We start from the raw sequence: 121964 nt of genomic DNA on the forward strand, positions 1-121964 counted from the left end.
TCAATTTACCAATTAAAATTTCCCCCTCTGCCATGTATGGTTGTGCATACCTATAGTTCTAGCTACTTGGGAGGCTAAGGCAGGAGGGTCACTTGAGCCCAAGAATTCAAAGCCAGCCCCGGCAATATAGTGAAATCTCCTCTGAAAAAAAAGAAAAGAGAGAAAAAAAAATCTGCCTCAGTCTTTTCACTAGAAAAATGGGAATATATTATCTAAATAAGGCCTCATCTCAGGCTTTACCTTTTTTTGAGACAGGGTCTAGCTTCGTAGTTCAGGCTAATGAAATGAGGTTCAGAGAGGTAACACAACTTATTCGATGTCATACAGCAAGTTTGGGGCACAGGGCTAGAAGCCAATTCTCTCTGTGCTTGTGGTGTAGGTAAACCATCTGGTGTCCAGAGAGTAGAGAGAGTCGGAGGCCAGGAGTCAATGGGGTCAGCTCCTGGCTCTGACATTGAACATAACCCATTACCTTGGGAAGTTTCTTAGGCGCTCTTAGTCTGCTTCCTCAAGTGTAAAATAAGGATAATACCCACCTTTTGTCAGTGATGTGAAGATAAAAAAACCCCACAGCACAGTGCCTGGTACACAGTAAGTATTCAACAAATGTCAGAAATGGTCTGGCAGTAGAAACAACTAGTGCTCAGTAGGTGTTTTAAAAATACATTAATGAATATGAATTCACTTGCTGATTTGGGAGTCTCAGTTTCTCCATATGTAAAACAGGACTAATAATTCCTGTCCTATCACTTCTGTCTAGTTTCAGTGGCAAAGTGAAATTAAATCGTGTAAACGTTCCAGGGCAAGGCAAACCGGTCTCTAGGTCAATGTTTATCCAGCCCATTTCCTCTTCAAGTCCTACTCTTTGCAAAAATTTCCCGTCAGCCTCACCAACTCTCCGACACTTGCAGGTGCTCCCCGGAACTAGGAAAGGGACACATCCTGCTCCTGTCCAGCTGAGGAAAAATGCAGTAGGAAAACTGAAAATGTGTAGGGATGAGGAGACGCACCAGAAAAAAGGAGTAAGGCGATGGGAAGTGTATAGAATAGAGATGCAGAGTAAAAGGTACGTACAGATGGGGACTTAGATATGGGGGTGCAGTACGAGAGGTGAGGGAGTCAGTGTATGTGGAGATAGCAGGAGGAAAGGGATCCCGCAGGAAGGAGGGGGGGGATCGCCTCCTTTGAGAAGTTTGCGGGGGGCTCGGGTGGAGATTCCAAGCTTCCAGCAGTTGCCTCTCTCGGCAGAGCCCCGAGGCTCCAAGCGAGGATGGGGGACCGGAGCCTCTCACCAGTGAACCGTCGAGGGGGTGGAGAGGGGGGAAATCCGCAGCCTGGGATTGGCCGTCGCTCTGCCGGCCAGTGACGCGCGGCGGGCTGGCCCCTTTGTGACGTCACAATCAGCTGTTTGAACATTCCAATTTGTGCCGTGACCTCCGCTGCTGCGGCCGCACAGACACCAAGCCCCGCGGGCGAGCGCAGCAGCTCCAAGCATCCGGCCGCTACCCCGCCGCCTCCCGGCCCGGCTCCCACGATGCAGCCTGGCCTGTGAGCCGCTGGTCACTCTAGGACGCTCCGCCGCACAACTACCTCAGCGCCACCCCCTCCCGCCGCACCACTCTGCCCGTCGCACAGCTCTGCCTGCAGGTGAGTCCCGACCAGTTTGGGCCGGGGGGGGCTCCAGGCGCCCTGGGACACGCCCTGCGCCCCTCAGTGTCGGGGCCTTTGTCTGTCTCCGCGGGCGACCGCTGGGACTGCGTTCCCGGTTCCCGATTGGTTGCCGCTCGCCGGTTGATCGTGACGTCGCCCTATTTGCATATGACATTGGGACGTCACCAAGGCCAGCACCACCTCCCAAGCTTGGGTCGCTTGTCCTCCCGTGACCTGGTGGGCACTGTGTCAGCCTGGGCCAAGAGTAAGAGACGCTGGACAGCAAGCGGGGTTCGAGGGGCCTCAGCGGACTTCTGGGACTGGGGTCAGGTCTCTGTTTCCCTGGTTTCTTCTCCAGACCAGAGAGAATGTCCGACAGCACGCTAGGTCTGGGTTGAGGAGTTCGTCAGAGGTTCAAGGCGACCTCAGACTCCAGGTCTTTGGGTCAGCAGCAGATGGTGGCGGAATCCCCTTTTTGTATCCAACTTCCGCCTTCAACAGACTACCATAATAACATTCCCCTAATCCCTGCCTTGTGTGCAGCGCCTTAGTTGATGTCACGCCCAGCTTCCAAATGAGGAGGTCTTAGACCCCATTTCACGGAAGGGGAAACTGAGGCCCAGAGAGAGGAAGTAGTTTACTCTAAGTCACACAGCCAATTAGAGTCAAGTTACAGATGGATGCATTAGCTGTGGGCATATACATAGCAGGCACTCAATGTAAGTAACAAGCTACACAAACTTCTTCCACTGGGCACCACTCCGATTTGACAGGGCTCTTTGGTCTCCTCACTCCTGGCCCTTTTCCCAGGAGGTCTCTGGAGACTGGGTCCTCTTTGGTGGCCCTGACCCGCTTTGTCCTCATTCTACCTTGGAGCCGCATAAAATCAGTGCTTCCTAGCTGTTTTGATCATAGAAAGGTGAGTCATTGGCTGGTTGGTTAAGGTAGAACCTTAGGTGTAAAGTTTCACCCCATTGGCCCCTCATCATCTCCCCACCCTAGACTTGTCAGCTAGGAGGGATGTACTTGGCCCAGTGCTCGTGACTGCAGAGGTTGTGCGGGCCCCTTTCTCTGTTCAGAGAGGGTTAGGAGAAGGGGACAGAAGAGAGTTTCTGACTTTCCAAGTGGATGGGCCTACAGGCTGGACCCGGAGCCCCATCTCAGCCTGGGGTTTGCTCAAGGAGGGGCTCAGCTAGGGATGGCTTAGGGTGTGAGTGTTATTCTGGGCACAGCTGCTGTAGTTATTAAAGGGAATGATTCCTTCTGGAGCAGAGCTGGGAACCTGAGAACTAGGAAGTTGGCAGGGCTGGGAAAGAAAATCCAAGAGGCTCTCCCAGTGGTCAAGAGAGGGGACAGGCACTGACTGGCTGGTGCTGCTATCACTCCTGGCTGTCACTGACTTGTGTGACCTAGGTCAGGGATCTTCTCATCTGAGTCTCCCTTGCCTTAATGTCTATAACTGAGGAGGCTCAGTGCAGGGTCTGGTACATCTTGATGCTAGCAACCCCAGGCTTTTCTGTGGCTGGGCAGGGGGACAATGACTGGATCAAGGTCCCTGTCTCACCTTGTCCCCAGTGGCTCATTCATATTCTTGGAGATTATCTGTTGAAGCTTTCCTGACTATGTACAATCTGGACTGAGTGCTTAGTGACCTAATGCTTGGCTTATCCTACCACTAGCTGTGGGTTTGAGTATTGATTTATGTTCTGTCTCTCTCAATCTCAGGCTGTAAAATGGTCTGGGAGCAGATCTATAGCCACAATCTTAATGTCTCCATTCCTGGAGCAGGGAGCCTCCTTCCTTATCTTCACCTAGGGAAAGACTTGATGAAGGCTTGGGTTCTGGTCCAACCGTCAGTGTTTATCCTTAAGGGCTCCTGGGACCTGACAACTCTCTCCTTCCCTCATCATCTCCCACTGATCTGCTGTTTCACTGGGGCCAGGCAACCTGATCTTCCTCCAAGCCAGGGAAAAGGAGGTTAGGATAGGGAGGGCCTGTGGGGGTAGGACATTCATACTTCATCTGACAGACACTTGAGGCCTGTTCAGTCACATGGTGGGTTCGTAGCAGTTCTGTGGGGTTTCCTCTACCCAATGCTCTTTCTTTCTTTCTCTCTTTTTTTTTTGGTACCAGGATCGAACTTGAGTCCTTGCGCTTGTACAGCAGGCGGCGAAACCACTGAGCTAATCTCTTTCTTTTTTTGAGATAAGGTCTCATTGTGTAATTCAGGCTGGGCTTGGACTTACTAGGTAACCCAGGCTGGCCTCAAACTGGTGGTGATCCTCTTGCCTCAGTCTCCTGAGTGCTGGGATTATAGGCATGCAACACCATGCCCAACTACCCATTGCTTTTCAAACCACATGGGCTCCTTCTTAGTATCTGAGGCCAAAGACCACTATTAGGAAATTGTGATGAAAACCAAAGTCCTTCTTCCCAGAAAAATACACAAGGATCATGGCCTCTAGTCTCCAAGTTAAAAATGCCTAATCGAAGTAGTCACCCAGCAAAGCTAGTGGACCATAGTGTTATGGCTGCTGCCTCTGGAATCTGACTGACTGCATTGGTTCAAATCCCACATCTATCTTTTCTAGCTTTGAGATTTTGGGCAAGTTACCTTATCTCTCTGAGCCTCACCTCTTCTTTCTTTTCTGCACCTATAAAAGAGAGATAGTAATCACAGTCATGGTCTATATTTGTTTAAAGGTGAAATAAGGTAATATAGATGAAGCTGCTTAGTGCCTGGCACTTGAGTATTATTTTATTATGATGATAATAAATAATCACAGGATGGGAAATTTGTTCCCTGTCTAGAGAATTCCTACTGACTCTTCAAGGTCCAGCTTGGATGTTGGACCCTAAGGAGATCTTCCCTGACAAAAGACCTTCCTTCTATGTCCCTAAATAAATAAAGCACCTTATAACTCGTTTATTAAGTTTATTGAGTGCTTGCTTTGTGCCCAGGGACTGTTCTAGACACTTTATAAGTGTTTAGCTCATTTAGTTCTTAGTAGAGTCTAGAGGAGGATAGTTATAATTTCATTTAATTAGTGTGTGTGTTTGTGTGTGTGTGTGGGGGTGGGGGTGGTACGAAACACCCACTCTACCATTGAGCAACATCCCTGGGCCCAGCTCATTTAATTCTGATAAAGGCTCAGAGAAGTGTACTATTATCATTGTCCCTGGGCAGATGAGAAAACTAAGGCACAGAGAACTGACTTCTGAGTTCATACAGAAGACAGAAAAGCTTGTATTTGAATGCAGAGAACTCACCTCAAAAGCTTTCCCACCCATTCCAACTGTACACTTATCACTGCTCTTGGGTACAGCGGTGATGTCCTCTGCCCTGTCCCAGTGCAAAAGCGAGAGCGGACTTTAGTTATTGGCTCTGACTCTCCTCTGATTCCCAGGTTTTTGCACTGCCATAGGGCGCCCCCGTGAGGCCGCTTCACTGCCCCACCATGTTCCAGCGCCTCACCAGCCTCTTCTTCAGCACCCCTTCGCCTCCTGAAGACCCCGACTGCCCCCCCGCCTTCGTCTCCAAGGAAAATGAAGTTGATGGCTGGCTCATCATTGACCTGCCGGGTGAGACCTGAGTTGGGGCCAGGACTCTGCCTCCTGGGCCTGTGAAGCCACCATAAGGACAGATGGCCCAGCAGTGGAGTGGCAGGGAGCTATTAGGGATTGAGGAGTTCCCCCAAGCCCACCAGGCAAACGGGCTGAAGTTGTGACCCCCGGGGGTGGGGTAACAAGACCCCTTCCCCTGCAATCCTAGGCCCTCTACTGGCGACAAGGAGTTGGGGCCCACACCTCAGGTCCTGGATCTAGGGGAGCAAGGAGAGTCTTGGCCCGTGGGTGCTCCGTGGGCAAGGCAGGCAGGGCTGCAGGTCTGACTAACGATGCCCTTTCTCTCCCCGCCCTCTGTGTCTGGTGTGTGTGTGTGTGTGTGTGTGTGTATGTGTGTGTATGTGTGTGTGTGTGTATCCTTTCCCTCTGCTCCGCCGCCGCCGCGCCGCCGCATGGCTCCCCCTCCCGCGCCGCGTAGACAGCTACGCAGCTCCCCCCAGCCCTGGGGCCGCCCCTGGCCCGGCGGGCCGCCCTCCGCCCGCGCCCTCCTTGATGGACGAGAGCTGGTTTGTTACCCCTCCCGCCTGTTTTACCGCAGAGGGGCCGGGCCTCGGGCCTGCCCGCCTCCAGAGCAGCCCCCTGGAGGACCTTCTCATCGAGCACCCCAGTATGTCCGTTTACGTCACCGGCAGCACCATAATGCTAGAGCCTGGGCCGCCTTCCCCACACCCAGACGCTGCCCTTCCTGACGCCGACCTCAGCGACAGGTGAGCGGGCCGAGCGCGGAACCTGAAGGCTAGGGTCCAGATCCGAAGGCCGTGGGAACAAGGGCCGGAGAGCCTGGTGGAGCTTTGAGGGGCGTGTCCTCGAGTCACTGGGCGGGGCCTATGGACAAGGCTGTCCGACCAGAGGCGTGGCCTCACAGCTGGGGCGGAGCCGGAGGGTGGCTGCTGAGGGGCTTGGGCTGGATTTGGAGGCCAAGGCTCTATGAGGTTGGGGCTGCTGTTACAGACTGAGGAGTGGGACCCGAGCCTTCTCCCAGGCCAGGGCTAGAATCGAGGAGGCATCTCGAGGTTGGCTTGGGGAAAGGGTTGGTACCCACCAGAAGGGCGTCAAGCGCTCCACTCAGCAGAGATGGCACTGAGCCAAGGCAAGGGCGCGGAAGACAGGGTAGGAGATGCCAGTGTCCCCGCGTCCTGTCCCTCCTTGACCGACCCTCCTCCTCCATCGTTACAGAGAGTTGGCACCCGCCCGCCGCGAGACCCGGGCTCTGCACCACGCCGCTGCTCCCCTGCCAGCGCGGGCAGTGCTACTGGAGAAGGCGGGCCAGACGCGGCGGCTGCAGCGGGCCCGACAGCGGGCCGAGCGCCACGCGTTGAGCGCCAAGGTGGTGCAACGGCAGAACCGCGCCCGTGAGAGCCGTCCACGCCGGCCCAAGCACCAGGGCAGCTTCGTCTACCAGCCATGCCAACGCCAGTTCAACTACTGAGTGTCGGACGGCCGCATCATGAATCTGTCGCTGTCGCTTAATACCCGTCTGTCCCCTATGGAGCGGCCAGTGTGCTGCTCGAGGTGGGCTGGATACCACACCCTCCCTGTCCTTAAGAGTATGAGGTGGAGTGATGGCCCTTCCTCGACTCCCTGGATTTCCTCATCTTTAACCATCTAAGTCCACCTCTGACTGCCACCTCCAGGCTCTCTCATCCTCCCCACACTCAGCATCTAATCCTTCATCCTTTCCACTCTTGATACTCACGCTTCCTTCTCTGGCCCCTATCACTGTCTCTCTCTTTCACCTTTGTCCTCTTGGCCCACTCCTCTATTTCTGAGAGACTTTTCCACCCTGACTTGGCTCATTCCTGATCTTCAACTTGCACCTTTCCTGGATTCACTCTTTTCCTATGTTTGGCATTATACTCCTGTCCCCTTGTTTGTTCCCAGTAATTTCCTCCCAAATGGATAAAGGGAGGGGACTCTGAGCTCACCCTGTGCAACCCCTGTCACTGCCGTTGCCCTTCAGGAAGGGGTCTGGCTCAGAGTTTCATTTTTAATCTCTCCCTTCTTTTTGCCTAGGGGGCTGGGCTACTGGAGGCTGCTTTTAGGCCTGGAAAGGTAAAGTATGTGAAAGAGGACAGTGAGATGTGAGCTTGGTGGAGAAGGTGGAAGGAGTCAAGGGAATGAAGCAGTCTAATGGAGAAGTAGGTAGGACGTATTGGGAAACTGTAGAGAGCAGGGCATTATGGGAGCTGGCACTGGGCTTGCTCAGAAAGGCAAGCCCTGCTCTCAGGCTGTAGCCTAGAGTCTGCCCCCACTTTCCTTTCCTATAATCCTACCTCTCATATCTTTTCCTGAGGTGTTACCCCTCTGCAGGCTCCTGAGTCTGAAGGGCTTTAGTACCTTGCTATCCTACCTTGACATGCCACCCCAGGAGTAGAAGCTGGGAAAGGCTCCGCTATCCAGAGCAAGAGTTCACATGCCCAAGGTGCTAGAACTACAGTAGGAGAGATATAGGCCAGAGGGCTTTTAGGCAGGGAGAGAGCACACACCCCAAGGTAAGAATGCAGAAGAATGATGCTAAAGAGGACAAGCTGTGGGATGAAGCCCTATCAAGACTGACAGCTCAGCCTTCATCTTGCTTCTGGCCTTATCTTTCATATCCTGCTTAGTATGGCTAATAAACACTCCTGGGTAGGAGGCCAGGACCCCCACTGTTCCAGTTCCCCAAATATCCCTATCAAGGTTCAGGACCTTCAAGGATCTCATTTTCCCTCACAGGGTTCTTCCTTTCTAGGCTTCTGGGGAGAAATGGGTATCCTATGAACCCCTCCTCCTTTCCTTTAATAAGTATCTAAAGCAAGGAACCTGAATCCCTGGGTGAGAGACTAGGGACAGGGAAGGCTAACTTTCCCCTTCTTGTGGTGGGATTGAATTTTGGGCTTAGACACCAGCAACAGCCTCTTGGGATGCCCTGAATTGCTTCCCATTCTCTTTCTAGCTGTCTTTTTCTAGTGTGTGCTTTCTTCCTTGAAATTTTTAAGATTTCTTGTTACATACTAACATAGGTCTTCCCTTTCACTCCAATTCCAGGTTTCCAGGCCTCACAGCCAAACGGGTTGGAAAAAACTCCATTTCCATTAGGGCAAAGGCAGCTGCCCTCCCTGATTCTATAGTCCCAGGCCTCACATGGCACTCGTGGGGAAGGGAGGGGAGGAATCCCCAATGGACTCTGGGGTAGGGGCAGAAGCAGCCCTGCTGGGTCTCCTATCTCAAGGAATAAGCCAAATTGGCATTACAAAGAGCAAAGTCCCCCATGCCTGCTTACTAGGACCCTAGTAGTTGACAACCTTGCTCCTCTCCCCAGGTTCTCTAGTTATAACCTAGTATACTTTTATTCTTCTAGCTACCCCTTGATTACATCACAGCCAGTTTAGGATCTTTAGCATTCCAACAGCTAAAACTAACCCAACTCTTCTTGCTATTTCTCACTACCAGCTGGGGCCTATGCTAGTCCTGGCCAGTGCCCATGATCCTGCTGGTAGAAGAGTGATAGGGCATTTTGGCTCAAATTTCTAAAGGCTCTGAGCCTTACCTGTATTTCTGGAGGCTCCTATAGTTCTAGAACCCTCCTATCTCACTTGGCTGATTGCAAGGCTCATATTTTTTGTACTTTCCTATAAATTCTGTAGCATTTGAGTATGGCAATATTTTAATTGTGTATAGATTTCTAAGAACCAACACTACTCAGTCTCCTGCTAGTCTGACTCCTGAAGCATCAGACTTTGTCATACTGTATTGACTGTGTATGTGCCTTTCACCTTGAGCATGCTTCAGGATTTTTTTTTAAACCACAGAACTTGAATAAATGAGGGAACCAGAATTCACAAAGTCCTATGCAACCTTAGACAGGAGAGGGTGAGTCTGTCTTGATGTTTTCAGAGACTCTGGAGAAGTCTGTATCAGTTTGTGAGTATTAATGTCATTACTACCAGCACTTTTCCAAAACTAAGGATGTCAGAGAGAGCAGTTACTATATCAAATAGTGACTTCCAGTTTTTCCCAGTAGGTCTTAGTGGTTCCCTCGAGCTGGGTGTCACTAACCCTTGCCAGAATAGCCCTAGAGGGTACCGTGTGTATGAGTGCAGTCTGGTGCTGTTTTGGAATACCCCTGTTCCCCAGCCCCCTGCCTGGAAACCTATGATCAACTTGCTGTGACCCATAATGTCTTAGGTGCAACAAGGAACCCACCAGAGCTCTTGGATGCCTTCCTCAGATTCATGTAACTTTGTGTAAGGAGACTGAATGCAGACACACTATAGCCCACTTCTAATACCTTCCCTCTTACCCTGCCACCTAGTTTCAAATAGAACCAACAAGTTGAGTGCATCCCTGTTGAGGGTTTTGTGTTGAGACTGGCTGCAATGAGGAGACTGGTTGACCATGTTATGATGGGTTGACAGACTCAAGGACACAATCACCTTGACCTGGTCATGTGGCATGCCTGTGTATGTGTGTAACAGGATTCTGATTAGATTGTAATGTTATTCCTTTATTGGAGAAAAAAATTAATATAAACAAATAAAAATCTATTTAAAGCACATTATGCTTTGTGCCTGAGTTGAGCTAAAGTATGAGAAGCACTCTAATCTCAAGCACTGTCGAGATAGAAAGTATTATTATTAAGCTGGCTTTGGTTCTGGTGTGCGTCACAGAGGGTAAACTCACTGGGAACAGGGCCAGACAATGTCGGATCTGACTCAGTAAAATATTTTTAGTGGGCCCTTATACAAAGACATTTGAAATACAGATGAGAATAAGAGCATGACAGAGTTACATTGTTCTAGTATCAGGCACTGGGTTATGGCAAGGGGAGGAGCCACAAGAGGGGAAGGAATGAAGTTTAAGTCTAGCCCTAGGAGACAAAGCAGAAGGCTTAGGCCCTATCTGAGATAAGGACAGTGCCCCAAGTTCTGCAGTTTCCTGAAAGCTGGGGGTAGCTGGCTACAGAAGCAGCTGGTTTTAAAGGCTATGAAAAAATTTTTTTTTTGGTACTGGAGATCGAACTCGGGACCTTGTGCTTATGAGGCAGGTGGCGGAACCACTGAGCTAAATCCCCAGCAAAGACTATGAAAATTTTCAAGAAAGAACTGATTCAGGAAAGGGAAAAACCTGGGCATGCTGATAAATCACTCCCAGGGTGATACAGATAAGGAACAGGCATCCCAAAGTGGGATGCCATGGACATCTCTGTCCACCCCTTTGCCCATCTAACTACAGACTTTGACTAAAAGTGAAAACCTGACCTAAACTGGGTTAAATTTTTGATGCTGGTACAATCTTGTTCAGTCTCAGTATACCTCCTGAATGGAGGAGATGTAAAACAGTTGTTTGGGGCAATCATATGCACAGAGATGTATGAGGTAGAGAAAAAGTGCCATCTGGGTTGATGACAGTTTCTTGTTTCTAGGAGAAAATCCTGAGTAATTGATCCTGTTGGTTCTGTTATTTGAAATCAAAAAACATTTTTTGATCCTTATATATAATAGGGTGAACAGAGGCTAATTTCTTCAAAGCCAATATGCCGAGTGAACAAGTCTATGCACTTCCCTTAATTTGCCAGGGGGGCATTTCAGGTGTACAATATGTCTAATTCATGAGGCTGTGTCCACTCATTTATTGTTGAGCTTGCTCACCCAATAATCTCTTACCAATAACATACCATTATGTCTATGACAATGACATTTATTTAACACATTCAGTATTTCACATTGTACAAACCCTTAGATTCTCTTTATTCACTGGTCCATTTCTACAACAAATACATCCAAAACACTATATAATAAAATTATTTACAACATTTCCAAATGACAAGATTGCTTTTGCCCCCGCTACTGCTATTCACACACAGTACTTCCACGGCACAATACCTCATTAGAAGATCTAAAAAATGTTCACCCTGTACTCTAGGCTGTTTAGGAAATTTGAAAAGTAGTAACATTTATAATGGCATTAGCTCCTCTCAATACATGGCAACATTTTAGAAACCTTGAACTTCATCTCACAACACCAAAAGGGCTTAACAACTCTGCTTTCCCCATTGCACTTTACAAAATAGGTTGCAGGGACTAGGAAAAGGGCCACATTATTAAAATGACTGTACAGAAATAGATTTTAAAAAGTCACAGCTCAAAATTGCTCTTTGTAAAATTCACACACATTTACAAGTATCAAATCGTTGTCCAGCTTGTTTACTTGGATTTTCTTCGCTTGGATTGCACCGCACTGGTTATGTCTGTTGGGGGAAAGGAAGGACATGTTCAGCTGAAGCAACTCATTACCCCAATGCCCTTTAGGCAGTCTACAACAACCAAGACCCTACTAGGCTCTGCATCAGTCTAAGGGGCACTCAGTGTGGAGTCCCAGGTTTTGCGTGATGATTTCTATGGGAATACACTGTAGTCTTGAATACTAGGGAAATGTGATATAGGAGGTAGAAGATGAAATACATATCAGACTAGAAAAAGTAGCACGGTGGGGAGGAAAGCCTTTTTAACTAGATAATTAACCAACCCCACAATCTCCCTCAGCAGTTCCCATAACTCAATAAAGCGTGGATAAGCTGGGTATAGTGGTACATGCCTGTACTCCCAGTGATTTGGGAGGCTGAGGCAGTAGGATTCCAAGTTTGAGTATCACATGGGCAACTTAGTGAGACCTTGTCTCAAAATAAAAAAATAAAAAAGGGCTGAGGCTCTATCTTAGTGTGAAGGCACTGAGTTCAATCCCCAGTATTAAAAAAAAAAAAAAAAGTGGATGAACTGACAATGCTTTTGGTACATCAATGAGTGATGTTGCAAGCTAGTGAGTAAACTATACCAGCAAAGTAGCCTTTGGATTCCTTTTGGAGCCAATCTACTGTTGTGGAGTAAGGAACTCTTTGTCCCATGTTATAAAGTCAAAGTCTCTAAACAACATGACCATGGACCCTGGTCCTCAAATATCTACTGTGGCCCAGGTATATCAAGGCTATAGATACATACGGGCACAGAAGCAATTTAGAGCAACAGCCTTTTCTGAGCCCAGGTGAGCTTCAGGGCTGCATGAAAGAAGAGAACTGTAATTTTATACATAGGGTAACAGTGACATAAAAGGAAATGACTTTTAATTCCTTTCATTTTTCTTAACATAAATGTTTTATTTCTTGTGGTTCTGAGGATTGAACTGAGGGCCTTGTACATGCTAGGCAAATACTCTGCCAATGAGGTACGTCCCCAGCCTCAGCTTCCTGAGTACTATGATTACAGGTATAAGCCACCTGCCCAGCTTAAAAATGTCCAAAATTAACTTAATATGATTCCAAACTTAAACCATGTTTCTGAAAACTTTTTCACATAAACTTTCGGCTATAGCCCAGTACAATGAATAGCTTGACGCTCTCCAAATATTAAAAGAAATTTAAAATCTTATTAATTGTACTGACTTTAAAAAGTCATTTATTTTCTATGCTTCTTAGTAGATATTTTGGCTTTAATATGAAAATAATGTTTTAAAATACTTCTCATCAAGGAGGAAAATGTTTCTAATATATTAATATAAAATATGAATCAAATTTACTCATTTCTGTAAACTAGGCAGAATTTTCTGATGCTACACATTAGGTTCAATGTTATAAGTAACTTTTCTCATCCTCTGTATCATAATTATTTTGAGAACTCAGGCTCCCATAAATATGTAGATTCAGCCAGACATGGTGGTATTTACTTGTAATCCCAGCTACTGGGAAGGTGACACAGGAGGATTGGAAATTCAAGACCATCCTAGGAAACCTAGAAAGACCCTATCTTAAAATAAAAAGGGCTGGAGATGTAGTTCAGTTTTTAAAAATTTCTATATGTGTATCTTGCTGGCAGGTCATAGTGCTTGTGCCATGTGGTAAAATCGGTCTGATTTACTCATCAGGCTTTTATTGATCAGAGGACAGTTAATCTGACAGGATGTCAATAATAGTGTACTTTAGTTTGATTCTAAGTGAGAGTCTCAGCTTATGCAACTCCCCATAATCTACACTTTATGTTCAGCTTTTCAAGCTTAATTTTCACTGCATCAAACATGTCATTTGCAGAAAAGTATAGTCTTGACACTTTTCATCTTTAGTGTCTTTGTCTTGATACTATTCATCTTTAGGAAATATCCACTAATTAGGTCAACTTTAGAAAATTCTCCCTTGTCATGATAGGAAGGATCAAGTAATGTGTCTGTGAAACATGGGAGAATGGACATATAAGCAGTGTCAGGATCTCCTTCCTGCTTTGCTTGTTCCCATCTATCACTGTCCCAAAGCACCCCATGACCTGGCATACTGCCTGAGAGTGGAGGATGAATCAAGGAGTGGGGCCTAGAGGAAACAAGTGAATGGTGCCAGAAACTTCAAAAAACAAATAAAAACTAAAATCTGGATACTGACAGTTGTGTTGAAGGATATGCTTTTACACTTCCATGTGGAAAAAATTTTTTGACTAATTTTTGAAGTTTCTGTCACAACCCCTGAATAAATAGAACCCATTTGGGTCAGATGGCAAAGTCACTTTCCATGTCTTTATAAATCCATCTGAAAAGATTAGGTTGGTTTTATTTTTATGGCTCAATTTTTTTTTGGTACCGGGGATCGAACTCGGGTCCTTGCCCTTGCGCAGCAGGTGTCGAAACCACTGAGCTAAATCCCTGGCCCATATGGCTCAATTTATATTCCCTCCACAATGTTACAACTTTTACCACTTGACTTAATACAATAAGAGAATCTAGAGGCAAACTATTTTTTTGGTACCAGGGATCGAACTTGGGACCTTGTGCTTGTGAGGCAGGTGGCGGCACCACTGAGCTAAATCCCAGGCCCTAGACGCAAGCTTTTTTTTTTTTTTTTTTTTTAATGATAACAAAGTTTAATTAAAGATAGGAAAACAGACTAGAGAACCAGATTGGGCCAGGTCAAAGCCGGAAAGAAAGCACACTTTACAGCGTGAAGGCAGCCACCATGCAAGAGTGAACACAGTGGCTGAGGCAAACTTTTTAAGGTAAGGAATTTTAGGGGAGCGATGGAGTGGCTAACAACATAGTCAGGGTATGTCAGGCCAGGTGTGGTGGCACAACCCTGTAATCCTAGCACTCTAGAGGCTGAGGCAGGAGGATCGCTGAGAGTTCAAGGCTAGCCTGGGCTACACAGTGAGACCCTGTTTCAAAAAACCAAGAACTAACAAAAAAAGTCAGGGTATGCATCAGGCCTTAGTCATCACTTTTCCTAAGGATTGTCTCGCTTACCTGAATAATCCCACTCCCAATCCTCCCACAATTAATATTCCATTAGTTTAACCATCAAGGTCTTTACAAAATTAGCATCTTCACAAATACCAAAATAGTTCAATGTCTGGTGATATAAATCAGGTTATTTATACTAATGTTTTAAAACCAACTAGATGTGTAAAAAGCTAGTTAGTTTTTCAGGCCGTTGTCCCTACCTGTCACTGGAGAACATTTAAATTTACAATTTGATAAGGGGATTTTTTTTCCAGCCTAGTCACCTCATTGTGATCTAAAACAAATCTGGCCAAATCTATAGTACAAGGCTTTAATCAATCCTATAGCAGAAATTTTCCTTCAAAATTTACATGGCTGGTTTCTAAATGATGCCACAATAGTGCAGTTTTAGGAAGTAATTGCTCAGAGTTTTCACTCACAAGATGTATTTAATTACACTCATTTGTATTTCCATAATAATAAGTGGTACCTTGGTTCACAAACTCAATTCTCTCCACAATTCTGGCTGAAAAACAAACTGGTTCCAAGGTGGTAACAATCTTTTCAGAATGCCTGTCACATCCATGCTTTGAGACTTAGCAGCTAGCCTGGAAGAAGCTGTCATGTCTCTCAGGCTTTGTGATCTTTCACAGAGAGATGCTGAGTGAGTGTCTCTGAGGATAGCAGAGTTCTGTCCAGCCACAGGAGGAGGTCATGTATACATCTCCATACTAGTCTCAGGCCCCGAGGCTGTCATTCTCTAACTGTCCCAGGGCAAATTATCTTTTAAATCAGAAATGAGTACAACAGCCCACCTGTTTTTTAAATGTTAGAGTTTATGGAGGCAAATTAAAGAGTAAATATGCATATTATTTGGTCTGCTGTGTTATAGCCAAAAATTGATCATAAAATATCAAGCCAATATATAAAATATATGCATCTCAAACTTGGAGATATATGAAATGTTGGGTACCTAAAACATGAACTATCTTCCTGAAGAATGAATAGTTTTTAAAGTTTTGAGAGGAAAAAATGGTTGGTTCTTATTGCACTTATAAGATTTTGGTCATATATGCACAAACAATCAGAAACATTCTGTGTTTTTTATGAAAAACTTTAAAGCTAAGAAATATTATGAACTCTTTATAATAAGAAGTGTTAGTAATTCTGTATTATGGGAGAACCAGTGACATTAATCACGTTCCTGCCGTGAGAGCAGAATTTGTTTTTTTTGTGGTGGCCAAGGCTTGCTAGATTGCCAGATCGGAGCAGGTGGGATGGATAATTTCTGGGCAAGTCCAGGGAGCCTGAATGGTTGTATGGTCACCAGTTTAAGTGTATAGGCCTATTCCCTGCCTCCCAATTCTCCTCTAAAACAAGTTCTGGCTTTCCATCTTTACTTGGCTGGCAGTCTGCTGCGGTATGGCTCTAATCTCTTTACTGTCCCAGCTGTTCCTTAGATTCTGGTGCACCATAAAATGACACCTTGAAATTCTGGGCTCAGATCAAGGATCTAAAATATTTGCTGTGTGACATCTCTAAAGGCCAACATCTTTTTCGTGCATTATATTTTACAGTCTAGAAGACCTTTATCCATTGGAAAAGTGAGGGGTTATAAGAATATGAAGAATTGAGGGGAAATGGGTTTTCCCACAAACTCCATGCACCTTTTCTTTCATATTCAAAATTTACTGCAAGGTATGCTGCCTTCCAAACAAGTTCTCCCTCAGGAGATGATTCCCAGGGAGGAAGAAGAAAGTTCTTAGCTTCATTTCTGTACTTAAAGTGGCGTTTACCTAAGAGGACTCTACTTGTCATAAATACAGTATACCTGGAAAGGAAATAAGGCCCCTCAACTTCACTCTTTACTCTCCAGTAGGCCAGGGTAAGGCGGTGTTACTGTTTACACCTCTGTTTCACCTGTGTATGACTTGTAGACATGTGGCTTATTCCCAGGACCTTATCTGAGGCATTATGACATTCCTGCCCAGAAAGATGAGGTCCCAATAACAGCTGAGTCCTCGGGTCAGTGTCTGGTGTCCAATGTTGGTGAACCAGAATCTGAAATCCCAGATGCACCTGACTGTTTCTCAGCAGTCCTGCTGATATCAGGTACTTGACCAGGATCCCAGTTCTTGAACAAATTGCACTTATTTAAGTTAATGCATTTCCTGAAAGGATGATGTAGCAGTCCTCTCAGATATGAGACTTTGCATGTCCTGTACCCTTTGCCAAGAATAGTCTACACAACCGTCATAGCCTGGTCAACCCTTTTTCATTCTTCAGAGCTCAGCTTAAACATAATTTTCTCTAAAAAGTCTTCTCTAACCTGGTAGAGGTGCAAAGTTCCTACCCAGATGCTCTGACAGTACCATGTAACTATACAATCAGAGCATCTAACATTTAACACACTGTATTAGAGTTTGTCTTTCAATGTGGTAAACACAGAAAATCTGAGTGTTTTCACTATTAAATCCCCAGTCATTATTCGTAGATGGTTATCCATTTAGTAATTACTGACACATTTCTGTATTAGGGACCAGGGATACAGTGGTGAGGAAACCCAGACATAATATCCTGCTTCAATAGAGTATGCATAGTAATTACCTATCACACCAATAAGTATAAAGTTACAGCTCTGTTATCATGTAAGAGAAGAATCTGGAGCGATGACCATTCCTACCAGTGACAATGAGCTAAAATAAATAGGAAGAGTGGGAAATGTGCGTGCCCCTGAAACAGCTGCTATATATGGACAGGCCTTGGGATGGGAAGGACCAGAACAGCATGTCTGAGTTGCTAAGGGAGGTGAGATGACAGTAAAACAGGATGACAGGGTCCAGACTACCTAAGACCTTTGTGGGTCCTGTTGAGGCTTTTACACTTTAATCCTAATTCCAATGGCAAATCATTGAAGGGTTTAAGATACCAGGTAGCAGTGAAGTTGGAAAGAAGTGGTTGGCTTTGAGCCACCCAAGATACAATCAGCAGTTTTTACAAATGAATTTGATGAGGATGAGAGGTGTCAGAGAGGCCTTGCCTAATGGAGAGATGGTGGTGCCATTCACTGATAGGGGGAATAGTGACAGAGGACCTGACAGCAGAGGTGAAAAATCACAATTTTGGTTTCAGACATGTAGATTGTCAGGTCCTGTTAAGGCTGTGCAAGCAACTGTCTAAGACCTCTAGGGTTTGGTACTAGAAATAAAAATTCCTGAGTCATCTATAAAAGTTTATATCTAAAGAAGGGGACATAAATGAGGTCAATTAGGGGGAAATATAAGTTGGAGAGGTGACCAAAGTCAGGATCAAAGTCTGAGGAAAGCCAACACCACCTGACCAGGAATGGAGATTGAGAAGGAGCAGTCAAAGAAGTAGCAGAAAATGAGTTCTGGGTCACAGAAACCAGTAGAGTAGTTAATTCAAAAAGGAGTTAAAAGACAAGAGAGAAGAAAACATTTCTAATGTAAAGTTCCTGAGGTCAGGGAAGACAGGATCAAAAGCAAAGATAGAGGAGCCTGGCATGGTGGCACATGCCTGAAATCCCAGCACTCAGAGGCTGAGGCAGGAGGATCTCTTTGAGTTCAAGACCAACCTAGGCTACATAGCAAGACTCTGTCCCAAAAAACAAAAACAAAAAATTATAAGTGGAGGAATTAACCTTGGACTTGTGGAAAAACAGCTGCTCTATCTATGTAGGAACCAAGGAAGTTACCATAGTAAGAGATTTATGTCTTGGTAGTGGGAAGCTGAGAAAGCTCTATTTTCTCTGTGAAGAGGTGAGGGTTTCTATTGAGGAAAGAAAGTGGGAATTAGAAGTTTGAAAAGAATAAAGAGTAGGAAAAGGTTGGCCACAAAAACAAAACTGGCTCAGCCATATTCAGAAACTATCTGAAGTGGGTGATCATGAATTTAAAGTGATACCAGGGATGGGAGAACTTGCCTAACATGTGCAAGGTCCTAGGTGCAATCTCCAGCACAGAAGAAAAAAGAAAGAAAGGAAGGGAAAAAAAGAAAGACCAGCCAGTCTTGTTACTTACTTTTTTTTTTCCGCCAGCAGTAGTTGTACTCGTGTACACAGAGAAAACATGTATTTAAATGAACTAACAAAGGAAAGACCAAATAGTAGAAGTCAAAGTAACCCAACAGATTTAAGAATAGAAAAATGATGGAGGAAAAAGTCCCCTGCTGCTGGGATGAGGACCCTATTGTTGCTCAATGTAACCTGTGAAAAGCACCCGCGTCCCATTGCTAACCTTTAGTAGAGCTGGAGGCTGAAGCAGGTCGAGAGGATCGTTTTCGATGTCCATTTTCCACACTTTCAGAAGCCACAGTTGGCTCTTCAGTTCGGGAGTTTCTTCGGCTTGGGGTTTTAGACTTTTCAGCTATATCTTTTGGCTCACTGTTGACAAAGGGAAGCACTAAGTTTCCAAGGAGGTGAGGGACTGTTTAGATAGAGTTTCATCATAAAATAGGAGATAAAGAACAACATAGTCATTCTGGAGAAAAAATATTGTATCCTGGAGAAGATAAGCATGATTACCCTCTATACTATTGAGAACTTAAAAGTGAGTCTAGAGCCAAGCATGGTGGTGCACACGTGTAATCCCAGCACTAGGGAGGCTGAGGCAAGAGGATCACTATGAGTTTGAGGTCAGCCTGGGCTACATAGAGAGTTCAAGGCTAGGCTGAACTACATAGTGAGACTTTGATTCAAAAAAAAAAAAAAGCAAGTTTAGTTTCTTACATTAATAACAATAAAATACTAAAGTATAATGCTGTTGAAATTGTTGAAAAATAGGTACAAGACCTAAGTCAGGAGTGGCCTAGAACTCAGGAGGCTGAGGCAGGAGTACTGCTGCGAATTCAAGGTTATACTGGGCTATGTGGTAAGTTCAAAGCCAACCTAGACTATATAATGACACCCTGCCTCAAAAACCAAAAGACATAAAGAACTTACACCCACCAACTTCCTTGTCCATCTTCTTAAAGCAGTAACATTCCACTACAAAAATTAAGATTTTTAAACTTTGTAATTTTTTACAACCATGAAAAAGGTGTCTATTTGAAAATTGGTACTAACTTAAAATAGTATCTAAAATCTAGAAAATTGCCACTAACTCAAAATAGCACCTAAAATCTAGAAAATTATGAGGTATAGTCAGATAATGGCACATTACAAGTCACATTATGGGAACATATTCATAATATGCTGTTAAGTATATTGACTGCCCCAATCCCAAGCCTCATTTCTTAGTATGCAAAGGTTTAAAATTTGTGACATTGTTACTGAGGATACAGGGACAAAAACATTCTCATACTCTTGATAAGAGTATATATTATATAACCCAATGTTTCTCAATAAGGGGCAATTTTACCTCTACAGATAATTTAGCAATATCTGAGGCCCTCTACCCACCACCTCAATGCTGGTTATCAAACATGCTAAGCATGGACTTGATGACTAGCTATAATCTCAGTCTTCTGGAGACAGTTTTGTCACTACTTGGGCAGAGGCCAGGAATGCTACCATAAGCCTCTTTTTTTTCTTTTTTCTTTTGAGATAGTCTCATTTTGTAGTGCAGGCTTGGCTTGAGCTCTGGCCTCTTAACTCATGGCAATCCTCCAGCCTCAGCCTCCTGAGTGCTGGGATTACAGGTATGTGCCACCACGCCTGGCTCATAAGCCTGTAATGCATAAGACAGTCCTCTAAAATTATCTGGTCAAAAATGACAATAATAATGAGGTTAAAAAACTATGTAAGGGTGCCTAAAGAAACAAAGCCTTTTATAGGCAGAGCTCTACACACAAGGATACCAAAGCATTTTATTTGTACTAGTGAAAATAGAAGACCTAAATGTCCAACAATAATACTTAACTAAATTATGGTACACCCACATATAATCATGAAAAATCATGTGGTGGAGAATTATTTTATGACATAAACAGTGCATAGTATGTTTTTAAAATTTTAAATATACAGTAGGAACATTTATTTTAACACTTCTAAAAGATATTTCTCCATGCCTGACACGATGTATTATTAAGTGGGAAAAATGTTATGAATAGTATTATCTTATGTTCATTATGATATATACTGAATATACATGCAACCATACAAGAATGGGTATGAGATGTGCAGACATACATTTGACATATCTCTATATAAATACCTATTCTGTGAATAGGACTAAAAGATGATGAACTAAAATATATACAGTGAATATTGTTGAATTATAAGAATACTGGTTTACTGCTGAGTTATTTTCTTTGTAATTCTCTGATTTGAATTACAAAGTTTCTTTAATGAATTTATTACTTTCATAGTTCAAAAAGTGCACACTAAAATCACTAGGGAAAAAAAGCTGATTCATTTGCTTGCAAGGCATGGAACTGAAAAATACCACTAATGCAACAAAACAAAACAAAACAATATGGTCAAAGGCCACCTCTTTGATGTTTTACTCCCCAAGCAGAATTGTCTCCTTCGTCTTATGGGTTCAAAGTCTGTGTAGCATTATTATTATTATTATTTTTTTGATAACGGGGATCGAACTCGGGTCCTTGTGCTTGTGCAGCAGGCGGCGAAACCACTGAGCTAAATCCCCAGCCCCAGCATTCTTGTGACTGTACAGCATGTTTGTTTGTTTCCCCAGTACTGGGGATTGAACCCAAGGCTTTTTCACTGAGCTACATTCCCAGCCCTTTTGAAACAGGGTCTCTCAAAGTTGCCAAATTGTACATCTTGGACTTGAATTTGTGATCCTCTTGCCTCAGCCTCCTAGAGGGCTGGGATTACAAACATGTGCCACTATGCCATGTTATTTAATGTCTTATGCCTTCCATCAGATTCTGAGTTCCCTAAAGGCACAAACCATGGTCTGATTATCAACTATCTCTACCCCTCCCCTATTCACTCGTGCCAGAAGACCCTTTGCTAGTTGTATTATGGCTGGGAATTGGGCCACACTGTTTATTACCTTAACTTTAAATATAACAGCTGCCCCACACCCAATCACAAGTCAAAGAGAGGCCAGACTGAGCTAGGATAGAATTACAAGTCAAGGGGATCAACACCTCTTTTTAGAGGTTGTAAGCATGGCTTTCTGGTTGGGAGCTCAGAAAATAGTCAAAGATTCTCGAGGAAGGAAGATTCCTAATGGAGGAGCCTCTTTTTCCTGGCAAAACAAAAGCCACAGCAACACTGTCCTCATGTTTATTTGCTCTATGGTCAGACAGCTCAAGAAACAAACACCTACAAAGTGTTTCTGGTCTGACTGGCTTCTTTCTCTAGACAAACAATTAGGGTATGTTGAGAAATGCAAATAAATTAAAATATTAACTGAATCCATATAAAACCAGACAGGCAGAGTAGTACAGCAAGAATAGCAATGAACTTGGAATCAGATGACCAGGGATCAAGCAGGATATACATTTATCAGCCATGATATTTAATTCTATGTTCCAGATTCTTGACCTATAAATCTCCACTTTTGTCTATCACAATACATAGGTCAAATGCAAAGGCTCTGGAGTCAGAAGGCCTGGGTTTGAATTTCAGCTGCACCATTTGTTAGATCTGTAACCTTGAGCAATTTAGTTTACCTCTCTAAACTTTAGAGTCCTCATATATTAGACAGAATTTATTTAAATTTATTACATGTGATAATACATCTAGGGAGCTTGTAGTCCAGAGCATGGCAAGGAATGGCATTCAAGTAAATCCTGGCTATTATTATTACCTCCTTACAGGGCTGTAGAAAAATGACTGTGATCTAGAATATATAAAGAATTGAAAAAAATCAGATCCCCCAAATTCAAAGACCCAATTCAAAAATGGGCATCTGAAATGAACAGACATTTCTCAGACAAAGTAAAAGCAGTAAATAAATATATGAAAAAATGTTCAACATCACTCATCATTCGAGAGATGCAGATGAAAACAACACAGAGATTCCACCTCACCCCAGAAAGAATGTCAGCTATCAAGAAATCAACAAATAACAAATGCTGGCAGGGTTGTAGGGAGAAAGGAACCCTTCTCTATTGTTGGTGGGAGTGCAGACTGGTGCAACCACTGTGGAAGTCAGTATGGAGATACCTCAGAGAACTAGGATTAGAGGTCCCATTTGACCCAGCTATTCCCCTGCTGGGTGTCTTCCCAAAAGAATTAAAAGAATCATACCACAGTGATATATGTGCACCCATGTTCATAGTGGCAGAGTTTGTAATAGCTAAAGCTTGGAAGCAGCCCAAGTGCCCATCAACTGGAAACTGGATTAAAAAAATGTGTTTTTTTTAATAAAATGGAGTACTACTCAGCCATAAAGAATGAAAAACTAGAGTAATTTATAGCTAAATTGGATGCATATCGAGGCCATACTCTTAAGTGAAATAAATAGGACACACATGTGTAAATACCAAATAGTTTCTCTAGTGTGAGAAACTGATAGTGTAAACAAGGGTTAAAATGAGGGCTGGGGATTTAGCTCAGTGGTTCCGGTGCCTGCCCTGCAAGTGCAAGGACCCGAGTTCGATCCCCGGTACCAAAAAAAAAAAACAAAAACAAGGGTCAAAATGATTAAAATGAATAGGAAAAAAGGTCCGAAGGCGGGCAGGCGGGCGGCGGGGGGCGGGGGAGGAAAAACTATGAGAAAAGAAAAAAAAAAAGGAAATGAAATCTATGTAAATAGGGAAGGGTGGAGGGGGTGAAGGGCACACAGGTAATGGGGAAAAAAATAAGAACCAAGATACATCATGTACAGGTACAAACACCCAATGATAAATGTAAATAAATTGTATACCTAAAATGTACCAATAAAAGAACTTAAAAAAATGACTGTGATGTTGTTTTTTACAAACAAAGCCACTACACAAATATAAGTAATTTTTTTTTTTTAGACAGGGTCTTGCTATGTAGTCCAGACTGGCTTTGAACTTGTAGCAATTCTCCTACCTCAAGCTCCTGAGTGCTGGAACAATAATTCTTTCAAATGTTGTCTATTTTACTTATATTCATCTTTTTCAACCTCCCAGTGATCATCTCAAGAGAAGATAATCTCAGTTCCTTTATGGGATGACTTTTGGAAGATCAGACTCCTTTCTATGGGGCTAATGGAGTTTAGGCCACAAATGTTCTTCATTTTATTAGGTTATATGGAGCAGCACAATTAACAGAACAAAGTATGGGTTTTGAAGTCAGACCATGCCTGGCTTTCTCTTTGTCTTCAGGATCAAACAGCTATACTTTAGAAGGTAGTTGCAAGGACTTCTATTTATTTTTTTTGATTGGCCTTGAACTCATGATTCTCCTGCCTCAGCTTCTCCTGCCTCAACTTCAAAGTGCTGGGATTACAGGCATGCGCCACCACACCTAGCTCTCAAATGCTATTATTAATGACAACAAGAACAATGGCTCCTATATATTGAACATTTACTACTTACTATGTTGAGTGCTGAAGATGTTATCTCATTCAGTTTTCAGAACCACCATAAAGGGTATAAACTCAGCCACCAAATTTTATTAAGTACAAACAGACTGATGTAAGAGTGCAGTAAAAGGATAAGGTAAGGAGAAGTTTAATGACTGAGAAAGCTGATACTCTTCAAAGAGGCTTATGCCATGGTCAAGGTTAAGTCTGCAGAAATGATCATCTTACCTTTGTCCAGAGACTATGGCAGCATTTACCTCTAGTTCTGTAAAAAAAAAAAATACAAAGGACAGACATGAGATGTAGAAGCTGCTGGTACATATGTTCACTGAAAGAAGCTAGGTGTCTTATAAGAATTCTACATGCTTTGCTTAGGCTAACGGGTCTCTGCCCAGGAGGATTCTCACTCTACATGGTATGGAGACAAAGGTGGCACTGAACCAATTTGGTTTGTCAGGGGAACATTAGACACTTGGTTTATTTTTATTTCTACTTCACACTGTGAAATAATCCTGTTTGGATCAATGGAGCTAAATTCACACTGCTTGGATTGTATTTCACCCAGCTACAACTAGGTTAGTAAAATAAGCCTCTTCTTTCATGCACAAGACTGTTTTCCTTCTTAAAATATCTCCACTCTTTTGCACTTTTCTTTTTAGAGATAGCAGTCTTCAAATATGTCTTTATCATGTTAAGGATGCATTCTCCTTCAAACAACTTCCTCACTGAGTTTTAGAAGCCAGCATATCTAGCTTTGAGATACTGCCCACAGACTCCATTATGTTCCTCTCCTCCTCAACCTTTCAGCGATGCTCTCCAAGAAAAGACAATCTTGATGATTTGTCTAGCAAAATTTTGCATCAATGAGCACCCTCTGGGTTTACCAGAAACTTCACATGACCAGCAGAAAAATATCTGCTTCCTTCATTATACATATTTAGGTAGGTCCAGTTTCTACCAAGGCCCTCCTTGATATATCAGACAGTAGGGATCTTTCCTGCACCTGGCCTCCCATAGCCCTGAACCTCTCCCCCTTTTAGGGAATTTAATGACCTATCTAAGCTGCCCTAGTGAGTACATGCTAACTTCCTTGAAGACAGTGAAGCTACAGTGTCTGGCTTAAAAAATTTTTTTTTGTTGAGACAGGATCTCACTGTATATTCTAGGTTGGCCTTGAACTCACTAAGTAGTCCAGGCTGTGCTCGAACTTGTGGTGATTCTCCTGCTTCAGCTTCCCAAGTGGTAGGATTACAGGCATGCACCTGTCTCTGCCTGGCTGGCTTAAAAAAATTTTTTTTTTGGTACCAGGGATTGAACTCAGGTCCTTGCGCTTGTGAGGCAGGCAGCAGAATCACTGAGCTAAATCCCCAGCCCCTGACTTAAAATTTTGATCTCATTGTTTATTAGTCATGAGATCTTGGGAAAATTACTTTTTTTGTTTGTTTGTTTCTTGAGTCAGGGTCTCAATATGTGGTTCAGGCTGCCTTGAACTCACTATGTAGCTAGGTACTTGACCTCTCAGGGTTCAATGCTTCATCTGAAAAAACACATAATTACTCACTTCAAAGTTAAGATGATTAAATGAGATAATGCATATTAAAAAACCTTAGTGTAGTTTGTAGCACTTAGTAATTATTCAATATTAGTTAGCTATTATTAGTACTATGATGATCATGTTCATGGAGCTCTGCGTGTGAGAAGGCCAGACTATTCTGCCTTTAACGTTAAAGATGCTGGCAGAAGGAAATCTGTGCATCTCACCTGCTGCTGCTTAGCTCCCTATATCTAACCCACAAGAAACAGATACCAGCTCCCTAACTCTCTGTTCTTTTGCTGGCTCAGCTGGAGTGTAAATATTCAGGTAATGTGTGCTTAATAATAAAAATGGCTTGTGTAAATACTGAATAGTTTCTCTGGTGTGAGAAACTGAAAGTGTAAAGAAGGACTAAATGTATAATAGGTCATGTGAAATAGGAAGAAAAGGGGCAAAGGGGAAGGAAGTGGGAGGGCTAGGGGAAAGGATAGAAGGGAATGGGATTAATATGAGAAAATGGAAAAATAGGAACAAAATCTTTGTAAATAGGAGGAATGGAGGGGTTGAAGGGAGGGCTGGGCAAGGGTGAAAAATAAGAACCAAGAGAGACTATGTAAAGGTGCAAATTTCCAATGATGAATGTCATTATATTGTATACCTAAAATGTACCAATTATTAGAATGAATAATCGATAATGTAAAACAGGAAGAAAAGGTCCAAAAGGGTAGGGGTAGTGGGAGGGGCAGGGGAAAGGAAAGAAGGGAAAGGAAAAAATGATGAGAAATGGAAAAAAGGAAATAAAGTCTTTGTAAATAGGGAAGGGTGGAGGGGGTGAAGGGAGGGCTAGGAATGGGGTAAAAATAAGAACCAAGATGCATTATATAAAGGTACAATTCCCAATGAGAAATGTAATTGTGTTGTATACCTACAATGTACCAATAAAAGAATTTAATACAAAAAAAATAAAAAATAAAAAAATAAAAATGGCTGAAATCAAAAGAGGTGTTAACCTTGATTTGTCTGTTTTGAAACAAGATGAAATTCAAGGCTTTTGAGATTTTTAACACTAATACTGCTAATTCATATAAGGGGATAGCTCTGAGGATATTTTACAGAGATTCATTCAAGCCAAGGTTTAAAAAGAAATAGAATTCTCCAGGCAGTTATTCTGAAAAAAAGGAAAATGATAATGGTAGAGCCCATTTGTCCAGAGTAGAGTTGGAGCAAGAAATGGAATTCCCTTCCCCTTTCTCATTGTTCCTTTTATTTAAAAAAAATGAGTTACTATCTGACCCCTTTCCTACCCTTCCCAGATGTCCAGCTATCATGTTGGCAGCTGGTAGCAAAGAAACAATCTAGGTGGCTAAAATAGTTTTTGTTCATACATTCTTTTCAGCAGGCTGATTCCTTCCAGAGTGTGGAGTAGAAAGTCCTATATGTGTTATAGAGTGTAGTTCCCTGAAAGTAGGTTTTAGTATATGTGCTGCTGAAGTGAGCACTGAAAGTAGGCTTTATAAGCCTCTCTCTTTTTTTTCTTTTTTGGTACCGGGGATCGAACTCAGGTCCTTGTACTTGCAAGGCAGGCGGGGAACCACTGAGCTAAATCCCCGGCTCAAGTAGGTTTTAAAATAATCATAAGTTATACCTTATTTTTACTAGCTTAAACTCACAGTATTAAACATGGTTACATTGCTTTTTTCTTACTAATTTTGCCAAGTGTGTACATTCAATGATATTATACCCTCTTTGGGAGAACCAGTCATGTGTATGTATATATACGTGTATGTGTATGTATACATATATATACATCTATATCCCTCGATGACCCACAGGGATAAAGAGCTAGGCAAGAATAAACTGTAACATATTTATGATATTCATCTGCGTCAGCAGTCTAATCTACGAAGGCAGAACAAATGCTGTTATTGCCATCAAGATCTTCTTGTGTTCAGAGCTGACCCAGCATCCCACAGCAGTGACCTGTCAGATTACCACAAACTCCTCCATCCAGAAACACTATTCCTACTGCTGTTTACAGTATCTTGGTCATGGGGAGAAACTTAATGCCATTCAGAAATGACTGAAATGACTTCTTCTCCCACAAGAATGGATATCTTACTGTAGCAGAGGTTTTTTGAATGAGCCTCCACTCCTGTCATGATAATGTAATCATCATCTTGATGCATTAACACTTATCACCCCAGTAAGTCACTGTATGTCAGTTAGTCAGCTGCCAGGGTCACGGAATAGAGCAAACTCTGTAGTGGAAATAACCTACAGCTGGGTGGCAGACAGTCAGAGATGCCCTTCGTGAGTCCCCTGGCTGACACTACATATGCATAAGAGATCAAGCAGGTTGACAAAAAATAACCTCAAAGACCACTGCACAAGCTCTGCCACTCAACCTAAATCTTAAGACAGTTTCAGCCACTTATTGGCATGAGAACATGTGATGTTGAAGACAGCAGTAGTTCCTTTACATATGACTCATTCCATGTTAGTTTTTTCCAAAGTGTGCCTTACCTGATCTGGCAAGAGAGCCCTGCAGTGCTGCGGCTGGAGTCTCCTTTGGGACTAAATTCTGTGAAGGGGCTAAAGCAAGAAAAAAAAAATTACAGACCTTTTCTTTTCTTTTCTAAATAAAATGGAAAACCTTAACTAAATCAGGAACTAAGGAACTCTTGAAACATATACTCTTCCAGGGCAATACTTGAAGATGACCTTAAAATTACATTTTAAAATTTACTTAACAAAAAAAATGCTGCAACAGTGACAAAGACTACCACTTAAGGGAGTTTGTTTCTTCTCTGTATGTCCATAACGATCAGGGATGGCGATGGCCATGGGAATGATATAGCACCAACATATGTTATTTTTTGAGGGTCAATTTCTGACCACTACTCTTAAAAATTCCAAAAATATGATTTAGTGGGTAATCCAAGCCATTTTTAGAGAGATGACTAGAGCACCCTTTTTAGCATTTTAAAAATTGTTTTACTCCTCCTAAGACTATTCTCCTTGAGAACTGAAACAGTCATATAATTTTACACTTTTTTCTACAGCACCTAGTAAGAGTGATGGGCTGAAAGCAGGTATTCAATTCACACTTAATTAATAAATCAAGCTGATGTCATTTACTTGCCTAACAAATAGTTACAAAGAACTTTCTAGGGTCAAGGCACTGTGCCAGCCACCCTTAGAGACCAAATTATACCCTTCTTGCACATCAGGAACTCAGTCTAGTATTCAAAGATAAATTCATGTGGTTAACTGGAATAACTGTGATGTCATATGAAGGAGATATATAAGGTATAAAGTGCCATGGGAATCCAAAGTAAGAAGATCAATGCTAGGTTGAGAAACCTGAAGGTACATTAAAGGAAGAAACATCAGTATTAGTTTGCGAAGGACAGAAAGAACTTAGGCCTCGTGGAATAGAATATGAACACATAATGTACTCTAGAACAAAATCTTGGATCATACAGTAAGATGAAAGGCACAGATATGCCATAGTCACTCAAGGGTACATCTTCCCATCATGACATGTTAGTCTACTAAATTTTGTAGATTTTTTTTTTCCTGCTCAGTGAAACTGTCAATAATACATTTGTGTTTAAAACTTTTTATTTTGGATGCTTATCTGATAAAGCTTAAAACTATACCTTAACTTCTATTTTTAACTTCAGTATTGGTTTCTCATTTTCAAGGTAAAAGCACAGAAGTCCCTTGAAAAAGAATAGAAACAATCACTATAAGCAAAGTGTGTGGCCTTAACTAAAATTGAGAACTTTTTCCAACTACTGATATGTCTTCCCAAAGTTTCCATGTTTTTCTAATATTATACATGATCCAAATAAAAGTACTTTCTAATCACTTTATCATTATTCTGTTGGTACCAGAGGGAAAAGTTCCCTTGAGGGAAGTAGAAATGGAAAATATTGAATAGCATAGAATATATTTAAGTTAAACCAGGTTTGTTTTTAATTCTTAGGGTCATCTATATCTTTTTTTTGTTTTTGTTTTTGTTTTTGTACTGGGGATCGAACTCAGGTCCTTGCACCTGGAAGGCAGGCGGCAAAACCACTGAACTAAATCCCCAGCCCGGGTCGCCTATATCAACAGAACTAAAAGCAGAAACACAGAGCCCTACTCTAGGAAGTCTCTGTCTCCTTTAAGGGCAGAATATTATTTACAAGCCTTTATTTCTCCCTGTATCTCTAACACTGCTGTAAAGAGGCAGAGAGGAGAAGGGGAATTAATCTCTCCAGAGCTCTGCATGAGGCAGTATATTGGCCACTTGGGGTTAAGCCCTCACATTGAATCCTTGTATAAATTCTGAGCAGTGGGATTATAATTTCTATTTTGCAGGTGAAGTACAAGAACTGTAAGTGGTGACCAATGGAAGTAAAGTTTGAACTCTGATCATACCCTGAAGCTTGTGTTGTTTCTGCCCCTCCTCCTGGGCGCTTACCAGTGTTGGGCACTCAAAGCATTTTAGCTGTATAAATAAGACAGACAATATAGTTGGCCTAGGATATTACAGAGGTCCTCCTAGCTCTGGGAAGTGTGACAATGACTTGCCTCTGGGGAAAAGGAGCCTCTGTACCACGGGGGGTGGGGGGGGATTGGAGAGGAGGGATAGAAAGGAGATCTATGCTTCCATTATTAGCCCAGACTTAACAATACATGGGAAATATTCTGAGCTAGACATCCATGAATGGAATGGACCAATTTAACAACATTATATCAAAAGGATATTAGTAATAACATTTTTAACCATTTATTAATCAATTACTATATTCTAGACACTACACTAAGCATGTTATATGCATTACCTCATTGAAATCTTAGAGCTACTATTGTCCCTGTATTACAGAGGAAGAAACTGAGGTTTGGAATAATCAAGTAACTCGGCCCAGCTCATCCAGTTGGTGAATGCCAGTGTTGTAATGCCAAGTCAAGTCTGATGCTTTACTACTTTGATGCTTTACTACTTTGACTCTTGCATGTCTGTTCATGAAACTTGGTTTTCTGGAAAGCTCTTCTATGGCGTAACTAACACAGGGGGAAAAAAATGGCTCCTGAGGTACAGTACAATGAGAATGGGGCTATGAGAACCTGCCCTAAAATAGTTGAGAGCAAGCAAGTCTTCATCACAGTAAGAGGAACTTGCAGAAGCTGTTTACATTTAAGGAATGGTATTCAGTGAGAGGCTCACAGGGTGCAGAATAAACAAATACCAAATTTCCCTGAACTTAATCTTTTCATCTACAGGACAAGGTAACACTACCTGACATAGCTGGTATGAAGCTGATGTGAGATTAATGTATGAAAACTTGTAAACTGAGAAATTTATATATAAAAAATATATAAATAAATATATATATATAAATGAAAAGTGTTATTTCTGAGGGAGAAATTATATAGAAATTATATTCACATTATAGCTGAAAACCACGTTAGTGAATATAAACTCAACATGGGATTTAAAAGCATATTTGCTAGTGTACTTTCAATAAATACATTACCACTACTGCCATTTAGCCCATTATTTTTCCTAAGTAGAAAAGGAGTCATACTTTCTGTTTTGTGAACAGGTCACCAGAACTCTGACATGAGGAGATGATGCCAAGCCAAAGTACATACCTATGCTGGATAGAAGCTCTGGATGGGATCCCACCTTCTCCTCCATTAGGCCACCTGCAAGTGGCTCAGATGCTATGCCACCATGATTGTTTTTTGTGGTTGGCGCCATGGAGATGAGCTCAGAAGGTACCAGAGTGCTTACTATTGAGCGAATACTAGTGGAAAGAGGACCACCAGGTAAACTGGGTCCTGCTGAGGTGGAGCCCGGGCCCACAGGGCTAGAAGTCACTTTTAGCAGAGTAGGTGCTGGGGGTGTTGGAGTTTTACCGTCCAGCTCTGTGGACAATTGCTCTGTTCCGATGAGCCCGGGAGCTGTGGTCTCTAGCCCTTGACCCTCAGTCTCTCCATCTGTACCATATTGCTCTTCTCCTTTCTCAAGGGAGCCTGTAACTTTCTTACATGCTTTGGTGAGCAAAATCTGGCCAATTTTGTCCACTTTTCCTTTGCCCTTACTGGATGATACTGGGCTTCGCCGGTTGACAGAGGAGCCTGGACTATTGGTCAAAAGGGGAGGAACCATTGTGGTTGACTGTGAAGAGGGCAGAGTATTCTGATCTGCTGAGATGTTTACCTGAGGACTAGCCTCATCTGGATTCAATTCTTTCACTTGCTGGACAGGGGGATGAGGAGGGACAACTGGAGATGTACAAGGAGGGGAAGGAAGTTGAACAGGAGTGGCTCTTGAGTTAAGGACTAAGGGTCGACCTGGCTGAATGTTTGCAGCAGGACTACTGGGGGGGACATTAGGTGGCACGGGAGCCGAAGAAAATTTTATGTTCTGAGGTATGTGCAAAGGGCCAACAACTGCGACAGAGGGAGGCATTAGGCCAGAGTTGGTTGTCAGTGGGGCTGCAGGAATTGTGCTTGGCTGTGATCCTTTCATAACCTGAATTATCGAAGATGAATTGATAAAGACAGGTGTAATGAACTGTGGCCGGGCATTAGACTGAGCAGCTGACTGTCCCTCAGAAACCATAACCTTGTTACCCACATTGGGCATTGTGACGACTGTTGACATCAATGCAGACTGCAAGTGAGTTGGCAGGGCTGCTGATGTGTTAGCTGAAGTGGTTATGGGATTAGAAGTAACAAATACAGTTATTTGATTTGGAGGCAAGGGAGTGGAAATGGATGAAGAACTAACAGGTCTTGATATTACTGGAGGGATGGTGGGTGCAACGTTAGAACTGACCTCACTCAATTCTGGATGCACAAGAGTTGAACACGGCTCATTACTGTGCGCTAAGTTTAGGGAATTAGAGGATTCTTTAGAAGATGATGGATCCTGCAGAGTGGGAATGACAGATGTTTTCTTGAGGTCCTCCCCTGAAACTACCGGAGGTGTTACTTCCAGATCTGTAAGCCCAGGTTTAATGGTCACATTAGGAGCTCCAGAGTTGTCAAGAAGTTGACTTAATGATGTTGGTGCTTCCCTCATGGCAGGAGACACCAAATTTTTGTTCTCTTCGACACTGGGAAGTTTGTTAGGATCTGAAGGTTGCCCATCATTTTTGGATTGATCTTCAGGGACAACCATTTTAACTTCTTGGGCAGGGACTGCTTTTAGCTCAATATTTACCTGATCCTTCCTACCCTGGGAATTCTGGCAATCACTGTCCTGAGGCACATTCAAGCTCTCCTTGTTATCGTCAAAAATAGCCTCCACTGCAGCCACAGGCACAGCGGGATTCTGAGGATTCAGCCCACCGCTGTTAGGATTAGCCAGAGGAGTGGGGCTGACCAATACATTTCTCGGCAACTCAACATTCTGCAACAGGGCTGCATTTGTTTGAGAGGTCAGAGTAAGTTTAGGGGCTTTTGAATTTTGCCTTCCAGGACTTGGGGTGGTTTTCCTACTAGATCCAGGACTAGATCTGCGACTGTTGCTTGGACTTGCCCTTTTTGTTGCTCCGGTATTAGATTGCTTTCCAGAATTCACCACTACAGAATCTAATTTGTGAGTTTGTGGGGCAGCAAAATTGGAAGGATTATTCATGGAAAGATTTGAAGGTGCTTGCCCAATAGCCTTCAGAGTTGTTGGATTTAAGCCCTGTTGATCAAAGCCCCTGTTTAAATTTGGCCTAGGAGGTAAAGGAATATTAATCTGTGGAGGGAAGAGTCCTGCTATGGAGGCATTGAGTCTTTCTGGTGACAGACTGATTTCTGAAGGTTCTGTGCTGGGAGGGCGGTTGTTAGGTGTCTGAGGATAATAGGGTCTGGGGCTGGCTCTGTTTGGTGTTTTAGGCCTAGATGTCTGGGTTGGAGCAGCTACATTTGGAAAATGGTGGCCATGGGAGCTAGGCAGGGAATTTACAGGGGGTTGCTGGGGAGTTGCACCTTGAGTTGCTGAAAGGGGTGATGGTCCAGGTTTGGGCCCTGCCATCATTAACTGATTCTGAGAAACTACTAAATGTGAAGGCATATTATTTGGGCCTCCCGAGATAGATGGTACTTCACTGCCACTTGCTTCAGGAAGTGACGACATCTCTGCTAGTGGCGAGCTAGAAGGATTCTGTGGGTTCTCCTGGTATACCATCTTTCTTGAATTACTTCCCAAAGGAGTATTCACAGGCATTGGCATTCTTTGTTTATCAGGTGATGGTGGTATGGAGGCAGGTCCTTGCAAACTGACCATGACAGGTACACTGCCACTCTGCTGCATGGGCATTCTTTGGGAGTCTGGGTTCAGAGGGCCCCTTGGGGTGTGGACATTTTGGGAGACTGGAAGCCTAACAGATTTGGGATCTTGCTGCATCATGAGCATCATCATCATTTGTTGTTGCTGCTGCTGCTGCTGTTGCTGCTGTTGAGACTGGGGCTGACTGGGTGGTGGTGGCGGTGGCTGCTGCGGCTGAGGAAGCTGTGGCTGTGGCTGCTGCTGTGATGGCTGTGGTGGGGGTGCCACATGTTGCATGAGTTGAGGAGGCATCTGCTGCAGTGGCCTCTGTTCTACTGGTTGAGTAGGATAACCTAAAACGAGCCCCCAAAATTAGGGAAGTTAGATTTTCAGTGAGAAAACTGCTACTTTTAGAGTACAGCCAAGCAATATTTATCCAGGTGGCAGACTGTGCACAAATAGCTCAGGTATGCCCACTCCAGAGGTAGGAGGCAGCCCCCATTCTTTGACAATGCTTATGGAAGCAAAAAGCAAAGCATTAGGACCTGGAGCTCCTCAGGATGCAGGGTCTGAATGAGGCATTACTGTGCCAAGACTTTGAAAGGTACTCTGTGCTAGGTACAAGAAGTAGCTGAATCTATACCAGCTAAACATGAAAGGAGAAAAATCAACAGCAAGTGGCTGACCACCCAGGATTTGAGTCTCATGTAGACATAATCAGTATTTCACTGCACATGTGAATGAATTAAAGCATTTAGGATTCACTTTTTCTGTTAGCAGAGCATCAGTATGTTTATGCCTTGGTTTTGCTGAAAACACCATTACTGAAGACAGTCTTTTTATTCTGTTTGTTTGTTTTTGCTTTTTTTTTTTGGTACCGGGGATCGAACTCGGGTCCTTGCGCTTGCACAGCAGGCAGCGAAACCACTGAGCCGAATCCCTGGCCCAAGTCTTTTTATTCTTTCAACAGAAGTAAAATACAAAATTCTAGGGTTCCATTCCTTAAGAAAAACGGATTTTAAATTACTCTAATCCATTGGCTCCATAAACTATGTTGGATCCTTTGGGCTCAATCCTTTGGGGGAAACTGACTGAATTAAACTGTCCATGGGCACATCAGTTTAATAAGCAGTGGAGTAACGGACTGATACACATGCTGAAAAAGAAATGAGCACTATAGTTTTTATACACATTAATTTCCATTTACTTTCCTACATGTGAACCTCTATTTGGAGAAATATTTTCTATGAATCTATAACTGGGAGTATAAATAAGATAGAAGCACAGCCCCTAGGAATAAAAAATAATTTTGGACAAAGAACTCTGAGGGACAATGCCTTCCTGATTTGCAAAAGGCAACAACATCTCAAATAATTTCCTTTTGTGAAGATTTTCCTTGGCATTTTAGAAAAAAAACCTTATATAATCAGCAGAAAGGATACATAGATAATCAAATTAAACTAAGAACAAAAGTGGTTCAGTAGGGAAAAGTGGGCATAGAGTTGGGATACAATTCCACAAATTAGATTATTCCACTGTTTCATGAAAAATACTTTCAGAAGGTTTTAAGAAGGCAAAGGAATATGAATAGTTGGCTCTGGCAGCTGGAAGAAATGCAGGTGCAAGATTTTCATAGAGCAGCTATCGAATGCTATGGGTCAAACTCTGTTCTCAACAGCTAATTAATGTCTTCTTGCCAAAGATTTCTATGGTACCATTGAATATAATGTGCAGAATCTAGTTTCAAAAGTTTTTCTTAAAAATCCATTTTTTGTTTTAGGTCCAAGTAACTTCTTGACATTTATAAAGCCAACAACATATGGCATTTCCACAGGTCAACACAGTGGGTTTTTATTTTTCACATTTAGTCTAGGGTTCCCGTATTAAGAAAATCATAATTTCTAGAAAAGTCTGTTCATGTAGCCCTTTCATCTTTAAAATTAGCTTACCCAACATCACAATAAATACCAAAAAGAGCAGCACAGATAATATACTGGCTTCTTGAAAATAACAGCTAAAGTCATGGCTGCTGTACAGGGTCCAGAAGCTGGAGGCAGCAGTCCAAACAGCACTAATGATAAGACAGATTGGGGCTGATGTGATAGAATGGTGAAGAGGGAAAGCCAGGACACACAAAATTAAAAAACAGATTTATCAGACATGGGATCCAAACTCATATGTATTCAGGGGCCAGGCAGGTAGTAAAGAAGCTAGTATAAGACAACAGGAGTTCTGTGAACATTGCCAAACTGAAGAGCAGATGCCCTTTGTAAAGGCATTTTTGTTTTATTTGAGACAGGGTCTTAACAATGTAGTCCAGGCTGGACTTGAACTCACAGCAATCCTTCTGCCTGTCTCCCAGGATGCCTCCAATTACAGACATGCACCACCATGCCTGGCTTGTAAAGGCAATTTTAAATTCAGGTTTTTAAGATATCACATGGAGATTCAAACCCATTATGGACCAAATTCAGCCTGTAGGCCCCCAGTTTGCAGAAAGGAGGCATTAAAGTTTGTGGGACCTCTGAGATCCATACAAGAAGAGTTCATATATATTTGAAGGAAGAAGGCACCCCCTCCTATTCACAATGCCTTCAACATCTGGACAAACTCATCAAAAATGGGCAACTTCCCAGAATCAATCATGCTACTGCAACTCTCTTGTGTAACTGTGTGTGGTGTGTCCAAGCAACTTTTTTGTAACACAAAATACTGACACCATGATGAGTTTAATTTTTTTTGATTCAGATACTTTTTTTTGGGAGACAAGGACTGCGATGTAGTTAAGACTGGCCTTGAACTAACTGTGTAACTGGGGCTATCCTTGAACTCGCAGTGATTCTCCTGCCTCAGCCTCCCAAGTGCAGGGATTACAGGTGTGTGCTACCATGCCTTGCCCTGGATTCACTTTTAAAATACATAAATTAAAGACAGATTAAAGTTTATTTCTAAAATAATATCACTTTCATTTATATGCCAAAAAGGAGGCAGAATTATTAATGAAGGAAAACCAAAATATACCTCTTTGTATACATAGCGCAAAGTGTCATACATGGTGAAGGGCTTGTGCATCTTCAACCACATAACAGGGGGATAGTTACAAGTCACAAGGCCAAGAGTAAGCAGGTATGGTATAGAGATACTGTGAGGGCCAAGGATTTAGCCCAGTGGTTCCCTCGCCTGCCTTGCAAGCGCAAGGACCCGAGTTTGATCCCTGGTACCAAAAAAAAAAAAAGAGATATTGTGGCCTTGGTTCTATAATACTGTGCCTGGGCTGGAATGAATTAATGAATTTTAGAAGCTTTTTCTTCTTCAACATAACCTATCAACATTTAAGGGATATTTTATAATAAGAGAAGGGGGGTTCCACATATTGGTATTATTCATTATAACTTATTAAACTGGTAGTACGCACACGTATCTTTTATTATTATTTATGTATTTTTGTTTTAAAGATTCACAATAAAACTTCTATTAAAAAAGATAATCTTATCTTAAACTCTGGTTGCTCCCTGCTTTAAGAAAGCCTTAGGAGGAAAGGCTGCAGGACAGGCAGATAAGCAGGATTAGAATGAAAATATCTCTCCACTTAATCTTTTTTTTTTTTTTCCTTTGGTACTGGGGATCGATCTCCATTTCATCTTATTTCATCCTGATACCAACTAGAACCTTGACACTGACAAGAATAAAGGGGCTTTTCATATTTGTCTAGTTGCATAAGGACTTAAAATAATGACAATGAGTAGAATGTGTATGTGTGTGCATGTATTCAACATCAGAAGTTATATTTGAAGTATTTACTTAATATCAAAAGTTCCAAATACTAGACACATTAAATTGCAAAGCAGACTAGTTAGCAGGCAAAATATTATTGCTTCCTTGAAGAGAAAAAGTCTAGTAATGCTCCATACATGAGAACACGTATATAATCTTTAGCATTTTATTACCTGGTGGCCGGTTTGAAAATTCTGGCAGTTTAGGGCCTGTATTGTCCAAGTTAATTCCCTGTTCACTAGGCAATGGTTGCTGATCAGCCTCCTCCAGACCACCTGGGCGAGTATCTGGGGTGCTAAAAAAAAAAGTGACACATTTGAGAGTAAATTGTATAGGAAATATACAAAACTTGATCAACCCCTTCTATATCTCTGAAGAATTACATCCTGTTTTCATTATCATCCTTATCATTATTTATATCTCTATTTAGTCTGGATAAAATATTTAATAGTGGCATAAAAACCTGGCAATTTCATTAAATGTTAAATCCACTTAATCTAATAGTACTGCATTTATTCAATGGGTTTTCTACAAATTTCTGATACATTTTTGTTTTTTGTGGTGTTGGGGCTGGAACCCAGGGCATTTACACATGCTACGCAAGTGTCCTACCACAGAATTATACCCTCAGCCCAAACTCCTGATACACTATTTTGTATGAAATCACCCATTCTTAGTTTTTTAAGGCCTGATCATGGTTTGCAGTTGCCAGTGCTACAAAGTACTATTCCTGTGACACCACACTATCTTCAATGTAGTTATTAAATTCAAACAGGCTGCTCTAATAATTCATAACATCTTGCAATAGATTATAAGTTACTTGATGGAAATGTTATTCAGTGAACAAAGAAAAGCAGAGATGACTGTAAGAAAGTTAATTTTGCTGTAGAATAAATACTCAAAGATATTATATCCATTGGCTTTGGGATGCTTTTATTTTACCTGTAGCTTAGAATTTTTAAGGAGAAGACAAATGAAGAAACTTATTTTACTAACACCCACATTCCTGAGGAACCAGAGTGCTCACATCCCTCATTTGTTTTGTAATCTCACTAATTGCACCTTTCTTTCCTACCTTTAGTTTTCCTCTGCCTTTAATGTATCATGGTTGTCCATTTCAGATATCATTTTGTCTCATTATATTCTACATAGTTTCATAAGCCACCCTGAACACTGTTTTGTTTTTTGGTTTTTAATTTGGTGGTACTGGGGATTGCACCCAGGGCTTTGCCATGACAGGTAAGCAGTTTACCATTAAGCTTCAGCCCAGGCTTTTTAAATTTTAATTTTGAGGCAGAATCTCATTGTGTAGCCCAAGTTGGCTTTGAACTTGTAATCCCTCTGCCTGGGCCTCCCAAGCAGATGGGATTACAGGCATGGGTGACCATAAATTCATTTTAAGAGCACCAGAACATGGGAATTTAGAACTTGAAGTAGGGCCTCAGCATATCCAGATCCCTATACCAATCTGTTCCTTATGTAAGACTTACCTCTCACTTCAAATTATAGACAAGAAATCTGTGCTTTTACTTTCAAAGGATTCTACAGCTAAAATAATCTCAGATACCTGCTCTAGTCCCCTCATGTTATAGATAAGAAAACAAAGGCCCAGAACCTAGAAGAGACAGCCCCAAGGTCCCATTGTAAGCTAGTGGTAGAGTTGAGAGCAAATCTTATTAAACCTACTGTCTTTCACTTTGCTAGGAGTCCTCCTGCTCTTTTTCACAATGTGTAGAGCCAACAAGTAAGCAACAAGTAAGCCCGTAGGGCTGATGAAGACAGCAAAAATGTATACTAACAACAACTGAATAATCTTGCAATTTTACTCCCAGTCTACTGGAATAAAATAATTGTTCTCATAAAATGTCATTCCTAAAATTAAGAGCAGTAAAGATTTTAACCAAAGAAAGAGCAACCCCAAAAAACTGGATAGTTAAAGGGCTTATTAAGCTTGAATTCAGGAAAACATAGCCTGTTAATATAGCACGACTGGGTTTTAATCTACTAAGATTCAATAAACAGCAAGACAGTATAACCACCAAAGAATGTTGTTAGGGAGACTGGGATAAAAGCCTGGTTTTACTTTTGTTTTTTGAGGGGTACTGATTAACATCTCTCCCTTTTTTGGTACCAGGGATCAAACTCGGAACCTTGTGCTTGTGAGGCAGGCAGAGGCACCACTAAGCTAAATCCCTGGCCCTACATCCCCTTTTTTGAGGCAGAGTTTCACTAAATTGCTCAGGCTGGGGCTTGAACTTGCAATCCTCTTGCCCCTCCTGCCTCAGCCACCCAAAGTGCTGTGATTACAGGCATGTGCCACTATGCCTGGCTAGTTTGAACATTTAAGCTTGTTTAAATAAAGCTTCCTATTCCTTTTTTACAGTTGTAGTAATTTATTTCAATTAACCTGTTTTATATTTATTACTCATTATTCCCTGTTAATAAAAGTCTCTGAATTCCAGTTTTATGACTAAGGCTGAAAATCCAATGCAATCAATATTTCTTCTTGAAACATTTTATTAAAGTCAGAAACATGCCTTAACACTTAGCTTCAGGAAATTAAATATAAATGGTTAATTGCCCTTCCTGCTATGATCTTGCAAAAGAGCTTACCTGGTGAACCTTTACTAAAAGGGTAACTGACTGAAAAGGTATAATCATCTTAGTATGGGGTGTAAGCTTTTACAGATGATAAAGAGCCTTTAAAGGAAAGGCACATTCAAAAGACCATTTTTTGAGAGGCGGCAGAAAGTTTCAAGCAGTTTTCATTCCCAAAACACAATTGATCTCATTGGCTCCCCAGTAGTCAGGGTAAAACCAAAGCCAGTGCCTTGTGCAGTTATAGTGTGGTAACATTGGTTACTGTTCAGGCTTTGAGTATTACAACCTTTCCCAAAACCCCAAGACCGCAGATTTAAGACATATCAGCCAATTGTAACATATCCACCTTGTTTGGCTCCTTAGTTAAATAAACAAACTGTAAGAAAAAGAGAATTGAGATAATCAGAGAAATGTGAGCACAGTTGGATATGTGAGACTATTGAGGAAGTATTAGTTTTCTATGTGTGCTAATGGTATTGTGTCGTCATATAAAAGAACTGTCCTTATCTTTTAGAGGTACACAGTGAAATACTTACAAAGTAAATTTGCCTTAAAATAATAAAGAAGGTAATGGGAGAAAGTATAGATGAAGGTAAGATAGGCTATGAACTGATAATTGTTTAAGCAGAAGGATCTCATTATACTATTCAAATTTTATATATGCTTAAAATTTTCAATAAACAAAGATGTTTACACAAAAACAAATGAGTAAGGTCTGAGGCAAAATGATCACAACCTACTTTAGATCTTGCTGACTATTTTTCTTCTTCCGAGGGGGTTTCTTCTTCTTCGGTTTATTTGCGTTGGTATTATTTTGCTTATTGTTTACCCCGAAATGGCCTGCAGAGATATCACTCTGCAGTAAGTTGACCAACAATGGGCTTGTCAGTGTGACATCCTTATTGACTGGGAAACCTGGATTCTGACCACAGGACATTTGATTTCCATTGGGTGCTCCACTGAAAGGTGTGTTGAAAGGCATCCCATGGCCTGAGAAGTGGCTTCCTGAGGCACTGTTTCCCTGCATGGCCTGCACATGAGGGGGGACCATGTTGGTTTGTTGCATGCTAACATCAGGCATCATCTGAGACAAGCTGACATCATTATTTGCTGTAGTAGCAGGATCACTATGCTGCTGGGCCATGTGGGGGCTAGGCCCTGGTGGCCGCAGGACTTGCCCTTGAATCCCCATAACCTGAGATGGACTGTTGTTTACGGGCCCTTGCTGGGGCAGCATCTGTCCTGACATCTGTCCTGTAAACTGCACCATGTTTCCTTGCATGTTAGGAGTTGGTCCCCTCATTATCTGCGTTGGTCCCGGCATGACACTGGATTGGTTCTGGGTGTTAAACTGTTGCTTATTGCCCTGCATCTGATTGGTCATGATCTGCTCTATCATTGGGCTCTGTTGGAGCAAAACCTGCCCCTGTGTCCCCATCATCTGGTTATGTGGTGCCATTATTTGTTGGCCCTGCTGGGAAAGCAACTGCTTAGGTGGGGTCATTCTTTGGGGTGAAGGCCCAAGATTTTGGTTCTGAGCATTCACCATCATCTGGCCCTGTGGCATAAGCTGGGCCCTTGAAAGGATCATAGGGTTCTGAGGGTTCAAAGTTCCTTGTTGCTGAACCATCTGGCCCTGGGAGGGCACAATCTGCTGGTGCATGCCCATCAGCTGGGATGGTGGGCCTTGCTGGGGCTGGCCTTGCATGTTGCCCAGGTTCACCTGAGGAACCCCAGAACTACCAGCTGGCTGATTGTTCATGTTGCCATGAATTCCCATGAGGCCAGGCTGCATCATATTTGGTGGCCCATGGGACACCTGCATCTGGTTTTGAGGAGGACCAGCTCCTTGACCACCTTTAAAAAGAAAGAAAAAAAAATAAAGCAGTTTCAGAAAGAAATATTATTATCTTAATGGTATTAAGATACTCAAATTACCTTACTTAGAAAGATACCCATCACCCATATATCCACTAACCAACATAAATGTGCCATGTTTGACATACTTTCTGTGAGTCTTTCAATCTACGGAGATATGATACAGAATAATTGTTTACATTTTCTATGATCACACAACAGAAAAGGAGAAAATGTCTTACTCCTCCATGGAGACTTAAAGGTAACATTTTAAAAACCAAAGGTTTTCTTTCTTTCAGATTAAATAAATAAAGGCAGCATCTCACTGATTTAACATGACTTTAGCTACCTTATCTGTGAAGAAAGTTCACAAAAAGCACTGTAGGCTAAATAAACTCTGCTATAAACAAGCCAGGGAAACAAAGAATGTTCCTTGTTCTCTTAGGAAAACCTCAACTGTACTGAAAAGACATTTAAAAATGCGTCTTGGGAAACTATGATTCCCAAAGGCTATGTGTGTAATATCTAGATGCTGTACTTTAGAGAATACCTAACACTTCCCAAGGACTGATCTACTCTGTCTCAGTATGGTAAAAATGATTTAATCCTGATCTAGAAGCTGATTTTTTTTTTGGTACTGGGGATCAAACTTGGGTCCTTGTGCTTGCGCAGCAGGTGGCGAAACCAATGAGCTAAATGCCCGGCCCAGGAAGCTAATCTTTTACTGATAGTCAACAGACTAGATGATTCATTGAGAAGCTGCAGACAGAAGAATGCTAAAATTTCAGGGACCCTATCCTGTGGCAGTCCCTACTGGATCACTTGGGACATGTTCCATTCTTCCAGTTATTTCTAATTTAGATAAAAGGTGCTGCCTAGCCCACTGCAGTGTTTATTTATTGTTGGGTCTCTGGGATTTTTCAATAGCTACTTGTACTATTTTTCCTATTCCCCAACCTTTTTGGTGATGGGGATTGAATCCAGGACCTTGCTCATGTTTGCATGCACTCTGAGCTATATCCCTAGCCCATTGTCCTCCTTTTTAACTGAATAACTGTCTATTCAAAAGCTTATTTTATCCCTTTTATTTTTCACTTTATTTTGTTTTTTGAGACAAGGTCTTGCTATTAGTTCAGGCTGGCCTTGAACTCATTATGTAGCACAGGCTGGCCTCAAACTCACAGCAATTCTCCTGCCTCAGCCTCCCAAGTGCTGGGATTATAGGCGTGCACCACCATGCCCAGCTTTTTTTTTTTTTTTTTTTTCCCATTTTTAAATGGAGAGTAGAAAGTAGAAGCCATAATGAAGCCATTCCACACTCCAGCCAAAGGCAAGGGACAGTCTATAGCTAAACTTTTCCTAAATCCCAAGGAAGACTCTCTAAGCCAGGTTTATAAACTTATCTTGAACCCCATGACCATTGTATGTGCTACATATGTTGCAAATAATGGTGTATAATCATCTAACCTACAATTATTTATTGGGTACCTAATTGGTACGTGGTACTTTTGGTGCTGAAGCAGTATCAATAAACAAGAGAGACAAATTCCTGGAAAAAAAGAGTTTAGAGACCAGATCTAGGAAGGTCACTGGGCTAAGAAGACAGCCAATATTCTGGCCCTGGCCCCTCAAGGTCTACAAACAACCCAGGACATGAGAGAACCTTTGCTACAAAATCCTACAACTTTTGCTCGAAGCAGTTGGATTGAAACTATGCCCTTTCACCCAGAACCGGGAAGGAAGCTCCCCCTCAGCCATCCCAAGCTCCTAGGGCAGAGAAGGTGAGCCGCATGGGCACCAGAAGCACCCCCCCTCCCCCGTGGAAATGAGAAGACTCGTAAACAAGCCTCAAAAACAGGCTTGTGGATCACCTACAGCAACCCCAAAGGGAAACGAGATGGAACATTCTGATACTCAACTACCTGGACTCTCTGAACTGGCAACAAAAGAGGATCTGGGAAAAATGAAATCAGAAATAATTACTCAGATAACAGCAAAGATTGTGCTCATAGTGCAAGACATGATTAATAAATCTAGAGAGAACACAGATAATAAATAGAGGAGCTGAGGAACATGATGGAATCACAACATAGGAAACAAATGGAATCTATAAAACAGATGCAAACAGATTTCCAGGAGATTAAAACCTCCATTGAAAGTCTGTGCAGCAGAATGAACCAATGTGAGGATAGAATTTCAGATATAGAAGAAAAGATTGCAATTAGTGACCAGGAAAAGAAAAATTGCTTTAAAATTGTAAGGGAACACGAGAAATCAATCCAGCAGCTGCAAGACAATCCAAAGAAGAATAACATAAGACTGATTGGAGTCAATGAAGAAAGAGGAGAGAGTGCAGATGACATAAAAAAACTGTTCACAAAAGTGATGGCAGAAAACTTCCCAAGGAGGGGAAAAGAACTTGACATACAGATTAAGTGAGGCATATAGGACTCCAAATAGCCTTGATAAAAAGAAATCTACACATAGGCATATAATAGTTAGGATTCCAGAAATCCAACAGAAGGACAAAATTCTACAAGCAGTGAGAAAAAAGAAACAAATCACATACAAAGGAAAGCCCATCAGAATCACAGCAGACTTCTCACTGCAAACCCTCAAGGCAAGAAGAGCTTGGAGAGATGTATTTCAAGCCCTAAAGGAAAAGAGCCTCCAACCCTGACTGATGTACCCTGCAAAGCTCTTTCAAAATTGATGGAGAAATAAGATACTTTCATGATAAAGAGCACCTCAGGAACTTCATGAATACCAAACCAGCACTCCAAAAAATTTTAGACAATACCCTAGGAAAAGACAATGAGGATCACAACCCCAGGAAAGCTAGCAGAATGAATCCATTGGGCGTGACAAATTAAACGCAAAGGGGGAGAATCCAACAAAAAGAAAAAGTCATGACAAGGCTTTTAAAACTTTTAACTTCATCTCCCTAATGAGTGTATAATTCAGTCTTGTTATTGTACTGATTAGTATTTTTCTGATTCTAGAGTTGCACACCTTTCCTTGTGCTATACTGGCTATTTAACATCTTCTTATGTCTACTTTTTAATTGGATTGTCTATTAATGAGCTCTAAGAATTCTTTATATATTCTGATTATAGGTTATATGCATTGTAAATATGGTCTGTTTAAGGACTACTTTTCATTTTAACGATGTCATTTAAAGTTCTAAATTTTGATGGAATCTCATTTATCAATTTTTTTCTTTTATACATGTCTTTTGTATCCTAGGTAGTTCCTGCCTACCCTGAATTCATAAACATTTTCCCTTATAATTTCTTCTTAAAGTTTTATACTTTTAGGCTTTCATATTTAGGTTCATAGATCCCTTCAAGTTATTTTCATGTATGGAAATAAGGGCTCAGGTTAATTTTTTATATACGGATACCAGGTGTTCTAGTGCCATTTGCTCAAAACACTATCTCTTCCTTGGCTCTTGAATTGAGTTTTATATTCTATAAAATGCTAATGTTAAATAATCTTTCAAACCTCAGTGGACCATATATGTGTGGTTCTAATTCTAGATTCTGTTTTATTCAAATGATCTATATGTCTTTCCTTACATCAACACTGCCTTGATTACTGTAGCTTTAGAAGAAGTCTTAAAATTAGGTACTAAATGTCTTCCAACACTGTTTTTTTTTTTTTTTAACTTTTCTAGGTCCTTTGTACTCCTACATAACTTTTAAATTTCAATATCCAATTCTTCATTTATAGCAAGTATACACAGACCTGAATTTTTATATATACCTTGTGTTTTCTAATCCTCCTAAATTCAAGTACAAGTTCTAGGGGCTCCTAGAGATTTCTTAGTATTTTCTCTGTAGATGATCATTTCACCTACATATAAAGATTTTGCTTCTACCTTGCCAATCCTACCCTAATTGTGTCATTTTATTGCCAGACTATTTTGGTGGGGACTAGGTTTCAAAGTTTAATGGACAGATAAAGAATAAGCATATCTGTCCTTGTTCCCCACCTTGGGAAGAAAGCATTGTGTCTTCTCCATTCATATAAAGCATTCTCGCTGGAAGTATGGAGTACATGTCTTTAATCTGTTGAGAAGGTTCTGTTCTACTTCTAGTCTCCTGATAGCTTTTACCATGAACAGCTGTAGAATTTAGTCCAATACTTTTCTCCAACTAGTGACAGGATCATATGGCTTTTTCCTTTCCTCTGTTAAAATGATGACTTTTGGGGGGTGGATTTTCCAATGCTGAACCAACACTGCCATCCCTATAACAAAACCACTTTCTACATACTGCCAGATCTGACTTCTAATAGTTTGTTTTGTTAAACAAATTTCTATCTATGTTCATACTTTTTTCTTCTATTATCTTTATCCAGTTTTAGGATTAGCACAATGCTGAGTTCCTAAAATGAGGGGAGAAGTGTTCCTTCTTTTTTCTGCTTTAATTGTTTGATATAATTTATCAGTTAAAATGTATATGAGCCTGCTGCTGTCATACAGGTAGGTTTTCAAGCTAAGAATATACTTTCTTTAATAGGTGCTATTCACATTTTATATTTCCTCCAGAGTTAGTTTCATTAATTTGTCTTCCAAGGTACTTCTTAGAAGTTGTCAAATTTATTTCAAAACAGATTTTTTTAATATGCTTTCTATATCCTTTTACATTCTGTAAAATCTGTGGTAATGTCTCCTAGATCTTGATATTTAATTTAAAAAATGTATAATTGATATTGTGTGACAGGAAGAAAAGATCTAAAGGAGCAGGGGAATTGGGAGGGGTAGGGGAAAGGAAAAAAGGGAAAAGAAAAAATATGAGAAAAGGAAAAAAATGGAAACAAAGTCTTTGCAAATAGGGAAGTGTGGAGGGGGTGAAGGGAGGGCAGGGGAAGGGGGAAAAAAAAAGAACCAAGATACTCATGTAAAGGTTCAGGATCCCAATGATGAATGTAACTGTATTTTTTACCTAAAATGTACCAATAAACTTAAAGGGAAAAAAAAAAAAACAAAACAAGAGAGACCCGCTCTTTGGAGTCTAGTTGGGAAGAGACAAAATACAAAAAGCCAAGGATTTTTTTTCAGGAAGCAGCAAAAGTTCACAAGAGTAATAAAATAGGGTAACAGAATAAAAAATGACAGACAAGAATAAAAGGTACTATAGATAGGCTTAATGGGAAAACCAAAACAACATGTGTGGCCTGGGGATGTAGCTCAAAGCACACTTACCTAGCATGCCCAATGGCGCAAAAGCAAAACAAACCCAAAGAGAAAGACAAACAAAAAATAGGTTTATGTGGAAGATAGCATACAAAAATACAAAACAGCTGTGTGAGGGTAGAAGAATTATGAATTTTAACATTGTTTTAAAGCTTCTTATAAAAATTAGTTTTCATGACTCAGCAGATAGGGCAAGTCAAGTAGTTTGTCCTATTCTTTTCAACACAGTTTGAAAATCTTTTTTCCTCCATAAGTCAGGATTTTTCTCATTCCTTAGTGATTTTACTGAAAGTTGGAACCACATAATTAAATTAACTCCAATTGCTGATAGGAGTTGAGAAAATATTTGAGCTGCATCAGTCCAAATTGCTTGAATGAGAAAAGGTAAAGGATTAGTTAAATGGTTCCCAAGCAACCAGATACCCAGAAACATGAAGTTTGGGATATTGCTTTGCAGTACTACTTTTTATTTTTTATTTTTTTTGCTACTGGGGATTGAACTCAGGACCTCACACTTGCCAGGCAGGCACTGTTCTGCTGAGCTACATTCCTGGCCCCATTACTACTTTTTAGCCATTCCACTGTTATCTTACTTCCTCTTCAAAATTTCTTCCTATATACAGTATACTGATTAAATTTGAAAAAAATACTACACTGTATACAGAATCTGGACACTCAGCATAAACAAAGCTAAGATTTTTAAAAGTTGTCCAATTGTGCCATCTGCCTACTTAACTTTGTATTTTACCATTTCCTTTACCAGAAATGCCTTTTTACTACCTGAGCAAGCTCTAATTCAAGGTCAGCAAACTATGGCCCAGGGTACAAATCAGTACACTAATAGTTTGTAAATAAATATTTGGAACACTGCCACACTCATTAAGCAGAATTGAGTAGTTGCAACAAAGATCACATAACCTAAAATATTTATTATCTGGCCCTTTTTCCAGGAAAAAAAAATTGGCTAAACCCTGCTTTAACTCAGTTCCATCTCCTTTTTATAGTTGTTTTCATGGTCCTGAGACATTTTACTGATTTTCCATGTAGGTGTAATTGCTCTGAAGGACAAAAGTACTTATACAACTGAAATAAAGGCAAGAGATCAGGACAAATTAACCTGTATACCTGTTTCCTATCAAGGTATTTACCACACCATGGTCCATACATGCTAAAAAAATTACAGAAAACAAACCTGCATGCTGGACATTTTGATTTGCTTGTAGCTGGGGGGCTCCTGAATTCCCAGGGTTGGTTGTTGTGGTGGAAGGCACCTGACCTTGCATAAAGTTCGGATTGGCCTGTCCTGCTGAGAAGCCAGGTGGGAGGCGTTTAGGCATTCCTTAATAGAAAACAATGAGTAAGGCAGTTACCTAGCAAATTTATACTCTTGCTTAGATATGGAATGAATAAGGAAGGATGAGCTGCATGAAGTCTTCACTGGCTTAGCTCTCTCTGTCACACAGGTAGGATCTTTAATAATAAGGTTGGGAAAGATGGTTAAAAAAATCAACACAATCTCTTACATGAGCATTGTCCAAATGAAAAAGAAATACTGAAAAATTTATACTTAGAACATGCCAAGGAGAAGATGGCAATCTGCTCCCTAAATGTGATCTGAGGCCATACCACAGCAAGGTTTGAGGGCTCACTTTTCTCTATAATACAATGGATTTCAAAACTTTACATACTTAAAACACAGGCACCAAAGCAGTGTGCTAAATTCTCTCATATTCAAACAAATTGATATGAAATACTAGAAAACAAAGAGCTGGGTCCTGTTATCAAGGTTAGGTGATTTTCCTCCCACTCTGAGGGAAATGGATGACAATCTCCTTTGCAGAAAACTTCCCCCCAATGTTATGCTTGTCTCGTTGGAAGGGACAGGAGATTAGAAACAGTTCACAGGAGCTTCAAAGCGAGGTTATATTGAACTTGTCATTTGCCTTCCCCTTATAAGGTTTACTGTGATTCTGACAGCTATGGTACCAAAAGCCATGATCTAATGGAATCTTACTCAAGTATCATTTCCTTTTAGGAAGGCCTAATTTTAGAAAACAAATTTGTAATAAGGAGAATCTCAGACCCAATCAGTTTTTATAATATAGGCCTTGATATGGCCAGATCACCTAGGTGAGCATATCATCTACTCTATGAAAGAATTAAGAATTAAAACTCACTTAAAGTTTTCTTGCATTTGTCCATTTCTTTTTTTTAAGGGCAAAATTTTTAATGCCTTGAAAAACTCTTTGTAGACAAATATGCATTTGTCCTTTCTTTAGCAGTGACAAGTCCCCATTTGCATGCTTCCATTGTAATTAAATCAGTAATCACATTTGCAGGAGGGACTACCCAGCTTCCACTGATCCAGGGCTAGATGCCCAGAACAGTGAAGTTTGGAGCTGAAACATTCTTGTATTTTGTAAAAACTTCTTAGGATTCAAATATTAGAGCCTGCATGTCAATAAAACTAATTATAAGAGAGTGAAAAGACTGATGAGCAACTTAATTTCACCAGAAACCATGGGAACATGCCTTTGGTATGTTGCACTAAAGATGCAAGGGTTTTTTTCTGGGTAGGCAATGGGTGTCTTTTGGTGGGGATATGCTTATCACATGACAGTATTACTGACATTCTCTATACCTTACTGAAAAGCTCCAAGCACGTTCATGTGCACTAGATCAATGATTAATAAGAATAAATAATAAACATGGAGATGGATAAGTTTTACTGTAATCGTTTTACCTCTCACACATTAAGCTCCATTGCTTTTTCTTCATACAAGAGGCACCTTACAAAATAAATAAATAAATCTCCTTTAGGTATAACTAGTGGAATTCCCTCTCTAAGGAGCAGGCATTGGCATTATAAAACTATAAAAGTCAATGATTTCTGAACTCATTCCCCTTTAATACTTTAATCAAAGTTAACAAATACCATGCTTAATATTTTACTAACTAGGATTATCAAACTTGTTAACTAGCACGGCATTTTTCCCAGTAAGATCTGTACTTATCTTTTCATTTTTGCTGTACTGCATAACCTTAACTTTTTCAACAGCTGAGAAATTTGTTGTTAATAAAATGCATGTTTCTTCTGGACAATTTACTAGTACAAGATTAAGCAAAAAATTATTTGAAAAACAAATTTCTATATTGAATTTTACCTGCATTTTAACCAGAGAGCTAGCTTATATATAAACCAGTAAGATGCTGCATAATGTATCAAGATAATAATGCATCAAGTTAACTAAGTCATACCAAATGTCACCACCATACACAAAACCAAATAATTACATCCTTATTTGACTTCCTCCATTAATGCTAAAAACTTAAGTTCTACTCAGATCTATCTCTAGCAAATTTACCAATATAAATAGCTTCAGTATTCCTCACCTCCTAGGGCTGGATGTAAACTCTGTGGCCCCTGGTTTGGTGGCTGCTGCTGCATCACCATGAAGTTAGGTGGCACATTTCCCTGTTGAACCATAGGATTCCGACCTGGAGAGCTGACGGGCTGCTGAAATCCCTGGGGAAGTGGGTTATTTTGAGGTGGCCTTGGTCCCATCTGCTGCTGAGTTTGGTTAACCGTTGGGGAAGATGCAGGGGATCCCTGCTGGAAGGAGGAGGGTGAGGAGGCAGGAGACTTGTTGGTGAGGTGGGGCTGCTGCAAGGGGGTTGGGACCCTGGAGGGCCCTCCCTGCATACTCTTCATCTGAGGAGCTGTGAACTGGCCTGGGTTGCTCATCTGAGGAAAGTTTGAATGGGCTTGTGAGGCTTGCTGGCTGCCAAAGGGATATGGAGGGGGAGGGTGGGAAGGTGTCTGTACCGTGGCTAAGGATGGTCTTGCCTGGAGTTGCTGTTGCATTGTGCCAGGCAAGGAAGACTTCTTCCACCCCTGGTTTGCAGTCATTGTGCCCAAAGAACCCTGGGCTGGAGGAGGCTGAAGGGCTCCAGAAGGCAGCTGGTTCCAGCCTGGAGGAACAGGCACCTGAGTTGGGGCAGTAAACTGGGGACGAATCCCCTGTGGCTGTTGCTGCTGATGTTGCTGTGGGGGTCTGGCCTGCAACTGTTGCTGCTGCTGCTGCTGTTGCTGCTGCTGCTGCTGATGCTGTTGCTGCTGCTGCTGCTGTTGCAGCTGGGGAAAATTAGCTGGGTTCATTTGTCTGTTCACAGCAACAGGCTGCATTGGGTGATGTGGAGGAGCTAAAGATCCTGAGGGATGACTCTGCTGTGGTATATGGAGCCCAGAGAGGAGTGGATCCATTGCATCTATTTAAAGACAGCCGACAAAGCAATAATTAACATATTGCAACCTAGATCCTAGAGCAGTAGCCTGGATCTGCTGGTACCATTCATGTCCACGAGCAGCATCTATGTGTAAAGCATACCCCAACGATGATAGAAAAGATGAATACTGCCTTAAAAAGAAGTTATGGTCCAATAGTGAATATAAGAGCCAAATGTAAAATGTGGACAGCAGTATTTTCCAAATCATATTTTCAGGAACTCTGTTAATTACTGTTATAAGAAAATGAAACAAAATAGTCAATTAGGTTGGGAAACACTGAACCCCAAAACCTTATGTAAGTTTCATCTTCACTGTAGAATGTTCAGTGTTTCAAGTATATTCATTTTGAATCTCAAAGAGGCAGGGTAAAGTATGATACATTTACCAAATTTACTTGACTACAGAATTCTGTTATGCAGAACTAAGTAGGCCAAGGCACGTTTTTATGAATGTTGACAGCTAGGCTTGGTAGCATACACCTGTAATCCCAGCACCCACAGAGGCTGAGGCAGGAGGATCAAAGGTTCGAGCCAGCCTAGGCAATTTAACAACTTAGGGAGACTCTGTCTCAAAAAATAAAAATAGAGGCCTGGGGATTTAGCTCAGTGGTGCCACCGACTGCCTCGCAAATGCAAGGTCCTGAGTTCGATCCCCAGTACCAAAAACAAACAAACAAACAAATAAAAATAAAAACAGACTAGGAATGTAGCTCAGTGTGATGGCCCTGGGTTCAACACCCCCCCAGACAGTTATAAATGTTAGAGTATAACTAGTAAGATTGTAATGAGAAATTGTGAGAAGAAAATGTAACATTTTGTTTTGTTTTGTTGAGACAGGGTCTTGCTATGTAGCCCAAGGTTGGCCTTGAAAATACAGAGATCCTCTAGCCTCAGCCTCCTGGGATTACAGGCATGTATCACCACACCTACTGAAAGTGATAACATTTGGCTTAAAGAAATCAGGGCAAGTTTTATAAAGGTACCATTGAGCATGGCAGTTAGGAATTTAACATCAGAAAGCAGAATTTCATAATTATCTCTGCAAGAAGTCCTACCTTCTTTGATCCTCAAAGATTGGGAGTCATTACCTGACTGAGAAGCAGGGCGAGGGGTCCTGGGCTGCTGTTCTGGATTGGTGCCTGGTGCCATCATGGAAGATGACATGTTTCCACCCTGGGGTATCATAACAGTGGCAGGGCTGGTCATCCTTATTAATCCTAGAAAAAGAAATCCATAGAATAGTATACTGGATTTGCCACTATTTTTGTTTTTGATTACCTATTTCAAGAATATGAAAGAGTATGAAAAAATTTTATGCCCATAATCTGCCTTTTTAAAATCTAAAATTTCTGTGTTATCTCCTCCAGATATTTACCCAGTTGTATCAGAAGCTCCCTCCCCTACTATAATTAGTGTTAATGGTTCTATATTTATTTACCTTTTCTGCATATATGGGTAAATTGAGTCAGCTTCCTTTTTCACTTAATATTATTTTTTAAAGTTTATTCCTCTTGATTGCTATTAAGTGCTCCACTGTATAGAACCATACATCCATCCCCCTGATGATTATTAGATTTCTATTTTTTCTAACGTTTTATTCTCATAATTGTGTAATACTGTGTATCTGTCATGAATTCTTATGGACAGGTGAGAATGCTTTTAGACATAAATTTCTTGGGCCAGGGATTTAGCTCAGTGGTTTCACTGCCTGCCTCATAAGTGCAAGGTCCTGAGTTTGATCCCTGTTAACAAAAATAAATAAATTATCTTATGTACTAGTCTCATTATTCCATTCTAAGTATTTTCTAATTTCCACGATGCATTTTTAAATTTTTTTGGTGGTGCCAGGAATTTAACCCAGGGTCTCTTGCATGTTAGGCAAGTTCTCTACCAATGACCTATATTACTGGTGGTGAACCTATGGCATGTGTGCCACAGCAGGCTGTCTGTATCATTGAAAAGCTCTAAAAGGTTCATCATCACTGACCTATATCATCAGCTCTGATGATTACTTTCTTAAATCATTAGGTATTTAGAACGTACTAATAAATTTACATGGGGTATTTTTGTTAGGCTTTTTGTTGTTGTTTGTGGTGCTGGGATCGAACCTAGGGCCTCACACATGCTAAGTAAGCACTAGCATTACGCTACATCCCCAGTCCTGGTTGGTTTTTGTTGTGTTTTTTATTCTAGGTTTGTTTTTTTAGTACCTGGGATCGAACTTGGGTTCTTGAGCTTGCGCAGCAGGCAGTGAAACCACTGAGCTAAATCCCCGGCCCTTGTGTCTTTTAACCACTGATTTGACTTAACTGCATAATGCTTAGAGAACAGGATCTGTGTGATATCAGTATTTTGTATTTACTGAAACTTGCTTTGGAAATAATGTATAGTCAATTTGTATAAGTGCTACATTTATACTTGAAGAGATTGAGAACTCCTGAATTATTATTGCATGGTATCTACATATGTCCATTACATAAAACTAATTATTTTATTCAAGTTTTCTTTACTGATTTTTTTTTTTTTTTTTGGTACCAGGGATCGAATTCAGGTCCTTGCGCTTGTACAGCAGGCAGCGAAATCACTGAGCTAAATCCCTGGCCCCTTTACTGATTTTTTAAATAACAGAGATGCATTAAAAATCTCTAATATTTGCTATCTCTCTAAACTACTTGGAAGACTGAGGCAGGAAGACTGCGAGTTTGAGGCCAGCCTGGGTAACACAGTGCCATTCTGTCTCAAAAACAAAACAAAACAAGAGAAAAAACAAATTAAAGAACAAAATAAAGATAAATAATAGGAAACAAGGAGATAGATCTTTTGCAAATGGGGAAGAGGATCAAGAGATAGAGTAAGGGGCTAAGTATGGGAGAAAGGGGATGTAAAAGAATTAAGATGTGTTGTCTTCATGTACCAACTCCCTATGATGAATATGATCAGTAGGTATTGCAAAAATGTACTAATAAAAATAAAAATTAAAACCAAACAAAATGATTTGCTATCTCCATGTATTTCTTTTGGTATTTTTAGGCTAGGCTATTAAGTACACAGAATTTAGCTATCTTCTTGGTAAATTTTTCCTTCTATATTATATACCACTGCTCCTATTCATTTATATACTTTTTATCTAAATATCTATTTTATCTGGTAAAAATAAATTTATGTTCTTTTTCTTGGTTAATACTCACCTGGTTTAATCTTTTTCTATCTTTCTAACTTCCTGAGCCTATATATTTTATGTATTTCCTGTAAGAACATAAAGCTAAACCTGAAATTACTACTCTTATTATTCTTTATCAGGGTTCATAGTCCAATTACTTAGACAAATCAGACTACTTTATCATTCTGTTTTCTATTTACTTTTTTTCCTATGTTATTTTCCTGGATTGATTTCTTTTCATCATGCTTCTTCTACCTTTCCATTTTTATTTTAGAAGTTGCATATTCTATTACTTTACTCGTATCTTTAAGAAGTTAACAGTCACATCTGACTTAAAAATCTAATAATATACGATCATTATTACTAAGTAATTCAATACTTTTTTAGATTTACCCCATGTTTACCAATTATTTAGCTCACAAGTCCTTCTTAAATCTTATTTCTTCCATCTTATGTTCAATTTTCTTCTTCCTGAAGTACATCCTTGAGCAGTTCAATTAACAAGGGTCTGTTAATGGTAAATTCTCTGTCTCTTGGAAAACATCTTTATTTCTACTGTCCTTGATAGTATACCTAGGTTTAAAAATCTAGGCTGTCAATTATTTCCTCAGCACTTTGAAAATACTATTTTAATGCTTCCTGGCTTCCAACTTTCCTGTTGAGAAATCAGGTATGAATCTGAGAGTCTTTCCTTTGTAAATAATTGGTCTTCTCTTTGGGTTGGTTTTAACATTCTATTTTTCATATTCTGTAGTTTTACAATATTCTGTTTAGATATGGATTTAGTTGTAGTGCTCAGGACTAGTAGGCTTCTGATATTGAGGACTTAAGTCTTATTAGGTCTAGAAAAAATTCTCTCTTTTAACTCTTGTCCCTCCTCATTTCTTTGTTTGTTTTTCTTTTTGTTTTGCTTTTTGTTTTTTTGGTACTGGGAATTGAACTTGGGACCTTCCGCTTGCGAGGCAGGCGCTGGAACCACTGAGCTAAATCCCTGGCCCCTTCCCTCCTCATTTCTTTATCTTCTTTTGGAACTCTTTTTTAAAAACATATGTTAAATCTTCTCATTTTATCCTCATGTCTCTTGGCCTCTTTCATATTTCTGTCTTTATTCCTCTCTGCTGCATTCTAGGTGATTTCTTCAAATTCAACTTCAAATCCAGCTATTTTAAATTTGGTAAGTAATTACTTTAATGTTTCAAAAAGTTTTACAAGTTCTGCTTTTCCTCCCAAAAAATATCTTTATACTTTGATACTAATCTTGTTCTCTTCTTACAAATTTCACTAAGCACTCTCATATTCTTATACCTAAAATTCTGGAAGAAGAAAATTTAATTCTAAATTTATTTTAAGCTCATTTATAGTAGGCCTCAACTCTGCAATGATCTGGGTTGAGACTATGCCTCTTCATAGCTTTGGCAATATCACTTAATGACTTAGCTTAGCCATTCCTGGGTCATTTCACTAACATATTAAATGTCTAATATGCAAGAAGATAACTCAACAACCACCATTTTTTCCAACCCTCAATTAGAGCCCAGGCCAAGACAGACAAATTTCCTATTTGTTTCCCTTGTTAGAGCGTGACAATTTTCTAATCTATTTTTCAGTGAAAATTTTGACTTCATGAGAGATTCTGAATTCTAACTTCACTCTTCACATGGACCAAAGGCAGGATTTCATCTTCTATTCTTTCCTGGCCATTGAAACTCAAATCTCTTAGCATTCATAAAATCTCCTTTGTTTACTGGTGAATTTTTCATGTTTGACTTCTTTTTTGCTCTGGTGAGTTCTGCTTTCTTTTTATTCTTCTGCTTTCTTATAAGCTCATCTATGCATTAAATGTTATATTTTGTCCTGAATTTTAGGGTAAATATTTATCTGTTGAAACCAGATTCGTTTCTGAGGCATCTCACCCTGTTTTTCAAAGATGGTAATTAGACAGTAAAAAAACTCTTGAGAGATAGAAACAGGTTTTCTTAGTCTACAATGAGCTTTTTATTCCCAGAAATTATCAAGTACATGCTGACTACATGCTCAGTAGTGACACTATAACATCCATTTCTAGTAGTAAGCAAGAATTTGGACCAGATTTGTAGTTCATACCTACAGGCAGTTTTGTTCCCAGTGGACACTTAATAATGTCTGGTGATATTTTTAGTTGTCCTAGATGCAGGGAAGGAACAGTAGTGTTACTGGCATCTGGTGGATGAAGGCCAAGAATACTACTAAACATTACAATTACACAATGCACAGGACATTCAGGGCAGAGAATTATTGGCACAAAATATCAATAGTTTTGAGACGGAAAATTCCTGCTTAGAGGATTACTATTGCATCCCCACAAATCTTGGAGTTCTATAAGGCCACAAAAAAATAGGGTATAAATTCTAGTTGCAAAAGAATTTTGCAATCAATTTTCTATTGCCAATTCTAAGAAATAATAGTGCCAAGAATAACTGATAAACCAAGATTTCCTAGATACACAATACCAAAGGTCATTTATTATTGTTTTAGAGGGGATTTAAAGTCACTTTCCCTAGAAAAATTTCTATTTAGTTTAACCTATTATTAAATTTTGTTTGCATCCTTTAGATCCCAAATAGACAAGTGAGAAAAGGAATTCTAAAATATGCAATATGGAGGGCTGGGGAGATAGCTCAGCACTAGAGTGCTCACCTAGCATGAGTGAGGCCCTGGGTTCAATCCTCGATACCACACAGCTACACCCACACCACACATATGGTACTGTGTGTATGTACGTTTGTGTGTGTGTGTGTGTGTGTGTGTGTGTGTGTGTGTGTGTGTATATATATATATATATATATATATATATGCTTGGTAGTTGTTATGACTTGTGTTTATATGTCCCTCAAAGCCTCATGCAGATGAAGTTGGGCTTTCTTTTCCAGAGGGGGCTGAATCTGGAATGTGTGATGCTGGGATTAAGGGTATGTGATTACCAAACCACTACACATGAGTGATTGGTTTAGCACCTCCCTAATCCCCCACAGTATGGATGAGGTAAAAGGAGCAGAAAAACACTGTTAAGGTCCTTGCTGCTTTGCTACCTTCTGGCCTCCATAAACTTTCTCCTCTGCCATGCTACCCTGCCTCAGAGCCAGCCTATTATGGACTGAAACCTCTACAAAGCCAAATAAACCTTTCCCCCTTTAACTCTGAGTGTTGGGTATTTTGTCTCAGCAACAAGAAAAAAGTAACTAACAGTAGTATAAAAAGATAACTGAGGATTAAAATGTTACTGTGACTAGAGATCATGACTAATTGATTATTCCTAGAACTTTTATTCTGTATATTAAAATTAGTGTCTTTCATTAAATAACAACTTAACCTGATTTTAAGTTTTCTATATTGGTCATGGACTACAGCACTATGATTCATATTTCATAGAGATGTTTGTAAATATGCTTAGTATTTGCCAGATATTAGTCTGAGAAAGCTCACAACTGGTGTGCTATCCATTTAACAGTATACCCCAAGCAATCGTCACTCAAGCAGTGTGTTTATTTACATACTGACTATCCCAGTGTTACCTGGGCAGGTGTCATTTCAGTCAGTCAATTCTTGTACTGAATAAATTTGATCAAATTGTCATTTTTGTATTTCCTGTTATCTTATAAAAATTAATGAAAAATATGCAAGTTTTGGTCATCCTGTATTTAAATAATTGGACTGGTAAGTGGTTAACAGCAGTTTACAAATGGGAGTCTTAACATTTTAAGCCTGAAGGGAATCTATAGCATTATTTCCAGGACAAAATTAAAGACATTTTGAAGCAACTAAGGCCAGAAAATATTAAGTCCTTTGACAGGAGTTGAGACTACAGCCCAGATTTCCTGACTGTCAATCCCAGGTCTATTCATTATTTCACTAAGTATATATAACTTGGCTAGGTTCTTTCTTTCCATTCTACTTCTAGCATTGTTCTTCTAGTAGTGGCAACCATATCACTTATAATTTTTCATCAGGATGCTTTAACACCAAATTCTCGGGCTTTTGTGAAGAACTACATACAAGTCAGCAGGCTGGGTATTTTCCATCTACTATGTAGATATTAGCCGTCAAACCTGGGTTCTAACATATTTTAAAAAAAAAGGTTGCTGCATGAGTGGGCTCATCTACCTCCAAGAATGAACTCAAAAGATGGTGAGCGGTATTAACTCATTTTAAGCTGAAGAAACTGTTACTGAAGGAAGTATAGTAAGCAGCTTGAGGTAACTAGTAAATGAATTTTCAGGATAAAAAAATTAGTTCCAATTCTATGGCCAAGTGCTCAGCTGTAGTTCAGAACAGCTTATAAATTGAGCTCCTCTATCCTGCAGTATTTCTTCAACAAATATGGTGGTAGATAGGGAATGGAATGATTGTGTAGTTTCAGGCTCTTACCCTGCTTCAACCATAACAGCTATGCTTTTCTGTTTTATCCGAATAAAGGGCCTTGCAGCTGAAAAGGTTTGAAAGCCACCAATATAGTGAAAAGAGTGCTGATTTGGGAATTAGGACATCTGTGGTATTAGGCCACTACTACTTGACCCCAGGAAAATCATTTTCTGTGAATTCTGCAGCTTCCTCTACTTTAAATAATAGAGCCAACTTAATTCTAATAGTCTGTGAATCACAGAGTTGAGTTCAAACTCCAAAGAAGAAATTTCAGGATTGCTAGAAAAGGAAAGAAACAGTTATAACTCTCTCAAATTGTAAATACATAAAGACACATATTCGCCCACATTTACAGGTTTCACAAAAGCACACAAGAATTCTTAGCTTTGCAAGTTCTTGGCTTCAGAGAAAGTGGGACATTCTCCACTGTATTATAAACATCTTCAGGGTAGAAAATGTTTTATTCATTTCTATTTCCAACGCTTAGCACAGATCTTGCCATACAACAGGAACTCAATAAATGTTTACTACATGGCTCAATGTACATCAGCCTTTACTCAAAAAATTGCAAAGACTGTATGCTTCATGCTCTGTAATCCTGGGACTGTCTCATGTCTTACTGTCCTCATTTAGTAAACAGAGATGGAGATGTGCCATTGAGGCCCTGCCTATCTTGCAGGATATAAATGATCATACCTTAGCAAACAAAGCCGAAAAAGGAAATTAGTAAAATGTCATACGAGTAAGGAGGAGGTCTTACCTGGACCACCTGCCATGGGAAATCCTGCCTCCATTCTAACTGAATTTCCAGCTCCCATGGGTCCATTCATCCTCACATCTTGGCTTCGGTTCTGAGCCAAAGCCAGGTTGATAGCACCTTCCCCTGAAAATGACAGTCAAATTATAAAAAAGAAATCAGAATAAAATGCAAATTTGATTTAACAAGGAACATGACAGCTTTAGTTTTCTGTATTTTTAAAGAATTATGGTAAGTCTACCACTACAAAAAAGGGGGTGTGTGCCAATATTACATGTGTCTTTCTTCAGTCCATCTGTGCAGGTTTACTTACATGAAATACAAAAGTAAACCAATTCTACTTCTACTTACAGTAGGGCAAATGGGCAATTATTAATGATGCTTAGTATCACAAGGAGCTTAGAACTCTGAATATTTTCAACCACCTCACCAATTTGTGTGTTTGTATGTGTATATGCATGAGCACACAAAAGAAAATACATTGTTGTTGGGTGTGGTGGTGAATGCCTATAATCTTAGCACTTGGGAGGCTGAGGCAGAAGTATTGCTTCCAGTTCGAGGCCAGTCTGGGCTACATAGTTGAGTTCAAGGCCAGCCTGAACTACATAGTGAGACCCTGTCTCAAAAAAGAAAAGAAAATACATTTTCAGAAACTCTCAAAATCCTAGGTTTCCTTTGGGGAATTTACAACCGGAAGGTACAGATATGTGTAGGTTTAATAGAGAAATAAGATATGATGGTATGGGCACACTGTAATACTAGTGACTAAAATAGCAATTTCCTTTCAATAACTACAATAAAGAAAGATTTCTTGCACAGAAATTCATCCAAAGTAGATAGGTTGCTACTACTGTATATCTGAGACACTTGATGATAAGATCACCATTTGTATAGGATTTTGGTTTTGCTTCTGGGGGTGCTGCAGATTGAATCCAGGGTCTTACATATGCTTGTTGGGGACCAGCCATGAAATGCATAATTGAATTGGTTAGGGGACAGATTACAGGCCCCACAGGCCCTAGGTCAGTGTTGACTTGGGGACAGAGAAGTATGACTCTCTGGCTGTGTGTAAAGCCATAAACATAGCACTCCTCAGACAAGACAGCTCCTACTGAGGGCAATAAATTATACAGACATCCCAGTGTAGGGAAGGACCTTAACTTTTCCCTTTGAGATGCTAACTTGGTTCCCATCTTGTTATTCTAATCTTACTACAGTCGCTGTCCCTGGGATAGTATACTACACCCTCCCCTGTACTTCTTGATGAATAATAAAAGCAATAAAAGCAGAGTTCAGGAAGCCTGTCCACTAGAGATAAGTTTCCTCTTGGTCCCCCAATGAAAACTGTATACTATGTCTGTCTCTTTCGTTTATTCCCTGTTGTTCTCTCTACAGGTATTAGTGAGTCTGGAGAGCTCCTGATATATGCTAAACATGGGCAATATGCTAACTCCTAGTCCCTGTATAGGGTTTTTAATATTCTTAAAATTTTACCCCTTTTGAGCTTTACAATAGCTAACAGGTAATGCACTAGAAGTGTCTCAAGTGAGTAGACCTTGAATTTAGCTTCCTGAATGTAATCCACAATTGACTACTGTTACTATGGAAGACAGCACCACCTTGTGGACAGTTAAAATATAGCTAGCCTGTGGCTGAGGAATTGAAAGGCTGCATTCCCCAAGTCTTGCTATACTATAAAGTCTTAGTTTACAGTAGGATAATAAAGCAGGAAAGAAATGAGGGTATGATAGTTTCCTTCACTGGCGTAGGCCAGCTTTCTGTATGTATTTTAACTAGGGAGGTTAGTCATAGGGAACAACATCAAAAAGAAAAAAGGGAATAATGACTGGGGGATACAATATACTCTGATTTACTTATAGGAGTTAAAAGAGAAATAGAATACAGGTGTTGAGAGTTTTCATCAATGAGAAGTAACTGAAAATACACCAAACTTGCTATGATATTCTAAGCAGAAAGAGTTCTTGAAATGGTATCAGATCATGTCACTTCTCTGCTTAAAATTGCTATTGTTTTAGAAATAAAAGCCAAACTTAACAGAGAATACAGTCTCCTTATCTAGTCTAGTGCTGATCAGCAGAAACATGAGCCACACATGTAATATAAAATTTTCTAGAAGCCACAGTAAAAAAGGTAAAAAGAAACATGAAAATAACTATGAAAATAAAAGAAACATGAAAATAACAGTTTATTAAACCCAATATACACACTGTGTTATTATTTCAGCATATAATACAAAAGTTACTAATGGACTATTTTACATTAGTTTTGGGGGGGTATTAATTCTTTAAAATCCAATATATTTTGTACTTACAATATATGTCAGTATGGACTAGCTACACTTTTAATGGTTAACAGCCACATGTGGCTTGTCGCAACCATATTAGCCCAGATCTAGCTCTTGCCTACCTCTTTAACCTCACTCCACATTATTTTCTCCTTCAATAACAAGGGTTCAGCCTCACCATTTTTTAGTTTCTTAGCCACACAAAGCTGCATTTTACCTCAAGGCCCATGCACATACTTCTTGTTCCCTCTGCCTAAAAACACTTTTCTGCACTCTTTCCATAGCCAGCTTCTCAATTTTCATGTAATCTTAAATGCCACATGCCCAAACAGTCCTCCTTCACCACCTTATCCAAGGCTGGGTCACCCTTATCACAACACCTTATTATTTCTTCACAGCACATCCCATGAAATTACTTGTTCACTTGTTTTATCTGCCTCCCCTATTACCATAAAAGTTAATTATAAGTCTGCTTTATTTCTTTACGTATGTTGTTCCAACAAAATTATTAATAACATTGCCATTCACTCTCAAAAGTGTCCTAATTTAGATGATAAATTATAGTGTCACTTAACTATGTCCTTTATACATAAAAAAGTACCTGGCACATGGTAGATGCTCATTAGCTATGATGAGTAGTCAGCTTACAAAGAATTATAGACTTTCTATATGATAAGCGCATTTCTGGAAAATCTCATATAGTATAAAAAAATCTCATACTGAAAAATAAGTTTGATGGGAAAAACAGAATTGGGGCATACTCAAAACTTAAAGAGGCTTGGTAACCAGAGCTCTAATAAAAACAGCAATTAGTGAAGGAAAATACTCCAAAACAATGGAGTGGAAATGCCTGGTTAAAGGTGCTGAGATAATGCAGATGCAGCTGTGAAGGAGGCACAAAAATGCAACCAGAGAGCCATGCAAGGCTGGGGATGCATGTCTGGGGAAGGTATTGAATATAATAAATTCTAATTCTTAATTTTTAAAAAATAGAAATGAAAGGACTCCAGTGGCTGAGCTAAGGGCATTTTTTCTTATTGACAATTATAATTCAACTTCTATTATACTAGCTCCCTTTTTAAAAAATAGAAAAAACCTACATACGAATAAACACAATTTCTTCATTATTCTATACTTACTATTCCCATAGTTGCCAAATGCATATAAACTAACTGATGTCAGAGAAACACAGGTAAAGAACACTGGGAGCCACAAAACTACATCCACTGGGCCAAATCTAACTCACTGCTCACTGTTTATTTAAATAATGTTCATTCACTCACACATTACCTATGGCTATTTTTGCCAAATCACAAAAGAGTTGAATACTTGTGACAGAGATCTTATGGCCCGCAAAGCCGAAAACATTTATTCCTGGCCCTTTATAGAAAATTTTGTAGACTCTTGCTTTAGATCACCATAAACTTATATAAGGGTCATTAAATGTCCTCAGAAAACTCAGACTTATGATTACCCTCCCCAACTCCCCAGCCAAAACTCAAAAAACGAAGGGTACAGGGAGTATTCTCTAATGGAGAATGGACTTTTGGAGGAATAAGTTGTTCCTCAATCCTGGCAGCAGACTCCATGACAATAGCAACACTGCCTCTTCAACTAGAAAAAGTCATTACCCCTTTCCCAGGTTCATAACAGCTATAACTTTCACACCTGCCTCAATTTCCAGGAGTGTGGAAAGAAGAGAATGGAAGACCACACGGGACACTAAAGAACTCTTCCGGTATTACAGTAATCATTGTCATTTGTAAATTTCATAATTTCGTAAAATATATATTACCTATTTTGCTTCCTTGCTAGTACTTGTTTTAATTTATGGCTATAATATTAAAGAGAAGCCAGTATTTTACCCTTTCAAGAACTTGTAGGAAGTAGGTCTGATTAAGAAAAGAAATTGGTGCTTTCTTCTTCAGCAAAAAGCCAAAGCCCTACCAGTTAAGGTTCCAAAGCTCTTTTAACTCAGGCACGGAGGTGCCAGGTGTGGTGGTGCATACCTGTAATCCCAGTAGCCAGGAGGCTGAGGCAGGAGGATTGTTGCAAGTTCCAGGCTACATAGCAAGTTCAAGGCCAGCCTAAACTACACTGAGATAGTGTCTCAAAAAAACCAAAACCAAAACCAAAACTCAGGCACACAGGTAACAGACTGTAAAACATCTGGGGTTTAAAAAAAAAGCTATGTACTTCCTAAAGTATAAATAGGTTATATGTTGTTATTTTATCCAATAGTTGTTTGACTTTGCTTTACTTACCAGTTTATCGTATAGATTGCTGTGAATTAATTTTACTTTTCTGGATCCTTTTAGATGATCCAACAATATTTTTCATAATAAACTGGTTATTGTTTAAGCCATTATTTCCTCATTTATCAAATGATAAAATTACTGCATTGCTCAATCTACAAATAACTCTAAATAACCTTTGTTGGTATTGCCCCTCTTGGGGCACAGCAACCTACAATCCTAGACTGCACAACGTATGTGTCGTTCCTAAATGATAAACTTTTCAGCTGCTCAGGTTTCACTGAGCATTTAGGTTCTAAGTGAGCATAGGATCAGTAGGGTTTGGCCCACAAGTAGAAGGGAAGGCTGGAATCACTGGTTGCCACTTGTTTGTATCAACACAGAAGAGAAAGAGAAAGTTCTGGTTCACTGGGTCCCCCAAAAGAGAAGAAATCCCTATGTGTTTTATATTTGGTATTTATATCTATCACAAGTCTGTCTCCCTTACTAAGGTCATAAGCTCCTTTACGTTCATAACAGCAAGGACCATATTTTATTTATCATTATATTACAAGTGCTAAAACAAAATGGTACTACTGTATGCTTCCTTTGCTTTCATTCAACACATGTTTACTAAAGAGTCGAACATTTGCCAGGCAAGCCAGAGATACAGCAATTAGAAAAGCCAGATTTGGTGCCTGTCCTGCTGGAGCTTATAATCTATGGGTAAATAAAACAAGAATCAAATCACTGCTTTAATGAAAGTGAGAGATAAATGATCTGAGATTAAAAAAAAGAGACTTTTGTGAGAACATACTACAAAGAATTCTGATGTAGGGTATTCAGAAAATAGATCAAGACTTAGGCTAGTACTAGAAGGCTGAGTAGACACTAACTAGGAGAAAGGGAATTGTAGGGGAACTCCATATACTGAAGAAATCAATGCAAAGGACCTGTGGAAGATGAAAAAATTGTATGTTTAAGCCATTTGAAACAAAGAAAGGTTGAGACACTGGAAAACTGAGTAAGAGAGTAGAGTTATCCAGATAAGTCTGGATAAAAAGGTAAAGGTCAGACATTCAAGACCTTAGGTTGTGGTAAAGTTTGGTCTTTATTCTTTGAACAGCAGCAAACAGGGTTTTAAGCCTAGTGTATATGTGTGTGTCTGCGTTGACCATATTTTTATTTTAAAAAGGGTTAGTCCAGTGAAAGTATCTGAAAAATGACCTTTGTTATAAAAGGACTATTAGGACCTCCTACTCTGTTAGATGAATGAACAAAATATTAAAAGTTTATTTGGTAGAAGGAAGCAATTGAAATTGGATATTTTTTTCCAGTACAGTAATAAATCCAGAACCTTTGCACTGAACTATATCCCCAGCCTTTAAAAAATTTTTTTATTTTGAGACAGGGTCTTGCTAAGTTGCCCAGCCTGTGCTCAAACCTGGTATTTTCCTGCCTCAATTTCCTGGAGTGCTGGGATTATAGGAGTGTATGACTATGTTGGATAAAATTATATATTCTTTAAAAGACAAATCAGTTCAGGGTACCAGTAAAATAAGTCTGAGATAGATGGCCAAAAGTAGCCAAAGGAATAGAGGCTAAGGATACAGATATTAAAGAGCACGGGGGCCCAGCAATAGCCTCAATTTCTCTCTGTCCTAAGGTCTTGCAATATGAAGCACAGGTTACATGAGCTACATGGTAATCTGGAAATCATGCTATATTCTACTGTTGTATTTTGGTCAAAATGGGCACATGGAAAAGTAAAAAGACCTTCAATCTGAACGGAGAGGATCCCCAAATCCCGAAGCTGCTGGTTGTTGCTCTGAGCCAAGATCCGTAGCCGTTCCGCTGCTTCCCGGGGGATGTTGAATGTCACACGCACACTGTTCCACGGCTCCACCTTCTGTACTTTTAGCTTGCTAGATTCTTGGTCATAAAGGAAAGAGAATAATATTAGTAATTTTATAGCTATTAGAAGATATGGAACAAGGAGAACTTAGACTTCAGAATTAAGCAGACTTCAAATGTAATCCTAGCTTTGCCACTTAGTACTTCGGTGACCAAGAACAGGTTTTTAAACTGACACCTTTCTCTTCTCTAAAGCCATGAAAAACTAATACTATATATGCAAAAAGAAACTTAGCCCAGTATCTAGCACACTATAGGTAATGAATGAATGGAAAGAAGATGGGGTAAGGAATATATGAAAGAGAAAAGTGTAAATTAGCTAACAAATGTTTACTTCTGAACTCAGTTCAATGTGAATAGAGAATCTGAGAATATATATGCTTCAACTTTCAAATAAAATTTTATAAATATACTGGATTCAGATATGTCAGCTGTAGAATATTAAGAGAATTTTGCAGCTATGATCCACTAAATTTAAGGAATGGCACTAAAAAAGAAAGATTTATTAGAATTTTAGAACTCATATATATATATTTTTTGGGGGGGCTAAATCTCCGGCCCTTAGAACTCATATTTAAATATTCACTGGGCATCTCTGTGCAAATTATTCATAGAGATGAAACACTTCTTTCAATGATCTCTACATGCTTTAATCTAAAAAAGGCTGAATAAGTCTTGATTTTTTAATAACTTTAATGTTTAAATTTTTCCCTACTTTAAACTAGAGCGCAGTTTCTATAAGTGTGCCAAACTGAAGTAAAAAGTCAATATAAGTTTGACAACTAATCTGCAGTTAGGTTAATAAACACTGTATTTTAGCATTACAGCAATTCTGATAATGTAAATTTCAATGTAAATTTCAAGAAATATTTTTAAAAGAAGGTACAAAAACGAATTACTGGGAAACCTAGGTATTCACATACAAAATAGTGAAGATGGACCTAACACCATATACAAAAGTTAACAAATATCAAATACTCTTAAAAGAAAATATATGGTATCATCTTCACAACCCTAGATTTGGCAGTGATTTTACAGATACGACACCAAAGACAAAAAAGAAACAAACACATGAAACACATGAAACACGTGAAAAACAATCAACAAGAGAAAAAATAGAAAAATTGGACAGAATAAAAATTCTGTGCATCAAAACACACTATCAACAGAGTAAAAAGGTAATTATATAAGGGAGAAATCAATTAGATTGAGTTTAACCTTGTCAATTTACAGGTTAAGGAAACAGATCAGAGTTAAAAACAATAAATAAATCTGGGTCTTGAGAATTACTTCTATTTACTACAGCAGGTAAGGATTTTTATGTTAAGCAATACTTTATTCAGTTTCTCTTTGTACGCAAAGAAACACAAAAGCATTTCTATTTTTAAAAATCCTAACACCCCAACTTTGTGCTTAAAATCAACCTTTCAACCTTGTTTAGCAAACTTGGTAAAACTCAAGATAACCGTGGAAGGGAACACACTTCAGAAGACTAACAAGAAATAATAATTAAAGCAAATTACCCATGTGTAATAAATTGGGAACATTCTTTAATATGGTATCCAATTTCCATTTGAAGTCTTTATCATCTATATTTCCTTTGAAGGCCACAAAAATTGTGGAATCCTCCAAAATACTATCATTTTTTGTGTCATCATCTTCTAGTCCAGAGTCAAAATCCATCTCTGAGTCTTCCACTGTTGATGAACACAAGGAAGTATAGATGTCTTCTAAGTTTGGGAGATCATCCAAAACCATGGTGAATATTATTCCAGAAGCATATGCCAAGTGGAGAATGAGAAAACCTTTCAAAAGAGAAGATGCAAAAAGAGTACTATAAGGAATTTAACAATCCATAGTTCTGTGAAAATTGTAATTTGTTTGTAAAGTAATAAGATGTATCATAAAAATTAAGAAATTACACAGAAGTTAAAACTATTTTAATTAAGATATTTTAAAAATAATTCATTCTTAAAGTTAACAAATAAAAATAAACCAGTCTTAAATTTTCTTTTATATTGTATGCTACCTTTTTGTAAGACTAGAATATCAGGAGGCAAGTACAAAAGACCACAAGAAAAATACTTTCAGAGAAAAATAAAAATTAAAAAAATTATTTCCTTTTTTTTCATTTTATTGTTTTTTTTGAGACAAGGTCTTGCTTTTGTTTATTTTGGTTTTTTCTGGTACTGGGGATCAAACTCGGGACACGCAGCAGCGCCACTGAGCTAAATCCCCAGCCTGATAATGTCCTGCTTTGTAGTGTGCAGGCTGGCCTTGAACTCACTATGTACTCAGGCTGGTTGTGAACTCATGGCAATCCTCTTGCCTCAGCCTGCCGAGTGCTGGGATTACAGGCGCTGGGATTACAGGCGTGTGCTACCACCCCTGGCTAAAAAAATTCTTTCTGAAAATCAGTTTATATAAGCTTCTGGTTGACCCCTGAGCAAGGGATCTTATGCTGACAAAAGCTTGAGAGCAGCCAAGGTTTCTAAAGGCCTTTTTCCAATCTCCAAACCACAACTTTAGCCAACTAAAAGCATCTGAAGATCACCTAAAATCCTATTGTTTCATGAGAACCATTTTAAACAACTCTTAAAGGGTTAATAGTGGTGCTATGGCTGAAAATAAGATTAAGAAAAAAAATTTAATATTTTTGTAAAAGGAACATTAAGTGTTTAGTATATTTCATGGAGGCAAAGAATTGTGTCTTGGGCAGAAATTACTTTTTAACTTTTAGATCTAAAGAAGTTACATTTTCTGCTATTTTCAGTTATGTTGCCCATTGAGGAGAGCACGTACTGAAGATCACATAGTGTGGCTATTTCCTCCATTAGCTTTGGGATCAGAGATCACATTCTTAACTAAAAAGTAAACGAAGGCCAGGGATTTAGCTCAGTGATTTGGCCGCCTGCTGCGCAAGCGCAAGGACCAGAGTTCAATCCCCGGTACCAAAAAAAAAAAAGTAAATGAATAAACATTAATTTTCAGCATTTTTGCTGTGCAAGAATGGGTTGGAAACTCAGACCTCACTCAAGGAATAAAGGCTAAGAGAGGGTAGTAGGGAGGGTGGATACAATCGAAGTACGTTATATGCATGTAAATGTCACAATGAAACTCACTCTTTTGTATAATTAATATGCACTGATAATTAAAATTTTAAAAGAAAAGGAAAATTATTAAGCCTGAAGAGAAAAAGAACTTCATACAACTCATCTAATTTTAAAAAATTCACTATGTAAACCATATTATAACTTTTTTAGGGAAAAAAAGATGAATAAGAAAAATGCTGAAAATAAATCACCTAAAATGCAAACAGTGATTATTTTAGGTTGGTAAGATCACTGATACATCTTCTTTTCCTAATCCCCAATATGCTGTAAATCATTAAGAAATGAAAAAAACAGGGCTGGGGACAGCTTAGTGGTAGAGTACTTGCCTAGCATCCATAAAGCTTTTTTTTGGTTTTGTTTTTCTTTTTGGTTTTTGAGACAGGGTCTCGTTGTGTAGTTCAGATTGGCCTTGAACTCACTATGTACCCCATGCTGTCCAATCCTCCTGCCTCATCCTCCCAAGTGCTGGGATTACAGGTGTGCACCACCATGCCTGGTACATAGAGCTTTGGGTTCCATCCTAACACTGCACCAAAAAAAAAAAAAAGAAGAAAACTATGCTGTAATATGGTTATATTACTTGGAAAAATGGGAAAATATAGTATAAACTTCTAAAAACAGTTTAATTTAGCCAGGTGTAGTGGCACATGCCTGTAACGCACTTGGGGAGGCTGAAGCAGCAGGACTGCAAGTTTCAGCCCAAATTGGGCAATTTAGCAAAACCCCTGTCCAAAGAAGAAAAAAAAAGGTTTAACTTTTCTCCATTAAATAGTAAATAAAATTTGCGAGGAAAAGCTTTCTAAAAACCAATCTAAACAATGATATCCTTTCTAGCTGTGACTGACACAGTAGCACAATGTGATCTGGGTAAAGAAATAAAAGCTGGGCCAGTGGCTCATGCCTGTGATCCTGAGGAAAGCTGAGGTAGGAGGATCACGTTCAAATTCTATGTGGGCACCTTAGCAAGACCCTATCTTAAAATTAAAAAAAAAAAAAGTGGATGTTCTTAAGTGGTACAGCTCTTAGGGGTGGGGGAGGGCAAAAAAGCACAACAGCAATTTCCTATAGAAACTACCACCTTTATTTAATTACTAACTGCATTTTACAAATTCTAACGAACTTTAGTGGTATATAAACAAAAAACTAATAAAGATTTTTCAGGGCTTAAAAGCTGCTGATCAGCAGGACAAGGGCCGGGGATTTAGTTCAGTGGTTTCGGTGCCTGCCTCGAAAGAGCAAGGTCCCTGAGTTCGATCCCCGGTACCAAAAAAAAAAAAAAGCAGGACAAAAGACAGATCACTGAACCGCTTTAAAAACTGCAGCTATTTACCAGTCATTCCAAAGTTGCAACTGCAAGAAAAGAATGTAAGTTTGAAAAAAACATTTCCCAAAAGAATCATAAACTGGAAAGAAGGAGAACAATTAAAAACCCTGAACTTTAAGGTGGGCTTGATGGTGCATCAAGCACTCAGGAAATCTGTAATCCCAGCACTCAGGAGTCTGAGGCAGAAGAATCACCGAAAAGTTCAAGGCCAACCTGAGCTACATATAAATTCAAGGGCAACCTGGATTACATTGTGAGACCCTGTCTCAAAAAACAAAACAAAACAAAAACCAAACCAAACCAAACCAAACAACCCATGAACTTTGATGGTCTCCTAACAGGTCACTGATCATGCCATGAATTTTAGAGAGAAAACAGACTATAAGGTATTACTTTAAGAAATTCACTTGCTCACTTATGTACATCTGTCACAAGACAGCACAATCTTTCTGAGTTTGTTAAAAATTAATCATCAATTATCTTGTTTACCACACAATAAATTCCCAGATCATTTAATGATTCTTGTTCAGGGTTCTTTTTTTTGAAGAAATCAACTAGGAATCAATTTTTTTTATAGAAAAACGCCAACTTACATGTAAAAAGAATGATTAAAAAGTTACAACTTTTTAAGCCTTAATAAAATAATTCATAGGCAAAGATCTTTAAGACAAATCATGTATGAAAAACTGAAAGAGAACTGGATATTCAAATAATGCCAAACTATCATCCCAGAGATTTGCTGTTGGCAAAGAGAAAACTGTAACTTTACAACTGAAAGATTTGACTGTCACTATATGAATGAATGAACAACTTTAGCATCACTGAGAGAAACAACCAGAAATTATGTCCCATACTAAGTACAGAATATTATCTATAAAATATTCTTTACCAAAATATTTAACCTTATTCTGATAAGTCTTTTTTGTTTGTTTCTAATAATTCCTCAACAGGACATAGAGGTATAACTTAGGTAGCATCATGAAGAAATAATTAGAAAAATCCAGAGTGTAGGATTTCTATAGGACAACTGGCTTGATCTCTTCAATAAGTGAGTGGTTGTCGGGAAGGAACAAAGTGAGTGAGAACTATCATCTGGTAGAAGAGATCTGTAAGTAGGGTGTGGTGGCACATGCCTATAATCCCAGCACTTGGGAGGCTGAGACAAGTGGACTGCTGGGAGTTCAAGGCCAGCCTAACAAAAAATAATACATAAAAGAGATTTAAAAGACTTATCAAATACAGTACATAGCGTTCATGTGGCCTCATGAAGCATTTCTTAAGAATACCCTGGACCAACTTAAACCCACTATGATACAATCCCCAGGGGAAGAATACCAGGATCTGTTACTAGAGTGCTATACAAAAGCTACAGGAGTAACATAAATTTAAGGATAAAAACTAATTTCTGGTGGATTTTAGCAACCCTCATATCTAGACAGCATCAATAAGTTGTGCTGCTTTGAGTGTGCAATTTTCCAAATAAATTTATTTCTATTTTTAATCAAAGATATTTGCTTGAGATCTTCTATTATAGTTTTAATCAGCATAAATTTTAACAATCAGTCATAATGTATTGTTCTTTTACTGTCTTCTCCAATGAAACCTAAGGTCAACTTTATTAAAAAAAAAAAAAAAAAAAGGACAAAAACTACATTTAAAAGTTTGCAATGGGGCTGGGGATTTAGATTTAGCTCAATGGTACTGTGCCTGCCGCCTTGCAGGAGCAAGGTCCTGAGATCAATCCCCAGTACTGAAGAAAAAAAAAAGTTTTCAGTAGATATGTGCAAGCTAAAACAGATAAAGATCAGAGAATTTTGTCAGTGTCTGCCCTTCCCTCTTTCCAAGATAAGAGGGAAGAAATATATGACCAGTTTTTTTGGTTTTGAATTACTTTGAGGGCATGGCTTTTATTACTTATTACTTAGACCTGTAGTTCTCGACAATGGCTGCACTTCAGTATCTCTGCCTGGGCCGGATTCTAGAGAGATGCTCAATTACTCTGAGGTGGGCCCTAGATATTGTTTTAGGCACCATTCATTTCCTCTATTCCTTTACTGCGCAGATAGGGTTGAGAACCACTAGACTAATGGTAGTTTTTCCTGTTTAAAGGAGATAACTAATATGAGTGGAAGCAATGCCTGTTAATTAGCATTGTTTTTATTTTGTTCCTTTGATAGCTTTGCTACAACTAAGCTATTTTGTTGTTGTTACTATTTCATTGTTAAAAAAATATAATTAGGCAGTTTGTATTTGAGTTATGTCCAGTATCATGATTATGTTAATTAACTTTTGTACTATACTCAGAATGTTGGCTTTCTATTTGAGTAACTTGTCCCTACTTGTGTATTTATTGTTGATGACATTAAATCCAAAATTCAGAAAAGATGGTAAATGCCAATGAGAAAAAATCTTTTTTGTATGTACTACAAGATTTAAGTGTGGATTAACAATAAGAGAACTGAAGGCAAATATTGTGGTAGACATGGTTCAAAGTCATATACTGCCACTTCCTACCTAGCAAGTTATTTTCATCTCTAAGCCTCAGATTTCTTTTTTTTTGTACAAGGAATCGAACTCAGGACCTTGCACTTGCCAGGCAGGCACGGTGCCACTGAGCTATATCCCTGGCTAAGCCTTAGATTTCTTAAATGTAAAATGAGAAATAATAAGTATCTACCTTAAAAAAAAGTTTGCAGTAGACACCCCATTTAAAAAACAGAAGAATGACACTTACATTTTATTCAATGGCTCTAAGAAGAATATATGCATCTTAGCCTTACCAAAAGGACAGATAATACTGTAAAAAACCAAAAGGATAACATTTCTTTGGGGTTTATCTCATATAGTTTCACTCACCGAAATATCTTTCTTAATTTTTGTCATTTATTCAGGTCATCTTCAAAGTCCAAACAAGCTGGCATTTTTAGGGCTTCTATTTCAAGGTAGCAGCCAAATCAAAATTCTAAACAGGGGAGTGGGGGGATATAAAAACCACAGTATTACACAGAAATTTCAGAGCTGACCTATCTTTGCAACAGAACTCAATGCAAATACCATAAATTATCAAATTAATGTTTGTATCTTTAGAGAACTTTAACACAGGCTTTTCATTAAACTTACAGAGTATTTGTTTTCTAAGATCTTAAACCCTTTGTCAGCTAGTATTCAAGTGTGGAAACAAAACTCAGGAATTAACACCATTTTCATTTAAAATTACCAACCTGGGCATAGTGGTGCTCACTTGTACGCCCAGCATTCAAGGAAGCTGAGGCAGAAGGATTGCAAATTCAAGCCCAGTCTAAGCAATTTAGCAACTTAGTGAAACACTGTCTCAAAATAAAAAAGTATTAAAAGAAGGCTGAGGGGATAGCTCAGTGCAAAGGTCCTGGTTTAAAATTCTAGTCTAAAATTAGTTTAGACTAAAATTCTAGACCTCAGAGGACTCCTTATACCTTCATTCCTGTCAAAATGAATTAATATCACGCCACACAGTTTACAGATACTTAGAACCAAAATATTTGTAAACACATTAAATACAAGACCCAACTCTTCCAAAAGAATATCAAATTTACTTTTAAAATTTCATAAAGTATAAATGTTTTTATTTTATCCAAGTATCTATATATTTTATATTTTTCATTAAAATTTGTTTAAGTTCTTGAAGTTTCTTTTCTGAGCCAGGGTCTCGCTATGTAATTCGGGCTGGTTTGAACTCACTATGTGCCCAGGATGGGCTTGAAGTGATGGGCATGAATCCTCCTGCCTCAGCCTCCTGAATGCTAGGATTACAGGTGTGTACCATGCCCAATTCCAGTTCTGAAGTACTCTCTATGGCAGACAGAGAAATTATACGCGCCAAATGTATTCTGGCATGCTTCAGGAAAAAAATATGTACCTAATGAAGAGAGCATCAGTTTACAACATCTTTGAGTGCCATGAGTTTACATTATTGCCAAGTATTGATTTATAATCTTGAACTTTTAGATATATATACTAGTAGTTATTTTAATAAGCAATAATTAGAGAATAATTATCATTTTTTGTTTTTCTGAGACAGAGTCTCACTATGTAGTTCAGGTTGGCCCTGAACGCTCTATGTATCACAGGCTGGCTTGAACCCCATCCTCCTGCCTCAGCCTCTCAGGTGCTGGGATTACAACCATGTGCCACCATGGGTGGCTCCCTTAATTATTTTTTAACTCATTAAAAAGGTACTTTTTTTTTTTGGTATTGGGGATTGAACTCGGATCCTTGAGCTTGCAGGGCAGGTATCGGAACCACTGAGCTAAATCCCCAGCCCTAAAAAGGTACTTTTTAAGTGAAGCCATAAAGGAAATCTCAATAAATCTAAGAACAAACAATAGAGCCCTTCCTATAGCTTTGCTTCCATCAATAACTCTGATGACAATGCACTGAAATTATAAATTCAAAATAAAATCAAGAAGCAAAGGGCTTTCCATCTTAAAACAACAGTAAACTTGAACTAGGTTAAAAAAGAAATATAAATAAGAACTGAAAAGAGAATACAGCAAAATCAGTGAGTAAAAATGAAAATTCACAGCAATAAAATATCTGTCAGATATGGTGGGATAGGAAGAATGAAAATTAATGACTTAAAAATAGTTGATTCAACATTAGAAAAAAACCAAAATGAACTGAAAGAAAGCAAAATAAAGAAATTAATACAGATTAACTGAAATCAATTAGAAAATAGAAAACAAGTTGAACAAATAAATCCAAGCATTATTACATTGAGAGAAAATAGTAAATTAAGCAAAAAGGGAAAAACTCTATAATAAAACCAGAAAATCATAAAAACAAAGGAAATGAAATGATTCACTAGGACTATTTTGATCAAACTTTTGTTCATCACTATGTAAACATGCTAATATTCCCAGCACCACGCACAAATTAATGAAAATTACAATTAACTGGTTTTTGTTTCAGCTTTACTATGGACTAAACCAAATGGATTGTTTCAGCTGCACCATGGATTAAAATATGGATTTTCAGGGCCAGGGATTTAGCTCAGTGGTTCCGGCACCTGCTTCACCAACGCAAGGTCTCAAGTTTGATCCCTGGTACCCCCAAAAAAGAAATGGATTTTCACTGAGCTATATCACCAGTTTTTAGTTTTTGAGACAGAGTCTTGCTATATTGTCCAGGCTAGGCTCCAACTTGCAAGCCTCCAGCCTGAGTCTCCTGTGTAGCTGGGATTACAGGCCTGTGCCACTGTGCTTTGCTCACAATTAACCTTTTAAGTACCATGTAAGTCTAATGGTCTGAAACTGTTTCAGAGTATGGATGTGTATATGTATATATTAGAGGAATTAAGTTTGTGTGTATATGCACGTATCAAAGGAATTAGAAAGTTTTCATATCTATAAATATATAAATGTCTGAACACTTTCTAATTCTTTTATGAAGCAAATATAACATGAAATTAAAAGCTAATACAAATTGCAAACAGAAAGCTACATACCAATCTTGTACATTGCTCAGTCTCTTTGATACTGATGTGAGACTCTAAATAAAATTTTAAATAGGTTCTGACAGTTTATTAAAAGAATAATAATACATCATAGTCAAGTGAAATTCTAGGACTACAAGGAAGGCTTAGTATTAGGAATCTAAGGGAAAAAGTTATGTGATCTTCTGTATAAGATATTAAAAAGTAATCTGATGAAATTCAGCAACTCTCAATTATAATTTTTTTAAACTTCAAATGAATTTTTTTTTCTTTCACATACTTTTAATCCAGGGTTGGTTGAATCTGCAGATAATGAACCAGAAGAAATGGAGGGCCAGATGTACAGAGAATTAAGACTGGGATGGGGATGGGGTTATGTGTGTGTATCTTATATCCTGTGACCTTGCTAAACTCTAGGTTTTTGAAGATTCTTTGGGACAATTATGTTGTCTGTCAATGGAAACAGTTTTATTTCTTCTTTCCCAATCGCCTCCTCTTTTATTTCCTTTTGTTGCCATATTAATGCTGACCAGGATTTTCTAGTAAAACACTGAACTGGAGAGAGGTTAAGAGTAGACAGTCTTGCTTTGTTCTTGTTCATGGAAGAAAACTTTCATTCTTTCATTAAGTATGTTAGCTGTAGTTTGTTTTATGATTTTCCTTTTATGAACAGTGGAATTTAGTTTGCTTTTTTTTTTGAGGATTTATGCAATATGTTCATGAGGTAAATTGGTCCATAGTTTTCTTTTCCTTTGTCCTTCCTTCATTGTTTACTGTTTGTCTGGTTTACATAATCAGGTTAATTCTGGCTTCATAAAGAAAGGTGGAAAGTGTTTCATCATCTTCTAAGTTCTGATGCACTGAACTGACTGCTTCCCGGTGTCGTTGGTCTGGTTTTCCCACTATTAACAGGTGGGGAAAACATCACACTGAAGTCCAGCAGGTCACTCAGCTCCTTGTCGGTCCCTACTGCAGCCATGCGCTGTTGTTGGGGGTTCATCTTCAGCCACTTCTTGCAGGTCCAGCCTCCTGTGAAAGTTCCTTCAGGCCGCGCAGGCAGGCTCAGAGGCTGCCTTCCTCCAGGCGGGCTGCAGTCCCCCCACAGAACTTGTGGATCTCCTCAGACGGACATTTTTTTGGCTGAGGGGCCTCAGCACTATGCTCCATTCCTCAAATGAATTTTTTAAAAAAACTTCCTTAACAAGATAAAATACATCTTCTCAGCCCAAAAGTCAGGGCTAGTGGTATAGCTCGGTGGTACAGCGTTTACGCTGGTGAGATACTAGGTTTGATCCCTGAGGGGAGGTGGTGAGGAGCTTGCTTAATGGAGAAAGATTTGTCACAGAAATCAGAAAGAACATAGGAACCTATGACATATTATTAAGTACTGTATTAAAGACATAAGTGAAATTAAGAAAAATAAAGATTTAAAAATTGGGGAAAAGAATGTAAAATGATCACTGCTGGCAGATGACATAATTGTATTCTCAAAAATGTTTTAAAAAATCAACCATGAAACAAGAAAAATAAGAGTACTGAGGAAAGTAATGGCACAAAATTAAAATATAAGTAGAAAAAAGATCTTAGTTATAATAATGACAAAAACAAAATAAGCAAGAATGAATTAAAAAGAAGAAAAGAACTACAAGAAGAAAACCTAAAAATAGTTATGAAGGACATATATGTAAAAAAAAGACTTAAACAAATAGAATGACATCCCAAGTTCTTAGATAAAAAATTCGTAAGTATTAATTTTCTCTAATTTAGAATTGACCAATCTCAACAAACAGACTAATTTTTTAAAAAATAGACAACCTAATTCTAAAATTCATATGGAAGTGGACCCCAGCACCGAGGAGAGGAAATGAACCTTCCTGGCTGCAGTACCACTGCCCCCAGCACTGAGGCGAGCCATGTGGGCACCAGCAGCACACCCCCACCCCTGCCACCCTGCTGAAATGAGAAGACACTTAAACAAGTCTCAAAACCAGACTTTCAGATCACCTAAAGCAGCCCCAAAGGTAAACGAGATGGAACACTCTGATACTCAACCACCTGGACTCCCTGAACTGGCAACAAAAGAGGAACTGGAAAAAATGAAATCAGAAATAATTTCTCAGATAACAGCAGAGATCGTGTCCATAGTGCAAGACATGATTAATAAATCTAGAGAGGACACAGATAAAAAGATAAAGGAGCTGAGGAACATGATGGAATCCCAACATAGGAAACAAATGGAATCCATACAACAGATGCAAACAGATTTCCAGATTAAAAACTCCACTGAAAGTTTACACAGCAGAACGAGCCAATGTGAGGACAGAATTTCAGATATAGAAGAAAAGATTGCAATTAGTGACCAGGAAAAGAGAATCTTCTTTAAAATAGTAAAGGACCATGAGAAATCAATCCAGCAGCTGCTAGATGATGCAAAGAAGAATAACATAAGACTGATTGGAGTCAATTAAGGAACAGGATAGAGTGTAGACAACATAAAAAAAAAACTGTTCACAGAAATGATGGCAGAAAACTTCCCAAGCAGGGGAAAAGAACTTGACATACAGATAAGTGGGGCATATAGGACTCCAAATAGCCTTGATCAAAAAAATCTACACATAAGCATTTAATAGTTAAGATTCCAGAAACCCAACAGAAGAACAAAATTCTACAAGCAGTTAGAGAAAAGAAATAAATCACCTACAAAGGAAAGCCCATCAGAATCACAGCCGACTTCTCAATGCAAACACTCAAGGCAAGAAGAGCTTGGAGTAACGTATTCCAAGCCCTAAAGGAAAACAGCCTCCAACTCAGATTTATGTACCCTGCAAAACTATCTTTCAAAATTGATGGAGAAATAAGATATTTTCATAACAGAGCACCTTAGGAACTTCATGAATACCAAACCAGCACTCCAAAAAATTTCAGACAATATCCTAGGAAAAGAAAATGAAGATCACAACCCCAGGAAGCCCAGAAGAATGAATCTATTTGGGCACAACAAGAAATTAAACACAAAGGGGGAGAATCCAACAAAAAGAAAAAGTCATGACAATGATAAGTCAATACATATCAGTTATAACCTTCAATGTTAATGGTCTCGAGTCACCAATCAAAAGAAATACACTGGCAGAATGGGTCAAGAAGCGAGATCCAACAATATGCTGCATACAAGAAACATACTTAATTTAAAAAGAAACTCACAGACTGAAAGTTAAAGGGTGGAAAACAATACTCCATGCGACAGAAACCAAAAAAAAACCAGGAGTAGCTATCCTCTTTGCAGATCAAGTGGATTTCAAACCAACACTGATTAAGAGAGAGAGTAACAGGTCAGAGGGCGGAGCTGCCACTTGGAGACGGCGGGACCTTTTTCGTCATGGCTGCAGGGCCGATCTCTGAACGGAATCAAGATGCCACTGTGTATGTGGGGGGCCTTGACGAGAAGGTTAGTGAACCACTGCTGTGGGAACTCTTTCTCCAGGCTAGGCCAGTCGTCAACACCCATATGCCAAAGGATAGAGTCACTGGCCAGCACCAAGGCTATGGCTTTGTTGAATTCTTGAGTGAGGAAGATGCTGATTATGACATTAAAATTATGAACATGATCAAACTCTATGGGAAGCCAATAAGAGTGAACAAAGCATCAGCTCATAACAAAAACCTGGATATAGGGGCCAACATTTTTATTGGGAACCTGGACCCAGAGATTGATGAGAAGCTGCTTTATGATACTTTCAGCACCTTTGGGGTCATCTTACAAACACCCAAGATTATGAGGGACCCTGACACAGGCAACTCCAAAAGTTATGCCTTTATTAATTTTGCTTCGTTTGATGCTTCGGATGCAGCCATTGAGGCCATGAATGGGCAGTATCTCTGTAATCGCCCTATCACTGTGTCTTATGCCTTCAAGAAGGACTCTAAGGGTGAGCACCATGGCTCAGCAGCTGAACGACTTCTGGCAGCCCAGAACCTGCTCTCTCAGGCTGACTGCCCTCATCAGTTGTTCGCTGATGCACCCCCTCCACCTTCTGCCCCCAATCCTGTAGTATCATCACTGGGATCTGGGCTTCCTCCACCAGGCATGCCACCTCCTGGCTCCTTCCCACTGCCAGTACCACCTCCCGGAGCGCTCCCACCTGGAATACTGCCAGCTATGCCCCCACCACCTATGCCTCCTGGGGCTGGAGGACATGGTCCCCCATCAGCAGGAACCCCAGGGGCCGGGCATCCTGGTCATGGACATTTGCATCCTCACCCCTTCCCACCAGCTGGGATGCCCCATCCAGGGATGTCTCAGATGCAGCTGGCCCACCATGGCCCCCATGGCTTAGGACATCCCCATGCTGGGTCTCCAGGCTCTGGGGGACAGCCACTGCCCCGGCCGCCACCTGGAATGCCTCACCCTGGACCTCCTCCCATGGGCATGTCCCCCCGAGGGCCTCCGTTTGGATCTCCCATGGGTCACCCAGGTCCTATGCCTCCACATGGTATTCGAGGGCCTCCTCCACTGATGCCCCCACACGGATACACTGGGCCTCCACGACCCCCTCCCTATGGCTACCAGCGGGGACCCCTGCCTCCACCCAGACCTACTCCCCGGCCTCCTGTTCCTCCTCGTGGCCCACTCCGGGGCCCTCTCCCTCAGTAGATTCTCATTTTCTTTCCTCATATTCCCCTAGCATCTTTGTGATTCCTTGGACCAGTCAGAGTTGTTGTAGTTCCTTGTGGCTAAGGCACAAATCTCTCTCAGCCTCCCCCACCTCCTCTTTTTTTTTTGGGTACTGGGGACTTGCCCTTGCCCAACCTCCTCTTTTTAATGTAAATTTCTTCACAGCTTTGTCTTTTTTATTTTCATCCTAAGTGTTTTGAAAGTGCCCAGAGAAAATAAAACTATACTGTTTATTCAAAAAAAAAAAAAAAAACCACTGATTAAGAGAGACAAAGAAGGACACTACATCTTGTAAAGGGAACAATCCAACCGGAAGAGATGACAATCATAAACATATATGCACCAAACACTAGTGTGCCCAACTATATAAAACAAATACTAATGGACATGAAAAATCAAATACGCACTAATACAATAGTAGTGGGGGACCTCAATACTCCAATGTCACAAATAGATAAATTGGGCTGGGGATTTAGCTTAGTGGTCTCGCTGCCTGCTGTGCAAGTGCAAGGACCTGAGTTCGATCCCTGGTACCAAAAACCCGAAAAACCAAAAACAAATAGATAGATCAACTAGACAAAGAAAAGAATAAGCAACAAAATACTAGAACTCAATCAAACTCCTGAACAAATGAACTTTACAGATGTTTACAGAGTGTTCCACCCCACAAAATCAGACTACACATTCTTTTCAGCTGCACATGGGTCATTCTCCAAAATAGACCACATACTTGCTCACAGAACATGTTTAAGTAAGTGCAAAGGAACTGAAGTTATCCCCTGTATATTATCAGACAATAGTGCGATGAAATTGGAGATCAAGGCCCGGGGCTTTAGCTCAGTGGTTCCGGCGCCAGCCTCGCAAGCACAAGGTTCCCAGTTCGATCCCCTGCACGACAAAAGAAATTGGAGATCAATAGCAAAAGAAACTGCAAAAATTATATAAACACATGGAAATTGAACAACACACTTCTGAACAACCAGTGGGTCACAAAGGAAATTAAAGAAGAAATCAGACAATTCCTTCAATTAAATGACCATGACAATACAACATATTGGAATCTACGGGACACAATGAAAGCAGTCTTATGAGGGAAATTCATAGCAGTGAGTACTCATATTAGGAAAACAGAGCAAGCCCAATAAAACAACCTGACGCTGAACCTCAAGCTTCTAGAAAAAGAAGAGCAGGACAAACCCAAAGCTCATACAAGGGAGGAAATTATGCAGATCAGAGCAGAAATCAATGCAATGGAGACTAAGAGAACAAAACAAAAAAATCAACGAAGCCAAGAGTTGGTTCTTTGAAAGAATAAACAAAATTGACAAACCCTTAGCCAACCTTAACAGAAAAAGGAAAGAAAAGGCCCAAATCCATGCAATTAGGAATGAAAAGGATGAACTTACAATGGATCAAGCAGAAATCCAGAGGATCATCAATAGCTACTTCGAGAACCTATCCACCAATAAGATGGAAAACACAGAAGAAATGGATAGATTCCTAGATACGTATGAATTACCAAAGCTGAACAAAGACCTAAAAATTCTAAACAACCCAATATCAATCAATGAAATTGAAAATGTAATTAAAAACTTACCAACTAAGAAAAGCCCAGGTCCTGATGGCTTTACTGCTGAATTCTACAAGACATTTAGAGAGAAACTACTGCCACTACTGTTTAAACTCTTCAATGAAATTGAAAGGGAAGCAATACTACCAAATTCATTCCTGGAAGCAAGCATCACCTTGATCCTCAAAGCAGAGAAAGACCCAACCAAAAAAGAGAACTATAGGTCAATCTCACTAATGAACATTGATGCAAAAATCCTTCATAAGATACTGGCAAATAGAATCCAGAAGATCATCAAGAAGATCATACACCCTGACCAAGTGGGATTCATCCCAGGGATGCAGGGATGGTTCAACATATGCAAATCAATAAATGTAATACATTATATCAATAGAGCCAAGGACAAAAACGATATGATTATCTCCATAGATGCAGAAAAAGGATTTGACAAAATCCAACACACATTTATGATAAAAACCCTACAAAAAATTGGAATAGATGGTCTCTACCTCAATCTGATAAAAGCCATCTATGAAAAACCAACAGCCAATATCACACTAAATGGTCAAAAACTGAAATCCTTCACACTAAAATCAGGAACAAGACAAGGATGTCCACTTAGTCTTGGAAACATTAGCCACGGCAATTAGACAAGAGAAAGAAATAAAAGGAATAAAGATAGGAAATGAAGAAGTCAAACTGTCATTATTTGCAGATGACATGATACTCTATATAGAAGACCCCAAGAACTCCACCAAAAGTCTTCTAGACTTAATAACCAAATTCATTAAAGCAGCTGGATACAAGGCCAACACACAAAAATCAATAGCTTTCCTTTACACCAAAAACAGACTCACTGAGAAAGAAATAGGGCAAACAATTCCTTTCACAATAACATCCAAAAAATTGAAATAACTAGGAATTAACCTAACAAAAGAAATCAAAGACCTCTTCTCTGAAAACTACAGCACTCTGAAAAGAGAGATTGAAGAGGATATCAGAAAATGTAAAGACATCCCTTGCTCCTGGGTAGAAGAATCAACATAGTGAAAATGGTCATACTTCCAAAACTGCTATATAGATTCAATGCAATCTCAATTGAATTTCCAGCAGCATACTTCATGGACTTTGAGAAAACAATCCAAAAATTCATTTGGAACAAGAAGAAACCTAGAATAGCAAAAGCAATTCTAGGTAACAGAGACATGGTGGGGGTATCACACTGCCCGACTTGAAACTATACTACAAAGCCACTGTGACAAAAACAGAATGGTACTGGCAAAGAAACAGACCAGAGGACCAGTGGAACAGATTAGAAGACAACTCTGGACACACTCAGCCACCTCATCTTCTACAAAGGAGCCAAATAGCCTCACTGGAGGAAAGATAGCCTCTTTAATAAATGGTGATAGAAAAATTGGGTTTCAACTTGCCAAAGATTAAAACTAGACCTATATCTCTCACTGTGCACTAAACTAAAATCTAAATGGATTAAAGATCTAAATATTAAAACAGAAATGCTGAATGGTACTGGCAAAGAAACAGAACTGAGGACCACTGGAACAGATTAGAAGATGCACAAACAACGCCAGACACACTCAGCCATCTCATCTTTGATAAAGGAGCCAAACACCCTCACTGGAGGAAAGATAGCCTCTTTAATAAATGGTGCTGGAAGAATTGGGTTTCAACTTGTCAAAGATTAAAACTAGACCTCTATCTCTTGCCATGCACTAAACTAAAATCAAAATGGATTAAAGATCTAAATATTAAAATAGAAACGCTGAACCGGCTGGAACAGAGGTTAGGTAGAACTCTTGAAGACATTGGTGTAGGAAAAGATTTTATGAACAAAACCTCAGTTGCCCGTGAATTAGCACAAACAATCAACAAGTGGGATCTCTTCTTACTAAAAATCTTCTGCACAGCAAGAGAAACCACCAGCACTGTGAAGAGACAACCCACAATGTGGGAAAAAATCTTCACCTGCTTTTCCTCAGACAAAGGTCTACTATCTAGAATCTATAAAGAACTTAAAAAAATCAGACCTCCCAAATTTAAAGATCCAATCCAAAAATGGGCATCTGAAATGAATAGACATTTCTCAGATGAAGAAGTAGCAATAGCAAATAAATACATGAAAAAATGTTCAACATCACTGGTCATTCGAGATGCAAATGAAAACAATGCTGATTGCTTCTCGGCCTTTTGGCTAAGATCAAGTGAAAACAATGCTGAGATTCCACCTCACTCCAGAAAGAATGGTTGCTATCATGAAATCAACCAATAACAAATGCTGGCGGGGCTGTGGGGAAAGAGGAACCCTGCTCCACTGCTGGTGGGAGTGTAGACTGGCGCAACCTCTGTGGAAATCAGTATGGAGATACCTCAAAGAACTAGGACTGGAAGTCCCATTTGACCCTGCTATTTCTCTGCTGGGTATCTTCCCCAAAGAATTAAAAGAATCATACCACAGTGATATATGTGTACCTATGTTCATAGTAGCACAATGTGTAATAGCTAAAACTTAGAAGCAGCCTAATTGCCCATCAACTGGAGACTGGATAAAGAAAATGTGGGGTTTTTTTTTATAAAATGGAGTGCACAGCCATAAAAAATGAGAAATTAGAGACATTTATAGCTAAATGGATGCACATTGAGGTGATACTCTTAAGTGAAATAAACAGGACACACATGTGTAAATACTGAATAGTTTCTCTAGTGTGAGAAACTGAAAGTGTAAATAAGGACTAAAAGGTATAATAGATAATGTGAAGTAGGAAGGAAAGGAGCAAAGGGGAAGGGGAAGTAGGAGGTGTAGGGGAAAGGAAAGAAGGGAATGGAATTAATATGAGAAAATGAAAAAATGGAAACAAAGTCTTTGTAAATAGGGAGGGCAGAGAATTGGGGAACAAAAGAACTAAGAGAGATTATATAAAGGTGAAAATTCCCAATGATGAATGTCATTATATTGCATACTTAAAATGTACCAATAAAACTAAATAAAAAAACAAATAAAAATGGCCAAAATCAAAGAAAATAAATTCATATGGAAGTAAGTAGTCAGGAATCCTTTGAAAATAAGACCAGTGAAAGGGACAAGTTTTACCAGACACCAAAACATAAAGTTTCAATAGTTCAAATGATTATAAGTGAATGGGAGACCAATGGAACAATAGGGAATCTATTCTCAATTGCAATGAGAATAGAAATCTCCAAAATAGCTGAGCGTGGTGGCGCACGCCTGTAATTCCAGAACTCAGGAGGCTGAGCCAGGACGATCACTGCAAGTTTGAGAGCAGCCTCGGATATACAGTGAGTTCAAGCAAGAGCCTGTCTCAAAAAAAAAAAAAAAAAAAAGACCAAAATGTATATAGAATTATATCTCATAAAGGTGAAGAAAAAAATGGATTTTTCACTAAATGAACAACTGGGTGGCCAGCTGGAAAAAATGTAAAATTAGATTCATACCACATGTTCTATAAGATACCTCCAAATGGATCACAATTTCAATGTAATAAATGAAACTCAAAGTATTACAAGGAAGCACAAAAGAAATTTTATAACCCTTGAGTGGGAAAGATTTTTCTAATTTAAGGCTAAAAATCTACAGACATAAAAGAAAAGATCAATAAATTCTGATAAATAAAAAAATTCTGCAAGACAAGGTCATAAAAACAAATGACAATGCAAGTTAAAATATCTGCAATCATATCACTGACAATAGAGCAAATCTCAGGGCCAAGGGTATATCTCAGTGGCAAAATGCAAGCCTAGCATTCACAAGGTGCTGGTTTCAATCCCTATCACTAAAAAAAGTAAACCTCATTATATATAAAAAAAAAAGCTTTAGGAAAAATGTGTATGTGTATGTGTGTGCTTATATAGATTTATAAAATAAAAAGATCAACAATTTGAACAAATTTTTGTGTCTAAAATTAGCCACAGAACATGATCACAATACTGAGAAGGAGGTGCATGTCTAGAATCCCAGCACTTGGGTGGCTGAGGCAAAAGGATTGCCATGAGTTCTAGGCCAGCCTGGGCTACATAGTGAGCTTGAATTATAAAGCGAGACTCTGTTTCAATAAATAAATAAATTTTTAAAATGATATATACATATTTATGTAAATTTAAAAAAGAAAATTCAGGGTAAAAGAAATACAGATAAAATCTAAGCATGTATAAAAATATGCAACTTTACAAATATAAAGCAAAAGACTTTAATTCACTGGATTAGCAAAATTCCAAAAATTTGATAATGTGTAATCTTGGTGAGGTTATAGAGAAACAGGCTCATTCATTGTTAGTGGTAGTGCAAATTGGTGTAACACCAATAGTATGGTTGTATCTATCAAAATTACTGGCTGGTGTGATGGCACATGCTTGTAATTCTAGCACAAGGGAGGCAGAGACTGTGAGTTTGAGTGCAGCCTGGCCTCCACAGTGAGTTCAATGCCAGCCTAGACTACATAGTGAGACCTTGTCTCAAAAAACAAAAGCAAGGGCCAGGGATTTAGCTCAGTGGTGCCGCTGCTTGCCTCGAAAGCGCAAGGTCCTGCGTTTGATCCCCAGTACCAAAAAACAAACAAAAAACTACTATTACATTTACCATAACCCAGCAATTTGATTTTTGAATAGGGATCTTACAGATACATTTGTCAGCAAACAAGATGACATATATATATGGTTATTCACTACGCACTTATTTGTAACAGCGAAAGATAGGAAATTATCCAGGTGTACATCAGTAGGTACTGATTACAGTACATCCATAAAAAGAAATGTTAAAAAAAAATGCAGCAAGAAAATGCTGTTGGTGTACCTACCTGGAAAGATCTCCAAGATATATTAGTGAGAAAAAAAAATCAAGGTGTAAATCACTGAGTACAATATGCTACTTTTGCGAGAAAATAGTACTCTACAGATAAATAACCAAAACTGCAGAGAATCTGGAGCTTCTTGAATTCTAAAGTAGCTCAAACTTACAGAACATTATTATATGCCATGAACTGTTCTAAGTGCTTCATATTACTGACATGATTAATTAAGTTCTATTACCTGCCCCAATTTTACAAATGAGGAAACTGTGGCACAGAGAAATTACTTGGTTAAGACCACATGAATTGTGCCATGATTTGAGCCCAGGTAGTTAGATCCTGTAAAAGCTGGACTCTACACTCTATATACTGAGACTACTTGAGTATTTGGTTAAAGCACATTTTCAGCTCACTAGAGACTGATGGATTCATTCACTGATTCAAAAGTACGCAATATATGCCAGGTAGTGTTCTAAATGCTAAAGAAACATAGATGAAATTATAGACAGGGAGCTTATATTCAAGCAATACTTTAGGTTTAAAGCATAAAATTCTCAAACCACAGCACTTATCTAATACTTACAGAATATAATTTATTCAAAAGTCTCAAGTAACAAACTGGCCAGTTCTCCTTTAACTAGCTAGAACAGTTGTTCTCAAATTTTTCTGCACTTGAAAATCACCTACTCATAGGATCATTAAAAACTATCAAAATCTAGGCCATACCTCCAGGTCAATTAAATCACAATCTGAGAGGGTAGGAAAGAAATAAAGGCATCAGTAGTTTTCCAAGAACCATAAGTGATTCCAATGTGGTTTTTTGAGACAAAGTCTCACACTATGTAGTCCAGGCTGGCCTCGAACTCACGCTGATCCTCCTGCCTCAGCCTCCCAAGTGCTGGCATTATAGGCACATGCCACCACACCTGGCAGTGATTCCAATGTGAAGACAAGTTTTGAAAATCACTAATCTAGACTTCTTATCTGTGTGAATAATGATAAATTTAATTTGTGATGACACAGAAACAAGTACCTGAATGAAAACAATTACTATATACACTTGCCCTTCCGTGAGACTTGTAAGGCAGCTTTTTTTTTTTCCTCCAATGTTATAAATTCTGAAAACATCAGAAAGGACCAAATGAAAAATTACATTATTTTTTGAATTTATCCTTACCTCCATTCCCCTCTAAAATCAACTGAGAAATTCACCTTTCTACCTTTCCTTAGTTTTTTCCATGGAACCAATAAAGAATTCCATCATATTATACTCATTCAACATAACTGACAAAGACATAACTCAGATGTTTTTCTATTAAGCAGGTCTTATTTAATTAGTTTCGATCAAACGCAGCTTGCCAAAGTAAAATACTCTATGGACATTGAGATCAAAATGCCTTCTTTTTAATAAGTAATTTATGTCTTAAATTCAAACTTTTGTTTAAGTTGAAACTAAGTCTTTTATACATCAAACGTTCATTTGTATTCTATAGAATCAACAGACCTGTTTAAGAACTCTCTGACCACTCTCAGAAAAGAAAGTCAGTAGGACCCCTCTCCATTCCTCCCAGGACCTAGACAAAAAGGAAAATAGGCAAAGAGGAAGAAGATAAACATCAGAAGACTAAATATAAACCCAATAAACATATTCAAAATAAAGTTTTATGATGACCAAATTTTTTCTATCACTGTTTTTGCTAATTTTATTCAGATAGAAGTGTAAAAGACACCAGATGATGTCTAGTCCAGTGGTTTTTAACAAGAAAAGCTTACTATAATCACCTAGAAAGCTTAAGATATTTTCAAAATACCTCTGTAGTGGTTTTGTGTATTTATTTCAAAATTTATTATCTTTATCTACTCCTTATGAGTTGTATATTTAAATTAACACACTGAAAAAACCAGATACAGTGCCTTTGGCTTAGACAGAATCTCTAAAACATTCTAATTAAGTGGGAGTCAGAAACAGAGTCCCACAGAGGTTTCATGATTTGCCTTAGCTCACAGATGTTAGCTATAGATTCAGTCACTCTTGTTATTTTACTTCTGTGTTTTAAACCGTAAATATGCTATACCAAAATGCATCATTTAAAGGTACAAGCTCTCAATGAGAAAGGTAAATGTGTTGTATACCTAAAATGTACCAATAAAAGAATTTAGTAATAAAAAATAAATATGCTATAACATCATACTTTCAAATTTAATGTTTACTCTTCTACTTATTCTCTGAAAAAAAGGTATTAAAATGACAACTGCAAAAACAAACAAGGAAACAAATAAATGGAGAACACAGCTGTCCTGAATTCATAACTGCACTATCACAGTTGCTTCACCTTCCATATAAGGAAATTTGTCTATGCAACCATTTTCAAACCTCAGTATCCAATTTTTTTTTTTTTGGTATCAGGGATCCAACTTGGGTCCTTGAGCTTGCGCAGCAGGCAGCAAAACCACTGAGCTAAATCCCCGGCCCCTCAGTATCCATTTTTTAATGCTCTTAATAAAGACATATTTTAAATTATTAGCAGTAAAATCAACTGGGTATATATTTAATATAGAGTAGCATTATATATGATAAAACTTTATAGGGTAAAAATGGAAAGAGGGCTAGGCTGAGCACAGCGGGGTGAGTATGCAGTATTCTTTCTGGTTGTAGCCTTTCCATAAGTTGTTAACATGAATCTGGACACAAACTCTCTCAGCCTAAGAATCTTACATTATAAAATAAGAGGAGAGACCACTGGAGCTAGAACTAAACAAAATCTCAAGTTCTTTTTTAAGCTTAAAAAATTTCAAAAAACAAAAACAAAAAATTAAATTAAAACTCAAAGACTGGGCTGGGGGGTAGAGGTAGTATGCTTGCTTAGGCCTGCCCTGAGAGTTTGATCCTCAGCTCCAACAAAACCCAACCCAACCCAACCCAACCCAACCCAACCCTTTAAGGACTATTTATCAAGAAATTATTCTTCTTCAGTGTCAGTAGATTAAGAATTGTGACAACCTCTGTAAAAAAAAAAAATCTTGCAGTTTCCAATAAAATTGAAATCAGCAATCTTTTAACCTACATTTGAGGATTTATCCTACAAATGTAAAAGCTCTTTTTCTTAAAGATATAGTATATGCACAAGAATGTGATGGGAAAAGATCAGAAATAGACTTAATATCCATTCCATTGAGTGAAAACAACACAGAATATTATGCAGACAGTAAAGAGTGAGTTAGATTTGCTTAATGTGTATGGTATCATGATGGTTGCATAAAATAAAAGAAAGCAAATCGGTGTACGCACTTTGTACTTCTAAGAACATAGAGGAAAATGTGGAAGAATGATAGGCTATTACATTTGGGTAGCTGGGAGGATAGGAATTGGAGATGGCTAGCTTTTTTTTTTTTTTTTTTTTTGGACCGGGGATCGAATTTGGGACCTTGGCACTTGTAAGATAGATGGTGGAACCACTGAGCTAAATCCCCAGCCCTGGCTAGCTTTTTTGTCATACAGTTTAGATGATATTTGCCATGTTGCAATAAACATGCAAAATTTTTGTGGTTTGAAAGGTAAATCCTATTTAAGTATAATCTGTCAAAAAAGAAAGAGCAAGAAAAAAATTGATAAGAATGATAGAAAAGACAGTAAAGAATTGTTACATAAAAGATAGTCAAATGAAAACAGAAGCCAAGGAATAAAAACAAATCCTAGGTGCTTTTCAGATAGATGTGTAAAACAACTTTTATCTTAATTTTTTTTTTTTTGGTACCAGGGATCGAACTTGGGACCTTGCACTTTCAAGGCAGATTGCGGAACCACTGAGCTAAATCCCCAGTCCTTATCTTAATTTAAAAATTTTTAATTTTATTATTATTATTTTGTATGTGTTACTGGGGATTAAACCCAGGGTCTTTGCATTGAGCTACATCTCAGCTCTTTATTTTTTATTTTGAGACAGGCTCTTGCTAAGTCACTAAATTGCCTATGCTGGGGTTGAACTTGTGATCCTCCTGCCTCAGCTTCCCAGAGTGCAGGAATTACAGGCAGGTGCCACTACACCTGGCTAAATCAATTTTTATGAACCCAAAATTTATCTCTACTTCACAATTAAAAAAAAAAGGAGCTTCCGACTTAAGGGTTTTATGATTTTTGTCTGTTTAAAGTTTTTTTTTTTAAAAAGCACAATTCACAAAATCCTATCAAAGAATCAATCTCTCTGATTAAATTTTACTTGCTTTTAGCTATATTCAGACACTTGAAATTTATCTTTTAGAACAATGCACAACTCTTTGTTATATTGAATAAAATTGTACATACATAGTAAAAACACAAAAGAAAATAGTGAATCTATAATGAACAGTCACATGCTGTTAAAAACAAATGCTAGCAAGATGAGCTACATTCATTATTTGAAAAAATGTTCACCATTGATAAAATTTGCTTACACATTTGTTAGTCACAAAAGAAGAAAAATGCAACTTTACAATGAAGAATCTGGAGAGATCTGGCAATTACCAGATTAACCCTGTGATAAAATTTACCAATAATAAAGAGACAACCATTAAGACATTTATGTACTTGGGCCGGGGATCTAGCTCAGTGGTGCTGCCACCTGTCTCACAAGTGTAAGGTCCCAAGTTTGATCCCCTGTACCAAAAAAAAAGCCAAAGGAAAAAAAAAAAAAAAAGACATTTATGTACCCCATGATACAAAGCAACGTGAAGAATGTCAAAATGAGTAATTAGAATATAATTGAGTCTTTAGAATGTAATACATAAGTTTTAACCTTCTATTTTGGGGAAATATAAAAATTAAAGGCGACAAAAACAATTATGTAAATCCAGAACGTGAGATGTTCAGTAAGAAAACTGTTCTAGTGTCAACAAATCCATGGAATGGAAAAAAGGGGATTGGGCACAGATGAAAACAGAAGTGTTCTAAGTTTAAAAATAGACTATAGAAAGGGGTTGAGTGTGTAGCTCAGTGGTAGAGTGCTTAACGAGGGGCTAGGTTTAATCCCCAGGACCACAAACAAGAACAACAAAAAAAACTACAGCAAATGCATTGTGAGGCCCTTAATTTGATTCTACTTCAAACAAATCAGCTACAAAAGTCATTTTGGAGACAATTGGAAAAACTTAAATACAGGCTTACTGTTAGATAACAATAAGTTACTGTTGGGCCGGGGATTTAGCTCAGTGGTTCCGGTGCCTGCCACGCAAGCGCAAGGTCCCGAGTTCAATCCCCAGTACCAAAAAAAAAGAGATTGAGAAGTTACTGTTAATTTTTTTTAGGTGTAAAAGTGGTATTGGGATTATGCAAGAGAGTGTCCTTATTTGTAAGAGATGCATGCTGAACTAAAGGCATAAATCTCCCTTCTATCCTTTTCTTCCTTCCTTCCCTTCTTCTCACCCTCCCTTCCATTTTCTTTGGTTTCTTGAAAAAAGGTCTTGCTATATTGCCAAGGCTGGCCTTAAACTTACTGTAGAGCTCAAGTTGGCCTTGAACTCACAATACAGACATTCCTTGTTTATTGATTGACTTAAAAGTTTTGCAACTAGTTCATTAATTGAATTGATAACTAAATGAGGAATTGTATATAGTGTGTACATTAAAATTTTTAGAACAAAAAAATGGTCAAAGGAAACTCCAACTTAATGACTTTTTTATTTGTATTTATTTATTTTATTTTTTTGCACCTTTAAAATTCTTTAATCTTGTGCTTTAAAACAAAGATTGCAGCTTTCCCATGTGGCTGACACTAAGGCAAGGGGGGGCGAGGTGCAGGCATCACTGAAGCTTGAGTTGGAGCTACAGGGCAGTCCCTACAGTGGGCACAAAGAGGGGCACAGGCAGAGGCAAACGGCCCTGAGCAGGCAAGAACACCTTAGGCAGGACTTCTGACCTGTGCCCCAGCTAGCAGGGCACCCTCTGAGAGCTGGGGGCACTGGCAGAGCCTCAGGCCAGCCCCACTTGGCCTTTAGTTCTCAGCAGCCGCAGACTGCTCCAGGCCCAGGTTCCCCAGCCAGCATCCCAGCATTCTCATCAGGGAGTGCTGAGATCAGCTGCAGATGGAGTCTGACCAGATAACAGCCAGGGGCCTGTAAAACAGAGAAGGCAAAACGATCCTTCCCATGCAGGGAGGCAGCCTTCAAGGGGTGAAAGGCTGGAGGTGCCCAGAGAGAGCAAGATCCAGCCCAAGGTCACACAGCAGTCCTGATGGGCACAGGCAGATAAGAGCCCCCTTCTAGCTCTATGCCCTTCCTGACTTGGGCACCCTCAGCAAGGGAAGCCTACTGCCCCTCCAGGAGCCCCTATGCCATGTGATGCCCTCCTGGCCTGCCCTGCCCCCCTACCCAGCCTGACGGAAGAGGCAGCAGGGGCCAACTCTGTACAAGAGAACCTTGAGGACCCATGCTGAGGTGCAGGCAACTAGTCAGTCCTCCTTCTAAGTGCTTCTGTCCCTCTACCCCCAGTCCTGGCCTCTGATGTCCCTGACTCCACTCCAGGCTTTCCCACCCTCACAGAGGCCACAGCTATCTGGTAAGTCTGCTCTGACCCATCAGAAGCCGTGCTGTCCCTGAGTCAGATGCAGGCCCCAGGCCTGCCCTGGTCCCTGTCTCATCAACCTCTGCCCATCTACCCTCAGCCAGGGGACAGAGCTGGGTCAAGGTGCTCATGTTACCCCATCCCCAGCACAGCATAGGGCTCAGCACAGAGGGCTGAACAACAGAACATAAAACTACAATATTATACAGTATAATCAGCAAAAATTACAGTAATGTGTAAACAAACTGTTGTATAAAAAAAGATATTGAGGCTCTATAAACAAGATGTACAGAACTGCACACACAAGAAAAGATGGGTCATAACCTCAAGTGCCAGGTCGTAAGTCCAAATAGTCGTTAAACAGATATGTCATCAAGCAAGGAATATCTGTATTCCTGCCTCCACCTCCTGAGTACTGGGATTATAGGTATGTACAACTATGCCCAGTTATGATGTCTTTATTTTTATAAGGTTTAACATAATAAATATATTATTAAGCCTATGTCAATATGTTGAATATGTGGCAGGTATTATTTCTGGTTTTATTTTTTTTGGAATATGTTTGAAATTTTCAATGGTAAAAGATTAAAATATTTTTAAAACCTGTGGTATCACTACTATTCTAGAAGAAAAAAATTATGCAATCCAATATTGACTACTAACGATTGGCAATATAAACTAGTAGTCATCCTAAAGAATAATCTGACAATGAAAAGTGATATTCTTTATCCTGATTAAATCATTTTAGAGAATATAGTCTAAGAAAAAATAGGGGGAAAAGTTTATAAAAAATGTTACAACAGTACAACTGAGAATTATAAAACAAATTTAAAAAAAACCAAAATCACTCAAATACCAAATAACTAGCCAGGTGTGGTGGTACACGCCTGTAATCCCAGCATTCAGAAGGCTGAGGCAGAAGGTTCACCAAAAGTTAGAGGCCAGCCTAAACTATACAGTGAGTACAAGGCCAGCCTGAACTACATGGCAACTCTGCCTCAAAAAAACAAAAACAAAAAATCAAGTTTGGATATTATGTATCCACTAAAACTGACAGATACACATAGAAAAGTACATCAATATTTTGCCAAATTTAAAATAACTGGGCCAGGGATGTAGCTCATCAGCGTTGCGCCTGCCTGGCAAGCACTGAGTTCGATCCCTGGCACCAAAAAAAAAAAAAATAAAAATAAATAAAAATAACTGTAACTCCTTGGATTAGATCACAAATATATAAAAAAAAGACTATAAAAACTCTATATGAATTAAGCTTATAAAGGCTATACAAATGCAAAAATGACTGTGCTACGTGTTAGCCCATAATATTTAAACAGTTTAAATACTTGTGTAGGGACACAGTTCTTAAGAAAAATACAAACAATACAGACATAGAATCAGGAAGAACTGTCCAGGTACAAATAAGAAAAAGTACCTGAGGCTATTATTGACCACAATTTTAATTCCTAATTATAATTAGAATACAGTGCTACTGTAGCCACATAACTACCATTAAAAAGACACATAGTTGGACACACATGCACCACATTTGTAATCCCAGCTACTCAGGAGGCTGAGCCAGGAGGATTGCACCTTCCTTTGAGGCCAATGTGGGCAATTTAGCATGACTTTGTTTCAAGATAAGGGCTGAGGTGTAGCTCAGTGGTAGAGTAAGTGCTTCTCTAGGATACCTGAGGCCCTGGATTCAATTTCTAGTACCACAAACAAATAAATAAATAAAAATAAAAGACTGTGGTGGTAACTCAGTGCTCTCTAGGTTTAATCCCTAGCACCACAAAACAAACAAAAAGCCCTCAAAGTTTGTTGGTGGTTGTTTTTAGTAAGAGGGATTTCTGGACTATCTTGACAAAAAGTTGCTAGCACATACAAATGAGGAAGGGTAGGTGTATTAAGTCATGAACCACCTGCTGTTCTCCGTGATAACTTGACCAAGGCTAGGGATGTGGCTAGGTGGTAAAACTCCCTTGCATGCACAAGGCCCTAAGTTCAATTCTCAGCACTGCAAAAACAATAATAAAAATCATACAAATTAGAATGATTACTTGATCATAAAATCCTCTAAAGTTGAATCAGTTATTCAAAGCTTGAATCAGTCGCCTATCATTTCAAAATTCTGTAGTGACATCTTGCTTCCAAATACTGCTCATTCGGTAACATTCAAATGTCCAAGACCTGACATCAATGTTCTCAACAAACTACTCTGGCTTCATCTCTCTATAATTCAACACATCAACAAACCAGACTTCTCACTACTTCATTACCTAAATATCCCTTAACCCCACTTGTTGTAATCTTACCCTTCTAAATATTTACTAAGTTTCAAATGCTACTGTTACGGGTTGAACTGCATCCCTCAAAAAAATATGTTAAAAGTCCTAACCCTCAATGCCTGAGAATGGGAATTGATTTGGAAACAGGGTTACTGGAAATGTAATTAGTTGAGGTGTGGTCATACTAGAGTAGGGTGAGCTCTTAATCCAACATGACTCTTGTTCTTATAAGAAGGAACAGGGCCAGGGATTTAGCTCAGTGGTGCTGCCGCCTGCCTCGCAAGTGCAAGGTCCCACGTTCGATCCCCGATACCAAAAAAAAAAAAGCATGAAGGAAATTTGGCCACAGAAACAGAGACATATGGAGAACTTCATATGACAACAGGGTCAGAGACTACTGTGATGCAGCAGGAAGATGAGGAGTACAAAGAATTGATGGAAGCTAGAAAAAGGCAAGGAAAGAATCTATTCAAAGTCTTGGTGGGTGGGTATTCCCCTGCTGACATTCTGAATTCAGGTTCTAGCCTCCAGACTATGAGGGAATAAACTTCTGTTGTGTTAAATCAGTCATCTAGTTTGTAGGACTTTGTTACAACTGATTAAAGAAATGAATATATCAACTTCTCCATGAAGCCTTCTCTCACCTTCCAAATAGAAGTGATCTCATTCTTCTCCAAATTCCCATAATATTTACTATCTGAGTTAAAACACACTTTCCACCTTCTTATGTTCACATCACCTTCAAAAATGAATTCTGCCTTCCTGGAAGGCAAAAACTAATGGCTGACTCTCTATACCCTGGATTAATCATGGAAAATACTAGAGGGAAAAAATGTGTCTATATTGAACATGTAGACGTTTTTCCATTGTTCCTTAGGCAATACAATATAACAAGTATTGCCAGGGATTTAGCTCAGCGGTTTCGCTGCCTGCTGCACAAGCTCAAGGACCTGAGTTTGATCCCCAGTACCAAAAAAAAAAGAAGACTACACAATATAACAAGTATTTGCATTCCATTTACATTGTTTAGGTATTATATATTATTTAGAAATGATTCAAAGTATACAGCAGGATATACATAGGTTATATGTAAATAATAAATCATTTTTTTTCCTGTTTCTACAGTGGCTTGTCTTGCTTACTAAAGCTATTTTATATAAGGGGCTTTAGCATCTGTGAATTTTAGTATCCAAGGGGGCCAGAAATTATTACTATTATTATTAACTGACACAGACTATACAATTCTTTACAAGTAAAAGATGTAGTTCTGGTCTTTTGCTTTATAAGGTTTGTATATAAAATAAAGCATATCAGCAAATTGTAGGGCTGCATTACTCCTTCCACCAAAGCCTTAGTATTTCCTTTAGGTATACATCTATACGTATCTCTAGTTGTCTATTACCTCAGAAAAAGTTTTACTGAGGTCCTAGGCACCTCATATCAGCCAACTTATATCATTTTTAAAATAAGGTAAAACAGAAAAAGATCAAATGTAGAAAATAAATGTCAGACAACACAATATGTAGACCCTGGAGCTGAAGGGAGGGAAAGGGGGAAGTAAACAGACACTGGCCTGGCCTTCAAGGAGCGCCGTATCTAGTGAGCAGGGAAGGAATAAACTAGCTCCATATCTTTCCTTTATCCCTACTTGGTCATGTACTTCACAGCAAGGCTTCCTTTCCTACTAACTTTTATTATATCAATGTATGGCTAAAACTTTTGATGGCTTCCCCAACCAAGTCCAAACTTCCCAGCTTGAAACAGAAGAGTATTCAAAGCCTTCCATGATTTGGAAGCATAGTATACAAAGAATAGGAAGATAGGCTTTGCTATTATTAGATTGCCTAGATTCAAATTCTTTCTCCATTAATTATTAGTTCTATTCATTAGTTTCTTTGTAAAAAGGAAAAAAAGAGTGCCTACCTCACTAGGCTGCTGTGAGGATTAAATAAAACAGTACCTGTGAAATGCTCAAGATCTTATCCAGCAAACCGTAAGCATGTAAAAAATTATGAGCTACTAATATTTTCTTAAAATTTTATTTTATTATTATTGTTGTTGTTCAATCTCCATTTCCGGGCTTAATTCCAATGACACTTTCATTAACAACCTTATTTTCCAGGCAAATTAGGCTCTTTATTATCTCCTAAACACTGCTATCCTCATGCTTTCACTCAGCCTGGAAAATATAATAGTGTCTCATCTCCAAGCATTAAGATTCTATCAGGAAGCTGAGGCAAAAGGATGGTAAGGCCAGCCTAGGCTATATAGTGAGTTCAAGGCCAGCCTGGACTACATGAAACCCTGGTTTGAAACAAAACAAAATAAAACAAACTCTAAATATTCTTAGGAGCTCTGCTCATGGGTCTCTTTCGGGTACCATACTTTGATATCCCAGCTCTATTACAGATACTCTCCATTACACAAACTCTGGCTAGATTTGTCCTGGTATTCTGTAGAGTTGTAGCCAATTTACAGTCTAAGTGGTACGGCTCAATATATGTTTCATGAATGAATCCTTGTTTCTCTCATGCCACCACTCTTCTGGACCACAGTTCCACATCAGAAGTAAAAAGAGTTTTCCTGCAGTATTTCATAAAGCTACCCAGTAAGTTTTCTTTTCTATCACCAATGTAGTAATTTTTGATATAATACAGTATCTAACACACAGTAGATTCCTGTGAATTGAAGGAAGGTGAATTGAGTCTTTTAATTTCAAGTATCATTTTACTCATTAGGTATGGCTTAGCCTTAAAACAGATTTTAATTTTACCTGCCCACAAAATCATGTATCAGTTTTTGGCCATCCTGCCTCTATTCCAATATTTCATTTACTAGTTGAGGGAAGAGAGCATTCAAAACCTCGGTAAAGCCAGTCATGGTGGCACTTCCCTATTCCTAGCACTACAGAGGCTAAGGAGGATCATAAATTAGAGGTCAGCCTAGGCTGCATAGTAATTCAAGGCCAGCCTAGACTACATAGTGAGACTCTCTCTCAAAAAACCAAACCAAACTAAAAAAATGCCAGTAATGGGCTGGGGATTTAGCTCAATGGTTCTGCCACCTGCCTCACAAGCCCAAGGTCCTGAGTTTGATCCCCTGTACCAAAAAAAAAAAAAAAAAAAAAAAAGACTTCCTTGCCAGGGATTTAGCTCATTGGTTCCACCGCCTGCCTCACAAGCTGAAGGACCCAAGTTCGATCCCTTGTTTAAAAAAAAAAAAACAAAGCCAGTAAATTAGTCAAAATATCAAATGTCTTCAAGGCTATAAAAGCAAATACCAAAGCAACAGGGTAGTGCAGACCATAGAGAACTTTAGAAAATATATATCCCACCTAAAAATTTCAGCTAATTATTGTCATGAGAGTATGGGCTTGCTGCTGACAGATTTTCCAATTTTCTAAGATAAGTCAAAAACTCAGGAGTTTGTGTAATTTGTGTGTGTGTGGTAATGGGGATTGAGTACTAGGCAAGTACTCTAACATGGACCCACACCCCAGTCCATGTGTAAATTTTTAAAACATGAGTGTGAGCCAAACAAAATGTGTGCTGGTCAAATTCAACCACGTGGTGCCAGTTTGCATCCTCTGCTACCGAAGTACAGAAGTACAGAAGTTTTACAGAAGTTTTCTGTAAAAGTAGTGCTGGTGCAAAAGAAGTCCATTTCTGCAAACAGTTTACGGCAGCCCTAAAACTAAGCAGTTCCTTGAAAGCATCTCCTGCAACTCTGAGCCTAGTTCTCAACCATTCTGACCTCACCTGAAAGCCAAATTAACCAGACAAAATTTAGTTGCGTACAGTGAGCCGGGGAGTCAGAAATGAACAGTAGTGCTAAATAACAGCTAGCATTTTCTAGGTGCCAGATACTGTTCTACACATTATATTAATTAACTCATCCTCACAATAATTCTTAAAGATGAGGAAACGGAGGCACAAAGACTATGGAATTTCTCCAAGGTCACACAATTAGCAGACAGCACTGAAATGAGGGTCTCTGAGAGACTCTATCCAAAAAATTCTCAATTTGAAAGCAATCTTTATTTAATACATGGTGCTGGGATCAATGGCTATTCTGGACCCTACCTTACACCACACATAAAAATCAATTTCAGACAAATTAGAGATCTAAACCCTAAAGGCAAATCAAGAGAGACACTACAAGATAAATATAAAGAGTAAATGCAAAATCTTGGGAGGGTAAAAGATTGATAAATGTGATTACATTAAAATTAAAAAAAAATTTTTTTTGGCAGTACTGGGGATTGAACCCAGGGATTCAGGCATGCTAGACAAGTTCTCTATCACTGAGCTACATCCCCAGACCTTTTCTACTTTGAGACAAAGGCTGGCTAAATTGCCCAGGCTGGCCTTGAACTTGGAATTCTCCTGTTTCAGCCTCCAGAGGAGCTAGAATTACATACAGGTGTACACCACCATGCCCACCTGTTTTTAAAATAAGCAACAAACTGGGAAATGACATCTGTAATAAATATAAACAACAAAGGATTGATATTCAGAATATATCAGGAATCTTTTGAAAAAGACAACTGTCATGGCTTGTGTTTAGATGTTTCCCCAAAGCTTCATGGGGTCACAGATGGGGCCTTTTTCAGAGGTGGTTGGATCTACAGTGTGTGACACTGGGACTGATTCATGATGCCTAGGCTCAAGGGCACTAGGATTAAGGGTGTGAATGTTACCTACCCTAAGTATCCTAGATGTATTAGAAAAGGGGCAGAGAGATGCTGTTAAGGCCCCTCCCTTGTTGTTTTTCCTGTCTTCTGCATACAAGGAACTGTTTCTCCTCTGTAATGCACCTCTACCATGTGACACTCTGCCTTGCAGTCAGCCAATTATGGACTGAAACCTCTACAAACTGTGAGCTAAGTAAAGCTTTCCCTCTTTCACTTTGGGTGTTGGGTATTTTGTCTCAGCAACGAGAAGTAACTAAGACAACAACCCAATAGAAAAATGGTGGAACAAGGCCCAGCATAATATAAACTATATAAACTTGGTACTACCACAAGTGCCACACAACAGACTCCAGAACACTAGACCTTGCCATCACTGACTGATATAAAATATAGAAAAATCTATGGCTAACTGCAGTCATACAGAATATAAAGGATCCAGCCAGGAGGGCAGAGCCAAGATGGTTATTCTCCACAATATGGAAATTACATGGTAAAGCACAGAGGTTGAGCATACAACATTCACATATGTACATTAGCGTTGGCAAATGTTTTGTGAAGGGTATTTTCAGCTTTGTGAACAGATATATCTTTTCTGCTGCAACTACTCAATTCTGCCACTGGCAGGACTAAAGCAGACACAGACAATATATAAATGAACAAGTGAGCTGTATTCAAATAAAAATTTCTTTACAAAAAATAGGTGGACAAGATTTGGCCATCTGGCCATAGTTTTTTGAACCCTAGCAAAGAGTGGTGTGATTTTCCTACATTCTGAGAATACTTTCTTCATCTTTACCCTGCTTTTACGTTGATGTTTCACTCTGATTTTCTTAAGCAAAAATTCAGCACTTTTAAGAGCTCTGCAATGGTTTCCAAAAGTCTGCTACTCCACTTTTGGTTTTTTGAGACAGGGTCTCACTTATGTAGCTCAGGCTGTCCTCGAACACACCATGCAGCCAAGGATGGCTTTGAACTCAGTTTCTTCCTGCCTTAGCTTCCAGAGTACTTGGATTAGCAGTTTATGCCACTATACCTGGCTCATCTTTCTTGAAATGTCTTTAAAGCTACCATCCAAAACTAGAAATCTAACCTCTCTGTATCTTTTACCACTCACAAAGTCATTATCAACACTTGAAAATTTTAATTTTGCTCAATGTCCACTGCCTCAACCTCAATTCAGGCCCCTACTTCTTCCTTGTTATTAATCCTATTCTTTGAAAAAGGATCCATTTATCTCTTTAAAATTTGGTGGGTTTTTTTGGTACTGGGAATCGAACTCAGGACCTTGTGTTTGCCAGGCAGGTGTAGTGCCGCTGAGCTAAATCCCTGGCCCTATCTTTTAAAAATTTAAACTTCATCATACACTCCCATTTTCAAAAATCTTAACTGCCTCCCTCTGAGGTCTCACTCCAAATTCCTTAACAAAGTTCTTCACAATCAGAATCTAAACAATGTTCCTAGTTTCATCTCTGACCACTTTCATGTACACTCTATGCTCCATCTACTTTCCCTGAAAATTCATATTTTCACCTAAAAAGCTCTTCTCTCCAACTCTCACTTGCAAACTCCTCTCTCAAGACACATCTCAAGCGCCCACCCTTCATGAAACCTTCCCTGATTCCCAGAGCAAACACACCCACTTTGTTTCCTCACAACCTGTAACAGTTACTATACTGAACTATCATTGTTTACATGTCTACTTCTTTCTTGGTACTGAATACCCAAAGTGAAAAGACTTAACCTTAAAGTGGCACGTGAATCCTTAGTGCCTAGCATAATGCTTGGTACCCAGTAGATGTCTGCTGAATCAAAGACAAGCCTGTTGGTAGGAGTAAGAAAATGAGATCTAGGGCTTCAAACAGGGAGTCCATACATGGAATTCAGGGGGGAATCTATGAATTTGGATGGATTCAATTATAAATGTAGGTAGCAAGCTGAAATTCTAGCACTAGCAGTGATCTGTAACTCTGTAACAATAAAAATCACAAATATCTTTATATTATAGTTGTTGCTGTTATCTTCAAGTGTTATTTATGCTTATCATGTCTTTGAAATTATAATTATCAGACCCTTCACAAGATTTGATTTTTCTTTCTTTTTTGTAGTGCTGGAGATCAAAACTAGGGCCTCACACATGCTAGGCAAGCACTCTACCACTGAACTACACTTCACAGTCTTAGATATGATAGTTTAATGTGCTTATTTAGATGTATATGTATGCTAGTATATCATGATTTGAATATTTTAATAATTTGAATATTGAATTGTATTTCAATATAATTGGTTTTCTCCCAGCACTTGGAAGACTTTGCAGCCTGGGCTACAAAGCCAGGACCTGTCTATCTCAAAACACTACCACCAACAACAACATACTACGTATGTCTACACATACAGGTTTTCTTTCTAATCCAATGCATCTTATTTTATACAACTAAAAAAAATATTTTAAGAGGGGTCTATATGTTTCCCTAAATGCATTTGTTCACATGGCACAGGTAAGTCAGGCCTCACTGTATTAGAAAGATCCAGAATAGAGGCTGGCAGTGTAGATCAATGGCAGAGTACACACTCAACATGAACAAGGTCCTGGTTTATATCCCAAACACCAAAACAAAACAAAACAAAACAAAACAAAAAAAGGACCCAGAACAAATTAATTGTTGCTGTACATATGCATGGTATTAAAATCTCATTTAATAAATGCCTTCATAACCTTCTTTTTGAAAGTCCTTTTTAATTATATGGGACCCTGCATCTATTATAGTCATCCCTCAGTTATCTGTGGAAAATTGATTCCAGGACTCCTGGGGTACCAAAATCTGCAAATACTAAAATCCATTATATAATATGGTGTAGTATTTGCACATTGTATCTACTTTAAATCGTCTCCAGATTATTTTTACTAATACAAGGTAAATACCACACAAATAACTGTTTATACCACATAGAGAATAATGACAAAAAAAAATGTCTCTACATGTTGCTCAGTACAGACTAATTATTTTGTTTGTCTGTTTCTTGAGACAGGGTCTTGCTATGTAGTTCAGGCTGGCTTTGAACTCACGGCAATCCCTGTCTCAACCTCCCAAGTGCTGAGATTATAGGCGTGCACCACCATGCCTGGTGACACAATGACACAATTTTTCAAAAGAATATTTTCAACTAGCCATTTATTGAAGTCATGGATGCAAAACCCAGGGGTACAGAGAGCCAACTGTATAACATGATTGATTTGCATAGCTTTCCTCAGACCTTCCATTGCCCATGTGAACTCTGAACTCTTCTCTATCATGATTCAACTTCAATTAAAGTTTGAACACAATACAGTTCCTAGGTTTCTACCACTGTTCACTTTTTTCTTTTAGGTTTCTTGTGTTCCTTTCCTATCAGTATGCAACTAAAAGAGAAGGAGCGTGTCTTAAAACTAGAAAGAGGGGCTTTTTTTGATACTGGGGTTTGAACCCAGGGGTGCTCTACCACTGAACTACATCCCCAGCCTTTCAAATTTACTTTTATATTTTGAGACAGGGTCTTGCTGGGTTGCCCAGGCAGGACCTCCAACTTACATCTTCCTGACTCGGCCTTCCTCAGTGCTGTGATTACAGGCATGTACCACCACCAGGCTCAGTTAGAGGTTCTTGAAGGTAACTTCTCTGCACCAACAAAGATGAGCTAGGAAATATCCAATAGCTGGTTACCTAAACTTTCTTGTATCCCCTTCACCTTTGAACTGACAAACTTGTCACAAACAAAACTAATGGTTCTTCATTTTTCTCCCAGTTAGTAAATTCCTTTAAGGCAAAGTGTTGAATGAGAAGGCAGCAGATCACTTCCAGGAGGCCTCTGTCATTAACGTGTACGATCTTGGGAAGTCTACTTTCTGTGTCTCAGTGAGACACCACTATTTGCTCTGAAATCATTACATGACTTCTAAGGTCCTTTTGGGGTTTTTGTTGTTGTTGTTGTTTTGGTACCGGGAATCGAACTCGGGACCTTGACCTTGCAAAGCAGGCGGCGGAACCACTGAGCTAAATCCCCAGCCCCGGTCCTTTGGGTTTTATACATTCACTCTTCTTCATCATTCTTACTGGCTTCAATAAAGCCTTCCTGAAGACCTCTCCAGGTGACCCAGCTCCTAAGCAGTGGGCTGTCCTCTTTCAGGGAAGACACCCTGGGTCACCGCCCCCAATAGTCTGGTGCCCCCTTTTAAAGAAACACACAACTCCCTAGTTGATGGACGTTCTCTGCGTTCTTGCCATCCAGTTCTACTCTATGTACTATTTGCCGGCTAGCTCCAACACCCAAACCTCAGCCTCCCATTTCTCTCATCAAGCTCTTCGTTCTTCCTATCCCCCCCCCCCAACAGAGGGTGGAGGCTCCTGGGGGGAATCTTGTCTTCAATCCACTTCGAGTTGTAGGGATTGTAAATGTGCCCCAGAACCTAGAACCAGCCCTATCGGACACATTCATTTATACCCCTATTTCTAATCATCTCTCCTCACCGCCAAGAATTGCTTCAACACTGACAGCCTGAGCTTGGTCCTACCTACTCTAGAGTTTGGAACACGACCCACGGCCTAACCTAACTCCAGGACCTGCCATCCATCCCCTCAACCCATAGACCTCGACCCTAGTTCCGTTCGGACCCAGTGTCTCTTCTCAGCGACCCCAGCCAAGACCCCGCGTCCAGCTCTGCCAGTTCCTCGGGCCTGAAGCGCCACCCCACGCAGACCCCGGCCGGCCTCTGCACTCCCTCAGCGCCCGGGACCCCATTTCCCTCACCCTCCCCAAGCCCGGCCCAGCCGCCGCTCCCTCCAGCGCCCCCGCCCGAGGCCCGGGGCCCGCTCCCCAACATGGCGACGGGGAAGGCAGCGCAGCCGGCAGGCGGGCGGGGCGACTCCGGGCCGGGTCCCCTCTACGGTCGTCCGGCGCCATTTTCCCGCGCCGGTCCCGGGCAGCGCCTCCTCCCCACGAAGCCAGCCAGGCCTCGACCGCGGCCGGCCGGCAGGCCCACCCCTTACGGGCCCACGTCGCCGTCGCCTCACCTGAGCACAGCCCCGGCCCTCCCGGGCGGGCCTCGGAGCGCCAGCCCGGGCCGTGCGTGCCCGCCGCCCTCCGTGCGTCCGCCCGCCAGTCCTCGCGTTAACCCGTCAGTCTGGCCCTCGGCGCCCGGCCTCCCGCAGCCCGACCCGGCAGGGCCTCAGGGAGCCGGTGGGGAGGGGGATGGGCCGGACCGGGCCGGGGAGGGAGGGGGAGGGAGGGCGAGAGGGGGGGAGCGCTGGCGGGGGCGGGGCGGACCCGGGGGGCGGGGCGGACCCGAGGGGCGGGGCCCTACCCATGTGACCAAGCGTCCCCGCGAGCGCGAGGTGGAGCGCGTTCGGTTCCTGCTGGGATCCGGTGAACTTGTGTCTTGCTTGCTGTTGCTGTGCTCTCGCCCTGGCTCAGTCCTTTGCTAGCACTCTTGAGTATCCTTGGACGCGTCAACTCTCCAAGCCTCAGTTTATCCATCTGAAATATGAGGATACTTTTTCCTTGAGAAGGGGAAATGAGGGAAGACATGGAAAATGGAAAGCTCTTCACGTTGCTTGACACATAGTATCGAATAATGTCATTATTTAGCGTCTAATGATAATGGTGACAATAACAATTTTAATTACTGCTTCCCTATAAATCTCTACTTTTTCCATCATTACTACCACTCTAGTAAATTTGATGGGTGCCCAAAACATAAAATTCTTGAGTGAACGAGTGTGACCTCTTTCCTCCCGAAATGTAGGAAGGCCTCGCTATATGATCAGATATCTGTCATACACGCGTGGGCTCAGATGTAGTTACCACTTGACATCTTTGTGATTTTTCTTTACCTCTGTGAATCTCAGCTTCCTTACCATAAAGTGAGAGTTTGGAGATCTATCTGTTAGAAACGTCACAGACAATAGCAAATGAGCGGGAAGATTGTAACCTGAACAGCTTACTTGTATTGGTTCCATCTAAGAGTCATAGGGCGGGAGATACAGCTCAGCAGTGCTGTGCTTGCTCAATTCCCAGTACCGAGGGGAAAAAAAAAAAGAAAGGGAGTCAGGAACCCTTTCATTCCACAAATTGTGTGTGTGTGTGTGTGTGTGTGTGTGTGTGTGTGTTTACTGTGAGTGATAAATGTTTTTACAACCAAAACTCTGGGAATTCAAAACTAACCGGTGAGTTTCTTATACAGTAGACATCAGAAAATGTTTCCACCTTGTTCTCCGTGTTGTTTTGCTGGGCTTCGTCCAAGTGCACCTTGATGAAACGGCTGTGGTCCAGTTTCACGAGGATCCTCTCACACATTTAGCCCTGGTACAAGAGCCATGGGGGTGGGAAGCGGTTGGGGAGACCCTTGACATTTTCACACCCACCCTGGATTCCTCCAAACTATTCTCCACACTGTTGTCAGAGTAATGTTTCTAAATCAGAATTCTGATCACGTCAAACCCTACCACCACTAAAAAATGATTTGCTTTAAGACAAAGGCCAAATAAATATTGTTGCCCTCACTGCATTTCCAAACTTACCTCAGGGTCCTCCTCCCTTCTCTCTGAGTTGAAGCCACAGTAACCTTTATACAACCTGTATTCATTGTACTTCCTTCTCTGGCCCTTTTCACATACTGATCTTGCCTGAAATTCTCTTTCCACATAGATAACTGGTCAGTCTTCAGATCCCAGTTCAAACACGGGTATACCCAGGACACCTGCCCTGATCTCCCTTCCTGGCTGTCAGCGGCATGTACTTGTCCTCAATAGAGTGCACTAAGTTATTTTCTGTCTTTGCCACTAAACTCAACTACTTGAAGAAGGAAACCATATCCATCTTGTTTACTGCAGTTTCCTCAGTACACAGCAAAATGCCTGACTTAGAGTAGATGCTCAGGAAATATTTGTTATACATGATTCTTAGGTGCCGTCCTACATGACAGGCTCGAGAGTGCAGAAAGAAGCAAAGAACCACAGGCAGCCACAGGAGGTACCTAATCCAGAAAGTTTTCTATTGTCTCCTTCCATGTATTCCCTTTTAGTAAATACTTCCTCCCCAGAAGTAACCATTATTTTGACTTTTAACATCAGATGTTAATTTTGACAGTTCTTGAACTTCATATAAAGAGAATGAACAACATGTACTCTCCTGTGTTAGCCTAAAAAACTGACACAGCAAAAGAGTGATTCTTTTGATTATGATACAATTAATGATTTGATTAATAGATTGAAAGACTGAATTTAAAAACTCTAGTTCTTCGCCCTGCTGAGACAGGGCTCCCTGCCAACAGCTAGCCCCGAGGCTGACATCACCCACAAAAACTTTTAGAGGTAAGAAAGCTCTGAAAGGTTTCAGAAACTCAACACTAAACAACAAAAATTTGAAAATGAGCAGAGAACTTGAATGACATTTCTCCAAAGAAATATACAAATGATCAAAAAAGCACACATGAAAAGATGTTCAATCTCATTAGTCATTAGGGAAATGCACATTAAAACCACAATGAGATACCACTTTACACCCATTATGATAGCAATTATTTTTTTAAAGATGGAAAATAACAAGTCTTGGCAAGGAAGTGGAGAAATTAGAACCCTTACTCATTGCTAGTGGGAATGTAAACTGATGCAGCCACAATGAAAAAGAGTTTGACAATTTCTCCAAAAAAGTTAAAGATAGAATCACCATGTGATATAGCAATTTTATCTACCTGAAGGTATTTATCCAAAAAGAAGCAAAAACATAGACTTGAAAAGACATTTATGCACCCATGTACATAGCATTGTTCACAACAGCTGCATTGTTCACAATAACCAAATGGTAGATCAACCCAAGTATCCATCCACAGATGAAGGATAAGCAGAATGTGGTCTATATGGTAGAATATTTTTCAGCCTTAAAAAAGGAAAAAGGCACTGAGAGGGTAGCTCAGTGGTAGAACACATGTACCAGATCAGCATGTACCAGGTCTTGGATTCCATCCCCAGTGAGGGGGGAAGGGAAATTCTGATACATGTTACAACATGGATGCAATCTGAAAACATTATGGAAAGTGAAATAAACACAAAAGAACAAATATTGGCCAGATGTCCCAGCTATTTGAGAGTATGAGATAGGAAAATAGCAAGTTCGAGGCCATCCTGAACAACTTAGTGAAACCCTATCTCAAAAAATAAAAAGGACTGTAGTAGAGCACTTGGGTTCAATTCCCAGTAACACCAAAATAAATAAATAAAGTAGACAAAAGTTGTATGATTCTTATATGAGGTTCCGAGAGTAGTCAATTTCATAAAGACAGAAAGTAGACTAGTGTTGCTTATGGCTGGAAACAGCATGAATTGGGATGCATTAATGGGTACAGAGTTTTATATGCAATAGATAAAAACGTTCTGGTGATAGATTGTGGGATGGTTGCATAACATCATGAATGACTTATTGCCACTGAGCTATATACTTGAAAAATAGTTAAAATATCAAATTGTATGTATATTTTAACACAAGATTCCAGAACCTGACACACTATCATATTTTTACCTTGTTGTCTATGTCCTTAAATGGAAGATCATGGCTTTTCCTGGGATCTATGAGAATCCAGGGAGCAGAGGAAACAGGGGCCTCCACTTACACAGCTCACAGGTGAAAACATCAGGTACATAGGCCACATAAATATTTGTTGACTATAAGAGGCAGCACAGGAACAAAAGCAGCAAATAGTGTAGAGGAATGATTACAAGATTGGGCTCTGAAGACAAAATACCCAAGTTCAGATTCTAGCCATTTATAACTGAATCTTTCTCTTTTTTTGGTACCAGGGATCGAACTCAGGACCTTGTGCTTGCGAGGCAGGCAGTAGAACCACTGAGCTAAAATCTCAGGGCCTCTAACCATTTATTAGCTATGTGATCTTGGGCAAATCCAACCTCCTTGTTATAGACATGGAAAAATTGGGACCAAAAGGAGATAAATACTGGTCCATCAGGGTCTTTCTCCTTTATTTTGTTTTTATTTTTTATTTTTGGTACCCGGGATCAAACTCGGGTCCTTGCACTTGCAAGGCAGGTGGCATTTATTTTCTTTTTATTTTAATCTCTATATGGCTTTTCTCTTGTGTTTCTAATAGACTCTAAGCTTCCCAAGGAAGCTAATTGTAATATCACTTGTAAAGTAATTTTTTTTGTGCTACAGTGCCCTCATCTGTAAAATGTAGATAATAAAGGTTCCTGTATCATAAGGTTATCAAGAGTACTAAATTTATTAATGCATATAAATATTCAGAAGACTGCCTAATGCATATGATAGTCTCAACAAACAACGGATTAACAGAAGCTTCAGAAAAGGCTGTTTATAGAATGTTTCAAAGAGAATGTATAGAAGAGAAGCCATCCTCCTGGAATAATGGCACATGCCTATAATCTCAGCACTCAAGAGGCTTAGACACGATGATCACTTCAAGTTTAAGGCCAGCCTGGGCTACATAGTGAGTTCAAGGCCAGCTTGAAGTACATGGGGGGAGGGGGGCAGGGGAGCACATGACAATGACGACAATCCTGAGAGATTCAGGAATTGCTCTGGATTAAGATTAGGTTTTTAAAAAAAGAAAATCAACTGTTCTTTAATCTGAAGAGTTTATCATTTGTTTCATGTGGGGGTACTTTGGTGTGATAAGATTAATATTGAAGTCTTAAATTATATTTTTAAGAAAAACCACAACAAATAGAAGGGGGAGAAAGAACGAAATCACATGGAGAGTATCAACATTCTAATGTCTTCAGAGTTCCTCACAGCAGTGCAAAATGACAAGATTACCACATTTAACTGGGCGAGTTACACCCTGCAGGAGGGTATAATTTCTGTGTGGTAACAGTCAAAGGAGGTTGTAATGTGTAAATATATTTTGATAATTTACCAGTAGATGGCAGCAAAGTGCCTCGTTATAATATTACCTGATTGTAATACTTTTCAGACAAATGGAAATACAGAAGATCCTTGAGGAGGGTGTCACTTGCTACTTTGCATGACAGCTTCATAGATGCTGGCAATGTCTTGCTCTTTGGGAAGAAAGAATTGAAATTTTTAAGACTCAGCGAGGCAGGGTGGTGCATGCTTATAATGCTAGCACTTTGGGAGGCAAGGCAAAAGGATCAAAAGTTCAAGTCCTGCCTGGACAATTTAGTAAAACCCTGTCTCAAAATATAAAATAAAAAGGTCTGGGCATGTAGCTCAATGAGAAGGCCTTGGGTTTAATCCCCTGTCCGCCCCCCCCCATGACACCTACACAATTTAAAAAAATCAGACAGTACCGCAACTGAGATCAAACTCGGGACCTTGCACTTGCCCGGCAGGCACGGCGCCATGGAGCTACATCCCTGGCTTCCTGTCTTTTACAACAGTTTTATTGAATTATAATTCACACACCACACAATTCACTCATTTAAAGTCTTCAATTTAATCATTTTAGTATAGTCACAGATATGAGCAACCATCAACAAATTCAATTTTAGAACATTTTCATCACCTCAAAAAGAAACGATATACCTTTAAATATCACCTTCCCCACAAGCCACCATTCCTTTAGCCTCAAGGAATGGCTAATTTATTTTCTATCTCTATAGATTTGCCTATTTTGAATATTTTATATACATATTTACTTACTGGTTTTTTCGAGACAGGGTCTATGTAGTTCAGGCTGGCCTTGCAGCACTCCTCCTGCCTCAGCCTTCCAAGTGCTGGTATTACAGGCATGATCCACCACACCCGGCTTGAATATTTTATATAAATAGAATCATACAGTATACGCTTTTTTGTGTCTGCCTTCTTTCACTTAGCAACATTTTCAAGCTTCCTCCATGTTGTAGCATTTATCAAGACCTCATTAATTTATATGGGTGAGTAATATTACCTTATATGAATATGCCATATTTTGTTTATCTGTTTGTTTACTGATGGGCTTTTGGGCTTTCAACTTTCGGGGGCTGGGGATTTAGCTCAGTGGTTCCACCGCCTGCCTCGCAAGCGCAAAGTCCCGAGTTCGATTCCCAATACCAAATAAATAAATAAATAAACTAGTTGGAATCAAATTTGGACTCTTGTAAATAATGCTACTATGAACATGCATGTACAAGTGTTTGTTTCAATACCTGTTTGCAGTTTTTGGGTGCATATATCTGGGAATAGAATTGCTGGGTCATATGGTAACTTATAGTTTAGCTTATTAAAGAAATGCCAACTGTCTTCCACAGCTGCTGTTTCATTTTACATTCCCAGTAGCAATGTACAAGTGTTCCAGTTTATCACATTCTCATCAACATATGTTACTCGCTTTTAAAAATTATTATTTTTGGGCCGGGGATTTGGCTCAGTGGTTTCGCAGCCTGTTGCGCAAGCGGAAGGATCTGAGTTTGATCCCCGGCACCAAAAAAAAAAAATTATTATTTTTGCGAGCGCTGCGGGGAGGGAGCGCGTGCGCGAGGGAACCACAGTGGCAGTGACCATCCTGCGGGCATGCCACTCACAGGGCCTCTGGCCCTCTGCTGCCCTGCTGCCCACGGAGCTCTGGGTTTGCTGTTCGCACTGCCACCCCCCCCCCACCCCCCCGCCCGCTTGCGCCCCGTTGCCTTCGCCGCACCTCCTCTCCAAGACTCGGTTTCTCAGCGCTGCAACTGTCCCTGCGGCTGCAGGAGGAGGATGAGGAGGAGGATATGAAGATGGTGGAGCTGGAGATGCTGCTAGAGGAGGAAGTCCCGGGTGTTTGTGGGAGGGCGCCAGGCCCTCTTCCACAACTACACGAACCTGGAGTGGGTGGCCGACTCCAGGGAGAACGCTACATCCAGAAGTAGCCCAATTCAGTACAACGGCATATGAAAAACCTGGTTGCTGTAGCTTTAGGGAGTATATGCCAAAAGCCTTCAAAATACAGTATAAAAATGTATGTCCTTCTAGATGCGAAGGCATATACTTTCAACTTAGAAATTTATCCTGGAACTCAGCCATGAGGTCTTTATTTGAAGTAGCAAACCAAATGATGTTGTGAACAGATTTGTTGCTCCTGTCTCCCAGGCTAATGTGGCATTCGACAATTGGTTTACCAGTTTTCAGTTGATGTTGCATTTGCTAACATAGCCCAAGTTGACCAGTCTAGGAACTTTATGCAAGAATAAAGCAGAAACTCCCAATGAAATTTTGTAAGTTCAAAGTAGAGAATTGTATTGTACAATCTTTGGATTTCAGAGAGATGTAACATTGGCCTCATGTATGGCAAAGAAAAACAAACTGGTACTGTTGATGTCAACATTGCACTATGATGGAAAAATTGACAGAGAAACCTCAACAAAACTGAACCCTGAGATGGTAACTTTTTATAAAAAAGCCAAAGGCAGAGTAGATGTTGATGAGTTATACAGCAACTATGACATCACTTGAAACACAAAGCATTGGTCAATGGTTGTGTTTTACTTAATTCTAAATGTGAGGCATGAATAGTTTTGTAGTTTACAAAGAAGATAACAAGTGCAAAATATCATGGAGAAATTTTCTTAGAGGAGTGGAACTCATAAGAGATCATTTACAACAGAGGAAGAACAAAATATTTCTGCCCAAGGAACTATGCAAAAAAAATTATGGAGCACATCGGTGAGCTCACAGGTGAACCGGCAGGCACAGCATCACAAAGACCTACTATGACAACAGGAAAACCAAAAAGATGTCAGTTGTGCCCTACAAACAAAGGACAGGGAGCCAGGGATTCAGCTCAGCAGCACTGCAACTGCCTTGCAAGCGCAAGGTCCTGAGTTCGATCTCCAGTACCAAAAAGAAAAAGAAATACACAGATTAAAAAGGACAGAGAAACAAAACATATGTGCTATCAGTGTAAGCGATACTTGTGCATGGAACATGCAGTTTTCATGTGTGAAGACTGCCTTAGGTGTGACAACTGAAGCAAAGATTATTTCTCTGGTAGACTTTTGTTTGTATTTTCATTGTAGTTCACATAGGTATTTATTTTTGATGTTATCTTTCACGTTGTAAGTAACTACACAGTTGATGTAAAAATATGGATGTCTATTCTAAGGACTCATTAGATATTTGATATTTTATTGATATCTAATTTTCCTAAGTGCACATTATATAATATTGTAAGAAGCTCCTGACAAAACAGCAAGACCAGCAAGAACTGAAGTATGTCCTACAAAAGACAGAAAAGCTAAGCACATGTGCTAACAGTGTAAGTAAGACTTATGTATGGAACACACAGTTATATGTGAAGACTGCCTTGGTTGTGACAGTTGAAGCAAAGATTATTTTTGTTGTAGAGTTCTATTGGTATTTTCTTTTCTTTTTCTTTTTTTCTTTTTTTTTGGTACCGAGGATCAAACTTGGGACCTTGTGCTTGTGAGGCAGGTAGTGGAACCTGTATTGGTATTTTCATTGTAGTTCATATAGGAATTTATTTCTGATGTTATCTTTTAGGTTTCATAAGCAAGCACACAGCCGATGTGAAAATGTTAATGTTTATTCTAAACACACAATACATATTAAGAATCTAATACCTTATTTTATTGGCATTTTATGTTCCTGTTAACCACACATTGTATAATATAATAAGAACCTCTTGACAAAACAGCAAGACCAGCAAGATGTCAAGTATGTCCTACAAAAAAGACAGGAAAGCTAAGCACATGTGCTGTCAGTGTAAGTGATATGTGTGTATGGAATGTACTGTTGTCATGTGTGAAGACTGGCTTAGGTGTGATAATTGAAGTAAATATTGTTATTTGTGTGTGTGTGTGTGTTTGTGGTATCGGGATCGAACTCAGGACCTTGTGCTTGCCAGGCAGGTGAGGCACCACTGAGCTACATCCCTGGGCCCAAGTGAATAATATTTTAATTGTGGAGTTCTTTTGGTGTTTTCATTGTAATTTGGATGGGAATTTATTTTTTTAGACTGTATACAAAAAAAGTGGGTGTTAAAAATTTTGATGCTTTTTTTATAAACACTCAATAAATTTTAAAAATTCAAAAAAATTATTATTTTTATTCTATTCAACCTGGTGAGTGTGAAGTGATAGCTCATTGTTTTAATCTACATTTCCCTGCTTACATCTAATATTCAGCATCTTATAGACTTGTTGGCCATTTTTATGTCTTCTTTGCAGAAATGTCTATCAAAGTCCTTTGACCAATTTTTAATTGGATTGTTTGTCTTCATGTTGTTTATATATTCTGGGTACTACATAAAATATTCAGATGAGTATTATGTATATTTTTGCCAGTTTGGACTGTGTTTTCACTCTCTTGATAGTGTCCTTTGATGTACAAAAGTTTTTTTGGGGGGGCCGGGGATTTAGCTCAGTGGTTCCGTTGCCTGCCGCCTGTCGTAGGCACAAAGACCAGAGTTTGATCCCTGGTACCCCCCCCCCCCGCAAAAGGTCATATTATTGGGAAATGGGAAGAAAATGTTCAAATGAGAAGGGCAACAAGAAAGGAAGGAAGGGACAAGAAAGAAAGGGAATAGAAGGAAAAAATGGAAACAAAGTTTTTGTAAATAAGGAAGGGAAGAGAGGTTGAAAGGAGAGGGGAATGGGAGAAAAAGAAGCAAGATATATCATGTACAGGTACAAATTCTTTATGATGAATGCTATCATTATGTATATCTAAAATGTACCAATAAAAAAGAGAAAAAATAATTGGTCATAGATATATAAATGGTTATAGGTATATGAGATTATCTCTGGACTCTATTCCATTGATACATTTATTCTTTTTCTTTCTGTGAGACAGAGTCTCGCTATGTAGTTCAGGCAGGCCTTGAACCGATCTCCAGCCTCAGCCTCCCAAGTGCTAGGGTTTCAGGCATGCACTGTCGCATTAGGTGATACATTTATCATTATACCTAATGCACTCACCAGTTTAAATGGTGGTTAGTTTTTAAATTTATTTTTGTAGGCTGGAGATCAACCCAGGGCTTTATACATGCTAGGCAAATCCTCTACCACTGAGCTACATTCCCAACTCTACCACAGTTCGTTCTTTCTTTCTCTTTCTTTCTTTCTTTCTTTCTTTCTTTCTTTCTTTCTTTCTTTCTTTCTTCCTTCCTTCCTTCCTTCCTTCCTTTCCTTCCACTCTCTCTCTCTCCCTCTCTCTCTGCCTTTTCATTGTTCATGCTGTTGTTACTATCTTTTTGAGATCATCCCACTGTATACCCCAGCTTGACATCAAACTCATGTTCTCATTCTCACAATTACAGGCATGCACAATCAGACCCAGCTTTTCCTTCTGTCTTTTTACATTTGATACACCTTATTTCTTTTTATTAATTTTATTGGTACATTTTAGGTATACAACATAATAACATTCATCATTGGAAATTTGTACCTTTACATAATCTCTCTTGGTTCTTATTTTTCCCCCTTCCCCTGCCCTCCCTTCAACTCCTCCTCCCCGCCCTATTTACAAAGACTTTGTTCCCATTTTTCCATTTTCTCATATTAATTCCATTCCCTTCTTTACTTTCCCCTTTCTCTTTGCCCCTTTCCTTATTTCACATTATCTATTATGCCTTTTGGGGGGTGGGGGGTACCAGGGATCGAACTCAGGACCTTGTGCTTTTGAGGCTCGGTGCCACTGAGCTAAATCCCTGGCCCTCTATTATACCTTTTAGTCCTTATTTACACTTTCAATTTCTCACACCAGAGAAACTATTCAGTATTTACACATGTGAGACACATCTTATTTTATTCAGGTAGCAATCTGATCCCAAATAGACCCAGAACACTCAAATAAATAATAAATCAAATATAGGCAACGATGCCACACTTGCCTATGATCTCTTTGACATAAACTACATCATCACCAAACCATTGAGCCCAGCTTCCTTCACAATGAATTGTTTGAAACTACTATTTGAGCACAGTTGCCTACCTTTTTCAGGCTCTGAATAGTTGGATGGATCTCAGCAGGGTTGGAGGAACCAGGTCAAACTTGGCATAGTGAAAATGTGGCCATCCTAGGATGGAAGGTCCATTTTCCCCAAACAGATGGCTGAATCCTATGACAGTTTTGATTGCTCTAACTTCATATTAAGTTTTTGAAATTGAACTGGGCGTGGTGGTGCATGCCCCAGGAGGCTGAGGCAGGAGGATTGCCTCAAGTTTGAGGCCAGCCTGGGTTACACAGTGAGTTCAAGGCCAACTGAACTACATAGCAAAACCCGTCTCAAAAAAAAAGGAAAAAGAAAGCTTTTGAAATCAGGATGCTTGTATTCTCCAATATCGTTCTTCTTTTGTTTTCTTTTTTCTTTTTGGTACCAGGGATTGAACTCGGGACCTTGTGCTTGCAAGGCAAGTGGTAGAACCACTGAGCTAAATCCCTGGCCCCATTGTTCTTCTTTTTTCAAGGTTGTTTTAGCTATTCCTGGTCCCTTGCAATTTTATATGAATTTTAGGATTGTCTTACTAATTTCTGATAGAAAAAAACCTTTGGAATATTGATAGCAATTGCATTGACTCTGTAGATCAATTAGAAAGTATTCCCATATTAACAAAATTAAGTCTTCCAATCCCTGAATACAGATTTTCTTTACATTTATTAGATCTTCTTTAATGCCTTTCAACAATGTTTTGAAGTTATAAGTTTTATATTTCTTTTATAAAATGTATTCCTAGGTATTTTTTTCTTTTGTTTTGTCTTGTTTTGTTTTTTGTGATGTTAGGGATTGAGCCCAGGACCTTATGCATGCTAGGTAAATGCTCTTACACTTAGCCACATTTCCAGATCTATTTTAGTCTTTTTGGTGTTACTATAAATAGAATTATTTCTTAATTCCATTTTCAGATTGTTCATTGCAAGTGTATGGAAATGCAAATAATTTTTACACTGATCTTGTATTAGCAATCTTCCTGAACTCCTTTATTAGCTCTCCTATACTTCTTATGGATTCCTTAGCATTTTCTATAGTATATAAGATCATGCCATCTGCAAAAAAAAATAATTTTACTTCTTCCTTTCCAGTTTGGACGTCTTTCATTTCTCTATCTTGCTCAATTCCCATGACTAGAACATCCAGTTCAGTGTGGAATAGGAGCAGAGAGCACAACCTCTGATCCTAGTAGGAAAGCACCCAATCTTTCCTCATTAAGTATGATGTTAACTGTCAATTTTTAAAAAATAGATGCCTCTATCAAGTTGAGGAAGCTTCCTAGTTTGTTGAGTGTTTTTTAATTGTGAAGGGGTTTTGGATTTTATAAATTTGTTGCTTTTTTGGGTACTGGGGATTGAGCCCAGGGCTTTTTTACTGAGCTATATCCCATCCCTTTTTTTCAAAAAAAGTTTTTATTTTAAGACAGGGTCGGGTCGGGGATTTAGCTCAGTGGTTTCACCTCCTGCTGCACAAGTGCAAGGACCCAAGTTTGATCCCCGATACCAAAAAAAAAAAAAAAAAAAAAAGACAGGGTCTCACTAAATCACTAAATTGCCAGAGAGGGCTTAAACTTGTGATCGTCCTGCCTCAGAATCCCAGAGCTCTGGGATTACAGTGTGCACCACCACATCCGGCTCAAATACTTTTTCTGCCTCTATGAGATAAACATACGGTTTTTGGTTTTTTACTCTATTGAAATGGTATAATGTAATAATTAATGTTGGGGCATTAAACCAAACAACAGTCCTAGAATATACTCCTCTTAGTATATAATTCTTTTTATATGTTGTTGGCCTCTATTTGCTAATATAACAGAATATTGGTCTGTAGTTTTTCATTTTTGGAGTTTTTTTTAGTTTCACTATGCACTTTAGGCTGGCCTTGAACTCCTTGTGTAGCCCAGCTAGGCTTGAACTCCTGATGATCCTCCTACCTCACCCTCCTGAGTGCCTGGATTATATGTGTGTGCCACCATGTCCAGCTTGGTTTATAGTTTTCTTACGATTTCTTTATCTGCCAGGGTAAAACTGGCCTCATAGAATGTGTTGGAAAATGTTCCTCTATTCTAATTTTGGGAAGAGTTTATAAAGAATTGGTGTTAAGTAGTTTGTAGAATTCATCAAGACACCTGGATTTTTCTTTGGAAGCAATTTATTTGTTAGTTGTTTTTTAGTATGTATTACTAATTCCGTCTCTTTAGTTTTTATATATCTATTCAAATTGTCTGTTTCTTCTTAAGTCAACTTTGATGTGTGTCTTCCCCCATATCCCACCCTCTGGAACCCTGGATTGAACCCAAGGCCTTGGGACTGCTAAGCAAGCATTTTACCACTGAGCTACATCTGTGTTTTTTTGTTTGTTTTTTTTTATACCGGGGATCGAACTCAGGACCTTGCACTTGCAAGGCAGGCGTGGTGCCACTGAGCTAAATCCCTGGCCCTGAGCTCTTTTTATTTTGCTTTTGAGGCAGTTTCACTAAGTTGCTCACATTGCCTTAAATTTATAATCCCTCTGCCTCAGCCTCCAGTGTAGCTGGGATTTTTTTTTTACTACATGCTTTTTAGTTTTTAAATTTTTTAATGAAAAAATGAAACAAATTTTCATAACCAAATAACAAGAGAATAATAATAGTTATTACACTATGCATAGTTATCTTCAAAATCATTACTCAGTGTAAGATATAAGCCAAAAAGATTCTTACAAAAAATAAACAGGTAATAACACAAATATTCTTTTCAATGAACTAAGATTAAACTATTAGTATAAATGAAATGCATTAGTATATATATTAAAATATTTTTAAAACAATGGAATATGTAATTTGAGGAAGTATTTGAACTTCTCCCTACTTCCTACTTATCTCTCTTCTATTTTGCTTTTTATTTGTATTCTCTATCTACCTATCTATCCATATATCTAGTTTCTCATATAAGAGAAACCATGCGATCAATATTTGAGCTTGTATGTCCGACTTGTTCTACTTAACATTATGTTCTCAAGTTGCATCCATTTACCTACTAATGCCTTAAATTTATCTTTCTGTATGGTAGTGTAATACTCCACTGAGTATAAATATTACCTTTTCCTTGTCCATTCATCTGTTGATGGACATATGTGCTGTTTCCAAGATGTAGCTATTATAAATTGTGCTGCTATACATACACATGGGTGTATATGTATCCCTGTAATATGATGATGTTAACTCTTTTGGGAAGATACCTAGGAGGGGGTTAGCTGGCTCAAATGGAATTTCTACCTTTAATTTTTTTTTTTGGTTGCAGGGATCAAACACGGGACCTTGCGCTTGTGAGGTAGGCTGTGGAACTGCTGAGCTAAATCCCCAGCCCTCTACCTTTAATTTTTTGAGGACTCTCCACACTGATTTCCATACTGGTTGCACTAGTTTACATTTCCACCAACAATGTAGCAGAATTTTTTCCCCAAATCCTTGCCAGCATTTGTAGATTTTTTTATGATAGCCCTTGTTTGGGGGGCAAGATAGTACCTCAGTATAGTTTTAATTTGCATTTCTCTGATGGCCAGTGATGATGAGCCTTTTTTAGGTATTTATTGGCCATTTGTACTTCTGAGAAGTGTCTATTCATTTCAGTTGCCCATTTTTTGATTGGATCTTTTATTTAGGGGAAATCTAAATTTTTTTAGTTCTTTATATATTCATGATGTTAGTCCCCTGTCCATGGAATGGCTAGCAAAATTTTTTTCTCATTGTGTAGATTGTCTCTTCTCTCTATAGCTGGGGTTATAGACATAAGCCTTGACACCCAGCTTGCTATGTGTCCTACTAGGAAACTTTTCATTTCATTTAAATTATCTGATTTATTAATATATGACTGTTCATGGTATTCCTTTACAGCTGCCTTCTCTTTCTTTCTTTCTTTCTTTCATTCTTTCTTTCTTTCCTTCCTTTTTTGTCTTTTGAGACAGGCTCTTGCTATGTAGTTCAAGCTAGCCTTGAACTCACTATGTAGCCCCAAGTGGCCTTGAACTCATGGAGATCCTCTTGCCTCAGCCTCCCAAATACTGCAAACCCTTTCTATTTTTGTAGTGATGTTAGTACTATTTCATGTATTTTTATTCTAGTAATATGAGTCTCCTCTCTTTTTTTCTTATCAGTTTTGTTAATTTTTTTTTAAAGAATCAAGTGTTGGGTTCATTGATTCTATATTGGCTTTGTATTTTCTATTTTATTAATGTCTGCTCTAACATTTTTTATTTCTTTTCTTTTGCTTGCTTTAGGTCTAGTTTGCCCTTCCTTTTCTAGTGTCTTAAGGTGGAAATTTCACTTATTGATTTGATTTTTTTTTTTTTTTTTGGTACCGGGGATCAAAGTCGGGCAGGCGGCGGCACCATTGAGCTAAATCCCCGGCCCTTTTGTTCTTTTAAAATATGGGCATATATAGCTTGTATTAAAATTCCCTCTGGGGCCTGGGATTTAGCTCAGTGGTTTCGCCACCTGCTGCGCAAGCGCAAGGACCCGAGTTTGATCCCCGGTACCAAAAAAAAAAAAAAAAATTCCCTCTGAGCACTACTTTAGCTGCACCTCATAAATGTGATGTGTTTGCTTGCTTGTTTGTTTTGAGACAGGATCTCACTATGTAGCTCAGGCTGGCCTTGAACTTGTGGCGATTCTCCTGCCTCAGCCACCTGAGTGCAGGGATTATAGGCATGCATCCACCACCATGTGTGCAGCCCATAAATTTTGACGTGCTGTATCTTCATCTTCATTTATCTGAATTTTCTAGTTTCTCTTTTATTTCTTCTATGTCCCATTGGTTTAAGAGAGTGTTTATTTTCCATATTTTTGCAAAATTTTCTTTTTTTCTGTTAATGACTTCTAATTTCATTTCATTAGGGTTGAAAAACACTTTTTGTATTATTTCTATCCTTTTATATTTGTTAGGGTTTGTTTTATGCTCTAGCATGTTGTCCATGCTGGAGAAGGTTCCATGCATTTGAGGAGAAGGTTCCATGCATTTGAGAAGAATGCATAGTTTGCTGTTTTGGGATAGAGTGTTTTACAGATATCTTCTAGTTGTAGCTGACTTATAGTTCTGTTCAAATCTATTATTTCCTTCTTGATCTTCTCCTTGACTGTTCTACCCACTATTGAGAATAAAGTATTGGCGTCTCCAAATATTATTATTTGTCACCTCATTTTTGTTAGTTTGTGTTTCAAGTTTTTACTTTTCACTTTGCTGTTAGGTGCATGCATGTTATATCTTCCTGATGGATTGACCCTTTTATCATTAAAAAATAGCCTTCTTATCTCTAAGTGACATTTTGCTTTAAGTCTATGTTGTCTTGTATTAGTCT

The 121964-nt window shown here is 39.5% G+C and overlaps 2 protein-coding genes, 1 long non-coding RNA gene and 1 pseudogene across 25 annotated transcripts; 2 read left to right on the plus strand and 2 right to left on the minus strand.

The window, feature by feature from the left end:
• Window positions 1–876: 876 nt before the first annotated feature.
• On the plus strand, window positions 877–9811 carry Tp53inp2 (tumor protein p53 inducible nuclear protein 2). Of its 6 annotated transcripts, none has more exons than XM_004867908.3 (5): window positions 877–1066; window positions 1249–1647; window positions 5058–5232; window positions 5693–5981; window positions 6451–9811. In XM_004867908.3, the coding sequence occupies exons 3-5, from the start codon at window positions 5109–5111 to the stop codon at window positions 6701–6703; spliced, it is 666 nt and encodes a 221-aa protein (XP_004867965.1). In that variant the 5' UTR covers window positions 877–1066; window positions 1249–1647; window positions 5058–5108; the 3' UTR covers window positions 6704–9811. The 6 variants fall into 6 exon arrangements, with proteins under 6 accessions (XP_004867965.1, XP_012922197.1, XP_021102567.1 ...); XM_013066743.3 differs by having other exon boundaries at window positions 5076–5232; XM_021246908.2 differs by having other exon boundaries at window positions 5076–5232; window positions 5813–5981.
• On the minus strand, window positions 2316–5058 carry LOC147824711 (uncharacterized). The gene is made up of 2 exons (XR_015442017.1): window positions 4921–5058; window positions 2316–4304 (listed from the first exon to the last, which is right to left on the minus strand). It is a non-coding gene; the product is annotated as an uncharacterized LOC147824711 (long non-coding RNA).
• A 1121-nt stretch (window positions 9812–10932) lies between the features above and the next one.
• Ncoa6 (nuclear receptor coactivator 6) lies at window positions 10933–105986 on the minus strand. Of its 18 annotated transcripts, XM_087188904.1 has the most exons (18): window positions 105748–105967; window positions 104269–104374; window positions 88691–88760; window positions 88220–88304; window positions 73511–73616; window positions 67741–68022; window positions 66080–66235; window positions 59768–59890; window positions 52538–52666; window positions 50556–51431; window positions 48355–48501; window positions 40846–41962; window positions 37678–37799; window positions 31114–34083; window positions 27991–28059; window positions 24162–24198; window positions 18759–18904; window positions 10933–11503 (listed from the first exon to the last, which is right to left on the minus strand). In XM_087188904.1, exons 6-18 carry the CDS (start codon window positions 67973–67975, stop codon window positions 11460–11462), a joined length of 6171 nt encoding a protein of 2056 aa, XP_087045030.1. In that variant the 5' UTR covers window positions 67976–68022; window positions 73511–73616; window positions 88220–88304; window positions 88691–88760; window positions 104269–104374; window positions 105748–105967; the 3' UTR covers window positions 10933–11459. The 18 variants fall into 18 exon arrangements, 17 of the variants coding, with proteins under 17 accessions (XP_087045030.1, XP_004867960.1, XP_087045039.1 ...); XM_004867903.4 differs by lacking the exon at window positions 88220–88304 and having other exon boundaries at window positions 105748–105986; XM_087188913.1 differs by lacking the exons at window positions 88220–88304; window positions 104269–104374 and having other exon boundaries at window positions 48355–48465; window positions 50556–50688; window positions 50989–51431.
• On the plus strand, window positions 79452–80933 carry LOC101706360 (splicing factor 3B subunit 4 pseudogene; annotated as a pseudogene).
• Window positions 105987–121964: the final 15978 nt, after the last annotated feature.

This window comes from Heterocephalus glaber, unplaced genomic scaffold, assembly GCF_053883595.1.
Source record: "Heterocephalus glaber isolate CG9 unplaced genomic scaffold, H.glaber_assembly_v1.0 deba00001532, whole genome shotgun sequence".
NCBI classification, from domain to species: Eukaryota; Metazoa; Chordata; class Mammalia; order Rodentia; family Bathyergidae; genus Heterocephalus; species Heterocephalus glaber.

Bases quoted from the DNA above. Each gene is read 5' to 3' on its own strand.
- Tp53inp2 (XM_004867908.3), top strand. From the start codon at position 5,109: ATGTTCCAGCGCCTCACCAGCCTCTTCTTCAGCACCCCTTCGCCTCCT. The intron at 5,233-5,692 runs GTGAGACCTGAG...CGCGCCGCGTAG, and splicing joins GCTCATCATTGACCTGCCGG to ACAGCTACGCAGCTCCCCCC. The intron at 5,982-6,450 runs GTGAGCGGGCCG...CCATCGTTACAG, and splicing joins GACGCCGACCTCAGCGACAG to AGAGTTGGCACCCGCCCGCC.
- Ncoa6 (XM_004867903.4), bottom strand. From the start codon at position 67,975: ATGGTTTTGGATGATCTCCCAAACTTAGAAGACATCTATACTTCCTTG. The intron at 34,084-37,677 runs GTAATAAAATGC...GGCTCGTTTTAG, and splicing joins ATTTTCAAACCGGCCACCAG to GTTATCCTACTCAACCAGTA. The intron at 11,504-18,758 runs GTTAGCAATGGG...TTCCCCCAACAG, and splicing joins AGCCTCCAGCTCTACTAAAG to ACATAACCAGTGCGGTGCAA.